We start from the raw sequence: 140,543 nt of genomic DNA, 5'->3' as shown, positions 1-140,543 counted from the left end.
GTAAAGGCCTTGAATTTGATGCGGGTGGCTACAGGAAGCCAGTGGAGGGAGATGAAGAGGGGTGTGACGTGGGTTCTTTTGGGCTGGTTGAAGACGAGGTGTGCTGCTGCATTCTGAATCCTCTTGAGGGGTTTGATGGAGCTGGCTGGGAGGCCCGAAAGTAGTGCGTTGCAGTAGTCCAGTTTTGAAATAACAAGAGCCTGGACTAGTAACTTTGTAGCCTGTTCGGTGATGTAGGGTCAGATTTTCTTGATGTTGTAAAAGATGAACCTACAGGACCTTGCAGTTGCTGAGATATGGTCTGCAAAGGTCAAGCCGTCATCAAGAATCACCCCAAGGTTCCTGGCCATCCTTGATCTTACAGGATCATGCAGTTGTTGAAATGTGGTCTGTGAAGGTCAAGTTGTCATCAAAAGTTACCCTAAGGTTTCTGGCTGTCCTGGTTGGCTTGAGTGTGGTTGAGCCGAGCTGTACAGTGAGGTTGTGGTTGATTGTGGGGCAGGCTGGGGTGACGAGAAGCTCAGTTTTAGCCAAGCTGAGCTTAAGGTGGTTTTCCCTCATCCAGTTTGAGATGTCAGACAGGCAAGCAGAGATTCGTGCAGAGATGCATGGATCATCAGGCTGGAAGGGCAAATAGAGCCGGGTGTCATCAGCATAACAATGATATGAGAAGCCATGAGACTCAATCACAGGCCCCAGAGATGTAGTACAAATAGAAAAGAGCAGTGGACCCAGAACTGACCCCTGGGGAACCCCAGTTGTGAGTTGTTGACTTTCAGAATCCCCTCATCCCCACAATACCTTGAGGGATCTGCCTATCAGTTATGATTCCACCCAGTGCAGATCCATTCCAGTGATGCCTAGGCCAGAGATAGTTGACAGGAGGATCTGATGATTCACAGTGTTGAAAGCAGTAGAGAGGTTGAATAGGATGAGTACAGATGATCTTGAGGTTGATCTTGCTAGTCATAAGGCTTCAGTGATGGAAAGCAGAGCAGACTCTGTGGAGTGACTGCTTTTGAAGCCAGACTGCTTGGTGTCCAGGAGGTTGCTCTGTGTGAGAAAAATGGAGAGTTGATTAAAAACAGCTGTTTCAAGGTTTTTGGAAAGAAAAGGGAGGAGGGAAACATGTCTGTAGTTGTTAACCGCAGCAGGGTTAAGTGACGTTTTTTTCAGCAGTGGGGTAACCCAGGCCTGCTTAAATGAAGTAGGGTATGTGCCAGTAGAGAGGGATGTTTTAAAGATGTGTGTGAGTGCAGGTAATAGTTTGGGAGAGATGGACAGAAGAAGGTGAGAAGGGATAGGGTCGAGAGGACAGGTTGTGGGATGGCTAGAGAGGAGGAGTTTAGAGACATCAGTCACTGAGGGAGGAGAGAAGGAGGCCAGTTGAGAGTTACATGGAGGAGGAGCCAGTCTATGCATGGCGGGGGTTGAGAACTGGTTCCTGATTGATGTAACCTTGTTGGAAATGAAAGTGGCAAAGTCATCTGCAGTGAGAGACGTAGGGGAAGGGGGAGGAGGGGGACAGAGAAGAGAAGAAAAGGTTTTGAAGAGAGTGCGGGTGTTGGAAGAGCTGCCGAATCCTCTCTTGGTAGTGTGTGGGTTTAGCAGTGGAGATGCTACTGGAAAAAGAGGAGAGAAGTGTTTGGTAATTTGTTAGGTCAGTCGGATTGTTAGATTTATGCCATTTCCTTTCAGCTGCTCTTAGTTTGATCTGGGTTGTTACGCAGAGCTTCTGAGAGCCAAGGACTAGGGGGTGATGTGCGAGCTGGTCTGGAGGTTAGGGGCAGATGCTGTCAAGAGAAGATGTTATGGTGTTACATAGTATGTCAGTTGTGGTGTTTAAGTCCAGTGAGGAGAGGTGGCTATCAGAGGGAAGTGAGGTTGTGACAATGGAGGAGAAGTGTGAGGGGGAAAGGGAGCGAAGATTGTGATGAATGGAGATAGAAGGTGGAGACAGTGAGGGGAGAGAAATAGAAAACTGGATAAAGAAATGGCCAGAGGTGTGGAGAGGAGTAATAAGAAGATTTTGTGTGGTGCAGTTATGTGTGAGGATGAGGTCAAGCTGTTTGCCAGCCTTGTGAGTTGCTGGGTAGCGAACTGCTTGAGGTCAAACTTGGGAAGGAGTGCAAGAAAAATCAGCTGCATGCAGCTTGTCTAGGTGAATGTTGAAGTCATCAAGGACCACAAGAGGAGTTCCGTCATCTGGGATGGTGGACAGCAGCATATCAAACTCTTCGTTGAATTTGCCCAGTTGACCTGGAAGGCGATAAATAACAAGAAAGTGCATTCTGGCAGGGTCAGTAACTGTAACAGCATGAAAATCAAAGGAAGTGTTGGAAGGGGGAGAAAGACGTGAATTTCCATGTTTTGTAGAAAAGCAAACCTATACCACCTCGTATGTTGGGGCGCGCTGTATGGGAGAAGTTGAAGTTGGAGTTGGAGGCTCAGCGGGTGTTTCAGTGTTCTCAGTACGGATCCAGGTCTCAGTCAGAACCAGCATGCTGAGGTTCGAGTGGGTTGCAAAGGCAGGAATGAAATCTGCCTTGTTGACAGCATACTGGCAGTTCCAAAGCCTGAATGAGAATGGTCTGCAGAGGCAATCTACAGAGAGTGTAACTTGTCTAAATTGCGTACTTTTCTAAGAGTGTGCCGTGATCTGCGTCAGTGGTAAATAACAGGGATAAACTGATGACGCATGTTAGTATGTAAACAGATAAACAGTGGGGGAAAAAAAGAGAGGAAGAAAATGTGGAGAGGGAGAGAAAATTATACTTAGCAGTGTGAGTGGTGTCTTGCCTTGCTCGGTAGACTCGCAGGTCTTTACACAAGCTCAGTCTTCACACGATGAGGGCTTCATGTGAGGGCTGACACTTCTGCCTCAGCGTTTCATAGTTCTTAAGTACTGTGGTGGAGGTGCTTCACAGTGGAGCACACCTCTTTAATTAGCAAAACAAAGTGTAATCGCATAAACGAGCGACTCCCTACCGAAAGTGAATATGAATATCTGAATTAGCTCTAATCTAGCAATGTGTAAACAGCTTGTAGCAACAAGTAAGCGCAGTTACAGCTTCTATCTGACAGCCGATGCTAAAACTAGTTTCAACTAAAATCAAGAAAGAAACACTTACCAGATACTGTTCACCCTGGGTTAATAATCGCTTAATAATGTTAAGCCTACAGATTGGCAAAGTTCCTGAAATGTGTGTTTTTTACCTTGCTGCTAGTGCTTGACACTCCTTAATAGCTGCTTACAGTTATATTTAGGGGTCCAAGCACAGAAGGTGCTGGAACTTTGTTGTTTTTGTTAGGATTTTTAGGGGGCCAATTAATACTCCATTAATACTGATTGTGCAGACCAAATCATAGGTCCAATGAAACTTGGTCAGTATATAGTACTCCCTCCCAGTACTCAGGCATGAGAGATGAGCCTGATTGGCCTAATGGTGGTGCTATAGTGAGACATTTTACATTTTGGTGTCAAACTACTCAGCAGAATGTGAATCTCAAATTACCAAAACATGTTTACATTTATAAACAATATGGCTGCCACTTGTCAATTTATTCTAATGAGGCAGAGCATAATTTACACAAACAGCTCTAACTCATGACATTTTGCATGGATTTGCAGGAATCTTGAACCATATATACAGGACACAATTTTGTGGTCATATCCAACGTTTTGGGGTGGTCAAACATAAGGGGTGGGGCTAATTTTGGATAACTGTTTCTCAAGAACCATACATCTGATCGAGCTAAAACTTGGTATAATTGGTATTATGGTCTCCTTACTCCCTAAAATGTGCCTTTTGGACCATTTATTACCATTCACTCAAAGTACTCAGCTGAGTGTGAATCTGAATAATTATCAAAAACATACTGATAAATATCAAAAACATACTGTCTCATGTTCTCTTTTTACATAGTCCCTCAATTTTTACAGGTTCAAAAGTAATTGGACAATTGACTGATAGCAGTTTAATGGAGAAGTGTGGCCTGTTTCCTCATTATTTCACGAAACATTAAGGAGACAAAAGGTCTGGAGTTGATTCCAAGTGTTGAATTTGCATTTGGTAGCTGTTCATGGGAACTCTCAATATGCAGTACATTCTTAAAAAAGAAGGAATGCACTGGCAAGAAGCACCAAAAGGCCTGGAAGACCACAGAAGACAACTAAAGTGGATGATCACAATCATTTCCTTGGTGAAGAAAAACCTCTTCAGAAGCCAAGAACACTTTCAAGGAGGTAGGTGTATCATTACAAAGTCTATCAAGAGATGCCTTAATGAATGTAAATACAGAGGGTTTACCTCAATATACAAACCACTGGTAACACTCAAGAACAGAAAGGCCAGATTAGCCTTGACTAGAAAGCATCAAAACATCCAAAAAAAAAAAAAAAAGCCTGCCCAGATCTGGACAAGATTCTTTGGACAGATGAAACCCAGATTAATTTGTGCCAAAACGATGGGAAGAGATGAATATGAAGAAGGAAAGGAAGGGCTCATGATCCAAAGCATAGCACATCATCTGTCAAGCATTGTGGAGGAAGTGTTATGCCATGGGCATGTATGGATGCCAATGTATCTGGGTCACTGGTGTTTATTGATGATGTGCCTGCTGAAGTACCAGGATGAATTTTGAATTGTATATCATATTTTCTGCTCAGATTCAGTCAAATGCTAAAAAAAAGTGATTGGACAGCACTTCACAGTACAGACCCATAACATGCCACGAAAGCAACCCAAGAAATAAACGCAAAGTATTTAAATGTTTCAGAGTTACCTCACCTCAACCCAATTGAGCATGCTTTTACTGAAGACAAAACTGAATGCAGAAAGACACACAAACCAGTTGCAAGTGAAGGTGGCTGCAGTAAAGGCCTGGCAAAGAATCAGACAGTCATTGACTACAAAAGGATCAAAGTATTTAAAGTAATCCTTATATTTATAATTATGTTAGTTTGTCCAATTACTTTTGAGCCTGTGAAAATGGAGGGACTATGAAAAAAATGGCTGTAATTCCTAAACAGTTAATGTAATATTTTAGTTAAACCCCTTGAATTAAAGCTGAAAGTCTACACTTCAATCACATAATGATTACTTCATTTCAAAACCACCATGGTGGTGTACAGAGGCAAAATTATGAATTATGAAATTATGGGTCACTCTTCAAATACTTATGGACCTGACTGTACTGGTGAAGTGTTTCTAAATAAAAGTCTGTTTGCTTCATAACTTTACCAGCCTTGCTAAGCAGCCTGTCTGCATGCTAGCAATTACTGAAATGGTTTAGCCAATGCCTTATGAGTAATATGTTGAAGTTGGATAAAAAGTTCATGTTTTTTTTTTTTTTTTTTTAGCTGTGGGGTTTTTTTTTTTTGTTCCTAGCTGCTGCATGCACACTGCATCAATCACACAGTCAGCACATGTAGACCTCATGTCTGAGAACAGTCTACGCTAAAAACTCTATTAGGAACACCTGTACTCATTCATGCAATTATCTAATCAAGCAGCAGAGCGATGTATAAAATAGTGCATTGGTGGAGCCTAAGTTACTCAAACTAATTAATAGTATTAATAGTGCATTTTCTTTTTTCTCATAATGTTTTGGCTGAAGACTTTTAAAAAATTGCCTTTTGGACCATTTAGCTTCACCCTCTCAAATTTATGACAAATTGCATGATACGCTAAATACACTCAAAACGTGCTTTGCCTCAATTCTTCATGGCATGAATTCCCCAAGATGTTGGAAACATTCCTTTGAGATTCTGGTCCATGTTGACATGATTGCATAACACAATTCTACCACATGCCAAAGGTGTTCTATTGGATTCAGATCCAGTGAGTGGGAAGGCCACTGAAGAACATTGAACTCATTGTCATGTTCACAAAACCAGTTTGAGACTACATTTGCTTTGTGAAAGGGTGCATTATGCTGGAAATAGCCCTTAGAAGATGAGTAATTTGTGGCCATGAAGGGATGCACATGGTCAGCAACAATACTCAAATAAGCTGTGGCATTCAAGTGATGATTGACTGGTATTATCGGGCCTGAAGGGTGCCAAGAAAACATTCTCCACACCATTACACCACCACCGCTACCAGCCTGGACTGTTGACACAAGGCAGGTTGGGTACATGGATTCCTCCTGTTGGTGCCAAATTCTGACCCTACCGTCTGTGTGCCTCAGCAGAAATCCCGATTAATCAGAAAAGGCTACATTTTGTAGTCTGTGCCCCATGCAGCTTCAGCTGTCTGTTATTGGCTGACAGAAATGGAACCCGACGTGGTCTCCTGCTGTTGTATCACATCTGCGTCAAGGTTTGATGTGTTGTGCATTCTGATATGCTTTTCTGCTCACCACAATTGTACAGAGTTCCGATAGCCTTTCTGTCAGCTTGAACCAGTCTGGCCATTATTCCCTTGATCTTGACTCCTCACATCAATAAAGCGTTACTGTCTGCAGACCTGCTGCTCACTGGATATTTTTTTTTTACGTTATTTCACCATCTGAGTAAACTCTAGAGATTGTTGTGTATGTGTGTATAAAAAGCCTAGGAGATCAGCAGTTATAGAAATACTCAAACCAGCCAGTCTGGCACCACAGACAAAATCACTGAGATCATATGTTTTCCCCCATCTTGATGGCTTATATAAATATCACCCTGAAGCGGCTGGCCCGTATCTGCATGATTTTATGCATTGCATTGCTACACATGATTGGCTGATTAGATAATTGCATGAATGAGTAGGTGTACAGGTGGTCATAACAAAATGTTCTGTGAGTATCTAATTTTGCTTACTAGTCCTAGGATTTTTTTTTTGCCTGTTTCCAATTTAAAAAAAAAAATAAAATTACTTAGCAGAGTTTAATATTGAATAATTACCAAAAACATGTTGAAATTTGCAAACAGCTTCCAGATGAAAATCAATCCAAGTGGAGTGGAACTTGATTTAGTAAAACATCTAACTGAGGACTAGTTGAATCCATGCAAAACTTGAAAGGCATCTTCAAGCCAGTGTTATGAGGCCATGCCTTTCATGTTTTGTGTAGCGCCATACAACTAGTCCTCAGTGCAATGTTTGGGTTATGGATGTGGACAGGGGTCTGAATTAAGTTCAAATAGCTGTTTCTTAGGAATTGTAGGTATGATTGCACTGAAATTTGGTGTGCTGAATTGTTGTATTATTCTGTAACTTAATTTAATTTCTATTGGGTTATCTCAAAAAGCATGGCTGTCTTCAGTCAAATAGCTCTCAGCAATATTTCATACTTGCTAAGCTTTGTGAGCAGTCCTCAAAAAACTTGATAAGCATGTTCATCTACGGAATCTTTGTTGTTCTCTGTAACTTGCCAAGAGGCCACTGGGGGTGATGTTTGCTGAAGGTTCTTGGCCCTATTATTATTGCACATGGAAGTCTATGGCCATAGAATGCTTTGTATGCCTTTTTAATGAAATTTGGTACAGGGATAGAGGGCTGTCTCAGCCCAATCAAGCCTTCCAGCACCACCAATATGGCACATTTGGACATATTTTTACAATAATAACTCCACAGCGGAATGTCATAGAAACACAATTCTACTTTCCTCTGATTCTTTGGTTCAAGCTGAAAACAGTTTTCCCCTTCTCCCAAAAACGTTGTCTAATAATCACCAAATTTGAATCAATGCCTCATGAGACTATAAAAAATAATAAATAAATAAAAATATTGGGAGATTATACTCTAGACACTGCTCTGTTTGAAAATCCCAGGAGATTAGCAGTTTCTGAAATACGCAAACCAGTCCATCTGGCATGAACGACCATGCCACGATAAATGATAAATAAATGGTCTACACTTATGTAGCATCTTTTAACCTTAGTGGTTCTACAAAGCACTTTACACTGTTTCTCATTCACCCACACACTCAGGCAAGGCGCTAGCCTGCCATTGGGAGCAAGTTGGGGTTCAGGGTCTTGCCCAAGGACACTTCGGCATGTGAAGGCATGTGGGCCAGTAATCGAACCGCCAACCCTACAGTTAGTGGACAACCACCTTATGTCATGATCAAAGTCACAGAGACCATACTTTTTCTTAATTCTGATGTTTGATAAAAACACAAACTGAAGCTCTTGACCTGTATCTGCATAATTTTGTGTGTTACTGCCACATGATCGAATGATTGGATAACTGCATAAATGAGCAGGTGTATAGGTGTTCCTATTAAAGAGGAGGGTGAGTGTGTATTACAAATTTCAATATTAGTCACATTTTGAATGCAACCACCACACAACATGTTGTATACAGACACTGCTACAAGTTAGGCCAAAAGTTTACATACACCTAGGCTAAAGATATTTAATCTCAGTTTTTCACAATTCCATACGTTTCTTGTCAATTAGGTCATCTATGTTATTCACATCACAGGTAGTTTCTGAATGAGCAATTAAAGAGAGATTTATTTCAGCTTTAATTCTCTATTTGAGAATTTTACATATCCCAAGTGGACTGTCTCTTTAAACAGTCTGGAAGAGTCCAGAAATTGATGTAATGGCTTTTAGATGCTTCTGCTTGGCCAGTTGTCATAATTGAGGCATCTAATCTGAAGAACACCATTCCAACTTTGAATAATGAGGGTGGCAACCTCATGGGGGTGTTTTGCTGGAAAAAGGACTGTTGCACTTCAGAAAATAGATGGCATCATGAGGAAGGAGGACTATCTAGAAATACTGAAGCAACTCCTCAAAACATCAGCTAGAAAGTTAAAACTTTGTCAAAACTGGGTCTTCCAACAGGACATTAATCCTAAGCATACCTCCAAAATTGTAACAAAATGGCTTAAAGACAACAAAGTGAAAGTATTGGAGCAGGCATCACAAAGCCCTGACCTGAATCCAATAGAACATTTGTGGACTGAACTGAAAAAAGCGTGTCTGATAACCCAAAGGAGGCCCAAACATCTGACCAAGTATCTTTCTTTCAAATTCCAGTAATTTGAAAAGCTTGTGGAAGCCTACCCCAAGCATTTTATTCAAGTCCACTGAAAATCTGACAAACAGTGAATATAAAAAGTCTATGCACCGCTGTTAATTTGTAGGTTTTTGAAACCAACTCAACTGAAAAACAAATAGAAACATTTTAGGAGGAAAAAAAAAGAGAAAAAACTTAAAATAACAAAGCCCTAATCCCAGACAAAGAGAAGTAACTCCATAGCATTATACTACCAGCACCATGTTTCACTGTGGGTATGGTGTTCTTTGGGTGATAAGCTTGTGTTTGCACCAAATATATCTTTTAGAATTATGCCCAAATAGTTCTACCTTGGTTTCATCTGACCATAGCACATACCACACAGTTTTAGCAAAATGTAGGTAGACTTGGATAGGGTTTTGTTTTCATGTGAAAGAGCTTCTGTCTAGGCACCCTCCCTTAAAGCCCAGATATATGAAGAATAGGGGAGACTTGTCACACTGAGGGAGTGACCAGTACTTGCTAGATATTTTTGCAGCTCTTGTCCTTTTCATCAATTTTGAGCGATCCAATGTTTTTGAAATTCATTTGTACCTCATTCATTTGTACTCTCCTGATTGGTACCTTTGGCAAGATCCTGTACATGCTTTGTAAGCTCTTTGCAGACCATGGCTTTCGAAGACACGTAAAACAAGATCAAGATCAATAAAATCCAACAGAAACAGCTGATTGTAACACCCAGTGCAGACATTTCTCCTCCAGACCGCCAGAGGGTACCCGCCCCTGAATTTTGAACCACTTCTTCAGCTGCCCAGGGCTGTGTGCCTAGTCCACTGTTGTTTACACTGCTGACTCATGACTGTGCTGTAGAGTACCACTCCAGTCACAGCTTCAAACGTCATCAAGTCTGCTGAAGATACTACAGCAACAATGACGAATCAGCATACACTGAGGAAATGGGGCAACTCACATGAATGGTACAGAGACAAAAATCTATCCATGAATATCGATAAAACCAAAGAAATGTTTGACTTCAGGAGGACCCAAGTGAACCACTCACGCTGCACATTAACGGAGCAACTGTGGAGAGAGTCAAAAGTTTCTTGGTGTGCACATGACAGATGACCTGCCCCTTCCCATCCTCAACACCTTCAACAAAAGGGACTGCAAGATCATACAGCAAATTGTGTGAACAGCTTAAAAAAAAAAAAAATGTTTTAATCATTGTGGACGACCCCTCCCACCACTCTCATGGACTCATCAAGATTCTAAAAAGCCCACAGAAAAACATCTGCTGTAATCATAAGACCATGAAGCTCACACCAAAGCTATGTCACAAAAAAGTTTATTTTCATCTGAGGTTTCCATTGCAGATGAAAAAAGTGCAGATAGTGCTCTGTTTGAATATATGCCGCACAAGGGAAACTTTCAAGAGACATTTTTTCCAGTCTGTTTTACGTACAGTAGCTGCACCATTGGATGAGCTTGGATCAGAATTCTTGTTTAATTTCACATGATTAAAAATATCACCCAAGTAGACAAGTTTTGAACACCACTCCTCATCTGAAATCAACCATGAATTCAGATTATTGTTACAATTAGAAACGATTTTAATTCTTCCCTCAGTTCATAAACTTGTGCTAAAACCTTGCTTTTGGTTTTTGTGTTGATTGTCCATATGAATAAAATACTCTGCCTCCTATGGGTGATTTGTTGTCAGATGTGTAAAGTTTGTTTGGAACCACAGTTTGATTGAAAAGTTTATCCCCACACACAAAACACCAGGAAGATATGCAAGATGACTATCCAGCCTTTTACTGATTTCATCTTCTTGCAGCTGCCCTCAGCCACCTGATTGGGTTTGCTGCAGGAGGATGAAGGTGAAGGTTCAGAATCATAAGAGGTGTCTCCAGCCTCAACAAATAAAACAAATGTGACATGTCAGAATTAAATAAATGTTATAGTTCATATTTAATTACGTGACATGTATTTTAATTTATGGGCTTCTGTGATTGTAATTTGGTATTTTAATATTCTTTTTATTTTATTTAGACATTTTCAAAATATTTAAAGGTAGTTTTTCCACAGTGAACAATGAAACCACATTCATCATCTTTCGTGCATGACCCTAGCCATACAGCCTGAAATAAACATTCCTACAAATAACTACATGTGTACTGGGATCCTTTTACATCATGTACAGTGTATACTTTTAAGTTTATAGTTAATTAATTGTCACAGTTACATTGTCAAAATCTTTAGTCGATTTTGAAAATCATATACATTTGTAATCATTTGTAAGTAAATATAATATAGTCCTGAAATGAATTACAAGCTTTGTGATATCCAGAAGGAACAGATATGATAACCAAGAAAAATGTGCCATAGCGTTCCAGTAAACTGTCTTATGTCTTCAGAACACTTAAGCTCACACAGGCAAGCTGGTGCATTCCTTTTAGACTCAATCACACACAGGCGCCAACACATGCTACAGCAAGACTTCATGTGGATTTTCTTCTTTAAACACGCACAGACACATGTATACGTGTATACCTTTATGCGTTTAAGTAAGTATGGAAAACAAAACTTGCAACAATATCAGAGGTTGAAAATAAAAATACATATATTCAAACCAGTGTGATATGCCAATGTATGGTCCTTAATATATTTTGTGTCTCAAGTTTTATTACTTACCACAGACTGGCCTGGATTTCAGGGTTGTTTCAATCTAATGGAATGTTCTTTAATGAGATTTATACAAAACAACCAAATCCCTTGAAACATCTTTAGTGTTAAACACCCTGCTTCACATTAGCAGTAATCCTCAATGCTGCTTTTCAAAACAGACAACTCTGGTGTAATTGATCAGCAATAACATTACATTAAATTAGTACATTAATTGAATAAATTAATTTATATTAGAGTTAATTTAAACTCTCTCTCATTATATATATATATATATATATATATATATATATATATATATATATATATATATATATATATATATATATATATATATATATATATATATAAAATGTATGTATGTATGTATGTATGTATGTATACACCCTCTAAAATATGAGGGCTAATCCCCTCATGTGAATCTCCCAGTTTGGTGTTGGTGTTTAGTATCCATCCATCATCTATACTACGGGGAAACCTGGAGTCTATCCCAGGGAGCATCAGGCACAAGGCGCGGTACACCCTGGACAGGGTGCCAATCCCTCGCAGGACACACTCACACACTCATTCACACACCCATTCATACACTACGGACACTTTGAACATGCCAATCAGCCTACTATGCATGTCTTTGGACTGGGGTAGGAAACCGGAGTACCCGGAGGAAACCCCCACAGCACATGCACACTCTGCACATGCAAACTCTGCACACACAGGGCCACGGTGGGAATTGAACCCCCAACCCTGGAGGTGTGAGGTAAATACCTTATTAGAAACAAAGACCTCAAAAGTCTGACCTTATGAAAAAGTACGAGACATCCTCAGCGGAGCAGGAAGGTGGAGCGATGTCGGTAGAGAAGCCTGGCTTAGGGACTTCCAAGGAAAAGTAGGGAAGCAAAGCGGAGCTCTTGGCTTCAATGAGAGGTGGAGAAACTTCTTCAGCTGAAGAAAGAGGTTGAGTGGCAGCCTTAGCTGTATAGGGATGCTGAGCGGCGTCCTCAGTCCCGCAGAGAGGCTGAGCATCATTCTCCATCGACTCTGCAGGCTGAGCTTGGTTGGCCGTGATGCCGGCTTTGGGTCGGCAGCCTGGTCGACCTTGGACAGGGACTTGACTTTATGCTGGACCTCTGTAGATGAGACCACCTCATGGGTCTTGTGCTGGAGCTCTGAGGAGGAGGTCACCATGTTCACCTCTGACAGGAGCTTGGCAGGTGAGACCACGTCCTGGGTCTCAGTTTGGAGCTCTGGAGCCGAGATCGCCACGTTGACCACCGGCTGGAGCTCGGCAGGTGAGACCACTTCGTGAGTCTCAGTTTGGAGCTCTGGTTTGGGGGCCAACCTCTTTGCTTGCATATAATGGGTGGTGAAAGCCAGGGAAGGTTTATCCAAAGTTTTCATTTGTGATAAACAGGCTTTTCACTTACTGAAGACAAAACTGAAGGCAGCTGTAGTAAAGACCTGGCAAAGCATCTCAAGGGAGGAAATTGCAAAGGATTTGCATCCAAGTATTACATCCAAAAATAATCCTAATATTTATGATTATATTAGTTTGTCCAACTACTTTTGAGCCTGTGAAAATGGATAGTAATGGACAGAAATTGATAAACAGTTAATGCAATGTTTTTGTTAAACACCTTGAATTAAAGCTGAAAGTCTACATTTCAACCCCCCCCCCCCCCCCATAACTATCCATAACTATTGCTAAGTTAGCAAAAAACTTCCTTGTGTTATTTTAGCTACATTTTATTTTAATAGTTCCCATTGTTATCAACAACAAGGTTGTTCACAATAGATAAATTAGACAGATGCATGGATGGGTAGATAAATAGAAAGATAGATAAGCAGAATATAATTATGTAATGACACTGTAGATATAACAAAGCTTTTTTAATTTAATAAAAAATATTAGGAAGCATACTCATTCACACTTCAACTTCCCCAGTATTCAAACCAAATCTATCCTGATGCTTCAATAACATCTTAATTGTTTCATGTCAAATCCCCTGTGGTGGTGTACAGAGACAAAATTACAACCACAAAAAAAAAAGGCGCTGTCCAAATACTTATGGACCCGACTGTACTTCTGAAGCGTTCCTAAATAAAAGTCTGTTTGCTTCATAACTTTACCAGCCTTGCTAAGAAGCCTGTCTGCCTGCTAATGATTACTGAAATAGTTTAGCCAATGCCTTATGAGTAATGTGTTGAATTTGGATAAAAAGTCCATGATTGTTTTTTTTATTTTTAACTTCTTTTTTTTTTTGCCTGTTTGCCTCACTTGCCAGGGAAACTTTTTCTACTTCTAAACCAGATAGCACTGCGAGTCGCAGAGTGGCTCAGAGGGACGATGCCCTACAAGGCCGACTGAAAAAAAGGGTACCATTATATTATGTTTTGCTCTGTTCAGTGAAGTGGCCAGTTAAGTTTGGGCCTGTACATTACCGAGCATGTACAGTCCCAAACTTAACCGGCAGTTAAGGCCTGCAACATTGGTTTTGGTTTGAACATTACCCCTTCATTATCATGTTTTGAATATTTGAGCATGGACCCACATAGTTTAAATGCTATCCAACATTTATGTGTCTAATAAAATGTGACAATGTCGTGCCATATCAATAAATCTTGAAGTAAATAACACTTAATATTTGCTTGCTTGCAATAACTGCACAACTGTGTCAATTAACTGCACCTCATTGATGTCACCAAATTGTTGTTTTTTTTCTTTTGTGATGCTTTTCTGGCTTTTACCGCAGTTTCTTTCAGTTGTTTATGTCAGTCTCCTCTTCAGAAAGTGAAATGCTGCTCAAATTGGTTAAGGTCTGGTGATTGAATTGACTCTAAACCCAAAAAAATCCAAAGTAATTTCTAGCTTATTTGTAATAATTTCAGAAGTTCTATAGATTTGTTTGTTTATTTGGTTGACTTTACAATTTGTCTTGAGAACTAAAGCTGGATAATCATACAGTCCTCTGCAAAAAAAAATGGGCCAAAGCCAAAATGGCAAAATATTAAGTGTTTAATGGTCATAACAAATCATTGCAAGAATTAAACAAATAGATAAAAGTGATTAATGGGACAGCTTTTCCCTTTGATTTCTTTAAATGTTTAAGCCTTATGGGTAAACTTGTGGACAGTGTTTTATTTATTTTTTATTTTAACTTTATTTTAATTTTGTACTTTCACACATTTTAATCATCATGATTTTATCTTTGCGAACAATAACACTATACATGAATTTCCCTGTTTTCCCTGTTCTAGCTTTTCACTGCAGCAAAAGTAAACAAGCCAATGGTGGCACAGGAGGTCTCAGTAGTGCATTTGTCTCATTCTTGCTAATTTTCTGATGATTTCTTGTTAAGACCATTAAAAGCTTAATATGTTTGCCATATTTTGGGCTTGGCCAATTATTATTATTTTGCCCAGGATTGTAGTGTCTAAATACTGTCGCTGCACCTATTTATACTGTTCAATGTATAGCAGAAAATAGTATTGGCCTAGCTGTTCGAATACTTTTGGAAGAGCGGTGTTATGTGATACCTGCATTTTGAGCCCTGATTTGTTCAATTCTAACCCGATAAATTAATAATAAAAATAAATATTGCTGGCTGTTGAACTCCTCACAAGCCGAACATATGATTTGTGACAAGTTACATTTTGAAGTGAGAAAACATTTGTCTCACTGAATAAGCTTTCATTGTATACCATGTTTATTTTCATCTCACTGAGCTGTCATAATATGTACTGACTTTTTGCCCAAATTTGCATTTTATATATATATATATATATATATATATATATTTCAGATCTTTTCTAGTCACTCTTTATGGTAGCATGTATGCACAATCAAAATTTCAATCAAAAGTGTTGCAAGTGCAGTGACACAGCATGCGCCACAGTGTGCTTCATAACACAGTCCAACTAATCGATAATAAAATGGGCTACTTGCACAAACAACTTTGCATTCATTTAAGTGTGGTTCCTGCATTTCCAGCACATTCACTATATTCATAATTGCTGCATTTTGCAGTCGGTCTTTGCAAGAGCTCTTGTAGATGAAAGTCAATGACTTTCAAATGATATGTAACACATATAGAACACTTGCCCCATCTAGCAAGCTGGAGAAAGGCTTCAAACTGCACAACACATACACAACTATGAAGGTAAGAAATATACCTGTTAACAGGGGCAACTAAGCTAATGTTAGCCCACACAGTTCACTGCAAACTCAGTTGTGCAATTGCTAACTGAGTGTCTTCAGTTGAAAATAATGTCTCTGGTGGTGCCCTCTAGTGGCTATCAGTTCAGTTTTTAACCCCAGCCAATACCATGTTAGTTAATGGGACCCAGAATAAACGTCTACATTTAATTTACACCATATTCACAAAGTGTTTTTGAAAATAGTGTTCTTTTGTTTTTACAACTTCAGCTAACCTTGATATCTTCCCCAATATTTTTTCTTATGATTAATAAAAGGGCATGATTAATGAGATGATTGACAGTCTGTCATGTTACCTATGTAGTGAAGGTTAGGACATATGCAAGTGCAGTTAACGAGGTTTATTATAGAGAGAGACAGGCAGACAAATCCAAAATGGCAAACAAAAGGCATGGTCAAATAACATGCAAAAGGTCAGGCGATCGGCAGACAGTCAAACAGGGCAAGGCAAAACACGAAACCAGAAACAAAGTCAATAAACATGAATCGAGAACGAGAACTATGGAACAACCACTTGGTAGTAGATAAACTCAATACTATGTGATGTGGAAAGAGACACGAGGAGTTTAAATGACAAATGTAAATGTCCTCCAAAAAGAACATTGCTGCCCATCTGCAGTTTGCTAAAGATCAAGTAGACAAGCCAGAAGGCTAATGGAAAAGGTTTTGTGGATGGATGAGATCAAAATAGAACTTTTTGGTTTAAATGAGAAGCGTTATGTTTGGAGAAAGGAAAACACTGCATTCCAGCATAAGGACCTTATCCAATCTGTGAAACATGGTGGTGGTAATATCATGGTTTGGATCCGTTTTGCTGCATCTGGGTATGGACGGCTTGCCATCATTGTTGGCAATTCAATTCAGCCAAATTCTGAATTATACCAGCGAATTCTAAAGGAAAATGCCAGGACATCTGTTGAACTGAATCTCAAGAGAAAATGGGTTATGCAGCAAGACAACAATCCTAAACACCTTGGCCATTCCAAAACATTCACTTATTCTTCTTTAACCATTCTTTGGTAGAACGACTTATGTGCATAAGTCGTTCTACTAAAGAAAGGTTAAAGAAGAATCAAGTGAATGTTTTGGAATGGCCAAGTCAAAGTCCTGACATGAATCGACATGAAATGTTGTGGAAGGACCTGAAGCAAGCAGTTCATGTGAGGAAACCCACCAACATAACAGAGTTGAAGCTGTTCTGTACTGAGGAACGGGCTAAAATTCCTCCAAGCCAATGTGCAGGACTGATCAACAGATACCACAAACATTTAGCTACAGTTATTGCTGCACAAGGGGGTTACACCAGAGACTGAAAGTAAAGGTTCACATACTTTTGCCACTCACAGATACGTAATATTGGATCATTTTCCACAATAAAAAATACACAGTATAATATTTGTCTCATTTGTTTAACTGGGTTCTTTTTATCTACTTTTAGGACTTTAAAAAAAAAAAAAAAAAAAACCCTTGATGTTTTAGGTTATATTTATTCAGAAATGTAGAAAATTCTTTCATAAAACTTTTAAGCACCACTGTATTGACATGACAGAAAGGAAAAGATACTGTCTAGCAGTGGTAGACAGATTCTGTAGATGAGTAGAGGGCTTTCCATGTAACCATAATGATGCACAGATTATTAAATTACAGATATTAAATGTTTAGCAGGAGAGGTAATACCAAAATTTGGCATACCTAAAATGATTAGCTCAGATAATGGCAACTACTTTCTAAACAGCATAATTAGCTGCCTAACAAAACAATTGGGCCTCAAACATAAGCTCTCAGTGTGCATCACCCACAATCTAGGGGATTAGTAGAAAGAACAAATGAAACAATTATATCTAAATTGGCAAAACCTTCAGGTTGAATTGGGTAGCAGCATTACCCCTTGTTCTGATGAGCATGACATACTCAAGAAACTGTAGCACACATTTGACCCCATATTAAAGCCTTACTGGAAGACCAATGCCAATCCCCTTCGCATGACCAGAGTATCTAGACCCACAACCAGAACAACTGGAGAATGAACTGTCAAACTAACTTCTATACTTCAGTCCCTGTATTACCAGGTGAAGGAAGCCAACTGACCTTACAACGAACCTGAGAACCTGCCCAAGCCACACAGAGGCTGCATCCAAAATCGCATTCTGTGACAGTACCTACTGCATTTGATTCAGTACCTACTGCTCGGCCGTTGATACAGTACGTACTGATCAGTATAAGTGGTAAGCATGAATAAAAGCCTGACGTACTTCACGGTGTGGATTCTGACAGCTCTTCCACACCAGTCCTATTGCCTTATGAGATCCACAGTGTCCAAGGGTTCAATACTGCAGAATCTCGGCAGAAGCAGTAGGTCATCCAGGTATCACCTACTGTTTTACGAATACTGAGAATTCAGACATACTACTCCTTTGTCAAATCACTTTTCGCCTACTGTGTAGTAGGGTAGTAGGGATTTCCAGATGCAGCCAGAGCACATACTTCACATTGGGTGAATGCACTGAGAGTCCTTATTCCAGAGTGCCGATTCCAGCATAGACATGACACTGGGACATTCAAAAAATTGCCAAAGGAATTTTCACGATGAGGAACAAAAACTTTACTAGGAGCAGCATCCCACCCATATACACTACAACAAACTGTGAAATAAAGGAAACTTTACATGAAAGAAAAGCCTAATGGACAGAAGTAAAGCCTAAGAGAAAGAAAATATTTTAAGTATTATAGAGATTTAAACAATTGTAAATGTTCCTAAAACATTCCTGCTTGCACAGAAGAGGAAGCAGAGTTATTTTTGTATTACATAATCAGAGAGACTAAAGCAATGGAAAGGGATCCCCTAGTTCATTTGAACTATGACCCAACAAAATCCTGGGTTTCAAACTGTTATAATAAACTGCTGGTTACCTAATAGGACACAATGTGTTGATACCATTTATGGCAATGCATTTGGAAATAATGGAAAAACAACACCAATTTAGCATTTTTAAAATCTTGGTTCTAAACATACTATAATTATTATTATTTTGTTGTTGTTGTTTTTTTTAAAGTAACATGCAGAAGTAAAGTTGCCCTTTAAGATTAGCATCTGAGTCCATTCTGGATTCTATTGTTATTACGCAAAATTTCCAAGACCTGACTCTGATTTTAGGTGTTGATGTTTAACATATCTAATCTATTTCTTGACTGGTGAATTTCAGGTGCGCACAAACTCTAACACTAAGTCGAGCTCACATATTGGCCAAATTATCCATAGATAAAATTCTTCAAATGATTTATGGATTCAATTTCTAATGTCAACAACTGGCAGTGTAGCACAAACTCATTTGAGAAAAACAAGTATTTAAGATCTACTGTAAGGTATAGTGGACTGGCACCCTGTCCAGGGTGTACCCTGGAGGGCAGTGGTTGCTTAGCAGGGAAGGCTCTGGGTTACTGATTGGAAGATCGGGGGATCAAGCCCCAGCACTGCCAAGCTGCCCTCTCTGCTCCAGGGGCGCTGTATCATGGCTGACCCTGCGCTCCGACCCCAGCTTCCTAACGTGCTGGGGTATGCAAAGAAAATAATTTCACGGTGCTCTACTGTATATGTGACCAATAAAGACTCATTATCATTACCCCGCCTTGTGCCGGATGCTCCCTGGGATAGGCTCCAGGTTCCCTGTGACCCTGAAAAGGAGTAAGCGGTAGAAGATGGATGGATGGATGTAAGGTATGCAATTACATGCACTATAACATTATGTATATATCTATAGTTTCTTATTAGAAAAAGTCTGCAGGTGTCATAATCCAATAATATTTTTATTCAAGTTCTGTTGGTTATAAATAGGTGCACGACTGCTGTTCACCATGTACTGTAGAAGCCATGTTTGTATGAAATGCTGTTATCTGGAAGTTGAGTCCGATGCTGATTCTGGCATTGGCATGCCACAAAGAGCTTACTCCTAGGAGCAGGGTTCTTTCTGGGCTTACCTCGTGGACATGGCCCAGGACATTCATGGTGTCATGCATGGAACTCACTGTAGAGGAGAGAATCAAGAATGTTGTGAGCTGGGACCCAGCTTCCCTCTTCCAGGCTCTACCTCTTTCACTCGCTAAGGTATTGCAATTTTCCATCCTTGTGTCTGGAATTCAAGATTTCTTTAATTACATAAACGGCTTGTCCTTCAATGTCCAGATGTGCCGAGGTGTTAAAAGGATACATAAAATCCTCAGAAAGACTGTAGTGTCATTCTAGATCCAACTTGTATGTTACTTTGTTGATGCATTGTTGGATTTCAGAAAGCCCAATGCACCATTGTGTCAGTTTTCTACACCCCTGGGATACCTTAATGTCTTTCATAGACAGCCAGACTTGATCTCCAGGTTCATAGTGGGGTGTTTCACAGTGTCTGTCTGCAAACTCTTTATTGGTCTGAGCTACCTGTTCAAGACATTGGTGGTAAGTAAGTAAGTAAGTAAAATTTATTTGTATAGCACGTTTCACACAGTAAAGCTGACCAAAGTGTTGAACAGAGTACAGAAAGTAAAATAGAAACAGAATTAGACCAAATAAAAGCAGACAATAGACAATAGAAAAAATCCATAAAAAATTTGTTTAAACAATTAAAAATTTGATCAAAAAGCCTGGTAGAAAAGATATGTTTTAAGCCTATTTTTAAAAGTAGTAATAGAAGGTGCGAGGCGGATGTCCAGTGGCAGTTGATTCCATAGACGGGGGTAGCAACAGCAAAAGCTCTATCCCCCTTTGTTTTTAACTGGGAACGAGGGACATGCAAAAGAAACCTATCAGAAGATCTTAGACATCTGTTTGATGAATGTGGATTAAGAAGATCCACAAGATACGAAGGAGCTTGATTATTAAGAGTTTTAAAAACAAACATCAGAACCTTAAACTGAATCCTAAAACGGACTGGAAGCCAGCGAAGTGATGCTAAAATTGGGGTGACACAGCCTTGCAGCTGCATTCTGAACCATCTGAAGACGAGCCAGAGATAATTCAGGAAGACCCAAGTATAATGAATTACAGTGAATTACAGTAATCTAAGCGAGAAGTAATAAAAGCATGAATAACGTTGTCCAAATCCTGGAAAGACAAAAATGTTCCGAGATTTGAAATAATCCGTAGTTGTTAAAAACTAGTCTTAACAACCAAATTTATCTGCTTGGTTAAGCAAAATTCTGAGTCCAGAATGAAGCCAAGGTTCCAAACCTGGGAAGAAATTGAGGGAAAGTGTTTATGGAGCTCGTTAATGAGACCATCTCTCAATCTCAGGGGGCCAAAAACAATTATTTCAGTTTTGTCTTCATTAAGTCGGAGGAAATTATTTGTCACCCATTTTTTAATGTCATCCAGACAATCCAACAATGGCTGAATGGAGTCACCAGCTTTCAAAGGAATGTACAACTGGGTATCATCAGCATATAAATGAAAAGAGACATTGTGAGCCCTAATAATATTCCCCAATGGCCGCATATATGAATTAAAAAGAAGTGGGCCCAAAATGGAGCCTTGAGGAACACCACTAATAATAGGACTAGAAGAAGAGCAGAAATTACCCAATGCTACCGAGAAAGACCTGTCCTTAAGATATGAGCTGAGCCATTGTAAGGCAGTGCCCTTGATACCAAACAGACGCTCTAAGCGCCAGAGAAGTATGTAATGATCTACAGTATCAAAGGCAGCTGTAAAATCTAGTAGCATCAACACAGTATTTTTACCAGCATCCACTGTTAGTAAAATGTCATTGGACACTTTTAACAAAGCAGACTCCGTGCTATGAAAAGCAGTGAAACCAGATTGTAAAGGGTCAAATAACATAGCTGAGTTTAAAAACAGGAGCAATTGAGATTGTACTACTTTCTCTAGCAGCTTTGACAGAAATGGTAGCTTAGAGACAGGCCGATAATTATTAAGGCAAACTTCATCCAAACCCTGTTTCTTAAGCAAAGGTTGAACAATAGCATGCTTAAAACAATTTGGGACCACCCCTGCATCCAAAGAAGAATTTATCAACACTTGGATACTGGGGCCAATTTCAGAAAAGGTTGCTTTCATAAGCACAGTGGGAACAACATCAAGTGGCGTGGATGATATTTTCATCTGCTTCACCAGATCACACAGTCCTTTAGAGAAACGTGTTCAAATTGATCAAATGAAACCGGTAAAGCCAGTGAACTTGGGGACAAGTCTGATAAATGCAAAGTGAAGGAAGAACGAATAGTAATTACTTTATCAGCAAAAAATTTTAAAAACTTCTCACATAGTTCAACCGAGGGTTCCCCATGGAATTGGCAACTCGGATTAATAATTGAATTTATCGTGGTGAATAAGATCTTTGGTCTATGACAGTGTGTAGCAATTAAGTCAGAGAAATACCTAGACCTAGCTGACTTTGCTGCACTCTGAAACTGGTGCCTTCCCATACCTGCTCAATCCACCTAAATCATTTGAGTCACTAAGGTTAGTCTTCCAAGGGAACAGGGGGTTGGTAGCCCAGGGTTGGAATTTACATCGTATCTGAAAGGTGAGAGAGTTACAAAATAAAATCTTACCACTGTGAAACATTCAAGTCCTGTTTGAAAACTTCTTTCTGCTTGATCATCTGCATTTTCTGAATTGGGCTCAACTGATACGGTAAAACCAACGGCATGTTGTTTAGGAGCTAAAGCTAAGGGGCGCTACTTGTCCGACACACGCAAAGGTTTTGGCCAAACACAATGCAACGGGTCAACTGGCCAATCAGAGCACTCTGGGCTTATTCGGAAGAAGGGGCTTTAGTGAAATCAGAGCATTTCAAGCAGCCTCAGAATAGAGGTACTTCAATAATGTACAGTATTAGACAAATAACGCGCTTTTTGAACATTAAAGCATGCTAACCTATTCTATTACACCCAATAAACAACATAATTAATGTTTTAAGATGTTTAAAAATCATGATATAACTCCTTTAAATAAAATGCATAACTGCAATTGCATCTGTCTCCACTTGCCATTCATGATATGCCTCCCCAATTCTAATTTGTCTTACTCACTCCAACTCTCTTTACTGTCGCTAGATCCCTTTAGATCACCCATTTGCCTCTTGTCTTATCTAAAGCAAGCAAGGCCGACGAGGATGCACCAGGTCAGGCTGACCTAGGAAATGTCTCAACTTCCCTGCTTATCGATATTTGATGCACTGTGTGTTCTGCCTTTCAATCTATCATCTGCCTGTTAATCTATAATCTATCTCATCATTTTAAAGAGTCTTCTGCATAAACTTGTACAAACTAAATTTATTAAACTTACTAGCGCCTGCCTAGGCAATGGAATGTGTTTGTTTCCGTCTTCTGCTGATCTTGATGTGCACACTCTGCAATAAGTACTAGGAATTAAGGCCATTTGATAGCATATAACTTGTTTTTCTCATGTCAGGTTGCCCTTTGCACATAGGCCTCAGTTCGGTATTCCTTTTTGTATCACATTAAGAGAAACGTTATAAAACAGATTAAATGCAGTAAAAAATAGTTAGTATGAAAATATCAAATGTATTTTCTTATTATTTTCCACAATTTCCCTTTGATCAATCTATTGATGATATAATTTCCTTAATAATAATAATCAATAATAATAATCAATAATAATCAGAATGCTAATAAAGAGATGATTCGTAACATGATCTGTAGAAATTTCCCCAGAGACGGCTGAAATTTCAAATAATCAAAGAGGGAGAAAATTCCCATCTTACCTGCTCTGTGCACAATAGTCATAGAATAATTCACCACCTGAGTTCAGCAGAGGACTATGACCATGCTAGGGTTTCTGGGTCCCCTGGCTAATCACAACTGTGAAGTGCCGTATTTCTGAATAATCCGTGTATGTCTTAAGGGGACACACACATGCACTTGGCACAGTCTGAGGGCATTCATGATAGCATGCTTCTTAATAGATGATTATGCAAAGAGCCCATTTAAATACCAAAATTATACAGGAAAGTGTGGGGTTCTGCTGGGCCCCCTGTTTGCCTTAGAATCGTTATAATCCCCCCCCACCCCCCCACCCCGTTATGCAGCCCCTGACTACGACACTTAGATGAGAATAGCATTGCTTAATAAAATGAGGATCATAGACTACCTCACATGATTCAAGATTATTATCCTTCACTAAAGCTTAAATACTTACTTCATAATTAGACAGAAACATATATTCTTGTAATCATCTGGAAAAAGTAGCGATGTTAAGTTATACATTTGTTTCTGTGGGCCCAATTAAGGGGCTTCCCATAATTAGACAATTCCCATCTCTGGTTTTCCCTTGTCTGATTGATGTTGGTTCAGGTGAGTTACAATCTCCAGGAGATGGCCTCTTCTCAGGGTTTGAAATTCTGACCCATGAAGCAACTTGCATCTTACTGATAAGATTTTTTTGTTTTTTAAAAAAAAATCTTTTAAATCTCCATACAGGAATATAGTCCCGGGAAAGTAACTTTAGAATAACCCTAAACAACATGTGTATGTAATGCATTCAGCAAAAAATGGCACACACAGTATAGGCTAGTTAGTTCTGTATTCAGAATTCATATAATTAGTCCATCTGTGTACAAGTGTCACATGAACTCAGTATAAATACACATTTTCCTAGAACGCTCCAGAGTTTGGTAGACAACATACCTAAACAAACAGCATCATGGAGACCAAGGAGCTACCAAAAATGGTTGGGTGAGTTGTAAAGATTCCTTACAGAAATTCATGGTGTCAATTAACCTGATTATATACAGGTGTGCATTCAAAACTGCATGGTCTGACCCATGAAGCAATTTCTCATTAAGATGTTGTGCTGAGCTAACTGGCCAGTGAGGCTATGTTGAAAATGTCCAAGGTCACGACAAGTAAAATTAGACGTGCTTTTTACAGATGAGATTTAAAAATATATCTTTTTGTTCTCCAAACGGAGCATTGCAGAAACCCTCTAATTTGTCAAAATCCCATAAACGTTACGGGGATTTGCAGTTTTTCTTGTAATTTACCTGTATCACATTTTACCTGTGTGTAAGTAAATTATCACGTGATCTCAGTATTAAAACACCTGTTCCTGGAAATCTCCAGAGTTTGTTACACAACATAGCTAAACAAACAGCATTATGGAGACCAAGGAGCTACTTTAAAAGTTCGGGACTCAGGGTTTGGTTTTGGACAACCTGTCAGATGTAAATCCATGATTAACAATTGAACGAATATGGCACAACACCAACTTTGCCTAGACGAGACCATCTACCAAATTCAGGGTATGGAGAACCAGGTAAGGAGGACATTAGTCAGGGAAGCACACAAGTGTTAAAGTGTAATTCTCAAGCAGATTGAGAGATCTGCAACTCAGATTAGAGACGCTGGGCAACCATAACCTGGACACTCCACAAAGCTGGGACTTATGAGAGCTTGGTGAGCCATATGAAATCCCACTTGGAGTTTGGAAAAAGGGATGCTGGAAACGCACCAAACATGGAAAAAGATTCACATGTTGAATGAAACCAAAGACCCTTAGTACAAACACTACATTTAGTGGAAAGCATCAGTGATCCTCCTCCCGAGAACACCATTCACACAGTGAACCATGGTGGTGGAATCATGCTGTGAGGATGCTTTTCATCAGCAGAGATTCTGAAACTGGTCAGAGTTTGGGGGAAATTGGAAAAGAAGCATACTGGCAAAGCCAGTTTGAATGTTTTAGACTGTCCCAGTGAATGCCCAGACCTCAAACCAATTGAGAATCGATGGCACAATTTGAAAATGGCACTTCAGGTAGTTACATGAATACAACTACAATTGCAGCTTGCATATGTAAAGGGCTGCAGTGCCTTTCAGTCAAGGAAAAACTTCTTAATATCCTGTACAACAGCCAGTCATTTTCTCTGGCTTGTTGTAGGAAATCAGTTACAGACAGACAGCACATCATGGTGGATAACTTTAGCTGCCAGTACAGGGATTGAACCCATGACCTTGGCGTTATTAGCACCAATAGCACCAATTACATCAATACATCTAAGCAAATACAAAACAAAATGAACCAAAAAAACACAAGTCCTTACTCCTCCTCCCCTTTAAAAAGACAAAATAAATGAATCAACAATTTTGCCACTCTTTTTTATTCCCTTCGTCACAGTTAAATCAGATGCACTTATGACAAAGAACTGCACAGATGCAGATGTCACGGCTGTGGATTTGAGGGGAGTTGACTGCTGGAAGTCAAAGATGTCGTATTTAAGTTTATGTTCTGCTTGTTCAACAGTTGATTAATAAATTGCTATTAAACACATTCAGACAGATTTGAAGAGATAGTTTTATTCTCAATTCTTATTGTTTTGTTTATGGGGCATCAGACATTCAGGAAAAAATGGTATACTGTTTTCTAACAGTAACACTAATGATGTTCTCTAGCTGTAATTCTAACATGACAAGAAGCCAAGTACAACATGGCAAGCACAACATCACACACGATACTGTTGGCAAACTTATTAATACATTCAAAAAGACTGGAAGTGTTGCAGACCGACAAAGAAGTGGACGTCCACGAACACCCACTGACGAAGGCACAACCGACCTTGTGCTGTGTACATTGTCCCCTATGTATTGACACTTTTGGGACACGATGTATTTTCAAAAACTGTTTTTACACTTCACTAATCTATATACTACATGTGATACCATATGTATCACATGAATGTAATACAGTAAATATGATATAAATGTAATCTTCACTGTTAAATTCCATTATAGGAGAATTATTAGTTGTTCTAACTGCTTTGAATAAATGTCATAGGCCAAAATCAATGCACATTTTAATTGCTGTTTTACTAAGCAGTTTAGGTTTAATTATCTAGAAAATAACACACTACTGAGTTACATCCACAAAAAATACATCAATATCTTCATTAAATAAACATTTCTATCTTTTTTTTGTTTATGTATGAACACATCTATATGAAATGTGAATGATGTGTTTTCAAATGATGCATTTTTAAGCACATTTGTGTAGTAGAGCCAATGAAAACTTTATGAATGTGCATCTAAACTTTCATAACTTCCTAATGAATGTAACTGTGTTGTGCATTGGGATTATGTCATTATGTTGTGCAGAAAACTGCAGAAAATATGATATTTCTCATATGATAATGACTTAAATGTCTGGAGTTTACAAGAATGGATAGTGAAGTAAGGGGGAGGGGGGAGGTTGCTAGGTGCTGGAGGTATTGTTTTTTGAAAATTAGAATATTTTTTGAATATTTACAACTTCTGACGTATTCCAACTCACAACTCGCCTGCGATCGGATCCTTTCAGCAAACCTCGCATCTCTTGAGCAAATCTTTACATTTCTGAACATCTCTATTCACCTTTTTAACATCTTTACCACTAATCTGAGCATTTTCCTGCACGAATGTCATCTTCTGAAGAAATGGTAAGCTTTGAGCAGACAGAGTAGTGTTATAAATAAGGCCGTTAAGCGATTTTTGAAACGTCGTTTTGTAAAACTTAACGGTAACTATTCATATGTAGTTTTATTGTTAGGAAGGACAGGGATTATAGAAATATTCAGTATCTGTGACAATTTCCGTTCTCTCCAAGAGGGGGCGACCAAGCCTTAATCACGAAGACTGAACAGAAACGATACATCATTGTAGTACACGAAGTAAAATATCTAGATCTGTGTAGAGTGAATCATTTCAGTGGTGACTGTGTACCGTGTGAAAAGGCTTTCTGAACATATAGCGCAACTGAGTAAAGGAGATAAGGATTTTCCCCTCAGCATCCCAGCTTTTTAAATGACTGAATCACTCCAATATCATATCGTTCTCCTTTCTCATTAACATGAGGCCTAAGATGACTGGAAATAAACAGCCATGAAGTCGTTTTCCTCTTTTCCCAGCAGCCTAATATATCTCTTCTGTCCTGATGCTCTGTCGTTTGGGAGTGATTCGGCTCCGTTGATTCGGCTCCTTTGAGCTGAATGTTGAAGTCATCTCGCATATATGAGCTTTTTCTGTAGTTGTACACTCTTTGTAATCAAATCAAAACATTTTACTATCATAATATAGTTTAAAATACTCCTGTTTAGTTTAAAATGGCACTACGCTGTTTGGGAGTCGGCTCTTATCGGCGAGCCGAGCAAAGTGATTTGACTCATTGATTCCCAACACTATACTGTGCATACAGGAAACCTCCTGATCTTTTTCTGGGATACTTATCCATATTTCTGTCTTTTTCTCTAGAGTTGTATTCTCACATTACATCAGTTAGGCTAATTAAAACTTCCTGCAGTGGGAATTCATCTGTCCTACTGTAACTAGGTCTCTAGCATTCAACAAATGTTGAAAGAACTCTGATGGCAGATGTTTCTTTTTGTAGCTTAGCTGGAGGCTAGAACTTGTAATGTAAAATTAGTAGTCTTTAAAGCCTAAACTAAAAACCTTGTTTGTTTCTTCCCACCACAGCCATTTTTCTCCATCTGGGATTATTCCAGCTCTGGACCGCGGGTTGAGGCTGGTGACCTGCAACACCTTGTCCCGACTCCCCATGTGTACCACCAGGAGCAGCACTTTACTCCCAGCACTCAGGGCCAGGTTTATACCAACCTGCCTGACCAGGTATTAGACCATATTTATTCTAACTATAGGACTGTTTGAGTTCAGAAGTTATGTTTTTTATACAAATATTGTATTTGCACTGTAGAACCTAAATAAAAATTGCAGAAATAAGATTATTTTAATCCTGCTCTACATTTTTATGACAAATGTAGCAAACCTCAGACAAAACAAATATTGTCCTGTTTTGAAGTAGAAAATCTTTTGACTCTTTATTTTGTCTGTAAAAAACTTTAGGACTTCCCTCAAACATCAATAGTTTAAATCTTTTTTTGTACGTTTGATTTTGTAATCAGACATACAACACACACACACAAATATATTTATTGACTTTTCTCTCATGCTTTATTACAATACTACCTGCCTTCATTAAAAAGTTCAGCAAAGGGAATTGATACTCCTATTTATGTCTCTAAAGCCTAACCTACCCCTGTTTATTTCTTCCCCTCCTGCCACAGCCGGATTACGCAAGCTGGGATTCGTCCAACTCTGGACCGTGGGTTGAGACTGGTGACTTCCAGCACCTTGTCCCTGCCCCCCATGTTTACCTCCAGGAAGAGCAGTTCACCCCAAGCACTCAGGGCCAGGTGTATTACATCCTGCCTGCTCAGGTATTAGACTGTTTCCTTCTTCTTCTTCTAATTGTAGGACTGTTTAAATTCAGAAATTATGTTTTCATGCCAATATAGAATTTTCATTTAATAACATAATTATTTATGTCTTTACTCTCATTCTGTATTCCATCTCTACATTAAAGAGTTCTACAGAGTGAGTTACTTGATACTCTTATTTAGGTCTCTTAAGCCTAACCCAAACCCTGCTTGTTTCTTCCCGTCCTGCCACAGCCGGATTACGCAAGCTGGGATTCGTCCAACTCTGGACCGTGGGTTGAGGCTGGTGATGTCCAACACGTTGTCCCTGACCCCCACGTTTACCACCTGGAACAGCAGTTCACCCCCAGCACTCAAGGCCAGGTGTATTACATCCTGCCTGCTCAGGTATAAGACCGTTTTTATTCTAATTGTAGACCTGTTTAAGGTCAGAAATTATGTTTTTATACCAATCTTGAATGTGCAGTTAATAACAGAATTATTATATCTTTTCTCTCATTCTGTATTACTATACATTATTACATCAATACATTAAAGAGTTCTACAGAGGAAGTTATCTGATTATCCTAGTTAGGTCTCTTAAGCATAACCCAAACTCTTTTTGTTTCTTCCCGTCCTGCCACAGGTGTATTACCCCAGCTGGGGCACTATTTCCTGCTCTGGACCGTTGGTTGAAGCTGGTGACCTGCCACATCCTATCCCATCCTCCCACGTGTACCACCAGGAGCAGATATTCACTCCCAGCGCTCGGGGCCAGGTATAACAAGTGTTTAAGTATTATGATGTTGATTCATACACCACCTACACTACACCACAGTCTATCACATTACTGCTTGCTTTATGTTCAGCAGATAGAGCTTCCAGGGATGGCTGCAGTGTCAGAGGACCAATATTGCACCTTCATGCCTGGTAAGAACTATTTAAATGACAACATCCAACTCCAGTCAGTGTCTCTGTCCTATTAATAATAATAATAATAATAATAATAATAATAATAATAATAATAATAATATTTAGTAGATATTTAAGCACAGTAGGCATTTTTTTGCATATACATTTATTGCATTTGGCAGACACCCTTATTCAGACCAACTTACAGAAATGATTTGTCATCTCTATCAAAAACAAATGGATTTTATATATAACATCTTTTAGTGTTGTATAGCTGTAATATTGATAATTTTACATGTGGCCAGGTGTTACCTGATTACCTGTTGGTCTTTTGTCCTCTTTCAGCTGGAGAGTATCCTGTTGATGGATTGTACGGCCCTGCTGATATTCCTCCTGTACAAGAACAAGTCCTTCCTCCTCTGGACAAGCAGGAGCACACACTGGTAATAAATCAAAAAAGCATTGCACTAAAAATGTATGTACTTGTTATGTAATGGGTGAGCAGGTGAAATATATCCATGACAGTACTTATAATGATGTCCTAACCTGTACTGACATTAGGATGTACTTAGCAATTCACATCCACCTCCCCATAACTGGGGTGACATTCGGTCTCAGCAGAAAGGGATGGCCAGAAGGAAGATACTTAGAGGAACTTTAAAATGTTGTATATTTATATGTAGTACAATTGCATTTAGTATTGCACTTTGCTGTACAACAAATAATTACATTAATACCAACTGGTGAGCCATTAAGCATTATTCTAAGTACATGGAGTGTCAATATGCAATTTTAATGAAATGGGGGGGGGGGGGGGGGGGTGTCAGGTTTAAATAGTTTTACTAAACAAATAAACAAAGCCATGTGCTGCTGCTTCATTGTTTTCTGGCTTTAAAAGTGGTCCTATTTGAAATGACAAAATTTAAGCAGATTCTCTGGACTTAAGTCAACTTGAAGAAAAGCAATAACCAACAACTAGGATTGGTTAGTTTCGATGTGTCCTCTTTGTGTTAGAGGTGTTCTTTTTGTGATGTTTCTAATGCTATAAATATGGCTCTCTTTTGTGTACAACAGAACTGGGGTCCTAGTAGAAGACATCAGGGCCACAGATCCACAGATCCAAGTCCCTAATGAATGAATTAAATATAGATCTACATCGTCAAAACAAAGCTTCCAAGATTTATCATGCTTACAATACTTGCACATCACACACAACACTGTTGCCCAACTTATAACCAAATTCAAATAGACTGCGGACCAACCGAGAAGTGGACATCCACGAACATCCACCAACGAAGGCACAACCGACGTGGTGCTGGCATACATAGTCCATTATGTATGGAGACTTTTGGAACAACCTGTATATTCCCCCCAAAAAATAATTTACTACAAATCAACGACAGACAAACAAACAAACAAAAAATAACAATAAAATCTGGATTAAAAAACCTCTGGTGTTTCTAAAGTTTTTTTCTGAAACACTATCCCAGAGGTTAAGATAATTCTTTATTGTCTGAATTGTGGGTAATCAGGATGAACAGTGCCTCAGATGAGTGAAGCACTCAGAATGGACCAGGATGCTTCAAGACATCAGAAAAATCTTTGAAGCAAAACAATTTGGATCTTTATAGTTTTTTTTTATACTTTGTAGTCAAGCCAAACTTAAAAGGCAAATGTAATGTGTTCTAGTTCATGTAAATGTTGTACTTTCTTTTCTTGGTAAGGAAGGGGAACTAGATGAACTAAGTGAATGTTACATATGAATAGTGTAATCTAGACATTTTAAAATTGGGAATTTAAAGTAACACCATTAGACACCAAAACTGATATTCTTTTTTTTTTTTTTCAGATGAATGGTATTTATTTTTAATACCTATTTTAAAAGGAACCTGGGCATTTCATTTGTAGCTTGAGCTGTAGTACACACTATACGAAAATGCTAATTGAATGACTGAGAAGAAATTTTACGGTGAAATAGCTTTTGTATTTTCAGTCTTCCTTTTGGACTTGGCCAAAAGACAGCTCACTTGTGTGAAAAACGTGATCCAGTGAATTGAAACATTCCCACTACATGGGATGCTAGATTTCCAGATTAAAATGGATTTTGTCAGACTAAGAAAGTCTTGAACAAAACCTGAAGTAACTTCAATTGGTAAACTTGGTGACCCACAGATGCCGAATGACTAGTGTAGTGATCAAGACAATGTAAAATTCTTTATTGAAAATTTTGTTTACAATTCCAGTATGCTGAGTATAATTTGATATTCATTGCAGAAACTGAACTGGATTTGTTCTGGTATTGTATTGTATTGGTATTACAAAATATCTTTTGATATGTACAAACACCAAACACCAACCCTGGTCCAAGATTCTACAAGAATACTTTTTTGGATAATTAGGGGCTCCTTGCTTCCTGAAGTGGTTCTACTGGAATTGCCTATGAGTTTAATAAAGTATTATCCTATCTTATCTACTTAGAACCTGCTATGATAGTGAAGCAATCTAGTTTCGACACAAGGTTCTACACAACCTTTTAGGCTTTCCACACAGGGACAAACTGAAGCAACCTTTAAAGTTCTGGATTAAAAAAGTACAGTTGCATAGTAGAAATAGTATTAATAGATGCAGGCAGATTCCTTCCCCAGGTGATGTTTTTCTAGTATTCAACTGTCCAGTTTGGGTGAGTCTATGCCCACTGTAGACTCAGGTTCCTGTTCTTGGCTGATAGGAGTGGAACCTTCTGCTGTTGTAGCCAATCAGCCTCAAGAGTTGATGTATTGTACATTCTGATATGCATTTCTGCACACAGTGGTTGTAAAGAGTGTTTTTTTTAGTTACCGTAGCCTCCTGTCAGCCTGAACCATATTCCTCTGACCTCTTTCATCAATAAAGTGTTACTTTCCACAGAACTACCACTCACTGATTTTTGTTTCTCATCCTTGTATGCAAACTCTTGAAATCTGAAAATGTATCTGAAAATCACAGGAAATCAGCAGTTTCGGAAATACTCATACCAGCCCATCTGGCATCAACAAACTTGCCACGGTCAAAGTTACTGAAATCACATATTTTTCCAAATTCTAATGTCTGATGAACATGAACCGAAGCTCTTGACCTGTATTTGCATGATTTTATGCATTGTGAACCAAATGACTGACTAATTGCAATGACAAGCAGGGATACTGGTGTTCATATTTAAGTAATTGATGACTGTGTGTGTATATATATATATATATATATATATATATATATATATATATATATATATATATATATATATATATATATATATATATATATATATATATATAGAGAAGGTGTATAGGGTAGGGTTAATATGTTCCATGCTAGAGCTGAACAAAACACAGTTTCTGTGAATCATACTGATATGACTTATGCAATGCACATATAGAAAGAGGAACCTTTCTATAAGTACCAAACAGTACCAACAGTACCAAATGGAATTTCATATGGCTCACCAATGTCTCATAAAGCTGAGATTTGTAGAGTGAGTTTAAAGAATTTGAGTGTTTCTGCAATTCTCTGTTCCTGTAGGGAACTCTGTATGGAATGGGTTAGCTCAATTGGTTAGCGTATGGTCCTAACAATGTGAAGGTCGTAGGTTTGAGCTGCATACTTGCCACTAAAAATTATCCAGTGTGATGTCATGTTAGCCTGAAATAAATTTCCCACAAAAACAACTGTGTGTTATACAGGATATTATGGAGATTTCCTTGATTGAAAGCACTTCAGCCTGTTGTAGTTGTATTCATGTAACTACCTGAAACCCCATTTTCAAAATGTGCGATAGATTGTCAATTGGATTCAGATCTGCACATTTATTGGGACATTCTATAACATTCAAACTGGATTTGCCAGTATGCTTCTTCTCCATGTGCCCCAAAACTATGACCAGTTTCCCAGTTGATGTTTCATCCCTGATGAAAGCATCCTCACAACATGATTCCACCACAACGCTTCACTGTGAGAATGGTGTTCCCTAGATGAAGATCAGTGATGGTTTCCACCAAATGGAGTGCTTTGTACTAAGGGTCATTGGTTTCATTCAACCTTTTTCCATATTTGGTGAGTTGCCAGAACATCACAAGAAAAACTGAGAAATCCTGTTTGTACTGACTACATATGTGTATTTTTATGACAACTTGTTGCACCATAACTAACTAGCCCATATGTACAATTTTTTGCTGATTGCATTACATTCACATGTTGATTAAGGTTATTCCGAGGTTACTTTTATGGGATTTTGAAGAATTGGTAGTGTTTCTGCAATGCTCTGTTCCTGTAGGGAGATCTAAAAGATGTTATTTTTAATCTGTTAAAATCCAAGTCTAACTGTACGTGTCATGGTCCCAGCCAGGGACAGTTTCTTCAAGTGGCTCCAGGCTGGTTAGCTCAGTTGGTTAGAGTGTGGTGCTAATAACACCAAGGTCATAGGTTCAATCCCCATTCTGGCCAACTAAAGTAGTCCACCATGATGTGCTGTCCGTCTTTAACTGATTTCTCACATGAAGCTGGAAAAGATAACTGCTTCTTGTGAACATGTTTCCAGCATCCCTTTCTCCAAACTCCCAATGGGATTTAATAGGGCTCACCAATCTGTCATAAGTCCCAGCTTTGAGGAGTATCCAGGCTGTGGTTTTCCAGCATCTCTAATCTGACTTGCAGATCTCTCAAGCTGCTGGAGAATTAAACTTTAGTGCTTGTTTGCTTCCCTGACTAATGTCGTCATTGCCTGGCTCTCCTTGCCCTGAATTTGGTGGATGGTCTCGTCTAGGCAATGTTAAAGTTGTCCACCATGATGTGCTGTCTGTCTTTAACTGATTTCCCACAAGAAGCTGGAGAAAATATCTGCCTGTTTTGATATGTTTCCAGCATCCCTTTCTCCAAACTCCCAATGGGATTTAATAGGGCTCACCAATGTCTCCTAAGTCCCAGCTTTGAGGAGTATCCAGGTCTATGGCTATCTATCTATCTATCTATCTATGGCTGTCCAACGTCTCTAATCTGACTGGCAGATCTCTCAAGCTGCTTGAGAATTAAACTTTAATGCTTGTTTGCTTCCCTGACTAATGTACTCATTGCCTGGCTCTCCTTGCCCTGAATTTGGTGGATGGTCTCGTCTAGGCAATGTTAAAGTTGTCCACCATGATGTGCTGTCTGTCTATAACTGATTTCCCACAACACGCCAGAGAAAATACCTGCCTGTTGAGAGAGTTTTTCCACGTTTGGTGAGTTTCCAGCATCCCTTTCTCCAAACTCCCAATGGGATTAAATAGGGCTCACCAATCTGTCATAAGTCCCAGCTTTGAGGAGTATCCAGGCTGTGGTTTTCCAGCATCTGTAATCTGACTTGCAGATCTCTCAAGCTGCTGGAGAATTAAACTTTAATGCTTGTTTGCTTCCCTGACTAATGTCCTGCTTACCTGGTTCTCCTTGCCCTGAATTTGGTGGATGGTCTCGTCTAGGCAAAGTTAAAGGCACACAGGTAAAGTGTCACACAGGTACATCACAAGAAAAACTGAGAAATCCTGTTTGTACTGAGTACATATGTGTATTTTTATGACAACTTGTTGCACCATAACTAACTAGCCCATATGTACAAATTTTTGCTGATTGCATTACATTTACATGTTGATTAAGGTTATTCCGAACTTACTTTTATGGGATTTTGAAGAATTGGAGTGTTTCTGCAATGCTCTGTTCTTGTAGGGAGTTCTAAAAGATTTTATTTTTTATCTGTTAAAAACCAAGTCTAATTGTACGTGTCATGGTCCAAGCCTGGGACAGTTTCTCAATGTGACTCCCGGCCGGTTAGCTCAGTTGGTTAGAGCGTGGTGCTAATAACACCAAGGTCATGGGTTCAATCCCCATATTGGCCAACTAAAGTAGTCCACCATGATGTGCTGTCTGTCTTTAACTGATTTCTCACATGAAGCTGGAAAAGATAACTGCTTCTTGTGAACATGTTTCCAGCATCCCTTTCTCCAAACTCCCAATGGGATTTAATAGGGCTCACCAATCTCTCGTAAGTCCCAGCTTTGAGGAGTATCCAGGCTGTGATTTTCCAGCATCTCTAATCTGACTTGCAGATCTCTCAAGCTGCTGAAGAATTAAACTTTAATGCTTGTTTGCTTCCCTGACTAATGTCCTCCTTACCTGGTTCTCCTTGCCCTTAATTTGGTGGATGGTCTCGTCTAGGCAATGTTAAAGTTGTCCACCATGATGTGCTGTCTGTCTTTAACTGATTTCCCACAAGAAGCTGGAGAAAATATCTGCCTGTTTTGATATGTTTCCAGCATCCCTTTCTCCAAACTCCCAATGGGATTTAATAGGGCTCACAAATCTCTCCTAAGTCCCAGCTTTGAGGAGTATCCAGGCTATGGCTGTCCAACGTCTCTAATCTGACTTGCAGATCTCTCAAGCTGCTTGAGAATTAAACTTTAATGCTTGTTTGCTTCCCTGACTAATGTCCTCATTGCCTGGCTCTCCTTGCCCTGAATTTGGTGGATGGTCTCGTCTAGGCAATGTTAAAGTTGTCCACCATGATGTGCTGTCTGTCTATAACTGATTTCCCACAACACGCCAGAGAAAGTACCTGCCTGTTGAGAGAGTTTTTCCACGTTTGGTGAGTTTTCAGCATCCCTTTCTCCAAACTCCCAATGGGATTTAATAGGGCTCACCAATCTCTCCTAAGTCCCAGCTTTGAGGAGTATACAGGTCTATGGCTATCTATCTATCTATCTATGGCTTTCCAACGTCTCTAATCTGACTGGCAGATCTCTCAAGCTGCTTGAGAATTAAACTTTAATGCTTGTTTGCTTCCCTGACTAATGTCCTGCTTACCTGGTTCTCCATGCCCTGAATTTGGTGGATGGTCTCGTCTAGGCAAAGTTAAAGGCACACAGGTAAAGAGTCACACAGGTACATCACAAGAAAAACTGAGAAATCCTGTTTGTACTGACTACATATGTGTATTTTTATGACAACTTGTTGCACCATTACTAACTAGCCCATATGTACAATTTTTTGCTGATTGCATTACATTCACATGTTGATTAAGGTTATTCCGAGGTTACTTTTATGGGATTTTGAAGAATTGGAGTGTTTCTGCAATGCTCTGTTCCTGTAGGGAGTTCTAAAAGATTTTATTTTTAATCTGTTAAACTCCAAGTCTAACTGTACGTGTCATGGTCCCAGCCAGGGACAGTTTCTTCAAGTAGTTCCAGGCCGGTTAGCTCAGTTGGTTAGAGCGTGGTGCTAATAACACCAAGGTCATGGGTTCAATCCTCATACTGGCCAACTAAAGTAGTCCACCATGATGTGCTGTCTGTCTTTAGCTGATTTCTCACATGAAGCTGGAAAAGATAACTGCTTCTTGTGAACATGTTTCCAGCATCCCAAACTCCCAATGGGATTTAATAGGGCTCACAAATCTCTCCTAAGTCCCAGCTTTGAGGAGTATCCAGGCTATGGCTTTCCAACGTCTCTAATATGACTTGCAGATCTCTCAAGCTGCTTGAGAATTAAACTTTAATGCTTGTTTGCTTCCCTGACTAATGTCCTCATTGCCTGGCTCTCCTTGCCCTGAATTTGGTGGATGGTCTCGTCTAGGCAATGTTAAAGTTGTCCACCATGATGTGCTGTCTGTCTATAACTGATTTCCCACAACACGCCAGAGAAAGTACCTGCCTGTTTTGATATGTTTCCAGCATCCCTTTCTCCAAACTCCCAATGGGATTTAATAGGGCTCACAAATCTCTCCTAAGTCCCAGCTTTGAGGAGTATCCAGGCTATGGCTGTCCAACGTCTCTAATCTGACTTGCAGATCTCTCAAGCTGCTTGAGAATTAAACTTTAATGCTTGTTTGCTTCCCTGACTAATGTCCTCATTGCCTGGCTCTCCTTGCCCTGAATTTGGTGGATGGTCTCGTCTAGGCAATGTTAAAGTTGTCCACCATGATGTGCTGTCTGTCTATAACTGATTTCCCACAACACGCCAGAGAAAGTACCTGCCTGTTGAGAGAGTTTTTCCACGTTTGGTGAGTTTTCAGCATCCCTTTCTCCAAACTCCCAATGGGATTTAATAGGGCTCACCAATCTCTCCTAAGTCCCAGCTTTGAGGAGTATCCAGGTCTATGGCTATCTATCTATCTATCTATCTATCTATGGCTGTCCAACGTCTCTAATCTGACTGGCAGATCTCTCAAGCTGCTTGAGAATTAAACTTTAATGCTTGTTTGCTTCCCTGACTAATGTCCTGCTTACCCTCCACAAGAAGCTGGAGAAAATATCTGCCTGTTTTGATTTGTTTCCAGCATCCCTTTCTCCAAACTCCCAATGGGATTTAATAGGGCTCACAAATCTCTCCTAAGTCCCAGCTTTGAGGAGTATCCAGGCTATGGCTGTCCAACGTCTCTAATCTGACTTGCAGATCTCTCAAGCTGCTTGAGAATTAAACTTTAATGCTTGTTTGCTTCCCTGACTAATGTCCTGCTTACCTGGTTCTCCTTGCCCTGAATTTGGTGGATGGTCTCGTCTAGGCAATGTTAAAGTTGTCCACCATGATGTGCTGTCTGTCTATAACTGATTTCCCACAACACGCCAGAGAAAGTACCTGCCTGTTGAGAGAGTTTTTCCACGTTTGGTGAGTTTTCAGCATCCCTTTCTCCAAACTCCCAATGGGATTTAATAGGGCTCACCAATCTCTCCTAAGTCCCAGCTTTGAGGAGTATACAGGTCTATGGCTATCTATCTATCTATCTATCTATCTATCTATGGCTTTCCAACGTCTCTAATCTGACTGGCAGATCTCTCAAGCTGCTTGAGAATTAAACTTTAATGCTTGTTTGCTTCCCTGACTAATGTCCTGCTTACCTGGTTCTCCATGCCCTGAATTTGGTGGATGGTCTCGTCTAGGCAAAGTTAAAGGCACACAGGTAAAGAGTCACACAGGTACATCACAAGAAAAACTGAGAAATCCTGTTTGTACTGACTACATATGTGTATTTTTATGACAACTTGTTGCACCATTACTAACTAGCCCATATGTACAATTTTTTGCTGATTGCATTACATTCACATGTTGATTAAGGTTATTCCGAGGTTACTTTTATGGGATTTTGAAGAATTGGAGTGTTTCTGCAATGCTCTGTTCCTGTAGGGAGTTCTAAAAGATTTTATTTTTAATCTGTTAAAATCCAAGTCTAACTGTACGTGTCATGGTCCCAGCCAGGGACAGTTTCTTCAAGTGGTTCCAGGCTGGTTAGCTCAGTTGGTTAGCGCGTGGTGCTAATAACGCCAAGGTCATGGGTTCAATCCCCATACTGGCCAACTAAAGTAGTCCACCATGATGTGCTGTCTGTCTTTAGCTGATTTCTCACATGAAGCTGGAAAAGATAACTGCTTCTTGTGAACATGTTTCCAGCATCCCAAACTCCCAATGGGATTTAATAGGGCTCACAAATCTCTCCTAAGTCCCAGCTTTGAGGAGTATCCAGGCTATGGCTGTCCAACGTCTCTAATATGACTTGCAGATCTCTCAAGCTGCTTGAGAATTAAACTTTAATGCTTGTTTGCTTCCCTGACTAATGTCCTCATTGCCTGGCTCTCCTTGCCCTGAATTTGGTGGATGGTCTCGTCTAGGCAATGTTAAAGTTGTCCACCATGATGTGCTGTCTGTCTATAACTGATTTCCCACAACACGCCAGAGAAAGTACCTGCCTGTTGAGAGAGTTTTTCCACGTTTGGTGAGTTTTCAGCATCCCTTTCTCCAAACTCCCAATGGGATTTAATAGGGCTCACCAATCTCTCCTAAGTCCCAGCTTTGAGGAGTATCCAGGTCTATGGCTATCTATCTATCTATCTATCTATCTATCTATCTATCTATCTATCTATCTATGGCTGTCCAACGTCTCTAATCTGACTGGCAGATCTCTCAAGCTGCTTGAGAATTAACCTTTAATGCTTGTTTGCTTCCCTGACTAATGTCCTGCTTACCCTCCACAAGAAGCTGGAGAAAATATCTGCCTGTTTTGATTTGTTTCCAGCATCCCTTTCTCCAAACTCCCAATGGGATTTAATAGGGCTCACAAATCTCTCCTAAGTCCCAGCTTTGAGGAGTATCCAGGCTATGGCTGTCCAACGTCTCTAATCTGACTTGCAGATCTCTCAAGCTGCTGGAGAATTAAACTTTAATGCTTGTTTGCTTCCCTGACTAATGTCCTGCTTACCTGGTTCTCCATGCCCTGAATTTGGTGGATGGTCTCGTCTAGGCAAAGTTAAAGGCACACAGGTAAAGAGTCACACAGGTACATCACAAGAAAAACTGAGAAATCCTGTTTGTACTGACTACATATGTGTATTTTTATGACAACTTGTTGCACCATTACTAACTAGCCCATATGTACAATTTTTTGCTGATTGCATTACATTCACATGTTGATTAAGGTTATTCCGAGGTTACTTTTATGGGATTTTGAAGAATTGGAGTGTTTCTGCAATGCTCTGTTCCTGTAGGGAGTTCTAAAAGATTTTATTTTTAATCTGTTAAAATCCAAGTCTAACTGTACGTGTCATGGTCCCAGCCAGGGACAGATTCTTCAAGTGGTTCCAGGCCGGTTAGCTCAGTTGGTTAGAGCGTGGTGCTAATAACGCCAAGGTCATGGGTTCAATCCCCATACTGGCCAACTAAAGTAGTCCACCATGATGTGCTGTCTGTCTTTAGCTGATTTCTCACATGAAGCTGGAAAAGATAACTGCTTCTTGTGAACATGTTTCCAGCATCCCAAACTCCCAATGGGATTTAATAGGGCTCACAAATCTCTCCTAAGTCCCAGCTTTGAGGAGTATCCAGGCTATGGCTGTCCAACGTCTCTAATATGACTTGCAGATCTCTCAAGCTGCTTGAGAATTAAACTTTAATGCTTGTTTGCTTCCCTGACTAATGTCCTCATTGCCTGGCTCTCCTTGCCCTGAATTTGGTGGATGGTCTCGTCTAGGCAATGTTAAAGTTGTCCACCATGATGTGCTGTCTGTCTATAACTGATTTCCCACAACACGCCAGAGAAAGTACCTGCCTGTTGAGAGAGTTTTTCCACGTTTGGTGAGTTTTCAGCATCCCTTTCTCCAAACTCCCAATGGGATTTAATAGGGCTCACCAATCTCTCCTAAGTCCCAGCTTTGAGGAGTATCCAGGTCTATGGCTATCTATCTATCTATCTATCTATCTATGGCTGTCCAACGTCTCTAATCTGACTGGCAGATCTCTCAAGCTGCTTGAGAATTAACCTTTAATGCTTGTTTGCTTCCCTGACTAATGTCCTGCTTACCCTCCACAAGAAGCTGGAGAAAATATCTGCCTGTTTTGATTTGTTTCCAGCATCCCTTTCTCCAAACTCCCAATGGGATTTAATAGGGCTCACAAATCTCTCCTAAGTCCCAGCTTTGAGGAGTATCCAGGCTATGGCTGTCCAACGTCTCTAATCTGACTTGCAGATCTCTCAAGCTGCTTGAGAATTAAACTTTAATGCTTGTTTGCTTCCCTGACTAATGTCCTGCTTACCTGGTTCTCCTTGCCCTGAATTTGGTGGATGGTCTCGTCTAGGCAATCTTAAAGTTGTCCACCATGATGTGCTGTCTGTCTATAACTGATTTCCCACAACACGCCAGAGAAAGTACCTGCCTGTTGAGAGAGTTTTTCCACGTTTGGTGAGTTTTCAGCATCCCTTTCTCCAAACTCCCAATGGGATTTAATAGGGCTCACCAATCTCTCCTAAGTCCCAGCTTTGAGGAGTATACAGGTCTATGGCTATCTATCTATCTATCTGTCTATCTATCTATGGCTTTCCAACGTCTCTAATCTGACTGGCAGATCTCTCAAGCTGCTTGAGAATTAAACTTTAATGCTTGTTTGCTTCCCTGACTAATGTCCTGCTTACCTGGTTCTCCTTGCCCTGAATTTGGTGGATGGTCTCGTCTAGGCAATCTTAAAGTTGTCCACCATGATGTGCTGTCTGTCTATAACTGATTTCCCACAACACGCCAGAGAAAGTACCTGCCTGTTGAGAGAGTTTTTCCACGTTTGGTGAGTTTTCAGCATCCCTTTCTCCAAACTCCCAATGGGATTTAATAGGGCTCACAAATCTCTCCTAAGTCCCAGCTTTGAGGAGTATACAGGTCTATGGCTATCTATCTATCTATCTATCTATCTATCTATCTATGGCTTTCCAACGTCTCTAATCTGACTGGCAGATCTCTCAAGCTGCTTGAGAATTAAACTTTAATGCTTGTTTGCTTCCCTGACTAATGTCCTCATTGCCTGGCTCTCCTTGCCCTGAATTTGGTGGATGGTCTCGTCTAGGCAATGTTAAAGTTGTCCACCATGACGTGCTGTCTGTCTATAACTGATTTCCCACAACACGCCAGAGAAAGTACCTGCCTGTTTTGATATGTTTCCAGCATAACTTTCTCCAAACTCCCAATGGGATTTAATAGGGCTCACAAATCTCTCCTAAGTCCCAGCTTTGAGGAGTATCCAGGCTATGGCTGTCCAACGTCTCTAATCTGACTTGCAGATCTCTCAAGCTGCTTGAGAATTAAACTTTAATGCTTGTTTGCTTCCCTGACTAATGTCCTCATTGCCTGGCTCTCCTTGCCCTGAATTTGGTGGATGGTCTCGTCTAGGCAATGTTAAAGTTGTCCACCATGATGTGCTGTCTGTCTATAACTGATTTCCCACAACACGCCAGAGAAAGTACCTGCCTGTTGAGAGAGTTTTTCCACGTTTGGTGAGTTTTCAGCATCCCTTTCTCCAAACTCCCAATGGGATTTAATAGGGCTCACAAATCTCTCCTAAGTCCCAGCTTTGAGGAGTATCCAGGCTATGGCTGTCCAACGTCTCTAATCTGACTTGCAGATCTCTCAAGCTGCTTGAGAATTAAACTTTAATGCTTGTTTGCTTCCCTGACTAATGTCCTGCTTACCTGGTTCTCCTTGCCCTGAATTTGGTGGATGGTCTCGTCTAGGCAATCTTAAAGTTGTCCACCATGATGTGCTGTCTGTCTATAACTGATTTCCCACAACACGCCAGAGAAAGTACCTGCCTGTTGAGAGAGTTTTTCCACGTTTGGTGAGTTTTCAGCATCCCTTTCTCCAAACTCCCAATGGGATTTAATAGGGCTCACAAATCTCTCCTAAGTCCCAGCTTTGAGGAGTATACAGGTCTATGGCTATCTATCTATCTATCTATCTATCTATCTATCTATGGCTTTCCAACGTCTCTAATCTGACTGGCAGATCTCTCAAGCTGCTTGAGAATTAAACTTTAATGCTTGTTTGCTTCCCTGACTAATGTCCTGCTTACCTGGTTCTCCATGCCCTGAATTTGGTGGATGGTCTCGTCTAGGCAAAGTTAAAGGCACACAGGTAAAGAGTCACACAGGTACATCACAAGAAAAACTGAGAAATCCTGTTTGTACTGACTACATATGTGTATTTTTATGACAACTTGTTGCACCATTACTAACTAGCCCATATGTACAATTTTTTGCTGATTGCATTACATTCACATGTTGATTAAGGTTATTCCGAGGTTACTTTTATGGGATTTTGAAGAATTGGAGTGTTTCTGCAATGCTCTGTTCCTGTAGGGAGTTCTAAAAGATTTTATTTTTAATCTGTTAAACTCCAAGTCTAACTGTACGTGTCATGGTCCCAGCCAGGGACAGTTTCTTCAAGTGGTTCCAGGCCGGTTAGCTCAGTTGGTTAGAGCGTGGTGCTAATAACGCCAAGGTCATGGGTTCAATCCCCATACTGGCCAACTAAAGTAGTCCACCATGATGTGCTGTCTGTCTTTAGCTGATTTCTCACATGAAGCTGGAAAAGATAACTGCTTCTTGTGAACATGTTTCCAGCATCCCAAACTCCCAATGGGATTTAATAGGGCTCACAAATCTCTCCTAAGTCCCAGCTTTGAGGAGTATCCAGGCTATGGCTTTCCAACGTCTCTAATATGACTTGCAGATCTCTCAAGCTGCTTGAGAATTAAACTTTAATGCTTGTTTGCTTCCCTGACTAATGTCCTCATTGCCTGGCTCTCCTTGCCCTGAATTTGGTGGATGGTCTCGTCTAGGCAATGTTAAAGTTGTCCACCATGATGTGCTGTCTGTCTATAACTGATTTCCCACAACACGCCAGAGAAAGTACCTGCCTGTTTTGATATGTTTCCAGCATCCCTTTCTCCAAACTCCCAATGGGATTTAATAGGGCTCACAAATCTCTCCTAAGTCCCAGCTTTGAGGAGTATCCAGGCTATGGCTGTCCAACGTCTCTAATCTGACTTGCAGATCTCTCAAGCTGCTTGAGAATTAAACTTTAATGCTTGTTTGCTTCCCTGACTAATGTCCTGCTTACCTGGTTCTCCTTGCCCTGAATTTGGTGGATGGTCTCGTCTAGGCAATCTTAAAGTTGTCCACCATGATGTGCTGTCTGTCTATAACTGATTTCCCACAACACGCCAGAGAAAGTACCTGCCTGTTGAGAGAGTTTTTCCACGTTTGGTGAGTTTTCAGCATCCCTTTCTCCAAACTCCCAATGGGATTTAATAGGGCTCACCAATCTCTCCTAAGTCCCAGCTTTGAGGAGTATACAGGTCTATGGCTATCTATCTATCTATCTATCTATCTATCTATCTATCTATGGCTTTCCAACGTCTCTAATCTGACTGGCAGATCTCTCAAGCTGCTTGAGAATTAAACTTTAATGCTTGTTTGCTTCCCTGACTAATGTCCTGCTTACCTGGTTCTCCATGCCCTGAATTTGGTGGATGGTCTCGTCTAGGCAAAGTTAAAGGCACACAGGTAAAGAGTCACACAGGTACATCACAAGAAAAACTGAGAAATCCTGTTTGTACTGACTACATATGTGTATTTTTATGACAACTTGTTGCACCATTACTAACTAGCCCATATGTACAATTTTTTGCTGATTGCATTACATTCACATGTTGATTAAGGTTATTCCGAGGTTACTTTTATGGGATTTTGAAGAATTGGAGTGTTTCTGCAATGCTCTGTTCCTGTAGGGAGTTCTAAAAGATTTTATTTTTAATCTGTTAAAATCCAAGTCTAACTGTACGTGTCATGGTCCCAGCCAGGGACAGTTTCTTCAAGTGGTTCCAGGCCGGTTAGCTCAGTTGGTTAGAGCGTGGTGCTAATAACGCCAAGGTCATGGGTTCAATCCCCATACTGGCCAACTAAAGTAGTCCACCATGATGTGCTGTCTGTCTTTAGCTGATTTCTCACATGAAGCTGGAAAAGATAACTGCTTCTTGTGAACATGTTTCCAGCATCCCAAACTCCCAATGGGATTTAATAGGGCTCACAAATCTCTCCTAAGTCCCAGCTTTGAGGAGTATCCAGGCTATGGCTTTCCAACGTCTCTAATATGACTTGCAGATCTCTCAAGCTGCTTGAGAATTAAACTTTAATGCTTGTTTGCTTCCCTGACTAATGTCCTCATTGCCTGGCTCTCCTTGCCCTGAATTTGGTGGATGGTCTCGTCTAGGCAATGTTAAAGTTGTCCACCATGATGTGCTGTCTGTCTATAACTGATTTCCCACAACACGCCAGAGAAAGTACCTGCCTGTTTTGATATGTTTCCAGCATCCCTTTCTCCAAACTCCCAATGGGATTTAATAGGGCTCACAAATCTCTCCTAAGTCCCAGCTTTGAGGAGTATCCAGGCTATGGCTGTCCAACGTCTCTAATCTGACTTGCAGATCTCTCAAGCTGCTTGAGAATTAAACTTTAATGCTTGTTTGCTTCCCTGACTAATGTCCTCATTGCCTGGCTCTCCTTGCCCTGAATTTGGTGGATGGTCTCGTCTAGGCAATGTTAAAGTTGTCCACCATGATGTGCTGTCTGTCTATAACTGATTTCCCACAACACGCCAGAGAAAGTACCTGCCTGTTGAGAGAGTTTTTCCACGTTTGGTGAGTTTTCAGCATCCCTTTCTCCAAACTCCCAATGGGATTTAATAGGGCTCACAAATCTCTCCTAAGTCCCAGCTTTGAGGAGTATCCAGGCTATGGCTGTCCAACGTCTCTAATCTGACTTGCAGATCTCTCAAGCTGCTTGAGAATTAAACTTTAATGCTTGTTTGCTTCCCTGACTAATGTCCTCATTGCCTGGCTCTCCTTGCCCTGAATTTGGTGGATGGTCTCGTCTAGGCAATGTTAAAGTTGTCCACCATGATGTGCTGTCTGTCTATAACTGATTTCCCACAACACGCCAGAGAAAGTACCTGCCTGTTGAGAGAGTTTTTCCACGTTTGGTGAGTTTTCAGCATCCCTTTCTCCAAACTCCCAATGGGATTTAATAGGGCTCACCAATCTCTCCTAAGTCCCAGCTTTGAGGAGTATACAGGTCTATGGCTATCTATCTATCTATCTATCTATCTATGGCTGTCCAACGTCTCTAATCTGACTGGCAGATCTCTCAAGCTGCTTGAGAATTAAACTTTAATGCTTGTTTGCTTCCCTGACTAATGTCCTGCTTACCCTCCACAAGAAGCTGGAGAAAATATCTGCCTGTTTTGATTTGTTTCCAGCATCCCTTTCTCCAAACTCCCAATGGGATTTAATAGGGCTCACAAATCTCTCCTAAGTCCCAGCTTTGAGGAGTATCCAGGCTATGGCTGTCCAACGTCTCTAATCTGACTTGCAGATCTCTCAAGCTGCTTGAGAATTAAACTTTAATGCTTGTTTGCTTCCCTGACTAATGTCCTGCTTACCTGGTTCTCCTTGCCCTGAATTTGGTGGATGGTCTCGTCTAGGCAATCTTAAAGTTGTCCACCATGATGTGCTGTCTGTCTATAACTGATTTCCCACAACACGCCAGAGAAAGTACCTGCCTGTTGAGAGAGTTTTTCCACGTTTGGTGAGTTTTCAGCATCCCTTTCTCCAAACTCCCAATGGGATTTAATAGGGCTCACCAATCTCTCCTAAGTCCCAGCTTTGAGGAGTATACAGGTCTATGGCTATCTATCTATCTATCTATCTATCTATCTATCTATGGCTTTCCAACGTCTCTAATCTGACTGGCAGATCTCTCAAGCTGCTTGAGAATTAAACTTTAATGCTTGTTTGCTTCCCTGACTAATGTCCTGCTTACCTGGTTCTCCATGCCCTGAATTTGGTGGATGGTCTCGTCTAGGCAAAGTTAAAGGCACACAGGTAAAGAGTCACACAGGTACATCACAAGAAAAACTGAGAAATCCTGTTTGTACTGACTACATATGTGTATTTTTATGACAACTTGTTGCACCATTACTAACTAGCCCATATGTACAATTTTTTGCTGATTGCATTACATTCACATGTTGATTAAGGTTATTCCGAGGTTACTTTTATGGGATTTTGAAGAATTGGAGTGTTTCTGCAATGCTCTGTTCCTGTAGGGAGTTCTAAAAGATTTTATTTTTAATCTGTTAAACTCCAAGTCTAACTGTACGTGTCATGGTCCCAGCCAGGGACAGTTTCTTCAAGTGGTTCCAGGCCGGTTAGCTCAGTTGGTTAGAGCGTGGTGCTAATAACGCCAAGGTCATGGGTTCAATCCCCATACTGGCCAACTAAAGTAGTCCACCATGATGTGCTGTCTGTCTTTAGCTGATTTCTCACATGAAGCTGGAAAAGATAACTGCTTCTTGTGAACATGTTTCCAGCATCCCAAACTCCCAATGGGATTTAATAGGGCTCACAAATCTCTCCTAAGTCCCAGCTTTGAGGAGTATCCAGGCTATGGCTTTCCAACGTCTCTAATATGACTTGCAGATCTCTCAAGCTGCTTGAGAATTAAACTTTAATGCTTGTTTGCTTCCCTGACTAATGTCCTCATTGCCTGGCTCTCCTTGCCCTGAATTTGGTGGATGGTCTCGTCTAGGCAATGTTAAAGTTGTCCACCATGATGTGCTGTCTGTCTATAACTGATTTCCCACAACACGCCAGAGAAAGTACCTGCCTGTTTTGATATGTTTCCAGCATCCCTTTCTCCAAACTCCCAATGGGATTTAATAGGGCTCACAAATCTCTCCTAAGTCCCAGCTTTGAGGAGTATCCAGGCTATGGCTGTCCAACGTCTCTAATCTGACTTGCAGATCTCTCAAGCTGCTTGAGAATTAAACTTTAATGCTTGTTTGCTTCCCTGACTAATGTCCTCATTGCCTGGCTCTCCTTGCCCTGAATTTGGTGGATGGTCTCGTCTAGGCAATGTTAAAGTTGTCCACCATGATGTGCTGTCTGTCTATAACTGATTTCCCACAACACGCCAGAGAAAGTACCTGCCTGTTGAGAGAGTTTTTCCACGTTTGGTGAGTTTTCAGCATCCCTTTCTCCAAACTCCCAATGGGATTTAATAGGGCTCACCAATCTCTCCTAAGTCCCAGCTTTGAGGAGTATCCAGGTCTATGGCTATCTATCTATCTATCTATCTATCTATCTATGGCTGTCCAACGTCTCTAATCTGACTGGCAGATCTCTCAAGCTGCTTGAGAATTAAACTTTAATGCTTGTTTGCTTCCCTGACTAATGTCCTGCTTACCCTCCACAAGAAGCTGGAGAAAATATCTGCCTGTTTTGATTTGTTTCCAGCATCCCTTTCTCCAAACTCCCAATGGGATTTAATAGGGCTCACAAATCTCTCCTAAGTCCCAGCTTTGAGGAGTATCCAGGCTATGGCTGTCCAACGTCTCTAATCTGACTTGCAGATCTCTCAAGCTGCTTGAGAATTAAACTTTAATGCTTGTTTGCTTCCCTGACTAATGTCCTGCTTACCTGGTTCTCCTTGCCCTGAATTTGGTGGATGGTCTCGTCTAGGCAATGTTAAAGTTGTCCACCATGATGTGCTGTCTGTCTATAACTGATTTCCCACAACACGCCAGAGAAAGTACCTGCCTGTTGAGAGAGTTTTTCCACGTTTGGTGAGTTTTCAGCATCCCTTTCTCCAAACTCCCAATGGGATTTAATAGGGCTCACCAATCTCTCCTAAGTCCCAGCTTTGAGGAGTATACAGGTCTATGGCTATCTATCTATCTATCTGTCTATCTATCTATGGCTTTCCAACGTCTCTAATCTGACTGGCAGATCTCTCAAGCTGCTTGAGAATTAAACTTTAATGCTTGTTTGCTTCCCTGACTAATGTCCTGCTTACCTGGTTCTCCATGCCCTGAATTTGGTGGATGGTCTCGTCTAGGCAAAGTTAAAGGCACACAGGTAAAGAGTCACACAGGTACATCACAAGAAAAACTGAGAAATCCTGTTTGTACTGACTACATATGTGTATTTTTATGACAACTTGTTGCACCATTACTAACTAGCCCATATGTACAATTTTTTGCTGATTGCATTACATTCACATGTTGATTAAGGTTATTCCGAGGTTACTTTTATGGGATTTTGAAGAATTGGAGTGTTTCTGCAATGCTCTGTTCCTGTAGGGAGTTCTAAAAGATTTTATTTTTAATCTGTTAAAATCCAAGTCTAACTGTACGTGTCATGGTCCCAGCCAGGGACAGTTTCTTCAAGTGGTTCCAGGCCGGTTAGCTCAGTTGGTTAGAGCGTGGTGCTAATAACGCCAAGGTCATGGGTTCAATCCCCATACTGGCCAACTAAAGTAGTCCACCATGATGTGCTGTCTGTCTTTAGCTGATTTCTCACATGAAGCTGGAAAAGATAACTGCTTCTTGTGAACATGTTTCCAGCATCCCAAACTCCCAATGGGATTTAATAGGGCTCACAAATCTCTCCTAAGTCCCAGCTTTGAGGAGTATCCAGGCTATGGCTTTCCAACGTCTCTAATATGACTTGCAGATCTCTCAAGCTGCTTGAGAATTAAACTTTAATGCTTGTTTGCTTCCCTGACTAATGTCCTCATTGCCTGGCTCTCCTTGCCCTGAATTTGGTGGATGGTCTCGTCTAGGCAATGTTAAAGTTGTCCACCATGATGTGCTGTCTGTCTATAACTGATTTCCCACAACACGCCAGAGAAAGTACCTGCCTGTTTTGATATGTTTCCAGCATCCCTTTCTCCAAACTCCCAATGGGATTTAATAGGGCTCACAAATCTCTCCTAAGTCCCAGCTTTGAGGAGTATCCAGGCTATGGCTGTCCAACGTCTCTAATCTGACTTGCAGATCTCTCAAGCTGCTTGAGAATTAAACTTTAATGCTTGTTTGCTTCCCTGACTAATGTCCTCATTGCCTGGCTCTCCTTGCCCTGAATTTGGTGGATGGTCTCGTCTAGGCAATGTTAAAGTTGTCCACCATGATGTGCTGTCTGTCTATAACTGATTTCCCACAACACGCCAGAGAAAGTACCTGCCTGTTGAGAGAGTTTTTCCACGTTTGGTGAGTTTTCAGCATCCCTTTCTCCAAACTCCCAATGGGATTTAATAGGGCTCACCAATCTCTCCTAAGTCCCAGCTTTGAGGAGTATCCAGGTCTATGGCTATCTATCTATCTATCTATCTATCTATGGCTGTCCAACGTCTCTAATCTGACTGGCAGATCTCTCAAGCTGCTTGAGAATTAACCTTTAATGCTTGTTTGCTTCCCTGACTAATGTCCTGCTTACCCTCCACAAGAAGCTGGAGAAAATATCTGCCTGTTTTGATTTGTTTCCAGCATCCCTTTCTCCAAACTCCCAATGGGATTTAATAGGGCTCACAAATCTCTCCTAAGTCCCAGCTTTGAGGAGTATCCAGGCTATGGCTGTCCAACGTCTCTAATCTGACTTGCAGATCTCTCAAGCTGCTTGAGAATTAAACTTTAATGCTTGTTTGCTTCCCTGACTAATGTCCTCATTGCCTGGCTCTCCTTGCCCTGAATTTGGTGGATGGTCTCGTCTAGGCAATGTTAAAGTTGTCCACCATGATGTGCTGTCTGTCTATAACTGATTTCCCACAACACGCCAGAGAAAGTACCTGCCTGTTTTGATATGTTTCCAGCATCCCTTTCTCCAAACTCCCAATGGGATTTAATAGGGCTCACAAATCTCTCCTAAGTCCCAGCTTTGAGGAGTATCCAGGCTATGGCTGTCCAACGTCTCTAATCTGACTTGCAGATCTCTCAAGCTGCTTGAGAATTAAACTTTAATGCTTGTTTGCTTCCCTGACTAATGTCCTGCTTACCTGGTTCTCCTTGCCCTGAATTTGGTGGATGGTCTCGTCTAGGCAATCTTAAAGTTGTCCACCATGATGTGCTGTCTGTCTATAACTGATTTCCCACAACACGCCAGAGAAAGTACCTGCCTGTTGAGAGAGTTTTTCCACGTTTGGTGAGTTTTCAGCATCCCTTTCTCCAAACTCCCAATGGGATTTAATAGGGCTCACCAATCTCTCCTAAGTCCCAGCTTTGAGGAGTATACAGGTCTATGGCTATCTATCTATCTATCTATCTATCTATGGCTTTCCAACGTCTCTAATCTGACTGGCAGATCTCTCAAGCTGCTTGAGAATTAAACTTTAATGCTTGTTTGCTTCCCTGACTAATGTCCTGCTTACCTGGTTCTCCATGCCCTGAATTTGGTGGATGGTCTCGTCTAGGCAAAGTTAAAGGCACACAGGTAAAGAGTCACACAGGTACATCACAAGAAAAACTGAGAAATCCTGTTTGTACTGACTACATATGTGTATTTTTATGACAACTTGTTGCACCATTACTAACTAGCCCATATGTACAATTTTTTGCTGATTGCATTACATTCACATGTTGATTAAGGTTATTCCGAGGTTACTTTTATGGGATTTTGAAGAATTGGAGTGTTTCTGCAATGCTCTGTTCCTGTAGGGAGTTCTAAAAGATTTTATTTTTAATCTGTTAAAATCCAAGTCTAACTGTACGTGTCATGGTCCCAGCCAGGGACAGTTTCTTCAAGTGGTTCCAGGCCGGTTAGCTCAGTTGGTTAGAGCGTGGTGCTAATAACGCCAAGGTCATGGGTTCAATCCCCATACTGGCCAACTAAAGTAGTCCACCATGATGTGCTGTCTGTCTTTAGCTGATTTCTCACATGAAGCTGGAAAAGATAACTGCTTCTTGTGAACATGTTGCCAGCATCCCAAACTCCCAATGGGATTTAATAGGGCTCACAAATCTCTCCTAAGTCCCAGCTTTGAGGAGTATCCAGGCTATGGCTTTCCAACGTCTCTAATATGACTTGCAGATCTCTCAAGCTGCTTGAGAATTAAACTTTAATGCTTGTTTGCTTCCCTGACTAATGTCCTCATTGCCTGGCTCTCCTTGCCCTGAATTTGGTGGATGGTCTCGTCTAGGCAATGTTAAAGTTGTCCACCATGATGTGCTGTCTGTCTATAACTGATTTCCCACAACACGCCAGAGAAAGTACCTGCCTGTTTTGATATGTTTCCAGCATCCCTTTCTCCAAACTCCCAATGGGATTTAATAGGGCTCACAAATCTCTCCTAAGTCCCAGCTTTGAGGAGTATCCAGGCTATGGCTGTCCAACGTCTCTAATCTGACTTGCAGATCTCTCAAGCTGCTTGAGAATTAAACTTTAATGCTTGTTTGCTTCCCTGACTAATGTCCTCATTGCCTGGCTCTCCTTGCCCTGAATTTGGTGGATGGTCTCGTCTAGGCAATGTTAAAGTTGTCCACCATGATGTGCTGTCTGTCTATAACTGATTTCCCACAACACGCCAGAGAAAGTACCTGCCTGTTGAGAGAGTTTTTCCACGTTTGGTGAGTTTTCAGCATCCCTTTCTCCAAACTCCCAATGGGATTTAATAGGGCTCACCAATCTCTCCTAAGTCCCAGCTTTGAGGAGTATCCAGGTCTATGGCTATCTATCTATCTATCTATCTATCTATGGCTGTCCAACGTCTCTAATCTGACTGGCAGATCTCTCAAGCTGCTTGAGAATTAACCTTTAATGCTTGTTTGCTTCCCTGACTAATGTCCTGCTTACCCTCCACAAGAAGCTGGAGAAAATATCTGCCTGTTTTGATTTGTTTCCAGCAAGTGGTTCCAGGCCGGTTAGCTCAGTTGGTTTGAGCGTGGTGCTAATAACGCCAAGGTCATGGGTTCAATCCCCATACTGGCCAACTAAAGTAGTCCACCATGATGTGCTGTCTGTCTTTAGCTGATTTCTCACATGAAGCTGGAAAAGATAACTGCTTCTTGTGAACATGTTTCCAGCATCCCAAACTCCCAATGGGATTTAATAGGGCTCACAAATCTCTCCTAAGTCCCAGCTTTGAGGAGTATCCAGGCTATGGCTGTCCAACGTCTCTAATCTGACTTGCAGATCTCTCAAGCTGCTTGAGAATTAAACTTTAATGCTTGTTTGCTTCCCTGACTAATGTCCTCATTGCCTGGCTCTCCTTGCCCTGAATTTGGTGGATGGTCTCGTCTAGGCAATGTTAAAGTTGTCCACCATGATGTGCTGTCTGTCTATAACTGATTTCCCACAACACGCCAGAGAAAGTACCTGCCTGTTGAGAGAGTTTTTCCACGTTTGGTGAGTTTTCAGCATCCCTTTCTCCAAACTCCCAATGGGATTTAATAGGGCTCACCAATCTCTCCTAAGTCCCAGCTTTGAGGAGTATCCAGGTCTATGGCTATCTATCTATCTATCTATCTATCTATGGCTGTCCAACGTCTCTAATCTGACTGGCAGATCTCTCAAGCTGCTTGAGAATTAACCTTTAATGCTTGTTTGCTTCCCTGACTAATGTCCTGCTTACCCTCCACAAGAAGCTGGAGAAAATATCTGCCTGTTTTGATTTGTTTCCAGCATCCCTTTCTCCAAACTCCCAATGGGATTTAATAGGGCTCACAAATCTCTCCTAAGTCCCAGCTTTGAGGAGTATCCAGGCTATGGCTGTCCAACGTCTCTAATCTGACTTGCAGATCTCTCAAGCTGCTTGAGAATTAAACTTTAATGCTTGTTTGCTTCCCTGACTAATGTCCTGCTTACCTGGTTCTCCTTGCCCTGAATTTGGTGGATGGTCTCGTCTAGGCAATCTTAAAGTTGTCCACCATGATGTGCTGTCTGTCTATAACTGATTTCCCACAACACGCCAGAGAAAGTACCTGCCTGTTGAGAGAGTTTTTCCACGTTTGGTGAGTTTTCAGCATCCCTTTCTCCAAACTCCCAATGGGATTTAATAGGGCTCACCAATCTCTCCTAAGTCCCAGCTTTGAGGAGTATACAGGTCTATGGCTATCTATCTATCTATCTATCTATCTATCTATCTATGGCTTTCCAACGTCTCTAATCTGACTGGCAGATCTCTCAAGCTGCTTGAGAATTAAACTTTAATGCTTGTTTGCTTCCCTGACTAATGTCCTGCTTACCTGGTTCTCCATGCCCTGAATTTGGTGGATGGTCTCGTCTAGGCAAAGTTAAAGGCACACAGGTAAAGAGTCACACAGGTACATCACAAGAAAAACTGAGAAATCCTGTTTGTACTGACTACATATGTGTATTTTTATGACAACTTGTTGCACCATTACTAACTAGCCCATATGTACAATTTTTTGCTGATTGCATTACATTCACATGTTGATTAAGGTTATTCCGAGGTTACTTTTATGGGATTTTGAAGAATTGGAGTGTTTCTGCAATGCTCTGTTCCTGTAGGGAGTTCTAAAAGATTTTATTTTTAATCTGTTAAAATCCAAGTCTAACTGTACGTGTCATGGTCCCAGCCAGGGACAGTTTCTTCAAGTGGTTCCAGGCCGGTTAGCTCAGTTGGTTAGAGCGTGGTGCTAATAACGCCAAGGTCATGGGTTCAATCCCCATACTGGCCAACTAAAGTAGTCCACCATGATGTGCTGTCTGTCTTTAGCTGATTTCTCACATGAAGCTGGAAAAGATAACTGCTTCTTGTGAACATGTTTCCAGCATCCCAAACTCCCAATGGGATTTAATAGGGCTCACAAATCTCTCCTAAGTCCCAGCTTTGAGGAGTATCCAGGCTATGGCTGTCCAACGTCTCTAATCTGACTTGCAGATCTCTCAAGCTGCTTGAGAATTAAACTTTAATGCTTGTTTGCTTCCCTGACTAATGTCCTCATTGCCTGGCTCTCCTTGCCCTGAATTTGGTGGATGGTCTCGTCTAGGCAATGTTAAAGTTGTCCACCATGATGTGCTGTCTGTCTATAACTGATTTCCCACAACACGCCAGAGAAAGTACCTGCCTGTTTTGATATGTTTCCAGCATCCCTTTCTCCAAACTCCCAATGGGATTTAATAGGGCTCACAAATCTCTCCTAAGTCCCAGCTTTGAGGAGTATCCAGGCTATGGCTGTCCAACGTCTCTAATCTGACTTGCAGATCTCTCAAGCTGCTTGAGAATTAAACTTTAATGCTTGTTTGCTTCCCTGACTAATGTCCTCATTGCCTGGCTCTCCTTGCCCTGAATTTGGTGGATGGTCTCGTCTAGGCAATGTTAAAGTTGTCCACCATGATGTGCTGTCTGTCTATAACTGATTTCCCACAACACGCCAGAGAAAGTACCTGCCTGTTGAGAGAGTTTTTCCACGTTTGGTGAGTTTTCAGCATCCCTTTCTCCAAACTCCCAATGGGATTTAATAGGGCTCACAAATCTCTCCTAAGTCCCAGCTTTGAGGAGTATCCAGGCTATGGCTGTCCAACGTCTCTAATCTGACTTGCAGATCTCTCAAGCTGCTTGAGAATTAAACTTTAATGCTTGTTTGCTTCCCTGACTAATGTCCTGCTTACCTGGTTCTCCTTGCCCTGAATTTGGTGGATGGTCTCGTCTAGGCAATCTTAAAGTTGTCCACCATGATGTGCTGTCTGTCTATAACTGATTTCCCACAACACGCCAGAGAAAGTACCTGCCTGTTGAGAGAGTTTTTCCACGTTTGGTGAGTTTTCAGCATCCCTTTCTCCAAACTCCCAATGGGATTTAATAGGGCTCACCAATCTCTCCTACGTCCCAGCTTTGAGGAGTATCCAGGTCTATGGCTATCTATCTATCTATCTATCTATCTATGGCTGTCCAACGTCTCTAATCTGACTGGCAGATCTCTCAAGCTGCTTGAGAATTAACCTTTAATGCTTGTTTGCTTCCCTGACTAATGTCCTGCTTACCCTCCACAAGAAGCTGGAGAAAATATCTGCCTGTTTTGATTTGTTTCCAGCATCCCTTTCTCCAAACTCCCATTGGGATTTAATAGGGCTCACCAATCTCTCCTAAGTCCCAGCTTTGAGGAGTATCCAGGCTATGGCTGTCCAACGTCTCTAATCTGACTTGCAGATCTCTCAAGCTGCTTGAGAATTAAACTTTAATGCTTGTTTGCTTCCCTGACTAATGTCCTGCTTACCTGGTTCTCCTTGCCCTGAATTTGGTGGATGGTCTCGTCTAGGCAATCTTAAAGTTGTCCACCATGATGTGCTGTCTGTCTATAACTGATTTCCCACAACACGCCAGAGAAAGTACCTGCCTGTTGAGAGAGTTTTTCCACGTTTGGTGAGTTTTCAGCATCCCTTTCTCCAAACGGGATTTAATAGGGCTCACCAATCTCTCCTAAGTCCCAGCTTTGAGGAGTATACAGGTCTATGGCTATCTATCTATCTATCTATCTATCTATCTATGGCTTTCCAACGTCTCTAATCTGACTGGCAGATCTCTCAAGCTGCTTGAGAATTAAACTTTAATGCTTGTTTGCTTCCCTGACTAATGTCCTGCTTACCTGGTTCTCCATGCCCTGAATTTGGTGGATGGTCTCGTCTAGGCAAAGTTAAAGGCACACAGGTAAAGAGTCACACAGGTACATCACAAGAAAAACTGAGAAATCCTGTTTGTACTGACTACATATGTGTATTTTTATGACAACTTGTTGCACCATTACTAACTAGCCCATATGTACAATTTTTTGCTGATTGCATTACATTCACATGTTGATTAAGGTTATTCCGAGGTTACTTTTATGGGATTTTGAAGAATTGGAGTGTTTCTGCAATGCTCTGTTCCTGTAGGGAGTTCTAAAAGATTTTATTTTTAATCTGTTAAAATCCAAGTCTAACTGTACGTGTCATGGTCCCAGCCAGGGACAGCTTCTTCAAGTGGTTCCAGGCTGGTTAGCTCAGTTGGTTAGAGCGTGGTGCTAATAACGCCAAGGTCATGGGTTCAATCCCCATACTGGCCAACTAAAGTAGTCCACCATGATGTGCTGTCTGTCTTTAGCTGATTTCTCACATGAAGCTGGAAAAGATAACTGCTTCTTGTGAACATGTTTCCAGCATCCCAAACTCCCAATGGGATTTAATAGGGCTCACAAATCTCTCCTAAGTCCCAGCTTTGAGGAGTATCCAGGCTATGGCTGTCCAACGTCTCTAATCTGACTTGCAGATCTCTCAAGCTGCTTGAGAATTAAACTTTAATGCTTGTTTGCTTCCCTGACTAATGTCCTCATTGCCTGGCTCTCCTTGCCCTGAATTTGGTGGATGGTCTCGTCTAGGCAATGTTAAAGTTGTCCACCATGATGTGCTGTCTGTCTATAACTGATTTCCCACAACACGCCAGAGAAAGTACCTGCCTGTTGAGAGAGTTTTTCCACGTTTGGTGAGTTTTCAGCATCCCTTTCTCCAAACTCCCAATGGGATTTAATAGGGCTCACCAATCTCTCCTAAGTCCCAGCTTTGAGGAGTATCCAGGTCTATGGCTATCTATCTATCTATCTATCTATCTATGGCTGTCCAACGTCTCTAATCTGACTGGCAGATCTCTCAAGCTGCTTGAGAATTAAACTTTAATGCTTGTTTGCTTCCCTGACTAATGTCCTGCTTACCCTCCACAAGAAGCTGGAGAAAATATCTGCCTGTTTTGATTTGTTTCCAGCATCCCTTTCTCCAAACTCCCAATGGGATTTAATAGGGCTCACAAATCTCTCCTAAGTCCCAGCTTTGAGGAGTATCCAGGCTATGGCTGTCCAACGTCTCTAATCTGACTTGCAGATCTCTCAAGCTGCTTGAGAATTAAACTTTAATGCTTGTTTGCTTCCCTGACTAATGTCCTGCTTACCTGGTTCTCCTTGCCCTGAATTTGGTGGATGGTCTCGTCTAGGCAGTCTTAAAGTTGTCCACCATGATGTGCTGTCTGTCTATAACTGATTTCCCACAACACGCCAGAGAAAGTACCTGCCTGTTGAGAGAGTTTTTCCACGTTTGGTGAGTTTTCAGCATCCCTTTCTCCAAACTCCCAATGGGATTTAATAGGGCTCACCAATCTCTCCTATGTCCCAGCTTTGAGGAGTATACAGGTCTATGGCTATCTATCTATCTATCTATCTATCTATCTATGGCTTTCCAACGTCTCTAATCTGACTGGCAGATCTCTCAAGCTGCTTGAGAATTAAACTTTAATGCTTGTTTGCTTCCCTGACTAATGTCCTGCTTACCTGGTTCTCCATGCCCTGAATTTGGTGGATGGTCTCGTCTAGGCAAAGTTAAAGGCACACAGGTAAAGAGTCACACAGGTACATCACAAGAAAAACTGAGAAATCCTGTTTGTACTGACTACATATGTGTATTTTTATGACAACTTGTTGCACCATTACTAACTAGCCCATATGTACAATTTTTTGCTGATTGCATTACATTCACATGTTGATTAAGGTTATTCCGAGGTTACTTTTATGGGATTTTGAAGAATTGGAGTGTTTCTGCAATGCTCTGTTCCTGTAGGGAGTTCTAAAAGATTTTATTTTTAATCTGTTAAAATCCAAGTCTAACTGTACGTGTCATGGTCCCAGCCAGGGACAGTTTCTTCAAGTGGTTCCAGGCCGGTTAGCTCAGTTGGTTAGAGCGTGGTGCTAATAACGCCAAGGTCATGGGTTCAATCCCCATACTGGCCAACTAAAGTAGTCCACCATGATGTGCTGTCTGTCTTTAGCTGATTTCTCACATGAAGCTGGAAAAGATAACTGCTTCTTGTGAACATGTTTCCAGCATCCCAAACTCCCAATGGGATTTAATAGGGCTCACAAATCTCTCCTAAGTCCCAGCTTTGAGGAGTATCCAGGCTATGGCTTTCCAACATCTCTAATATGACTTGCAGATCTCTCAAGCTGCTTGAGAATTAAACTTTAATGCTTGTTTGCTTCCCTGACTAATGTCCTCATTGCCTGGCTCTCCTTGCCCTGAATTTGGTGGATGGTCTCGTCTAGGCAATGTTAAAGTTGTCCACCATGATGTGCTGTCTGTCTATAACTGATTTCCCACAACACGCCAGAGAAAGTACCTGCCTGTTTTGATTTGTTTCCAGCATCCCTTTCTCCAAACTCCCAATGGGATTTAATAGGGCTCACAAATCTCTCCTAAGTCCCAGCTTTGAGGAGTATCCAGGCTATGGCTGTCCAACGTCTCTAATCTGACTTGCAGATCTCTCAAGCTGCTTGAGAATTAAACTTTAATGCTTGTTTGCTTCCCTGACTAATGTCCTGCTTACCTGGTTCTCCTTGCCCTGAATTTGGTGGATGGTCTCGTCTAGGCAATGTTAAAGTTGTCCACCATGATGTGCTGTCTGTCTATAACTGATTTCCCACAACACGCCAGAGAAAGTACCTGCCTGTTGAGAGAGTTTTTCCACGTTTGGTGAGTTTTCAGCATCCCTTTCTCCAAACTCCCAATGGGATTTAATAGGGCTCACCAATCTCTCCTAAGTCCCAGCTTTGAGGAGTATACAGGTCTATGGCTATCTATCTATCTATCTATCTATCTATGGCTTTCCAACGTCTCTAATCTGACTGGCAGATCTCTCAAGCTGCTTGAGAATTAAACTTTAATGCTTGTTTGCTTCCCTGACTAATGTCCTGCTTACCTGGTTCTCCATGCCCTGAATTTGGTGGATGGTCTCGTCTAGGCAAAGTTAAAGGCACACAGGTAAAGAGTCACACAGGTACATCACAAGAAAAACTGAGAAATCCTGTTTGTACTGACTACATATGTGTATTTTTATGACAACTTGTTGCACCATTACTAACTAGCCCATATGTACAATTTTTTGCTGATTGCATTACATTCACATGTTGATTAAGGTTATTCCGAGGTTACTTTTATGGGATTTTGAAGAATTGGAGTGTTTCTGCAATGCTCTGTTCCTGTAGGGAGTTCTAAAAGATTTTATTTTTAATCTGTTAAAATCCAAGTCTAACTGTACGTGTCATGGTCCCAGCCAGGGACAGTTTCTTCAAGTGGTTCCAGGCCGGTTAGCTCAGTTGGTTAGAGCGTGGTGCTAATAACGCCAAGGTCATGGGTTCAATCCCCATACTGGCCAACTAAAGTAGTCCACCATGATGTGCTGTCTGTCTTTAGCTGATTTCTCACATGAAGCTGGAAAAGATAACTGCTTCTTGTGAACATGTTTCCAGCATCCCAAACTCCCAATGGGATTTAATAGGGCTCACAAATCTCTCCTAAGTCCCAGCTTTGAGGAGTATCCAGGCTATGGCTTTCCAACGTCTCTAATATGACTTGCAGATCTCTCAAGCTGCTTGAGAATTAAACTTTAATGCTTGTTTGCTTCCCTGACTAATGTCCTCATTGCCTGGCTCTCCTTGCCCTGAATTTGGTGGATGGTCTCGTCTAGGCAATGTTAAAGTTGTCCACCATGATGTGCTGTCTGTCTATAACTGATTTCCCACAACACGCCAGAGAAAGTACCTGCCTGTTGAGAGAGTTTTTCCACGTTTGGTGAGTTTTCAGCATCCCTTTCTCCAAACTCCCAATGGGATTTAATAGGGCTCACCAATCTCTCCTAAGTCCCAGCTTTGAGGAGTATACAGGTCTATGGCTATCTATCTATCTATCTATCTATCTATGGCTGTCCAACGTCTCTAATCTGACTGGCAGATCTCTCAAGCTGCTTGAGAATTAAACTTTAATGCTTGTTTGCTTCCCTGACTAATGTCCTGCTTACCCTCCACAAGAAGCTGGAGAAAATATCTGCCTGTTTTGATTTGTTTCCAGCATCCCTTTCTCCAAACTCCCAATGGGATTTAATAGGGCTCACAAATCTCTCCTAAGTCCCAGCTTTGAGGAGTATCCAGGCTATGGCTGTCCAACGTCTCTAATCTGACTTGCAGATCTCTCAAGCTGCTTGAGAATTAAACTTTAATGCTTGTTTGCTTCCCTGACTAATGTCCTGCTTACCTGGTTCTCCTTGCCCTGAATTTGGTGGATGGTCTCGTCTAGGCAATCTTAAAGTTGTCCACCATGATGTGCTGTCTGTCTATAACTGATTTCCCACAACATGCCAGAGAAAGTACCTGCCTGTTTTGATATGTTTCCAGCATCCCTTTCTCCAAACTCCCAATGGGATTTAATAGAGCTCACAAATCTCTCCTAAGTCCCAGCTTTGAGGAGTATCCAGGCTATGGCTTTCCAACGTCTCTAATATGACTTGCAGATCTCTCAAGCTGCTTGAGAATTAAACTTTAATGCTTGTTTGCTTCCCTGACTAATGTCCTCATTGCCTGGCTCTCCTTGCCCTGAATTTGGTGGATGGTCTCGTCTAGGCAATGTTAAAGTTGTCCACCATGATGTGCTGTCTGTCTATAACTGATTTCCCACAACACGCCAGAGAAAGTACCTGCCTGTTTTGATATGTTTCCAGCATCCCTTTCTCCAAACTCCCAATGGGATTTAATAGGGCTCACAAATCTCTCCTAAGTCCCAGCTTTGAGGAGTATCCAGGCTATGGCTGTCCAACGTCTCTAATCTGACTTGCAGATCTCTCAAGCTGCTTGAGAATTAAACTTTAATGCTTGTTTGCTTCCCTGACTAATGTCCTCATTGCCTGGCTCTCCTTGCCCTGAATTTGGTGGATGGTCTCGTCTAGGCAATGTTAAAGTTGTCCACCATGATGTGCTGTCTGTCTATAACTGATTTCCCACAACACGCCAGAGAAAGTACCTGCCTGTTGAGAGAGTTTTTCCACGTTTGGTGAGTTTTCAGCATCCCTTTCTCCAAACTCCCAATGGGATTTAATAGGGCTCACCAATCTCTCCTAAGTCCCAGCTTTGAGGAGTATCCAGGTCTATGGCTATCTATCTATCTATCTATCTATGGCTGTCCAACGTCTCTAATCTGACTGGCAGATCTCTCAAGCTGCTTGAGAATTAAACTTTAATGCTTGTTTGCTTCCCTGACTAATGTCCTGCTTACCCTCCACAAGAAGCTGGAGAAAATATCTGCCTGTTTTGATTTGTTTCCAGCATCCCTTTCTCCAAACTCCCAATGGGATTTAATAGGGCTCACAAATCTCTCCTAAGTCCCAGCTTTGAGGAGTATCCAGGCTATGGCTGTCCAACGTCTCTAATCTGACTTGCAGATCTCTCAAGCTGCTTGAGAATTAAACTTTAATGCTTGTTTGCTTCCCTGACTAATGTCCTGCTTACCTGGTTCTCCTTGCCCTGAATTTGGTGGATGGTCTCGTCTAGGCAATCTTAAAGTTGTCCACCATGATGTGCTGTCTGTCTATAACTGATTTCCCACAACACGCCAGAGAAAGTACCTGCCTGTTGAGAGAGTTTTTCCACGTTTGGTGAGTTTTCAGCATCCCTTTCTCCAAACTCCCAATGGGATTTAATAGGGCTCACCAATCTCTCCTAAGTCCCAGCTTTGAGGAGTATACAGGTCTATGGCTATCTATCTATCTATCTATCTATCTATCTATGGCTTTCCAACGTCTCTAATCTGACTGGCAGATCTCTCAAGCTGCTTGAGAATTAAACTTTAATGCTTGTTTGCTTCCCTGACTAATGTCCTGCTTACCTGGTTCTCCATGCCCTGAATTTGGTGGATGGTCTCGTCTAGGCAAAGTTAAAGGCACACAGGTAAAGAGTCACACAGGTACATCACAAGAAAAACTGAGAAATCCTGTTTGTACTGACTACATATGTGTATTTTTATGACAACTTGTTGCACCATTACTAACTAGCCCATATGTACAATTTTTTGCTGATTGCATTACATTCACATGTTGATTAAGGTTATTCCGAGGTTACTTTTATGGGATTTTGAAGAATTGGAGTGTTTCTGCAATGCTCTGTTCCTGTAGGGAGTTCTAAAAGATTTTATTTTTAATCTGTTAAAATCCAAGTCTAACTGTACGTGTCATGGTCCCAGCCAGGGACAGTTTCTTCAAGTGGTTCCAGGCCGGTTAGCTCAGTTGGTTAGAGCGTGGTGCTAATAACGCCAAGGTCATGGGTTCAATCCCCATACTGGCCAACTAAAGTAGTCCACCATGATGTGCTGTCTGTCTTTAGCTGATTTCTCACATGAAGCTGGAAAAGATAACTGCTTCTTGTGAACATGTTTCCAGCATCCCAAACTCCCAATGGGATTTAATAGGGCTCACAAATCTCTCCTAAGTCCCAGCTTTGAGGAGTATCCAGGCTATGGCTTTCCAACGTCTCTAATATGACTTGCAGATCTCTCAAGCTGCTTGAGAATTAAACTTTAATGCTTGTTTGCTTCCCTGACTAATGTCCTCATTGCCTGGCTCTCCTTGCCCTGAATTTGGTGGATGGTCTCGTCTAGGCAATGTTAAAGTTGTCCACCATGATGTGCTGTCTGTCTATAACTGATTTCCCACAACACGCCAGAGAAAGTACCTGCCTGTTTTGATATGTTTCCAGCATCCCTTTCTCCAAACTCCCAATGGGATTTAATAGGGCTCACAAATCTCTCCTAAGTCCCAGCTTTGAGGAGTATCCAGGCTATGGCTGTCCAACGTCTCTAATCTGACTTGCAGATCTCTCAAGCTGCTTGAGAATTAAACTTTAATGCTTGTTTGCTTCCCTGACTAATGTCCTCATTGCCTGGCTCTCCTTGCCCTGAATTTGGTGGATGGTCTCGTCTAGGCAATGTTAAAGTTGTCCACCATGATGTGCTGTCTGTCTATAACTGATTTCCCACAACACGCCAGAGAAAGTACCTGCCTGTTGAGAGAGTTTTTCCACGTTTGGTGAGTTTTCAGCATCCCTTTCTCCAAACTCCCAATGGGATTTAATAGGGCTCACCAATCTCTCCTAAGTCCCAGCTTTGAGGAGTATCCAGGTCTATGGCTATCTATCTATCTATCTATCTATCTATGGCTGTCCAACGTCTCTAATCTGACTGGCAGATCTCTCAAGCTGCTTGAGAATTAACCTTTAATGCTTGTTTGCTTCCCTGACTAATGTCCTGCTTACCCTCCACAAGAAGCTGGAGAAAATATCTGCCTGTTTTGATTTGTTTCCAGCATCCCTTTCTCCAAACTCCCAATGGGATTTAATAGGGCTCACAAATCTCTCCTAAGTCCCAGCTTTGAGGAGTATCCAGGCTATGGCTGTCCAACGTCTCTAATCTGACTTGCAGATCTCTCAAGCTGCTTGAGAATTAAACTTTAATGCTTGTTTGCTTCCCTGACTAATGTCCTGCTTACCTGGTTCTCCTTGCCCTGAATTTGGTGGATGGTCTCGTCTAGGCAATCTTAAAGTTGTCCACCATGATGTGCTGTCTGTCTATAACTGATTTCCCACAACACGCCAGAGAAAGTACCTGCCTGTTGAGAGAGATTTTCCACGTTTGGTGAGTTTTCAGCATCCCTTTCTCCAAACTCCCAATGGGATTTAATAGGGCTCACCAATCTCTCCTAAGTCCCAGCTTTGAGGAGTATACAGGTCTATGGCTATCTATCTATCTATCTATCTATCTATCTATGGCTTTCCAACGTCTCTAATCTGACTGGCAGATCTCTCAAGCTGCTTGAGAATTAAACTTTAATGCTTGTTTGCTTCCCTGACTAATGTCCTGCTTACCTGGTTCTCCATGCCCTGAATTTGGTGGATGGTCTCGTCTAGGCAAAGTTAAAGGCACACAGGTAAAGAGTCACACAGGTACATCACAAGAAAAACTGAGAAATCCTGTTTGTACTGACTACATATGTGTATTTTTATGACAACTTGTTGCACCATTACTAACTAGCCCATATGTACAATTTTTTGCTGATTGCATTACATTCACATGTTGATTAAGGTTATTCCGAGGTTACTTTTATGGGATTTTGAAGAATTGGAGTGTTTCTGCAATGCTCTGTTCCTGTAGGGAGTTCTAAAAGATTTTATTTTTAATCTGTTAAAATCCAAGTCTAACTGTACGTGTCATGGTCCCAGCCAGGGACAGTTTCTTCAAGTGGTTCCAGGCCGGTTAGCTCAGTTGGTTAGAGCGTGGTGCTAATAACGCCAAGGTCATGGGTTCAATCCCCATACTGGCCAACTAAAGTAGTCCACCATGATGTGCTGTCTGTCTTTAGCTGATTTCTCACATGAAGCTGGAAAAGATAACTGCTTCTTGTGAACATGTTTCCAGCATCCCAAACTCCCAATGGGATTTAATAGGGCTCACAAATCTCTCCTAAGTCCCAGCTTTGAGGAGTATCCAGGCTATGGCTTTCCAACGTCTCTAATCTGACTTGCAGATCTCTCAAGCTGCTTGAGAATTAAACTTTAATGCTTGTTTGCTTCCCTGACTAATGTCCTCATTGCCTGGCTCTCCTTGCCCTGAATTTGGTGGATGGTCTCGTCTAGGCAATGTTAAAGTTGTCCACCATGATGTGCTGTCTGTCTATAACTGATTTCCCACAACACGCCAGAGAAAGTACCTGCCTGTTGAGAGAGTTTTTCCACGTTTGGTGAGTTTTCAGCATCCCTTTCTCCAAACTCCCAATGGGATTTAATAGGGCTCACCAATCTCTCCTAAGTCCCAGCTTTGAGGAGTATCCAGGTCTATGGCTATCTATCTATCTATCTATCTATCTATGGCTGTCCAACGTCTCTAATCTGACTGGCAGATCTCTCAAGCTGCTTGAGAATTAAACTTTAATGCTTGTTTGCTTCCCTGACTAATGTCCTGCTTACCCTCCACAAGAAGCTGGAGAAAATATCTGCCTGTTTTGATTTGTTTCCAGCATCCCTTTCTCCAAACTCCCAATGGGATTTAATAGGGCTCACAAATCTCTCCTAAGTCCCAGCTTTGAGGAGTATCCAGGCTATGGCTGTCCAACGTCTCTAATCTGACTTGCAGATCTCTCAAGCTGCTTGAGAATTAAACTTTAATGCTTGTTTGCTTCCCTGACTAATGTCCTGCTTACCTGGTTCTCCTTGCCCTGAATTTGGTGGATGGTCTCGTCTAGGCAATCTTAAAGTTGTCCACCATGATGTGCTGTCTGTCTATAACTGATTTCCCACAACACGCCAGAGAAAGTACCTGCCTGTTGAGAGAGTTTTTCCACGTTTGGTGAGTTTTCAGCATCCCTTTCTCCAAACTCCCAATGGGATTTAATAGGGCTCACCAATCTCTCCTAAGTCCCAGCTTTGAGGAGTATACAGGTCTATGGCTATCTATCTATCTATCTATCTATCTATCTATGGCTTTCCAACGTCTCTAATCTGACTGGCAGATCTCTCAAGCTGCTTGAGAATTAAACTTTAATGCTTGTTTGCTTCCCTGACTAATGTCCTGCTTACCTGGTTCTCCATGCCCTGAATTTGGTGGATGGTCTCGTCTAGGCAAAGTTAAAGGCACACAGGTAAAGAGTCACACAGGTACATCACAAGAAAAACTGAGAAATCCTGTTTGTACTGACTACATATGTGTATTTTTATGACAACTTGTTGCACCATTACTAACTAGCCCATATGTACAATTTTTTGCTGATTGCATTACATTCACATGTTGATTAAGGTTATTCCGAGGTTACTTTTATGGGATTTTGAAGAATTGGAGTGTTTCTGCAATGCTCTGTTCCTGTAGGGAGTTCTAAAAGATTTTATTTTTAATCTGTTAAAATCCAAGTCTAACTGTACGTGTCATGGTCCCAGCCAGGGACAGTTTCTTCAAGTGGTTCCAGGCCGGTTAGCTCAGTTGGTTAGAGCGTGGTGCTAATAACGCCAAGGTCATGGGTTCAATCCCCATACTGGCCAACTAAAGTAGTCCACCATGATGTGCTGTCTGTCTTTAGCTGATTTCTCACATGAAGCTGGAAAAGATAACTGCTTCTTGTGAACATGTTTCCAGCATCCCAAACTCCCAATGGGATTTAATAGGGCTCACAAATCTCTCCTAAGTCCCAGCTTTGAGGAGTATCCAGGCTATGGCTTTCCAACGTCTCTAATATGACTTGCAGATCTCTCAAGCTGCTTGAGAATTAAACTTTAATGCTTGTTTGCTTCCCTGACTAATGTCCTCATTGCCTGGCTCTCCTTGCCCTGAATTTGGTGGATGGTCTCGTCTAGGCAATGTTAAAGTTGTCCACCATGATGTGCTGTCTGTCTATAACTGATTTCCCACAACACGCCAGAGAAAGTACCTGCCTGTTTTGATATGTTTCCAGCATCCCTTTCTCCAAACTCCCAATGGGATTTAATAGGGCTCACAAATCTCTCCTAAGTCCCAGCTTTGAGGAGTATCCAGGCTATGGCTGTCCAACGTCTCTAATCTGACTTGCAGATCTCTCAAGCTGCTTGAGAATTAAACTTTAATGCTTGTTTGCTTCCCTGACTAATGTCCTCATTGCCTGGCTCTCCTTGCCCTGAATTTGGTGGATGGTCTCGTCTAGGCAATGTTAAAGTTGTCCACCATGATGTGCTGTCTGTCTATAACTGATTTCCCACAACACGCCAGAGAAAGTACCTGCCTGTTGAGAGAGTTTTTCCACGTTTGGTGAGTTTTCAGCATCCCTTTCTCCAAACTCCCAATGGGATTTAATAGGGCTCACCAATCTCTCCTACGTCCCAGCTTTGAGGAGTATCCAGGTCTATGGCTATCTATCTATCTATCTATCTATCTATCTATCTATGGCTGTCCAACGTCTCTAATCTGACTGGCAGATCTCTCAAGCTGCTTGAGAATTAACCTTTAATGCTTGTTTGCTTCCCTGACTAATGTCCTGCTTACCCTCCACAAGAAGCTGGAGAAAATATCTGCCTGTTTTGATTTGTTTCCAGCATCCCTTTCTCCAAACTCCCAATGGGATTTAATAGGGCTCACAAATCTCTCCTAAGTCCCAGCTTTGAGGAGTATCCAGGCTATGGCTGTCCAACGTCTCTAATCTGACTTGCAGATCTCTCAAGCTGCTTGAGAATTAAACTTTAATGCTTGTTTGCTTCCCTGACTAATGTCCTGCTTACCTGGTTCTCCTTGCCCTGAATTTGGTGGATGGTCTCGTCTAGGCAATGTTAAAGTTGTCCACCATGATGTGCTGTCTGTCTATAACTGATTTCCCACAACACGCCAGAGAAAGTACCTGCCTGTTGAGAGAGTTTTTCCACGTTTGGTGAGTTTTCAGCATCCCTTTCTCCAAACTCCCAATGGGATTTAATAGGGCTCACCAATCTCTCCTAAGTCCCAGCTTTGAGGAGTATACAGGTCTATGGCTATCTATCTATCTATCTATCTATCTATGGCTGTCCAACGTCTCTAATCTGACTGGCAGATCTCTCAAGCTGCTTGAGAATTAACCTTTAATGCTTGTTTTCTTCCCTGACTAATGTCCTGCTTACCCTCCACAAGAAGCTGGAGAAAATATCTGCCTGTTTTGATTTGTTTCCAGCATCCCTTTCTCCAAACTCCCAATGGGATTTAATAGGGCTCACAAATCTCTCCTAAGTCCCAGCTTTGAGGAGTATCCAGGCTATGGCTGTCCAACGTCTCTAATCTGACTTGCAGATCTCTCAAGCTGCTTGAGAATTAAACTTTAATGCTTGTTTGCTTCCCTGACTAATGTCCTGCTTACCTGGTTCTCCTTGCCCTGAATTTGGTGGGTAAAATAAAATGATTAAGGTTATTCCGAGGTTACTTTTATGGGATTTTGAAGAATTGGAGTGTTTCTGCAATGCTCTGTTCCTGTAGGGAGTTCTAAAAGATTTTATTTTTACCCACAGTTAGACTTGATAAAATCCAAGTCTAACTGTACGTGTCATGGTCCCAGCCAGGGACAGTTTCTTCAAGTGGTTCCAGGCCGGTTAGCTCAGTTGGTTAGAGCGTGGTGCTAATAACACCAAGGTCATGGGTTCAATCCCCATACTGGCCAACTAAAGTAGTCCACCATGATGTGCTGTCTGTCTTTAGCTGATTTCTCACATGAAGCTGGAAAAGATAACTGCTTCTTGTGAACATGTTTCCAGCATCCCAAACTCCCAATGGGATTTAATAGGGCTCACAAATCTCTCCTAAGTCCCAGCTTTGAGGAGTATCCAGGCTATGGCTTTCCAACGTCTCTAATATGACTTGCAGATCTCTCAAGCTGCTTGAGAATTAAACTTTAATGCTTGTTTGCTTCCCTGACTAATGTCCTCATTGCCTGGCTCTCCTTGCCCTGAATTTGGTGGATGGTCTCGTCTAGGCAATGTTAAAGTTGTCCACCATGATGTGCTGTCTGTCTATAACTGATTTCCCACAACACGCCAGAGAAAGTACCTGCCTGTTTTGATATGTTTCCAGCATCCCTTTCTCCAAACTCCCAATGGGATTTAATAGGGCTCACAAATCTCTCCTAAGTCCCAGCTTTGAGGAGTATCCAGGCTATGGCTGTCCAACGTCTCTAATCTGACTTGCAGATCTCTCAAGCTGCTTGAGAATTAAACTTTAATGCTTGTTTGCTTCCCTGACTAATGTCCTCATTGCCTGGCTCTCCTTGCCCTGAATTTGGTGGATGGTCTCGTCTAGGCAATGTTAAAGTTGTCCACCATGATGTGCTGTCTGTCTATAACTGATTTCCCACAACACGCCAGAGAAAGTACCTGCCTGTTGAGAGAGTTTTTCCACGTTTGGTGAGTTTTCAGCATCCCTTTCTCCAAACTCCCAATGGGATTTAATAGGGCTCACCAATCTCTCCTAAGTCCCAGCTTTGAGGAGTATCCAGGTCTATGGCTATCTATCTATCTATCTATCTATCTATGGCTGTCCAACGTCTCTAATCTGACTGGCAGATCTCTCAAGCTGCTTGAGAATTAACCTTTAATGCTTGTTTTCTTCCCTGACTAATGTCCTGCTTACCCTCCACAAGAAGCTGGAGAAAATATCTGCCTGTTTTGATTTGTTTCCAGCATCCCTTTCTCCAAACTCCCAATGGGATTTAATAGGGCTCACAAATCTCTCCTAAGTCCCAGCTTTGAGGAGTATCCAGGCTATGGCTGTCCAACGTCTCTAATCTGACTTGCAGATCTCTCAAGCTGCTTGAGAATTAAACTTTAATGCTTGTTTGCTTCCCTGACTAATGTCCTGCTTACCTGGTTCTCCTTGCCCTGAATTTGGTGGGTAAAATAAAATGATTAAGGTTATTCCGAGGTTACTTTTATGGGATTTTGAAGAATTGGAGTGTTTCTGCAATGCTCTGTTCCTGTAGGGAGTTCTAAAAGATTTTATTTTTACCCACAGTTAGACTTGATAAAATCCAAGTCTAACTGTACGTGTCATGGTCCCAGCCAGGGACAGTTTCTTCAAGTGGTTCCAGGCCGGTTAGCTCAGTTGGTTAGAGCGTGGTGCTAATAACGCCAAGGTCATGGGTTCAAGCCCCATACTGGCCAACTAAAGTAGTCCACCATGATGTGCTGTCTGTCTTTAGCTGATTTCTCACATGAAGCTGGAAAAGATAACTGCTTCTTGTGAACATGTTTCCAGCATCCCAAACTCCCAATGGGATTTAATAGGGCTCACAAATCTCTCCTAAGTCCCAGCTTTGAGGAGTATCCAGGCTATGGCTTTCCAACATCTCTAATATGACTTGCAGATCTCTCAAGCTGCTTGAGAATTAAACTTTAATGCTTGTTTGCTTCCCTGACTAATGTCCTCATTGCCTGGCTCTCCTTGCCCTGAATTTGGTGGGTGGTCTCGTCTAGGCAATGTTAAAGTTGTCCACCATGATGTGCTGTCTGTCTATAACTGATTTCCCACAACACGCCAGAGAAAGTACCTGCCTGTTTTGATTTGTTTCCAGCATCCCTTTCTCCAAACTCCCAATGGGATTTAATAGGGCTCACAAATCTCTCCTAAGTCCCAGCTTTGAGGAGTATCCAGGCTATGGCTGTCCAACGTCTCTAATCTGACTGGCAGATCTCTCAAGCTGCTTGAGAATTAAACTTTAATGCTTGTTTGCTTCCCTGACTAATGTCCTGCTTACCTGGTTCTCCATGCCCTGAATTTGGTGGATGGTCTCGTCTAGGCAATGTTAAAGTTGTCCACCATGATGTGCTGTCTGTCTATAACTGATTTCCCACAACACGCCAGAGAAAGTACCTGCCTGTTGAGAGAGTTTTTCCACGTTTGGTGAGTTTTCAGCATCCCTTTCTCCAAACTCCCAATGGGATTTAATAGGGCTCACCAATCTCTCCTAAGTCCCAGCTTTGAGGAGTATACAGGTCTATGGCTATCTATCTATCTATCTATCTATCTATCTATCTATGGCTTTCCAACGTCTCTAATCTGACTGGCAGATCTCTCAAGCTGCTTGAGAATTAAACTTTAATGCTTGTTTGCTTCCCTGACTAATGTCCTGCTTACCTGGTTCTCCATGCCCTGAATTTGGTGGATGGTCTCGTCTAGGCAAAGTTAAAGGCACACAGGTAAAGAGTCACACAGGTACATCACAAGAAAAACTGAGAAATCCTGTTTGTACTGACTACATATGTGTATTTTTATGACAACTTGTTGCACCATTACTAACTAGCCCATATGTACAATTTTTTGCTGATTGCATTACATTCACATGTTGATTAAGGTTATTCCGAGGTTACTTTTATGGGATTTTGAAGAATTGGAGTGTTTCTGCAATGCTCTGTTCCTGTAGGGAGTTCTAAAAGATTTTATTTTTAATCTGTTAAAATCCAAGTCTAACTGTACGTGTCATGGTCCCAGCCAGGGACAGTTTCTTCAAGTGGTTCCAGGCCGGTTAGCTCAGTTGGTTAGAGCGTGGTGCTAATAACGCCAAGGTCATGGGTTCAATCCCCATACTGGCCAACTAAAGTAGTCCACCATGATGTGCTGTCTGTCTTTAGCTGATTTCTCACATGAAGCTGGAAAAGATAACTGCTTCTTGTGAACATGTTTCCAGCATCCCAAACTCCCAATGGGATTTAATAGGGCTCACAAATCTCTCCTAAGTCCCAGCTTTGAGGAGTATCCAGGCTATGGCTTTCCAACATCTCTAATATGACTTGCAGATCTCTCAAGCTGCTTGAGAATTAAACTTTAATGCTTGTTTGCTTCCCTGACTAATGTCCTCATTGCCTGGCTCTCCTTGCCCTGAATTTGGTGGGTGGTCTCGTCTAGGCAATGTTAAAGTTGTCCACCATGATGTGCTGTCTGTCTATAACTGATTTCCCACAACACGCCAGAGAAAGTACCTGCCTGTTTTGATTTGTTTCCAGCATCCCTTTCTCCAAACTCCCAATGGGATTTAATAGGGCTCACAAATCTCTCCTAAGTCCCAGCTTTGAGGAGTATCCAGGCTATGGCTGTCCAACGTCTCTAATCTGACTGGCAGATCTCTCAAGCTGCTTGAGAATTAAACTTTAATGCTTGTTTGCTTCCCTGACTAATGTCCTGCTTACCTGGTTCTCCATGCCCTGAATTTGGTGGATGGTCTCGTCTAGGCAAAGTTAAAGGCACACAGGTAAAGAGTCACACAGGTACATCACAAGAAAAACTGAGAAATCCTGTTTGTACTGACTAAATATGTGTATTTTTATGACAACTTGTTGCACCATTACTAACTAGCCCATATGTACAATTTTTTGCTGATTGCATTACATTCACATGTTGATTAAGGTTATTCCGAGGTTACTTTTATGGGATTTTGAAGAATTGGAGTGTTTCTGCAATGCTCTGTTCCTGTAGGGAGTTCTAAAAGATTTTATTTTTAATCTGTTAAACTCCAAGTCTAACTGTACGTGTCATGGTCCCAGCCAGGGACAGTTTCTTCAAGTGGTTCCAGGCCGGTTAGCTCAGTTGGTTAGAGCGTGGTGCTAATAACACCAAGGTCATGGGTTCAATCCCCATACTGGCCAACTAAAGTAGTCCACCATGATGTGCTGTCTGTCTTTAGCTGATTTCTCACATGAAGCTGGAAAAGATAACTGCTTCTTGTGAACATGTTTCCAGCATCCCAAACTCCCAATGGGATTTAATAGGGCTCACAAATCTCTCCTAAGTCCCAGCTTTGAGGAGTATCCAGGCTATGGCTTTCCAACGTCTCTAATATGACTTGCAGATCTCTCAAGCTGCTTGAGAATTAAACTTTAATGCTTGTTTGCTTCCCTGACTAATGTCCTGCTTACCTGGTTCTCCTTGCCCTGAATTTGGTGGATGGTCTCGTCTAGGCAATGTTAAAGTTGTCCACCATGATGTGCTGTCTGTCTATAACTGATTTCCCACAACACGCCAGAGAAAGTACCTGCCTGTTTTGATTTGTTTCCAGCATCCCTTTCTCCAAACTCCCAATGGGATTTAATAGGGCTCACAAATCTCTCCTAAGTCCCAGCTTTGAGGAGTATCCAGGCTATGGCTGTCCAACGTCTCTAATCTGACTTGCAGATCTCTCAAGCTGCTTGAGAATTAAACTTTAATGCTTGTTTGCTTCCCTGACTAATGTCCTGCTTACCTGGTTCTCCTTGCCCTGAATTTGGTGGATGGTCTCGTCTAGGCAATCTTAAAGTTGTCCACCATGATGTGCTGTCTGTCTATAACTGATTTCCCACAACACGCCAGAGAAAGTACCTGCCTGTTGAGAGAGTTTTTCCACGTTTGGTGAGTTTTCAGCATCCCTTTCTCCAAACTCCCAATGGGATTTAATAGGGCTCACCAATCTCTCCTAAGTCCCAGCTTTGAGGAGTATACAGGTCTATGGCTATCTATCTATCTATCTATCTATCTATCTATGGCTTTCCAACGTCTCTAATCTGACTGGCAGATCTCTCAAGCTGCTTGAGAATTAAACTTTAATGCTTGTTTGCTTCCCTGACTAATGTCCTGCTTACCTGGTTCTCCTTGCCCTGAATTTGGTGGATGGTCTCGTCTAGGCAATGTTAAAGTTGTCCACCATGATGTGCTGTCTGTCTATAACTGATTTCCCACAACACGCCAGAGAAAGTACCTGCCTGTTTTGATTTGTTTCCAGCATCCCTTTCTCCAAACTCCCAATGGGATTTAATAGGGCTCACAAATCTCTCCTAAGTCCCAGCTTTGAGGAGTATCCAGGCTATGGCTGTCCAACGTCTCTAATCTGACTTGCAGATCTCTCAAGCTGCTTGAGAATTAAACTTTAATGCTTGTTTGCTTCCCTGACTAATGTCCTGCTTACCTGGTTCTCCTTGCCCTGAATTTGGTGGATGGTCTCGTCTAGGCAATGTTAAAGTTGTCCACCATGATGTGCTGTCTGTCTATAACTGATTTCCCACAACACGCCAGAGAAAGTACCTGCCTGTTGAGAGAGTTTTTCCACGTTTGGTGAGTTTTCAGCATCCCTTTCTCCAAACTCCCAATGGGATTTAATAGGGCTCACCAATCTCTCCTAAGTCCCAGCTTTGAGGAGTATACAGGTCTATGGCTATCTATCTATCTATCTATCTATCTATCTATGGCTTTCCAACGTCTCTAATCTGACTGGCAGATCTCTCAAGCTGCTTGAGAATTAAACTTTAATGCTTGTTTGCTTCCCTGACTAATGTCCTGCTTACCTGGTTCTCCATGCCCTGAATTTGGTGGATGGTCTCGTCTAGGCAAAGTTAAAGGCACACAGGTAAAGAGTCACACAGGTACATCACAAGAAAAACTGAGAAATCCTGTTTGTACTGACTACATATGTGTATTTTTATGACAACTTGTTGCACCATTACTAACTAGCCCATATGTACAATTTTTTGCTGATTGCATTACATTCACATGTTTATTAAGGTTATTCCGAGGTTACTTTTATGGGATTTTGAAGAATTGGAGTGTTTCTGCAATGCTCTGTTCCTGTAGGGAGTTCTAAAAGATTTTATTTTTAATCTGTTAAAATCCAAGTCTAACTGTACGTGTCATGGTCCCAGCCAGGGACAGTTTCTTCAAGTGGTTCCAGGCCGGTTAGCTCAGTTGGTTAGAGCGTGGTGCTAATAACGCCAAGGTCATGGGTTCTATCCCCATACTGGCCAACTAAAGTAGTCCACCATGATGTGCTGTCTGTCTTTAGCTGATTTCTCACATGAAGCTGGAAAAGATAACTGCTTCTTGTGAACATGTTTCCAGCATCCCAAACTCCCAATGGGATTTAATAGGGCTCACAAATCTCTCCTAAGTCCCAGCTTTGAGGAGTATCCAGGCTATGGCTTTCCAACATCTCTAATATGACTTGCAGATCTCTCAAGCTGCTTGAGAATTAAACTTTAATGCTTGTTTGCTTCCCTGACTAATGTCCTCATTGCCTGGCTCTCCTTGCCCTGAATTTGGTGGGTGGTCTCGTCTAGGCAATGTTAAAGTTGTCCACCATGATGTGCTGTCTGTCTATAACTGATTTCCCACAACACGCCAGAGAAAGTACCTGCCTGTTTTGATTTGTTTCCAGCATCCCTTTCTCCAAACTCCCAATGGGATTTAATAGGGCTCACAAATCTCTCCTAAGTCCCAGCTTTGAGGAGTATCCAGGCTATGGCTGTCCAACGTCTCTAATCTGACTGGCAGATCTCTCAAGCTGCTTGAGAATTAAACTTTAATGCTTGTTTGCTTCCCTGACTAATGTCCTGCTTACCTGGTTCTCCATGCCCTGAATTTGGTGGATGGTCTCGTCTAGGCAATGTTAAAGTTGTCCACCATGATGTGCTGTCTGTCTATAACTGATTTCCCACAACACGCCAGAGAAAGTACCTGCCTGTTGAGAGAGTTTTTCCACGTTTGGTGAGTTTTCAGCATCCCTTTCTCCAAACTCCCAATGGGATTTAATAGGGCTCACCAATCTCTCCTAAGTCCCAGCTTTGAGGAGTATACAGGTCTATGGCTATCTATCTATCTATCTATCTATCTATCTATCTATGGCTTTCCAACGTCTCTAATCTGACTGGCAGATCTCTCAAGCTGCTTGAGAATTAAACTTTAATGCTTGTTTGCTTCCCTGACTAATGTCCTGCTTACCTGGTTCTCCATGCCCTGAATTTGGTGGATGGTCTCGTCTAGGCAAAGTTAAAGGCACACAGGTAAAGAGTCACACAGGTACATCACAAGAAAAACTGAGAAATCCTGTTTGTACTGACTACATATGTGTATTTTTATGACAACTTGTTGCACCATTACTAACTAGCCCATATGTACAATTTTTTGCTGATTGCATTACATTCACATATTTATTAAGGTTATTCCGAGGTTACTTTTATGGGATTTTGAAGAATTGGAGTGTTTCTGCAATGCTCTGTTCCTGTAGGGAGTTCTAAAAGATTTTATTTTTAATCTGTTAAAATCCAAGTCTAACTGTACGTGTCATGGTCCCAGCCAGGGACAGTTTCTTCAAGTGGTTCCAGGCCGGTTAGCTCAGTTGGTTAGAGCGTGGTGCTAATAACGCCAAGGTCATGGGTTCAATCCCCATACTGGCCAACTAAAGTAGTCCACCATGATGTGCTGTCTGTCTTTAGCTGATTTCTCACATGAAGCTGGAAAAGATAACTGCTTCTTGTGAACATGTTTCCAGCATCCCAAACTCCCAATGGGATTTAATAGGGCTCACAAATCTCTCCTAAGTCCCAGCTTTGAGGAGTATCCAGGCTATGGCTTTCCAACATCTCTAATATGACTTGCAGATCTCTCAAGCTGCTTGAGAATTAAACTTTAATGCTTGTTTGCTTCCCTGACTAATGTCCTCATTGCCTGGCTCTCCTTGCCCTGAATTTGGTGGATGGTCTCGTCTAGGCAATGTTAAAGTTGTCCACCATGATGTGCTGTCTGTCTATAACTGATTTCCCACAACACGCCAGAGAAAGTACCTGCCTGTTTTGATTTGTTTCCAGCATCCCTTTCTCCAAACTCCCAATGGGATTTAATAGGGCTCACAAATCTCTCCTAAGTCCCAGCTTTGAGGAGTATCCAGGCTATGGCTGTCCAACGTCTCTAATCTGACTTGCAGATCTCTCAAGCTGCTTGAGAATTAAACTTTAATGCTTGTTTGCTTCCCTGACTAATGTCCTGCTTACCTGGTTCTCCTTGCCCTGAATTTGGTGGATGGTCTCGTCTAGGCAATGTTAAAGTTGTCCACCATGATGTGCTGTCTGTCTATAACTGATTTCCCACAACACGCCAGAGAAAGTACCTGCCTGTTGAGAGAGTTTTTCCACGTTTGGTGAGTTTTCAGCATCCCTTTCTCCAAACTCCCAATGGGATTTAATAGGGCTCACCAATCTCTCCTAAGTCCCAGCTTTGAGGAGTATACAGGTCTATGGCTATCTATCTATCTATCTATCTATCTATCTATGGCTTTCCAACGTCTCTAATCTGACTGGCAGATCTCTCAAGCTGCTTGAGAATTAAACTTTAATGCTTGTTTGCTTCCCTGACTAATGTCCTGCTTACCTGGTTCTCCATGCCCTGAATTTGGTGGATGGTCTCGTCTAGGCAAAGTTAAAGGCACACAGGTAAAGAGTCACACAGGTACATCACAAGAAAAACTGAGAAATCCTGTTTGTACTGACTACATATGTGTATTTTTATGACAACTTGTTGCACCATTACTAACTAGCCCATATGTACAATTTTTTGCTGATTGCATTACATTCACATGTTTATTAAGGTTATTCCGAGGTTACTTTTATGGGATTTTGAAGAATTGGAGTGTTTCTGCAATGCTCTGTTCCTGTAGGGAGTTCTAAAAGATTTTATTTTTAATCTGTTAAAATCCAAGTCTAACTGTACGTGTCATGGTCCCAGCCAGGGACAGTTTCTTCAAGTGGTTCCAGGCCGGTTAGCTCAGTTGGTTAGAGCGTGGTGCTAATAACGCCAAGGTCATGGGTTCAATCCCCATACTGGCCAACTAAAGTAGTCCACCATGATGTGCTGTCTGTCTTTAGCTGATTTCTCACATGAAGCTGGAAAAGATAACTGCTTCTTGTGAACATGTTTCCAGCATCCCAAACTCCCAATGGGATTTAATAGGGCTCACAAATCTCTCCTAAGTCCCAGCTTTGAGGAGTATCCAGGCTATGGCTTTCCAACATCTCTAATATGACTTGCAGATCTCTCAAGCTGCTTGAGAATTAAACTTTAATGCTTGTTTGCTTCCCTGACTAATGTCCTCATTGCCTGGCTCTCCTTGCCCTGAATTTGGTGGGTGGTCTCGTCTAGGCAATGTTAAAGTTGTCCACCATGATGTGCTGTCTGTCTATAACTGATTTCCCACAACACGCCAGAGAAAGTACCTGCCTGTTTTGATTTGTTTCCAGCATCCCTTTCTCCAAACTCCCAATGGGATTTAATAGGGCTCACAAATCTCTCCTAAGTCCCAGCTTTGAGGAGTATCCAGGCTATGGCTGTCCAACGTCTCTAATCTGACTGGCAGATCTCTCAAGCTGCTTGAGAATTAAACTTTAATGCTTGTTTGCTTCCCTGACTAATGTCCTGCTTACCTGGTTCTCCATGCCCTGAATTTGGTGGATGGTCTCGTCTAGGCAATGTTAAAGTTGTCCACCATGATGTGCTGTCTGTCTATAACTGATTTCCCACAACACGCCAGAGAAAGTACCTGCCTGTTGAGAGAGTTTTTCCACGTTTGGTGAGTTTTCAGCATCCCTTTCTCCAAACTCCCAATGGGATTTAATAGGGCTCACCAATCTCTCCTAAGTCCCAGCTTTGAGGAGTATACAGGTCTATGGCTATCTATCTATCTATCTATCTATCTATCTATCTATGGCTTTCCAACGTCTCTAATCTGACTGGCAGATCTCTCAAGCTGCTTGAGAATTAAACTTTAATGCTTGTTTGCTTCCCTGACTAATGTCCTGCTTACCTGGTTCTCCATGCCCTGAATTTGGTGGATGGTCTCGTCTAGGCAAAGTTAAAGGCACACAGGTAAAGAGTCACACAGGTACATCACAAGAAAAACTGAGAAATCCTGTTTGTACTGACTACATATGTGTATTTTTATGACAACTTGTTGCACCATTACTAACTAGCCCATATGTACAATTTTTTGCTGATTGCATTACATTCACATGTTGATTAAGGTTATTCCGAGGTTACTTTTATGGGATTTTGAAGAATTGGAGTGTTTCTGCAATGCTCTGTTCCTGTAGGGAGTTCTAAAAGATTTTATTTTTAATCTGTTAAAATCCAAGTCTAACTGTACGTGTCATGGTCCCAGCCAGGGACAGTTTCTTCAAGTGGTTCCAGGCCGGTTAGCTCAGTTGGTTAGAGCGTGGTGCTAATAACGCCAAGGTCATGGGTTCAATCCCCATACTGGCCAACTAAAGTAGTCCACCATGATGTGCTGTCTGTCTTTAGCTGATTTCTCACATGAAGCTGGAAAAGATAACTGCTTCTTGTGAACATGTTTCCAGCATCCCAAACTCCCAATGGGATTTAATAGGGCTCACAAATCTCTCCTAAGTCCCAGCTTTGAGGAGTATCCAGGCTATGGCTTTCCAACGTCTCTAATATGACTTGCAGATCTCTCAAGCTGCTTGAGAATTAAACTTTAATGCTTGTTTGCTTCCCTGACTAATGTCCTCATTGCCTGGCTCTCCTTGCCCTGAATTTGGTGGATGGTCTCGTCTAGGCAATGTTAAAGTTGTCCACCATGATGTGCTGTCTGTCTATAACTGATTTCCCACAACACGCCAGAGAAAGTACCTGCCTGTTTTGATTTGTTTCCAGCATCCCTTTCTCCAAACTCCCAATGGGATTTAATAGGGCTCACAAATCTCTCCTAAGTCCCAGCTTTGAGGAGTATCCAGGCTATGGCTGTCCAACGTCTCTAATCTGACTTGCAGATCTCTCAAGCTGCTTGAGAATTAAACTTTAATGCTTGTTTGCTTCCCTGACTAATGTCCTGCTTACCTGGTTCTCCTTGCCCTGAATTTGGTGGATGGTCTCGTCTAGGCAATGTTAAAGTTGTCCACCATGATGTGCTGTCTGTCTATAACTGATTTCCCACAACACGCCAGAGAAAGTACCTGCCTGTTGAGAGAGTTTTTCCACGTTTGGTGAGTTTTCAGCATCCCTTTCTCCAAACTCCCAATGGGATTTAATAGGGCTCACCAATCTCTCCTAAGTCCCAGCTTTGAGGAGTATACAGGTCTATGGCTATCTATCTATCTATCTATCTATCTATCTATGGCTTTCCAACGTCTCTAATCTGACTGGCAGATCTCTCAAGCTGCTTGAGAATTAAACTTTAATGCTTGTTTGCTTCCCTGACTAATGTCCTGCTTACCTGGTTCTCCATGCCCTGAATTTGGTGGATGGTCTCGTCTAGGCAAAGTTAAAGGCACACAGGTAAAGAGTCACACAGGTACATCACAAGAAAAACTGAGAAATCCTGTTTGTACTGACTACATATGTGTATTTTTATGACAACTTGTTGCACCATTACTAACTAGCCCATATGTACAATTTTTTGCTGATTGCATTACATTCACATGTTTATTAAGGTTATTCCGAGGTTACTTTTATGGGATTTTGAAGAATTGGAGTGTTTCTGCAATGCTCTGTTCCTGTAGGGAGTTCTAAAAGATTTTATTTTTAATCTGTTAAAATCCAAGTCTAACTGTACGTGTCATGGTCCCAGCCAGGGACAGTTTCTTCAAGTGGTTCCAGGCCGGTTAGCTCAGTTGGTTAGAGCGTGGTGCTAATAACGCCAAGGTCATGGGTTCAATCCCCATACTGGCCAACTAAAGTAGTCCACCATGATGTGCTGTCTGTCTTTAGCTGATTTCTCACATGAAGCTGGAAAAGATAACTGCTTCTTGTGAACATGTTTCCAGCATCCCAAACTCCCAATGGGATTTAATAGGGCTCACAAATCTCTCCTAAGTCCCAGCTTTGAGGAGTATCCAGGCTATGGCTTTCCAACATCTCTAATATGACTTGCAGATCTCTCAAGCTGCTTGAGAATTAAACTTTAATGCTTGTTTGCTTCCCTGACTAATGTCCTCATTGCCTGGCTCTCCTTGCCCTGAATTTGGTGGGTGGTCTCGTCTAGGCAATGTTAAAGTTGTCCACCATGATGTGCTGTCTGTCTATAACTGATTTCCCACAACACGCCAGAGAAAGTACCTGCCTGTTTTGATTTGTTTCCAGCATCCCTTTCTCCAAACTCCCAATGGGATTTAATAGGGCTCACAAATCTCTCCTAAGTCCCAGCTTTGAGGAGTATCCAGGCTATGGCTGTCCAACGTCTCTAATCTGACTGGCAGATCTCTCAAGCTGCTTGAGAATTAAACTTTAATGCTTGTTTGCTTCCCTGACTAATGTCCTGCTTACCTGGTTCTCCATGCCCTGAATTTGGTGGATGGTCTCGTCTAGGCAATGTTAAAGTTGTCCACCATGATGTGCTGTCTGTCTATAACTGATTTCCCACAACACGCCAGAGAAAGTACCTGCCTGTTGAGAGAGTTTTTCCACGTTTGGTGAGTTTTCAGCATCCCTTTCTCCAAACTCCCAATGGGATTTAATAGGGCTCACCAATCTCTCCTAAGTCCCAGCTTTGAGGAGTATACAGGTCTATGGCTATCTATCTATCTATCTATCTATCTATCTATCTATGGCTTTCCAACGTCTCTAATCTGACTGGCAGATCTCTCAAGCTGCTTGAGAATTAAACTTTAATGCTTGTTTGCTTCCCTGACTAATGTCCTGCTTACCTGGTTCTCCATGCCCTGAATTTGGTGGATGGTCTCGTCTAGGCAAAGTTAAAGGCACACAGGTAAAGAGTCACACAGGTACATCACAAGAAAAACTGAGAAATCCTGTTTGTACTGACTACATATGTGTATTTTTATGACAACTTGTTGCACCATTACTAACTAGCCCATATGTACAATTTTTTGCTGATTGCATTACATTCACATGTTGATTAAGGTTATTCCGAGGTTACTTTTATGGGATTTTGAAGAATTGGAGTGTTTCTGCAATGCTCTGTTCCTGTAGGGAGTTCTAAAAGATTTTATTTTTAATCTGTTAAAATCCAAGTCTAACTGTACGTGTCATGGTCCCAGCCAGGGACAGTTTCTTCAAGTGGTTCCAGGCCGGTTAGCTCAGTTGGTTAGAGCGTGGTGCTAATAACGCCAAGGTCATGGGTTCAATCCCCATACTGGCCAACTAAAGTAGTCCACCATGATGTGCTGTCTGTCTTTAGCTGATTTCTCACATGAAGCTGGAAAAGATAACTGCTTCTTGTGAACATGTTTCCAGCATCCCAAACTCCCAATGGGATTTAATAGGGCTCACAAATCTCTCCTAAGTCCCAGCTTTGAGGAGTATCCAGGCTATGGCTTTCCAACATCTCTAATATGACTTGCAGATCTCTCAAGCTGCTTGAGAATTAAACTTTAATGCTTGTTTGCTTCCCTGACTAATGTCCTCATTGCCTGGCTCTCCTTGCCCTGAATTTGGTGGATGGTCTCGTCTAGGCAATGTTAAAGTTGTCCACCATGATGTGCTGTCTGTCTATAACTGATTTCCCACAACACGCCAGAGAAAGTACCTGCCTGTTTTGATTTGTTTCCAGCATCCCTTTCTCCAAACTCCCAATGGGATTTAATAGGGCTCACAAATCTCTCCTAAGTCCCAGCTTTGAGGAGTATCCAGGCTATGGCTGTCCAACGTCTCTAATCTGACTTGCAGATCTCTCAAGCTGCTTGAGAATTAAACTTTAATGCTTGTTTGCTTCCCTGACTAATGTCCTGCTTACCTGGTTCTCCTTGCCCTGAATTTGGTGGATGGTCTCGTCTAGGCAATGTTAAAGTTGTCCACCATGATGTGCTGTCTGTCTATAACTGATTTCCCACAACACGCCAGAGAAAGTACCTGCCTGTTGAGAGAGTTTTTCCACGTTTGGTGAGTTTTCAGCATCCCTTTCTCCAAACTCCCAATGGGATTTAATAGGGCTCACCAATCTCTCCTAAGTCCCAGCTTTGAGGAGTATACAGGTCTATGGCTATCTATCTATCTATCTATCTATCTATCTATGGCTTTCCAACGTCTCTAATCTGACTGGCAGATCTCTCAAGCTGCTTGAGAATTAAACTTTAATGCTTGTTTGCTTCCCTGACTAATGTCCTGCTTACCTGGTTCTCCATGCCCTGAATTTGGTGGATGGTCTCGTCTAGGCAAAGTTAAAGGCACACAGGTAAAGAGTCACACAGGTACATCACAAGAAAAACTGAGAAATCCTGTTTGTACTGACTACATATGTGTATTTTTATGACAACTTGTTGCACCATTACTAACTAGCCCATATGTACAATTTTTTGCTGATTGCATTACATTCACATGTTTATTAAGGTTATTCCGAGGTTACTTTTATGGGATTTTGAAGAATTGGAGTGTTTCTGCAATGCTCTGTTCCTGTAGGGAGTTCTAAAAGATTTTATTTTTAATCTGTTAAAATCCAAGTCTAACTGTACGTGTCATGGTCCCAGCCAGGGACAGTTTCTTCAAGTGGTTCCAGGCCGGTTAGCTCAGTTGGTTAGAGCGTGGTGCTAATAACGCCAAGGTCATGGGTTCAATCCCCATACTGGCCAACTAAAGTAGTCCACCATGATGTGCTGTCTGTCTTTAGCTGATTTCTCACATGAAGCTGGAAAAGATAACTGCTTCTTGTGAACATGTTTCCAGCATCCCAAACTCCCAATGGGATTTAATAGGGCTCACAAATCTCTCCTAAGTCCCAGCTTTGAGGAGTATCCAGGCTATGGCTTTCCAACATCTCTAATATGACTTGCAGATCTCTCAAGCTGCTTGAGAATTAAACTTTAATGCTTGTTTGCTTCCCTGACTAATGTCCTCATTGCCTGGCTCTCCTTGCCCTGAATTTGGTGGGTGGTCTCGTCTAGGCAATGTTAAAGTTGTCCACCATGATGTGCTGTCTGTCTATAACTGATTTCCCACAACACGCCAGAGAAAGTACCTGCCTGTTTTGATTTGTTTCCAGCATCCCTTTCTCCAAACTCCCAATGGGATTTAATAGGGCTCACAAATCTCTCCTAAGTCCCAGCTTTGAGGAGTATCCAGGCTATGGCTGTCCAACGTCTCTAATCTGACTGGCAGATCTCTCAAGCTGCTTGAGAATTAAACTTTAATGCTTGTTTGCTTCCCTGACTAATGTCCTGCTTACCTGGTTCTCCATGCCCTGAATTTGGTGGATGGTCTCGTCTAGGCAATGTTAAAGTTGTCCACCATGATGTGCTGTCTGTCTATAACTGATTTCCCACAACACGCCAGAGAAAGTACCTGCCTGTTGAGAGAGTTTTTCCACGTTTGGTGAGTTTTCAGCATCCCTTTCTCCAAACTCCCAATGGGATTTAATAGGGCTCACCAATCTCTCCTAAGTCCCAGCTTTGAGGAGTATACAGGTCTATGGCTATCTATCTATCTATCTATCTACCTATCTATCTATGGCTTTCCAACGTCTCTAATCTGACTGGCAGATCTCTCAAGCTGCTTGAGAATTAAACTTTAATGCTTGTTTGCTTCCCTGACTAATGTCCTGCTTACCTGGTTCTCCATGCCCTGAATTTGGTGGATGGTCTCGTCTAGGCAAAGTTAAAGGCACACAGGTAAAGAGTCACACAGGTACATCACAAGAAAAACTGAGAAATCCTGTTTGTACTGACTACATATGTGTATTTTTATGACAACTTGTTGCACCATTACTAACTAGCCCATATGTACAATTTTTTGCTGATTGCATTACATTCACATGTTGATTAAGGTTATTCCGAGGTTACTTTTATGGGATTTTGAAGAATTGGAGTGTTTCTGCAATGCTCTGTTCCTGTAGGGAGTTCTAAAAGATTTTATTTTTAATCTGTTAAAATCCAAGTCTAACTGTACGTGTCATGGTCCCAGCCAGGGACAGTTTCTTCAAGTGGTTCCAGGCCGGTTAGCTCAGTTGGTTAGAGCGTGGTGCTAATAACGCCAAGGTCATGGGTTCAATCCCCATACTGGCCAACTAAAGTAGTCCACCATGATGTGCTGTCTGTCTTTAGCTGATTTCTCACATGAAGCTGGAAAAGATAACTGCTTCTTGTGAACATGTTTCCAGCATCCCAAACTCCCAATGGGATTTAATAGGGCTCACAAATCTCTCCTAAGTCCCAGCTTTGAGGAGTATCCAGGCTATGGCTTTCCAACGTCTCTAATATGACTTGCAGATCTCTCAAGCTGCTTGAGAATTAAACTTTAATGCTTGTTTGCTTCCCTGACTAATGTCCTCATTGCCTGGCTCTCCTTGCCCTGAATTTGGTGGATGGTCTCGTCTAGGCAATGTTAAAGTTGTCCACCATGATGTGCTGTCTGTCTATAACTGATTTCCCACAACACGCCAGAGAAAGTACCTGCCTGTTTTGATATGTTTCCAGCATCCCTTTCTCCAAACTCCCAATGGGATTTAATAGGGCTCACAAATCTCTCCTAAGTCCCAGCTTTGAGGAGTATCCAGGCTATGGCTGTCCAACGTCTCTAATCTGACTTGCAGATCTCTCAAGCTGCTTGAGAATTAAACTTTAATGCTTGTTTGCTTCCCTGACTAATGTCCTCATTGCCTGGCTCTCCTTGCCCTGAATTTGGTGGATGGTCTCGTCTAGGCAATGTTAAAGTTGTCCACCATGATGTGCTGTCTGTCTATAACTGATTTCCCACAACACGCCAGAGAAAGTACCTGCCTGTTGAGAGAGTTTTTCCACGTTTGGTGAGTTTTCAGCATCCCTTTCTCCAAACTCCCAATGGGATTTAATAGGGCTCACCAATCTCTCCTAAGTCCCAGCTTTGAGGAGTATCCAGGTCTATGGCTATCTATCTATCTATCTATCTATCTATGGCTGTCCAACGTCTCTAATCTGACTGGCAGATCTCTCAAGCTGCTTGAGAATTAACCTTTAATGCTTGTTTGCTTCCCTGACTAATGTCCTGCTTACCCTCCACAAGAAGCTGGAGAAAATATCTGCCTGTTTTGATTTGTTTCCAGCAAGTGGTTCCAGGCCGGTTAGCTCAGTTGGTTTGAGCGTGGTGCTAATAACGCCAAGGTCATGGGTTCAATCCCCATACTGGCCAACTAAAGTAGTCCACCATGATGTGCTGTCTGTCTTTAGCTGATTTCTCACATGAAGCTGGAAAAGATAACTGCTTCTTGTGAACATGTTTCCAGCATCCCAAACTCCCAATGGGATTTAATAGGGCTCACAAATCTCTCCTAAGTCCCAGCTTTGAGGAGTATCCAGGCTATGGCTGTCCAACGTCTCTAATCTGACTTGCAGATCTCTCAAGCTGCTTGAGAATTAAACTTTAATGCTTGTTTGCTTCCCTGACTAATGTCCTCATTGCCTGGCTCTCCTTGCCCTGAATTTGGTGGATGGTCTCGTCTAGGCAATGTTAAAGTTGTCCACCATGATGTGCTGTCTGTCTATAACTGATTTCCCACAACACGCCAGAGAAAGTACCTGCCTGTTGAGAGAGTTTTTCCACGTTTGGTGAGTTTTCAGCATCCCTTTCTCCAAACTCCCAATGGGATTTAATAGGGCTCACCAATCTCTCCTAAGTCCCAGCTTTGAGGAGTATCCAGGTCTATGGCTATCTATCTATCTATCTATCTATCTATGGCTGTCCAACGTCTCTAATCTGACTGGCAGATCTCTCAAGCTGCTTGAGAATTAAACTTTAATGCTTGTTTGCTTCCCTGACTAATGTCCTGCTTACCCTCCACAAGAAGCTGGAGAAAATATCTGCCTGTTTTGATTTGTTTCCAGCATCCCTTTCTCCAAACTCCCAATGGGATTTAATAGGGCTCACAAATCTCTCCTAAGTCCCAGCTTTGAGGAGTATCCAGGCTATGGCTGTCCAACGTCTCTAATCTGACTTGCAGATCTCTCAAGCTGCTTGAGAATTAAACTTTAATGCTTGTTTGCTTCCCTGACTAATGTCCTGCTTACCTGGTTCTCCTTGCCCTGAATTTGGTGGATGGTCTCGTCTAGGCAATCTTAAAGTTGTCCACCATGATGTGCTGTCTGTCTATAACTGATTTCCCACAACACGCCAGAGAAAGTACCTGCCTGTTGAGAGAGTTTTTCCACGTTTGGTGAGTTTTCAGCATCCCTTTCTCCAAACTCCCAATGGGATTTAATAGGGCTCACCAATCTCTCCTAAGTCCCAGCTTTGAGGAGTATACAGGTCTATGGCTATCTATCTATCTATCTATCTACCTATCTATCTATGGCTTTCCAACGTCTCTAATCTGACTGGCAGATCTCTCAAGCTGCTTGAGAATTAAACTTTAATGCTTGTTTGCTTCCCTGACTAATGTCCTGCTTACCTGGTTCTCCATGCCCTGAATTTGGTGGATGGTCTCGTCTAGGCAAAGTTAAAGGCACACAGGTAAAGAGTCACACAGGTACATCACAAGAAAAACTGAGAAATCCTGTTTGTACTGACTACATATGTGTATTTTTATGACAACTTGTTGCACCATTACTAACTAGCCCATATGTACAATTTTTTGCTGATTGCATTACATTCACATGTTGATTAAGGTTATTCCGAGGTTACTTTTATGGGATTTTGAAGAATTGGAGTGTTTCTGCAATGCTCTGTTCCTGTAGGGAGTTCTAAAAGATTTTATTTTTAATCTGTTAAAATCCAAGTCTAACTGTACGTGTCATGGTCCCAGCCAGGGACAGTTTCTTCAAGTGGTTCCAGGCCGGTTAGCTCAGTTGGTTAGAGCGTGGTGCTAATAACGCCAAGGTCATGGGTTCAATCCCCATACTGGCCAACTAAAGTAGTCCACCATGATGTGCTGTCTGTCTTTAGCTGATTTCTCACATGAAGCTGGAAAAGATAACTGCTTCTTGTGAACATGTTTCCAGCATCCCAAACTCCCAATGGGATTTAATAGGGCTCACAAATCTCTCCTAAGTCCCAGCTTTGAGGAGTATCCAGGCTATGGCTTTCCAACGTCTCTAATATGACTTGCAGATCTCTCAAGCTGCTTGAGAATTAAACTTTAATGCTTGTTTGCTTCCCTGACTAATGTCCTCATTGCCTGGCTCTCCTTGCCCTGAATTTGGTGGATGGTCTCGTCTAGGCAATGTTAAAGTTGTCCACCATGATGTGCTGTCTGTCTATAACTGATTTCCCACAACACGCCAGAGAAAGTACCTGCCTGTTTTGATATGTTTCCAGCATCCCTTTCTCCAAACTCCCAATGGGATTTAATAGGGCTCACAAATCTCTCCTAAGTCCCAGCTTTGAGGAGTATCCAGGCTATGGCTGTCCAACGTCTCTAATCTGACTTGCAGATCTCTCAAGCTGCTTGAGAATTAAACTTTAATGCTTGTTTGCTTCCCTGACTAATGTCCTCATTGCCTGGCTCTCCTTGCCCTGAATTTGGTGGATGGTCTCGTCTAGGCAATGTTAAAGTTGTCCACCATGATGTGCTGTCTGTCTATAACTGATTTCCCACAACACGCCAGAGAAAGTACCTGCCTGTTGAGAGAGTTTTTCCACGTTTGGTGAGTTTTCAGCATCCCTTTCTCCAAACTCCCAATGGGATTTAATAGGGCTCACCAATCTCTCCTACGTCCCAGCTTTGAGGAGTATCCAGGTCTATGGCTATCTATCTATCTATCTATCTATCTATCTATCTATGGCTGTCCAACGTCTCTAATCTGACTGGCAGATCTCTCAAGCTGCTTGAGAATTAACCTTTAATGCTTGTTTGCTTCCCTGACTAATGTCCTGCTTACCCTCCACAAGAAGCTGGAGAAAATATCTGCCTGTTTTGATTTGTTTCCAGCATCCCTTTCTCCAAACTCCCAATGGGATTTAATAGGGCTCACAAATCTCTCCTAAGTCCCAGCTTTGAGGAGTATCCAGGCTATGGCTGTCCAACGTCTCTAATCTGACTTGCAGATCTCTCAAGCTGCTTGAGAATTAAACTTTAATGCTTGTTTGCTTCCCTGACTAATGTCCTCATTGCCTGGCTCTCCTTGCCCTGAATTTGGTGGATGGTCTCGTCTAGGCAATGTTAAAGTTGTCCACCATGATGTGCTGTCTGTCTATAACTGATTTCCCACAACACGCCAGAGAAAGTACCTGCCTGTTGAGAGAGTTTTTCCACGTTTGGTGAGTTTTCAGCATCCCTTTCTCCAAACTCCCAATGGGATTTAATAGGGCTCACCAATCTCTCCTAAGTCCCAGCTTTGAGGAGTATACAGGTCTATGGCTATCTATCTATCTATCTATCTATCTATGGCTGTCCAACGTCTCTAATCTGACTGGCAGATCTCTCAAGCTGCTTGAGAATTAAACTTTAATGCTTGTTTGCTTCCCTGACTAATGTCCTGCTTACCCTCCACAAGAAGCTGGAGAAAATATCTGCCTGTTTTGATTTGTTTCCAGCATCCCTTTCTCCAAACTCCCAATGGGATTTAATAGGGCTCACAAATCTCTCCTAAGTCCCAGCTTTGAGGAGTATCCAGGCTATGGCTGTCCAACGTCTCTAATCTGACTTGCAGATCTCTCAAGCTGCTTGAGAATTAAACTTTAATGCTTGTTTGCTTCCCTGACTAATGTCCTGCTTACCTGGTTCTCCTTGCCCTGAATTTGGTGGGTAAAATAAAATGATTAAGGTTATTCCGAGGTTACTTTTATGGGATTTTGAAGAATTGGAGTGTTTCTGCAATGCTCTGTTCCTGTAGGGAGTTCTAAAAGATTTTATTTTTACCCACAGTTAGACTTGATAAAATCCAAGTCTAACTGTACGTGTCATGGTCCCAGCCAGGGACAGTTTCTTCAAGTGGTTCCAGGCCGGTTAGCTCAGTTGGTTAGAGCGTGGTGCTAATAACGCCAAGGTCATGGGTTCAATCCCCATACTGGCCAACTAAAGTAGTCCACCATGATGTGCTGTCTGTCTTTAGCTGATTTCTCACATGAAGCTGGAAAAGATAACTGCTTCTTGTGAACATGTTTCCAGCATCCCAAACTCCCAATGGGATTTAATAGGGCTCACAAATCTCTCCTAAGTCCCAGCTTTGAGGAGTATCCAGGCTATGGCTTTCCAACATCTCTAATATGACTTGCAGATCTCTCAAGCTGCTTGAGAATTAAACTTTAATGCTTGTTTGCTTCCCTGACTAATGTCCTCATTGCCTGGCTCTCCTTGCCCTGAATTTGGTGGGTGGTCTCGTCTAGGCAATGTTAAAGTTGTCCACCATGATGTGCTGTCTGTCTATAACTGATTTCCCACAACACGCCAGAGAAAGTACCTGCCTGTTTTGATTTGTTTCCAGCATCCCTTTCTCCAAACTCCCAATGGGATTTAATAGGGCTCACAAATCTCTCCTAAGTCCCAGCTTTGAGGAGTATCCAGGCTATGGCTGTCCAACGTCTCTAATCTGACTGGCAGATCTCTCAAGCTGCTTGAGAATTAAACTTTAATGCTTGTTTGCTTCCCTGACTAATGTCCTGCTTACCTGGTTCTCCATGCCCTGAATTTGGTGGATGGTCTCGTCTAGGCAAAGTTAAAGGCACACAGGTAAAGAGTCACACAGGTACATCACAAGAAAAACTGAGAAATCCTGTTTGTACTGACTACATATGTGTATTTTTATGACAACTTGTTGCACCATTACTAACTAGCCCATATGTACAATTTTTTGCTGATTGCATTACATTCACATGTTGATTAAGGTTATTCCGAGGTTACTTTTATGGGATTTTGAAGAATTGGAGTGTTTCTGCAATGCTCTGTTCCTGTAGGGAGTTCTAAAAGATTTTATTTTTAATCTGTTAAAATCCAAGTCTAACTGTACGTGTCATGGTCCCAGCCAGGGACAGTTTCTTCAAGTGGTTCCAGGCCGGTTAGCTCAGTTGGTTAGAGCGTGGTGCTAATAACGCCAAGGTCATGGGTTCAATCCCCATACTGGCCAACTAAAGTAGTCCACCATGATGTGCTGTCTGTCTTTAGCTGATTTCTCACATGAAGCTGGAAAAGATAACTGCTTCTTGTGAACATGTTTCCAGCATCCCAAACTCCCAATGGGATTTAATAGGGCTCACAAATCTCTCCTAAGTCCCAGCTTTGAGGAGTATCCAGGCTATGGCTTTCCAACATCTCTAATATGACTTGCAGATCTCTCAAGCTGCTTGAGAATTAAACTTTAATGCTTGTTTGCTTCCCTGACTAATGTCCTCATTGCCTGGCTCTCCTTGCCCTGAATTTGGTGGATGGTCTCGTCTAGGCAATGTTAAAGTTGTCCACCATGATGTGCTGTCTGTCTATAACTGATTTCCCACAACACGCCAGAGAAAGTACCTGCCTGTTTTGATTTGTTTCCAGCATCCCTTTCTCCAAACTCCCAATGGGATTTAATAGGGCTCACAAATCTCTCCTAAGTCCCAGCTTTGAGGAGTATCCAGGCTATGGCTGTCCAACTTCTCTAATCTGACTTGCAGATCTCTCAAGCTGCTTGAGAATTAAACTTTAATGCTTGTTTGCTTCCCTGACTAATGTCCTCATTGCCTGGCTCTCCTTGCCCTGAATTTGGTGGATGGTCTCGTCTAGGCAATGTTAAAGTTGTCCACCATGATGTGCTGTCTGTCTATAACTGATTTCCCACAACACGCCAGAGAAAGTACCTGCCTGTTGAGAGAGTTTTTCCACGTTTGGTGAGTTTTCAGCATCCCTTTCTCCAAACTCCCAATGGGATTTAATAGGGCTCACCAATCTCTCCTACGTCCCAGCTTTGAGGAGTATCCAGGTCTATGGCTATCTATCTATCTATCTATCTATCTATCTATCTATGGCTGTCCAACGTCTCTAATCTGACTGGCAGATCTCTCAAGCTGCTTGAGAATTAACCTTTAATGCTTGTTTGCTTCCCTGACTAATGTCCTGCTTACCCTCCACAAGAAGCTGGAGAAAATATCTGCCTGTTTTGATTTGTTTCCAGCATCCCTTTCTCCAAACTCCCAATGGGATTTAATAGGGCTCACAAATCTCTCCTAAGTCCCAGCTTTGAGGAGTATCCAGGCTATGGCTGTCCAACGTCTCTAATCTGACTTGCAGATCTCTCAAGCTGCTTGAGAATTAAACTTTAATGCTTGTTTGCTTCCCTGACTAATGTCCTCATTGCCTGGCTCTCCTTGCCCTGAATTTGGTGGATGGTCTCGTCTAGGCAATGTTAAAGTTGTCCACCATGATGTGCTGTCTGTCTATAACTGATTTCCCACAACACGCCAGAGAAAGTACCTGCCTGTTGAGAGAGTTTTTCCACGTTTGGTGAGTTTTCAGCATCCCTTTCTCCAAACTCCCAATGGGATTTAATAGGGCTCACCAATCTCTCCTAAGTCCCAGCTTTGAGGAGTATACAGGTCTATGGCTATCTATCTATCTATCTATCTATCTATGGCTGTCCAACGTCTCTAATCTGACTGGCAGATCTCTCAAGCTGCTTGAGAATTAAACTTTAATGCTTGTTTGCTTCCCTGACTAATGTCCTGCTTACCCTCCACAAGAAGCTGGAGAAAATATCTGCCTGTTTTGATTTGTTTCCAGCATCCCTTTCTCCAAACTCCCAATGGGATTTAATAGGGCTCACAAATCTCTCCTAAGTCCCAGCTTTGAGGAGTATCCAGGCTATGGCTGTCCAACGTCTCTAATCTGACTTGCAGATCTCTCAAGCTGCTTGAGAATTAAACTTTAATGCTTGTTTGCTTCCCTGACTAATGTCCTGCTTACCTGGTTCTCCTTGCCCTGAATTTGGTGGGTAAAATAAAATGATTAAGGTTATTCCGAGGTTACTTTTATGGGATTTTGAAGAATTGGAGTGTTTCTGCAATGCTCTGTTCCTGTAGGGAGTTCTAAAAGATTTTATTTTTACCCACAGTTAGACTTGATAAAATCCAAGTCTAACTGTACGTGTCATGGTCCCAGCCAGGGACAGTTTCTTCAAGTGGTTCCAGGCCGGTTAGCTCAGTTGGTTAGAGCGTGGTGCTAATAACGCCAAGGTCATGGGTTCAATCCCCATACTGGCCAACTAAAGTAGTCCACCATGATGTGCTGTCTGTCTTTAGCTGATTTCTCACATGAAGCTGGAAAAGATAACTGCTTCTTGTGAACATGTTTCCAGCATCCCAAACTCCCAATGGGATTTAATAGGGCTCACAAATCTCTCCTAAGTCCCAGCTTTGAGGAGTATCCAGGCTATGGCTTTCCAACATCTCTAATATGACTTGCAGATCTCTCAAGCTGCTTGAGAATTAAACTTTAATGCTTGTTTGCTTCCCTGACTAATGTCCTCATTGCCTGGCTCTCCTTGCCCTGAATTTGGTGGGTGGTCTCGTCTAGGCAATGTTAAAGTTGTCCACCATGATGTGCTGTCTGTCTATAACTGATTTCCCACAACACGCCAGAGAAAGTACCTGCCTGTTTTGATTTGTTTCCAGCATCCCTTTCTCCAAACTCCCAATGGGATTTAATAGGGCTCACAAATCTCTCCTAAGTCCCAGCTTTGAGGAGTATCCAGGCTATGGCTGTCCAACGTCTCTAATCTGACTGGCAGATCTCTCAAGCTGCTTGAGAATTAAACTTTAATGCTTGTTTGCTTCCCTGACTAATGTCCTGCTTACCTGGTTCTCCATGCCCTGAATTTGGTGGATGGTCTCGTCTAGGCAAAGTTAAAGGCACACAGGTAAAGAGTCACACAGGTACATCACAAGAAAAACTGAGAAATCCTGTTTGTACTGACTACATATGTGTATTTTTATGACAACTTGTTGCACCATTACTAACTAGCCCATATGTACAATTTTTTGCTGATTGCATTACATTCACATGTTGATTAAGGTTATTCCGAGGTTACTTTTATGGGATTTTGAAGAATTGGAGTGTTTCTGCAATGCTCTGTTCCTGTAGGGAGTTCTAAAAGATTTTATTTTTAATCTGTTAAAATCCAAGTCTAACTGTACGTGTCATGGTCCCAGCCAGGGACAGTTTCTTCAAGTGGTTCCAGGCCGGTTAGCTCAGTTGGTTAGAGCGTGGTGCTAATAACGCCAAGGTCATGGGTTCAATCCCCATACTGGCCAACTAAAGTAGTCCACCATGATGTGCTGTCTGTCTTTAGCTGATTTCTCACATGAAGCTGGAAAAGATAACTGCTTCTTGTGAACATGTTTCCAGCATCCCAAACTCCCAATGGGATTTAATAGGGCTCACAAATCTCTCCTAAGTCCCAGCTTTGAGGAGTATCCAGGCTATGGCTTTCCAACATCTCTAATATGACTTGCAGATCTCTCAAGCTGCTTGAGAATTAAACTTTAATGCTTGTTTGCTTCCCTGACTAATGTCCTCATTGCCTGGCTCTCCTTGCCCTGAATTTGGTGGATGGTCTCGTCTAGGCAATGTTAAAGTTGTCCACCATGATGTGCTGTCTGTCTATAACTGATTTCCCACAACACGCCAGAGAAAGTACCTGCCTGTTTTGATTTGTTTCCAGCATCCCTTTCTCCAAACTCCCAATGGGATTTAATAGGGCTCACAAATCTCTCCTAAGTCCCAGCTTTGAGGAGTATCCAGGCTATGGCTGTCCAACGTCTCTAATCTGACTTGCAGATCTCTCAAGCTGCTTGAGAATTAAACTTTAATGCTTGTTTGCTTCCCTGACTAATGTCCTGCTTACCTGGTTCTCCTTGCCCTGAATTTGGTGGATGGTCTCGTCTAGGCAATGTTAAAGTTGTCCACCATGATGTGCTGTCTGTCTATAACTGATTTCCCACAACACGCCAGAGAAAGTACCTGCCTGTTGAGAGAGTTTTTCCACGTTTGGTGAGTTTTCAGCATCCCTTTCTCCAAACTCCCAATGGGATTTAATAGGGCTCACCAATCTCTCCTAAGTCCCAGCTTTGAGGAGTATACAGGTCTATGGCTATCTATCTATCTATCTATCTATCTATCTATGGCTTTCCAACGTCTCTAATCTGACTGGCAGATCTCTCAAGCTGCTTGAGAATTAAACTTTAATGCTTGTTTGCTTCCCTGACTAATGTCCTGCTTACCTGGTTCTCCATGCCCTGAATTTGGTGGATGGTCTCGTCTAGGCAAAGTTAAAGGCACACAGGTAAAGAGTCACACAGGTACATCACAAGAAAAACTGAGAAATCCTGTTTGTACTGACTACATATGTGTATTTTTATGACAACTTGTTGCACCATTACTAACTAGCCCATATGTACAATTTTTTGCTGATTGCATTACATTCACATGTTTATTAAGGTTATTCCGAGGTTACTTTTATGGGATTTTGAAGAATTGGAGTGTTTCTGCAATGCTCTGTTCCTGTAGGGAGTTCTAAAAGATTTTATTTTTAATCTGTTAAAATCCAAGTCTAACTGTACGTGTCATGGTCCCAGCCAGGGACAGTTTCTTCAAGTGGTTCCAGGCCGGTTAGCTCAGTTGGTTAGAGCGTGGTGCTAATAACGCCAAGGTCATGGGTTCAATCCCCATACTGGCCAACTAAAGTAGTCCACCATGATGTGCTGTCTGTCTTTAGCTGATTTCTCACATGAAGCTGGAAAAGATAACTGCTTCTTGTGAACATGTTTCCAGCATCCCAAACTCCCAATGGGATTTAATAGGGCTCACAAATCTCTCCTAAGTCCCAGCTTTGAGGAGTATCCAGGCTATGGCTTTCCAACATCTCTAATATGACTTGCAGATCTCTCAAGCTGCTTGAGAATTAAACTTTAATGCTTGTTTGCTTCCCTGACTAATGTCCTCATTGCCTGGCTCTCCTTGCCCTGAATTTGGTGGATGGTCTCGTCTAGGCAATGTTAAAGTTGTCCACCATGATGTGCTGTCTGTCTATAACTGATTTCCCACAACACGCCAGAGAAAGTACCTGCCTGTTTTGATTTGTTTCCAGCATCCCTTTCTCCAAACTCCCAATGGGATTTAATAGGGCTCACAAATCTCTCCTAAGTCCCAGCTTTGAGGAGTATCCAGGCTATGGCTGTCCAACGTCTCTAATCTGACTTGCAGATCTCTCAAGCTGCTTGAGAATTAAACTTTAATGCTTGTTTGCTTCCCTGACTAATGTCCTGCTTACCTGGTTCTCCTTGCCCTGAATTTGGTGGATGGTCTCGTCTAGGCAATGTTAAAGTTGTCCACCATGATGTGCTGTCTGTCTATAACTGATTTCCCACAACACGCCAGAGAAAGTACCTGCCTGTTGAGAGAGTTTTTCCACGTTTGGTGAGTTTTCAGCATCCCTTTCTCCAAACTCCCAATGGGATTTAATAGGGCTCACCAATCTCTCCTAAGTCCCAGCTTTGAGGAGTATCCAGGTCTATGGCTATCTATCTATCTATCTATCTATCTATCTATGGCTTTCCAACGTCTCTAATCTGACTGGCAGATCTCTCAAGCTGCTTGAGAATTAAACTTTAATGCTTGTTTGCTTCCCTGACTAATGTCCTGCTTACCTGGTTCTCCATGCCCTGAATTTGGTGGATGGTCTCGTCTAGGCAAAGTTAAAGGCACACAGGTAAAGAGTCACACAGGTACATCACAAGAAAAACTGAGAAATCCTGTTTGTACTGACTACATATGTGTATTTTTATGACAACTTGTTGCACCATTACTAACTAGCCCATATGTACAATTTTTTGCTGATTGCATTACATTCACATGTTGATTAAGGTTATTCCGAGGTTACTTTTATGGGATTTTGAAGAATTGGAGTGTTTCTGCAATGCTCTGTTCCTGTAGGGAGTTCTAAAAGATTTTATTTTTAATCTGTTAAAATCCAAGTCTAACTGTACGTGTCATGGTCCCAGCCAGGGACAGTTTCTTCAAGTGGTTCCAGGCCGGTTAGCTCAGTTGGTTAGAGCGTAGTGCTAATAACGCCAAGGTCATGGGTTCAATCCCCATACTGGCCAACTAAAGTAGTCCACCATGATGTGCGGTCTGTCTTTAGCTGATTTCTCACATGAAGCTGGAAAAGATAACTGCTTCTTGTGAACATGTTTCCAGCATCCCAAACTCCCAATGGGATTTAATAGGGCTCACAAATCTCTCCTAAGTCCCAGCTTTGAGGAGTATCCAGGCTATGGCTGTCCAACGTCTCTAATCTGACTTGCAGATCTCTCAAGCTGCTTGAGAATTAAACTTTAATGCTTGTTTGCTTCCCTGACTAATGTCCTCATTGCCTGGCTCTCCTTGCCCTGAATTTGGTGGATGGTCTCGTCTAGGCAATGTTAAAGTTGTCCACCATGATGTGCTGTCTGTCTATAACTGATTTCCCACAACACGCCAGAGAAAGTACCTGCCTGTTGAGAGAGTTTTTCCACGTTTGGTGAGTTTTCAGCATCCCTTTCTCCAAACTCCCAATGGGATTTAATAGGGCTCACCAATCTCTCCTAAGTCCCAGCTTTGAGGAGTATCCAGGTCTATGGCTATCTATCTATCTATCTATCTATCTATGGCTGTCCAACGTCTCTAATCTGACTGGCAGATCTCTCAAGCTGCTTGAGAATTAACCTTTAATGCTTGTTTGCTTCCCTGACTAATGTCCTGCTTACCCTCCACAAGAAGCTGGAGAAAATATCTGCCTGTTTTGATTTGTTTCCAGCATCCCTTTCTCCAAACTCCCAATGGGATTTAATAGGGCTCACAAATCTCTCCTAAGTCCCAGCTTTGAGGAGTATCCAGGCTATGGCTGTCCAACGTCTCTAATCTGACTTGCAGATCTCTCAAGCTGCTTGAGAATTAAACTTTAATGCTTGTTTGCTTCCCTGACTAATGTCCTGCTTACCTGGTTCTCCTTGCCCTGAATTTGGTGGATGGTCTCATCTAGGCAATGTTAAAGTTGTCCACCATGATGTGCTGTCTGTCTATAACTGATTTCCCACAACACGCCAGAGAAAGTACCTGCCTGTTGAGAGAGTTTTTCCACGTTTGGTGAGTTTTCAGCATCCCTTTCTCCAAACTCCCAATGGGATTTAATAGGGCTCACCAATCTCTCCTAAGTCCCAGCTTTGAGGAGTATCCAGGTCTATGGCTATCTATCTATCTATCTATCTATCTATCTATGGCTTTCCAACGTCTCTAATCTGACTGGCAGATCTCTCAAGCTGCTTGAGAATTAAACTTTAATGCTTGTTTGCTTCCCTGACTAATGTCCTGCTTACCTGGTTCTCCATGCCCTGAATTTGGTGGATGGTCTCGTCTAGGCAAAGTTAAAGGCACACAGGTAAAGAGTCACACAGGTACATCACAAGAAAAACTGAGAAATCCTGTTTGTACTGACTACATATGTGTATTTTTATGACAACTTGTTGCACCATTACTAACTAGCCCATATGTACAATTTTTTGCTGATTGCATTACATTCACATGTTGATTAAGGTTATTCCGAGGTTACTTTTATGGGATTTTGAAGAATTGGAGTGTTTCTGCAATGCTCTGTTCCTGTAGGGAGTTCTAAAAGATTTTATTTTTAATCTGTTAAAATCCAAGTCTAACTGTACGTGTCATGGTCCCAGCCAGGGACAGTTTCTTCAAGTGGTTCCAGGCCGGTTAGCTCAGTTGGTTAGAGCGTGGTGCTAATAACGCCAAGGTCATGGGTTCAATCCCCATACTGGCCAACTAAAGTAGTCCACCATGATGTGCGGTCTGTCTTTAGCTGATTTCTCACATGAAGCTGGAAAAGATAACTGCTTCTTGTGAACATGTTTCCAGCATCCCAAACTCCCAATGGGATTTAATAGGGCTCACAAATCTCTCCTAAGTCCCAGCTTTGAGGAGTATCCAGGCTATGGCTGTCCAACGTCTCTAATCTGACTTGCAGATCTCTCAAGCTGCTTGAGAATTAAACTTTAATGCTTGTTTGCTTCCCTGACTAATGTCCTCATTGCCTGGCTCTCCTTGCCCTGAATTTGGTGGATGGTCTCGTCTAGGCAATGTTAAAGTTGTCCACCATGATGTGCTGTCTGTCTATAACTGATTTCCCACAACACGCCAGAGAAAGTACCTGCCTGTTGAGAGAGTTTTTCCACGTTTGGTGAGTTTTCAGCATCCCTTTCTCCAAACTCCCAATGGGATTTAATAGGGCTCACCAATCTCTCCTAAGTCCCAGCTTTGAGGAGTATCCAGGTCTATGGCTATCTATCTATCTATCTATCTATCTATGGCTGTCCAACGTCTCTAATCTGACTGGCAGATCTCTCAAGCTGCTTGAGAATTAACCTTTAATGCTTGTTTGCTTCCCTGACTAATGTCCTGCTTACCCTCCACAAGAAGCTGGAGAAAATATCTGCCTGTTTTGATTTGTTTCCAGCATCCCTTTCTCCAAACTCCCAATGGGATTTAATAGGGCTCACAAATCTCTCCTAAGTCCCAGCTTTGAGGAGTATCCAGGCTATGGCTGTCCAACGTCTCTAATCTGACTTGCAGATCTCTCAAGCTGCTTGAGAATTAAACTTTAATGCTTGTTTGCTTCCCTGACTAATGTCCTGCTTACCTGGTTCTCCTTGCCCTGAATTTGGTGGATGGTCTCGTCTAGGCAATCTTAAAGTTGTCCACCATGATGTGCTGTCTGTCTATAACTGATTTCCCACAACACGCCAGAGAAAGTACCTGCCTGTTGAGAGAGTTTTTCCACGTTTGGTGAGTTTTCAGCATCCCTTTCTCCAAACTCCCAATGGGATTTAATAGGGCTCACCAATCTCTCCTAAGTCCCAGCTTTGAGGAGTATACAGGTCTATGGCTATCTATCTATCTATCTATCTATCTATGGCTTTCCAACGTCTCTAATCTGACTGGCAGATCTCTCAAGCTGCTTGAGAATTAAACTTTAATGCTTGTTTGCTTCCCTGACTAATGTCCTGCTTACCTGGTTCTCCATGCCCTGAATTTGGTGGATGGTCTCGTCTAGGCAAAGTTAAAGGCACACAGGTAAAGAGTCACACAGGTACATCACAAGAAAAACTGAGAAATCCTGTTTGTACTGACTACATATGTGTATTTTTATGACAACTTGTTGCACCATTACTAACTAGCCCATATGTACAATTTTTTGCTGATTGCATTACATTCACATGTTGATTAAGGTTATTCCGAGGTTACTTTTATGGGATTTTGAAGAATTGGAGTGTTTCTGCAATGCTCTGTTCCTGTAGGGAGTTCTAAAAGATTTTATTTTTAATCTGTTAAAATCCAAGTCTAACTGTACGTGTCATGGTCCCAGCCAGGGACAGTTTCTTCAAGTGGTTCCAGGCCGGTTAGCTCAGTTGGTTAGAGCGTGGTGCTAATAACGCCAAGGTCATGGGTTCAATCCCCATACTGGCCAACTAAAGTAGTCCACCATGATGTGCTGTCTGTCTATAACTGATTTCCCACAACACGCCAGAGAAAGTACCTGCCTGTTTTGATATGTTTCCAGCATCCCTTTCTCCAAACTCCCAATGGGATTTAATAGGGCTCACAAATCTCTCCTAAGTCCCAGCTTTGAGGAGTATCCAGGCTATGGCTGTCCAACGTCTCTAATCTGACTTGCAGATCTCTCAAGCTGCTTGAGAATTAAACTTTAATGCTTGTTTGCTTCCCTGACTAATGTCCTCATTGCCTGGCTCTCCTTGCCCTGAATTTGGTGGATGGTCTCGTCTAGGCAATGTTAAAGTTGTCCACCATGATGTGCTGTCTGTCTATAACTGATTTCCCACAACACGCCAGAGAAAGTACCTGCCTGTTGAGAGAGTTTTTCCACGTTTGGTGAGTTTTCAGCATCCCTTTCTCCAAACTCCCAATGGGATTTAATAGGGCTCACCAATCTCTCCTAAGTCCCAGCTTTGAGGAGTATACAGGTCTATGGCTATCTATCTATCTATCTATCTATCTATGGCTGTCCAACGTCTCTAATCTGACTGGCAGATCTCTCAAGCTGCTTGAGAATTAAACTTTAATGCTTGTTTGCTTCCCTGACTAATGTCCTGCTTACCCTCCACAATAAGCTGGAGAAAATATCTGCCTGTTTTGATTTGTTTCCAGCATCCCTTTCTCCAAACTCCCAATGGGATTTAATAGGGCTCACAAATCTCTCCTAAGTCCCAGCTTTGAGGAGTATCCAGGCTATGGCTGTCCAACGTCTCTAATCTGACTTGCAGATCTCTCAAGCTGCTTGAGAATTAAACTTTAATGCTTGTTTGCTTCCCTGACTAATGTCCTGCTTACCTGGTTCTCCTTGCCCTGAATTTGGTGGATGGTCTCGTCTAGGCAATCTTAAAGTTGTCCACCATGATGTGCTGTCTGTCTATAACTGATTTCCCACAACACGCCAGAGAAAGTACCTGCCTGTTGAGAGAGTTTTTCCACGTTTGGTGAGTTTCCAGCATCCCTTTCTCCAAACTCCCAATGGGATTTAATAGGGCTCACCAATCTCTCCTAAGTCCCAGCTTTGAGGAGTATACAGGTCTATGGCTATCTATCTATCTATCTATCTATCTATCTATGGCTTTCCAACGTCTCTAATCTGACTGGCAGATCTCTCAAGCTGCTTGAGAATTAAACTTTAATGCTTGTTTGCTTCCCTGACTAATGTCCTGCTTACCTGGTTCTCCATGCCCTGAATTTGGTGGATGGTCTCGTCTAGGCAAAGTTAAAGGCACACAGGTAAAGAGTCACACAGGTACATCACAAGAAAAACTGAGAAATCCTGTTTGTACTGACTACATATGTGTATTTTTATGACAACTTGTTGCACCATTACTAACTAGCCCATATGTACAATTTTTTGCTGATTGCATTACATTCACATGTTGATTAAGGTTATTCCGAGGTTACTTTTATGGGATTTTGAAGAATTGGAGTGTTTCTGCAATGCTCTGTTCCTGTAGGGAGTTCTAAAAGATTTTATTTTTAATCTGTTAAAATCCAAGTCTAACTGTACGTGTCATGGTCCCAGCCAGGGACAGTTTCTTCAAGTGGTCCCAGGCCGGTTAGCTCAGTTGGTTAGAGCGTGGTGCTAATAACGCCAAGGTCATGGGTTCAATCCCCATACTGGCCAACTAAAGTAGTCCACCATGATGTGCTGTCTGTCTTTAGCTGTGTTCTCACATGAAGCTGGAAAAGATAACTGCTTCTTGTGAACATGTTTCCAGCATCCCAAACTCCCAATGGGATTTAATAGGGCTCACAAATCTCTCCTAAGTCCCAGCTTTGAGGAGTATCCAGGCTATGGCTTTCCAACGTCTCTAATATGACTTGCAGATCTCTCAAGCTGCTTGAGAATTAAACTTTAATGCTTGTTTGCTTCCCTGACTAATGTCCTCATTGCCTGGCTCTCCTTGCCCTGAATTTGGTGGATGGTCTCGTCTAGGCAATGTTAAAGTTGTCCACCATGATGTGCTGTCTGTCTATAACTGATTTCCCACAACACGCCAGAGAAAGTACCTGCCTGTTTTGATATGTTTCCAGCATCCCTTTCTCCAAACTCCCAATGGGATTTAATAGGGCTCACAAATCTCTCCTGAGTCCCAGCTTTGAGGAGTATCCAGGCTATGGCTGTCCAACGTCTCTAATCTGACTTGCAGATCTCTCAAGCTGCTTGAGAATTAAACTTTAATGCTTGTTTGCTTCCCTGACTAATGTCCTCATTGCCTGGCTCTACTTGCCCTGAATTTGGTGGATGGTCTCGTCTAGGCAATGTTAAAGTTGTCCACCATGATGTGCTGTCTGTCTATAACTGATTTCCCACAACACGCCAGAGAAAGTACCTGCCTGTTGAGAGAGTTTTTCCACGTTTGGTGAGTTTTCAGCATCCCTTTCTCCAAACTCCCAATGGGATTTAATAGGGCTCACCAATCTCTCCTAAGTCCCAGCTTTGAGGAGTATCCAGGTCTATGGCTATCTATCTATCTATCTATCTATCTATCTATGGCTGTCCAACGTCTCTAATCTGACTGGCAGATCTCTCAAGCTGCTTGAGAATTAACCTTTAATGCTTGTTTGCTTCCCTGACTAATGTCCTGCTTACCCTCCACAAGAAGCTGGAGAAAATATCTGCCTGTTTTGATTTGTTTCCAGCATCCCTTTCTCCAAACTCCCAATGGGATTTAATAGGGCTCACAAATCTCTCCTAAGTCCCAGCTTTGAGGAGTATCCAGGCTATGGCTGTCCAACGTCTCTAATCTGACTTGCAGATCTCTCAAGCTGCTTGAGAATTAAACTTTAATGCTTGTTTGCTTCCCTGACTAATGTCCTGCTTACCTGGTTCTCCTTGCCCTGAATTTGGTGGATGGTCTCGTCTAGGCAATCTTAAAGTTTTCCACCATGATGTGCTGTCTGTCTATAACTGATTTCCCACAACACGCCAGAGAAAGTACCTGCCTGTTGAGAGAGTTTTTCCACGTTTGGTGAGTTTTCAGCATCCCTTTCTCCAAACTCCCAATGGGATTTAATAGGGCTCACCAATCTCTCCTAAGTCCCAGCTTTGAGGAGTATACAGGTCTATGGCTATCTATCTATCTATCTATCTATCTATGGCTTTCCAACGTCTCTAATCTGACTGGCAGATCTCTCAAGCTGCTTGAGAATTAAACTTTAATGCTTGTTTGCTTCCCTGACTAATGTCCTGCTTACCTGGTTCTCCATGCCCTGAATTTGGTGGATGGTCTCGTCTAGGCAAAGTTAAAGGCACACAGGTAAAGAGTCACACAGGTACAAAACTGAGAAATCCTGTTTGTACTGACTACATATGTGTATTTTTATGACAACTTGTTGCACCATTACTAACTAGCCCATATGTACAATTTTTTGCTGATTGCATTACATTCACATGTTGATTAAGGTTATTCCGAGGTTACTTTTATGGGATTTTGAAGAATTGGAGTGTTTCTGCAATGCTCTGTTCCTGTAGGGAGTTCTAAAAGATTTTATTTTTAATCTGTTAAAATCCAAGTCTAACTGTACGTGTCATGGTCCCAGCCGGGGACAGAGTCTTCAAGGGGTTCCAGGCCGGTTAGCTCAGTTGGTTAGAGCGTGGTGCTAATAACGCCAAGTTCATGGGTTCAATCCCCATACTGGCCAACTAAAGTTGTCCACCATGATGTGCTGTCTGTCTATAACTGATTTCCCACAACACGCCAGAGAAAGTACCTGCCTGTTTTGATATGTTTCCAGCATCCCTTTCTCCAAACTCCCAATGGGATTTAATAGGGCTCACAAATCTCTCCTAAGTCCCAGCTTTGAGGAGTATCCAGGCTATGGCTGTCCAACGTCTCTAATCTGACTTGCAGATCTCTCAAGCTGCTTGAGAATTAAACTTTAATGCTTGTTTGCTTCCCTGACTAATGTCCTCATTGCCTGGCTCTCCTTGCCCTGAATTTGGTGGATGGTCTCGTCTAGGCAATGTTAAAGTTGTCCACCATGATGTGCTGTCTGTCTATAACTGATTTCCCACAACACGCCAGAGAAAGTACCTGCCTGTTGAGAGAGTTTTTCCACGTTTGGTGAGTTTTCAGCATCCCTTTCTCCAAACTCCCAATGGGATTTAATAGGGCTCACCAATCTCTCCTAAGTCCCAGCTTTGAGGAGTATACAGGTCTATGGCTATCTATCTATCTATCTATCTATCTATGGCTGTCCAACGTCTCTAATCTGACTGGCAGATCTCTCAAGCTGCTTGAGAATTAAACTTTAATGCTTGTTTGCTTCCCTGACTAATGTCCTGCTTACCCTCCACAAGAAGCTGGAGAAAATATCTGCCTGTTTTGATTTGTTTCCAGCATCCCTTTCTCCAAACTCCCAATGGGATTTAATAGGGCTCACAAATCTCTCCTAAGTCCCAGCTTTGAGGAGTATCCAGGCTATGGCTGTCCAACGTCTCTAATCTGACTTGCAGATCTCTCAAGCTGCTTGAGAATTAAACTTTAATGCTTGTTTGCTTCCCTGACTAATGTCCTGCTTACCTGGTTCTCCTTGCCCTGAATTTGGTGGATGGTCTCGTCTAGGCAATCTTAAAGTTGTCCACCATGATGTGCTGTCTGTCTATAACTGATTTCCCACAACACGCCAGAGAAAGTACCTGCCTGTTGAGAGAGTTTTTCCACGTTTGGTGAGTTTTCAGCATCCCTTTCTCCAAACTCCCAATGGGATTTAATAGGGCTCACCAATCTCTCCTAAGTCCCAGCTTTGAGGAGTATACAGGTCTATGGCTATCTATCTATCTATCTATCTATCTATCTATCTATGGCTTTCCAACGTCTCTAATCTGACTGGCAGATCTCTCAAGCTGCTTGAGAATTAAACTTTAATGCTTGTTTGCTTCCCTGACTAATGTCCTGCTTACCTGGTTCTCCATGCCCTGAATTTGGTGGATGGTCTCGTCTAGGCAAAGTTAAAGGCACACAGGTAAAGTGTCACACAGGTACATCACAAGAAAAACTGAGAAATCCTGTTTGTACTGACTACATATGTGTATTTTTATGACAACTTGTTGCACCATTACTAACTAGCCCATATGTACAATTTTTTGCTGATTGCATTACATTCACATGTTGATTAAGGTTATTCCGAGGTTACTTTTATGGGATTTTGAAGAATTGGAGTGTTTCTGCAATGCTCTGTTCCTGTAGGGAGTTCTAAAAGATTTTATTTTTAATCTGTTAAAATCCAAGTCTAACTGTACGTGTCATGGTCCCAGCCAGGGACAGTTTCTTCAAGTGGTTCCAGGCTGGTTAGCTCAGTTGGTTAGAGCGTGGTGCTAATAACGCCAAGGTCATGGGTTCAATGCCCATACTGGCCAACTAAAGTAGTCCACCATGATGTGCTGTCTGTCTTTAGCTGATTTCTCACATGAAGCTGGAAAAGATAACTGCTTCTTGTGAACATGTTTCCAGCATCCCAAACTCCCAATGGGATTTAATAGGGCTCACAAATCTCTCCTAAGTCCCAGCTTTGAGGAGTATCCAGGCTATGGCTTTCCAACGTCTCTAATATGACTTGCAGATCTCTCAAGCTGCTTGAGAATTAAACTTTAATGCTTGTTTGCTTCCCTGACTAATGTCCTCATTGCCTGGCTCTCCTTGCCCTGAATTTGGTGGATGGTCTCGTCTAGGCAATGTTAAAGTTGTCCACCATGATGTGCTGTCTGTCTATAACTGATTTCCCACAACACGCCAGAGAAAGTACCTGCCTGTTTTGATATGTTTCCAGCATCCCTTTCTCCAAACTCCCAATGGGATTTAATAGGGCTCACAAATCTCTCCTAAGTCCCAGCTTTGAGGAGTATCCAGGCTATGGCTGTCCAACGTCTCTAATCTGACTTGCAGATCTCTCAAGCTGCTTGAGAATTAAACTTTAATGCTTGTTTGCTTCCCTGACTAATGTCCTCATTGCCTGGCTCTCCTTGCCCTGAATTTGGTGGATGGTCTCGTCTAGGCAATGTTAAAGTTGTCCACCATGATGTGCTGTCTGTCTATAACTGATTTCCCACAACACGCCAGAGAAAGTACCTGCCTGTTGAGAGAGTTTTTCCACGTTTGGTGAGTTTTCAGCATCCCTTTCTCCAAACTCCCAATGGGATTTAATAGGGCTCACCAATCTCTCCTAAGTCCCAGCTTTGAGGAGTATCCAGGTCTATTGCTATCTATCTATCTATCTATCTATCTATGGCTGTCCAACGTCTCTAATCTGACTGGCAGATCTCTCAAGCTGCTTGAGAATTAAACTTTAATGCTTGTTTGCTTCCCTGACTAATGTCCTGCTTACCTGGTTCTCCTTGCCCTGAATTTGGTGGATGGTCTCGTCTAGGCAATCTTAAAGTTGTCCACCATGATGTGCTGTCTGTCTATAACTGATTTCCCACAACACGCCAGAGAAAGTACCTGCCTGTTGAGAGAGTTTTTCCACGTTTGGTGAGTTTTCAGCATCCCTTTCTCCAAACTCCCAATGGGATTTAATAGGGCTCACCAATCTCTCCTAAGTCCCAGCTTTGAGGAGTATACAGGTCTATGGCTATCTATCTATCTATCTATCTATCTATCTATGGCTTTCCAACGTCTCTAATCTGACTGGCAGATCTCTCAAGCTGCTTGAGAATTAAACTTTAATGCTTGTTTGCTTCCCTGACTAATGTCCTGCTTACCTGGTTCTCCATGCCCTGAATTTGGTGGATGGTCTCGTCTAGGCAAAGTTAAAGGCACACAGGTAAAGAGTCACACAGGTATATCACAAGAAAAACTGAGAAATCCTGTTTGTACTGACTACATATGTGTATTTTTATGACAACTTGTTGCACCATTACTAACTAGCCCATATGTACAATTTTTTGCTGATTGCATTACATTCACATGTTGATTAAGGTTATTCCGAGGTTACTTTTATGGGATTTTGAAGAATTGGAGTGTTTCTGCAATGCTCTGTTCCTGTAGGGAGTTCTAAAAGATTTTATTTTTAATCTGTTAAAATCCAAGTCTAACTGTACGTGTCATGGTCCCAGCCAGGGACAGTTTCTTCAAGTGGTTCCAGGCTGGTTAGCTCAGTTGGTTAGAGCGTGGTGCTAATAACGCCAAGGTCATGGGTTCAATCCCCATACTGGCCAACTAAAGTAGTCCACCATGATGTGCTGTCTGTCTTTAGCTGATTTCTCACATGAAGCTGGAAAAGATAACTGCTTCTTGTGAACATGTTTCCAGCATCCCAAACTCCCAATGGGATTTAATAGGGCTCATAAATCTCTCCTAAGTCCCAGCTTTGAGGAGTATCCAGGCTATGGCTGTCCAACGTCTCTAATATGACTTGCAGATCTCTCAAGCTGCTTGAGAATTAAACTTTAATGCTTGTTTGCTTCCCTGACTAATGTCCTCATTGCCTGGCTCTCCTTGCCCTGAATTTGGTGGATGGTCTCGTCTAGGCAATGTTAAAGTTGTCCACCATGATGTGCTGTCTGTCTATAACTGATTTCCCACAACACGCCAGAGAAAGTACCTGCCTGTTGAGAGAGTTTTTCCACGTTTGGTGAGTTTTCAGCATCCCTTTCTCCAAACTCCCAATGGGATTTAATAGGGCTCACCAATCTCTCCTAAGTCCCAGCTTTGAGGAGTATCCAGGTCTATGGCTATCTATCTATCTATCTATCTATCTATCTATCTATCTATGGCTGTCCAACGTCTCTAATCTGACTGGCAGATCTCTCAAGCTGCTTGAGAATTAACCTTTAATGCTTGTTTGCTTCCCTGACTAATGTCCTGCTTACCCTCCACAAGAAGCTGGAGAAAATATCTGCCTGTTTTGATATGTTTCCAGCATCCCTTTCTCCAAACTCCCAATGGGATTTAATAGGGCTCACAAATCTCTCCTAAGTCCCAGCTTTGAGGAGTATCCAGGCTATGGCTGTCCAACGTCTCTAATCTGACTTGCAGATCTCTCAAGCTGCTTGAGAATTAAACTTTAATGCTTGTTTGCTTCCCTGACTAATGTCCTCATTGCCTGGCTCTCCTTGCCCTGAATTTGGTGGATGGTCTCGTCTAGGCAATGTTAAAGTTGTCCACCATGATGTGCTGTCTGTCTATAACTGATTTCCCACAACACGCCAGAGAAAGTACCTGCCTGTTGAGAGAGTTTTTCCACGTTTGGTGAGTTTTCAGCATCCCTTTCTCCAAACTCCCAATGGGATTTAATAGGGCTCACCAATCTCTCCTAAGTCCCAGCTTTGAGGAGTATCCAGGTCTATGGCTATCTATCTATCTATCTATCTATCTATGGCTGTCCAACGTCTCTAATCTGACTGGCAGATCTCTCAAGCTGCTTGAGAATTAAACTTTAATGCTTGTTTGCTTCCCTGACTAATGTCCTGCTTACCCTCCACAAGAAGCTGGAGAAAATATCTGCCTGTTTTGATTTGTTTCCAGCATCCCTTTCTCCAAACTCCCAATGGGATTTAATAGGGCTCACAAATCTCTCCTAAGTCCCAGCTTTGAGGAGTATCCAGGCTATGGCTGTCCAACGTCTCTAATCTGACTTGCAGATCTCTCAAGCTGCTTGAGAATTAAACTTTAATGCTTCTTTGCTTCCCTGACTAATGTCCTCATTGCCTGGCTCTCCTTGCCCTGAATTTGGTGGATGGTCTCGTCTAGGCAAAGTTAAAGGCACACAGGTAAAGAGTCACACAGGTACATCACAAGAAAAACTGAGAAATCCTGTTTGTACTGACTACATATGTGTATTTTTATGACAACTTGTTGCACCATTACTAACTAGCCCATATGTACAATTTTTTGCTGATTGCATTACATTCACATGTTGATTAAGGTTATTCCGAGGTTACTTTTATGGGATTTTGAAGAATTGGAGTGTTTCTGCAATGCTCTGTTCCTGTAGGGAGTTCTAAAAGATTTTATTTTTAATCTGTTAAAATCCAAGTCTAACTGTATGTGTCATGGTCCCAGCCAAGTGGTTCCAGGCTGGTTAGCTCAGTTGGTTAGAGCGTGGTGCTAATAACGCCAAGGTCATGGGTTCAATCCCCATACTGGCCAACTAAAGTAGTCCACCATGATGTGCTGTCTGTCTTTAGCTGATTTCTCACATGAAGCTGGAAAAGATAACTGCTTCTTGTGAACATGTTGCCAGCATCCCTTTCTCCAAACTCCCAATGGGATTAAATAGGGCTCACCAATCTGTCATAAGCCCCAGTTTTGAGGAGTATCCAGGTTGTGATTTTCCAGCATCTCTAATCTGACTTGCAGATCTCTCAAGCTGCTGGAGAATTAAACTTTAATGCTTGTTTGCTTCCCTGACTAATGTCCTCCTTACCTGGTTCTCCTTGCCCTGAATTTGGTGGATGGTCTCGTCTAGGCAATGTTAAAGTTGTCCACCATGATGTGCTTTCTGTCTTTAACTGATTTCCCACAAGAAGCTGGAGAAAATATCTGCCTGTTTTGATATGTTTCCAGCATCCCTTTCTCCAAACTCCCAATGGGATTTAATAGGGCTCACAAATCTCTCCTAAGTCCCAGCTTTGAGGAGTATCCAGGCTATGGCTGTCCAACGTCTCTAATCTGACTTGCAGATCTCTCAAGCTGCTTGAGAATTAAGCTTTAATGCTTGTTTGCTTCCCTGACTAATGTCCTCATTGCCTGGCTCTCCTTGCCCTGAATTTGGTGGATGGTCTCGTCTAGGCAATGTTAAAGTTGTCCACCATGATGTGCTGTCTGTCTATAACTGATTTCCCACAACACGCCAGAGAAAGTACCTGCCTGTTGAGAGAGTTTTTCCACGTTTGGTGAGTTTTCAGCATCCCTTTCTCCAAACTCCCAATGGGATTTAATAGGGCTCACCAATCGATCGTAAGTCCCAGCTTTGAGGAGTATCCAGGCTATGGTTCTCCAGCGTCTCTAATCTGACTTGCAGATCTCTCAAGCTGCTTGAGAATTAAACTTTAATGCTTCTTTGCTTCCCTGACTAATGTCCTCATTGCCTGGCTCTCCTTGCCCTGAATTTGGTGTATGGTCTTGTCTAGGCAAAGTTAACGGCACACAGGTAAAGTGTCACACAGGTACATCACAAGAAAAACTGAGAAATACTGTTTGTACTGACTACATATGTGTGTTTTTATGACAACTTGTTGCACCATAACTAACGCCCATATGTACAAATTTTTGCTGATTGCATTACATTCACATGTTGATTAAGGTTATTCCGAAGTTACTTTTATGGGATTTTTTTTTTTTTTTTTTTTTTTGATTATAGAATTTTTATTGAAAATTTACATTTTACATAACCCCACACCCAACAACCCCAACAAACAACCACAGCCAAAACCAAAAATAAGGGTGAAACAAAAAAACAATAAACAAACAACCAAAGAAAAAAAATAAACACAAAAAACAAACAAACAAACAAACAAAAACAAACAAAAAAACTAACAAACATACAAACCCAAAACAACAACAACAAAAAAAAGGGGTAAGATGATCAGGAATTACAATCCACCTCTCCTCAATCCACCACCAGGGTGCGTACATCATTGAAGTAAGTAATAAATTGTGCCCATTTTCCCAAAAATGAGTCACCACTGCCTCTGATGTTGTACTTGATTTTTTCAAGTTTTAAAAAGAAGATTAAGTCTTTAAGCCAGACTGATATAGAGGGGGGTTGTGGAGAGGTCCAAGACAACAGTAATCTGCGCCGAGCAAGTAACGATGCAAAGGCCACAACACTAGCTTGTTTATGGTTCAGAGGTTGACGCTGAGATGGAACACCAAAGATGGCAATTAAAGGACAGACATCTAATTTGATTTTAAGAACGTCGGACATAGTTTTGAAGAAAGAGTTCCAAAAGTTCTGCAATTTGGGACAAAGTGCAAATATATCACTGAGGTTACAGAGCGAAAGTTTGCATTTTTCACACATGTCAGGATCATTGGGATATATTTTAGACAGTTTCCTCCTAGAGAGGTGAGCTCTATGGACCACTTTAAATTGTATGAAACTAAGTCTAGCACAAGACGTGGTGGTACGTATATTATCTAACGCTCTGCCCCAGTAATCATCCTCAAGCTCCAGGCCCAATTCCTCTTCCCAAGCACCAATGGTTTTGATATTGTAAGAATCGTCCTGTGACCAGATCATTGCATATATCCGTGAAATAATGCCACCCTTATTAGGATTCAGCTTGAACACCTCTTCCCATGCAGACTTTGTAGGTAAGGAGGGAAAACCAGCGAATAGGGAGGAGACACAATGCCTAACTTGAAAGAAACGGAATAGGTGAGACGGAGGCAGGCTGAATGACGAGGATAATTCAGAAAAGTTTGCAAACACATTATTAATGAAAAGATCCTCAAAGCATTTCAGACCCTTCTTTTCCCACAAAGAGAATGTGGAATCCATAAAGGAGGGGGGAAAGAGGTGGCTATTACATATAGTTGCCATGGTTGAGGCCGAGATGGATTTAAAATGACGGCGAAACTGATAGAAAATTTTTAGAGAGGTACATACTATTGGATTATCCATGTATTGTGAAAGGGCTATAGGAAGGGAGGAGAACACCATAGCAGGGAGGGAGGTTGAAGTACAAGCTTCTAAGTGGCACCATGGAAGAGAGGGGGCCTGCACCCAGAACACCAGTTTCTGAATATTAGCCGCCCAATAATAATACATGAAATTGGGCAAGGAGAGGCCACCACTTAGTCGACTCCTCTGAAGTGAAAATTTGGAAACCCTGGGAGTTTTCCCTGCCCATACAAAAGAGGAGATTAATTGGTCTATATTCTTGAAGAAAGATTTGGGCAAAAACAAAGGGATGGACTGGAAAAGGTAGAGGAATTTTGGAAGAATGTTAATTTTTACCGTGTTTATTCTACCAAGAGGGGATAATGGTAGAGCTGCCCATCTTTGGAAGGCCGACTTCATGTATGAAATTAAGGGTGTAAAATTCGCCGCCATTAACGCAAAATAAGAACGGGTGACATTAACTCCGAGATATTTGAATTTAGAGTCCTCCAAATGAAAAGGTACTTCAGTCTGTTTTATTTTTTGACCAGATTGGTTTATGGGTAAGCATTCACTCTTCTATAGGTTCAGTTTATACCCGGAACATTTCCCAAAGTCATTTAATATGCATATTATCTCAGGACTAGATGCAATCTGATCTGTAACATAAAGTAGTATGTCGTCAGCATACAGGGCTAGTTTATGTTCAATTCCTTTGCGAATTATACCCTGAAATACAGGAAGAGTTCTAAGCGCCATCGAGAGAGGCTCAATTGCTATGGCAAAAAATAAGGGAGACAGAGGACATCCCTGGCGTGTACCCCGTGACAGAGTAAAATAGTCAGACTTAGCATCGTTGGTATATATGGAAGCCTGCGGTTCCACATATAATAAACGGATCCATGATATCAGTCCATCCCCAAAGCCAAACCTCCTTAGCACCGTAAAAAGATATTCCCATTCGATCCTATCAAATGCCTTTTCTGCATCCAAAGAGATGACCACTTCAGATGAGGCGCTGTTTTGTTTTGAACACAAAATGCTAAGTAGAGTACGAATATTAGAAAAGGAATGCCGTCCTTTTATAAACCCGATTTGCTCCTCTGAAATAATGCTAGGGAGAGCCCCTTCCAAACGAGAGGCCAAAAGTTTGGCTAAAAATTGACATCAACATTGAGGAGGCTAATAGATCTGTACGAATTACATAATGTCGGGTCCTTCCCATCTTCGAGCAATAGAGTAATAGACGCTTGTCTCAATGTTTGTGGCAGCGTCCCTAGTTCTAAGGATTCCTCGAATACAGCCAGAAGTAATGGGGCCAACACAACATGAAATTTCTTGTAAAATTCGGCAGGAAACCGGTCCGGGCCAGGTGATTTCCTAGATTGCAATGAGTTGATTGAGTTAGTGATCTCATCTAAGGTGATGGGGCTGTCAAACTCAGATGCCAATAGAGGGTCAACTCTGGGAAAATCAATATTTCCAAGAAAATTGTCCATGTTACCTGAATTGTCAGGAGATCCAGCTGTGTATAAAGAGGAGTAAAAACTTTTTATAAGTTGAATTAATTTCTACAGGATCTGATGTTAATGCACCACTGGACTGCATAGTCTGAGTGATAGAGCGCGAGGCCACTCGGCTACCCAGTTGGTGAGCCAACAACCGACCGACCTTATCTCCATATTCATAATAATTGCCACGTGTATGTAACAACAGCCTCTCCGCCTCACCTGTCGATAACAACTCGAACTCCACCTGCAAATTAAGCCTTTGTTTATGCAGCTCAGGGGTCGGGTTGAGAGCATATTGGTCATCAATGGTTTGAATATTATCTGATATCTCTTTTTTCTTATCCTTGCATTGCTTATTGGCATGAGCAGAATAAGAGATTATCTGTCCCCTTAAGAAGGCCTTTAAAGTTTCCCAAAGTAAAGAGTAAGAGATTGAATCAGTTTGGTTAGTAAGAAGAAAATCATCTATTGAAGTAGCATGGTCTGAAATAACAACTGGCAGATATTCAGAGTTTACAACCCGAGAAATTAGAGAGTTATTAATAAAAAAGTAATCAACGCAAGAAAAAGATTTATGTACGTGAGAAAAAAAAGAATATTTTCTCACTGTGGGGTTAAAATACCTCCACGGATCAATGTAACCATTCTGAACCATAAACTCAGAGAACACCTTTTCCATTGCAGAGGGAGCCTTTGCAACAGCGCTAGATTTGTCCAAAACCGGGTCAATAACACAGTTTAAATCTCTCCCAAATATCAAGAGATGCGTGTTCAAAGCAGGAATTTTTGATAACAAATTCTGAGCACTATCAAAATTCGGGGCATATACATTCACCAAAACTACTGGCGTTTGTGAAATTTTCCCTTCCACAATCACATATCTACCATTTAAATCAGAAATATCATTATCAAAAGCAAAGGGCACGGTCTTACTTATCAAAATAGAAACTCCCCTGGACCTGGAATCAAAATTGGAGTGGAACATATGCGATGTCCAGCGAGCTTGGAGTCTGCGTTAATCCCTGAGACGGAGATGAGTTTCCTGAAGAAATGCAACTTCAGGTTTTTGTAGTTTTAAATGTGTCAAAACCTTGGATCTTTTAATGGGACCATTCAGACCTTTCACATTCCAACTTAGAAATCTGAATGAACCTCAGATATTTTCCATCAATTTAGATTAGTACAGAATGGAGTACAGAGAGGTTGATATCAATAAGGAAAGGGGGGGGGGCCCACAACAACAACACACCACCCCACCCTCCCCACCACCCGACCATCAATTATCTTCTCTCCATTCCCAAACAATGGAGGCAGATCCCTACAACACTGGAACATCTGATACTTGTGAACCGTACCTATTCTTGTTGTGTGAAGTCACTCCCGAGCAAAAAAACCCAAAACACAGTCATTATGTATCACAGGCAACCTGTAGATTTACATGGAAACTAATATAGTTGTCCACACCCGCGTAGTTTTACAGTCCCATTACAGGTATTAATAAATCGGTTAACTGTTATGTAGACAGATTAAGATGGAGGAAACCGTTCATTAAACCATCGTTGCACTTTTTGGGGACAGTCGAATTGTAGCGTCTCATCACCGAGGTCTATCCGAAGGCGAGCAGGGTATCTGAGAGAAGACCGCACATTTCTCTCACACAAGCTGTTTCTCACCACAGCGAAGGCCGCTCTCCTCTTAGCGACGCTGGAGCTGAAGTTAGGAAAGATGAAGACCTTACGGCCCTGATGGAAAAGTTGATTCCAATTCCCGTGTCGAACAACTTTTTCTCTGTCGTGAAAGTAGTGAAACCGCACAATCATCACTCTGGACCTCTGATTCTCTCGCTGTTCCTCCGAGGGCACGGGGCCAATGCGGTGCACTCTATCCAGCAATGGAGCAGTCGGAAAGATTTCTGATCCGAGCACATCCTGGAAAAATTTAGACATAAATGTTACTGGATCGCTCCCTTCTTCTCGTTCCGGAATACCGATGACCCAGAGATTGCAGCGCCACGAGCGGGACTCTAAATCCTCAACTTTCTCGGTGAGTTGTTTGTTAGCCGAAGCTAACTTATATGTACATACATACAGTATAAGTAGATAGTCATATTTTTATCGTATATATTTATGTACTGCATAATCTAATTCCCCATAATTTAATGAAGTTAGCTTCAGCACCGCCTGTTCCAGTGCTACAATGCAGTCACTGTAATCGTTCAGGTGCTGATGAAGCTCGTCAATATGCCGTCCTTGTGATTCAATGCCCGATTTAAAACTCTCAAACGACGCAACAACTGGGGCCAGAGCAGAGTCAATAGCTGCTTTCACCTGAACTGCGATGGTAGATGTTAGCGCCGCTATTAAAGTGTTGCAGAGATTTTCAAAATCCAGCGGTAGCTTGTCGCCATGACTCGTCGTGCTTGGTGAAGATTTAGGTTCCTGTAGTCTTTCAGAAGCCATAATTCCTTTCTGGTTATAGTCGTGGACCAAGTAATTGAAAAGGAGCGCACCAAATGTCTCAGAAAAGATTCAGGTTGCCTGAAAAGTACAATTAAAAGATAAAATGCTCGGGAGCTCACTCCACTCGTGCCTTCTCACTTACATGCTCAGCCAGAAGTCCCACTTTTATGGGATTTTGAAGAATTGGAGTGTTTCTGCAATGCTCTGTTCCTGTAGGGAGAAATAGGCAAAGTTAAAGGCACACAGGTAAAGTGTCACACAGGAACATCACAAGAAAGACTGAGAAATCCTGTTTGTACTGACTACATATGTGTATTTTTATGACAACTTGTTGCACCATAACTAACTAGCCCATATGTACAAATTTTTGCTGATTGCATTACATTCACATGTTGATTAAGGTTATTCCGTGGTTACTTTTTGGGATTTTGAAGAATTGGAGTATTTCTGCAATGCTCTGTTCCTGTAGGGAGATCTAAAAGATTTTTTTTTATCTGTTAAAATCCAAGTCTAATTGTACGTGTCATGGTCCCAGCCAGGGACATTTTCTGCATGTGGCTCCCGGCCGGTTAGCTCAGTTGGTTAGCGTGTGGTGCTAATAACACCAAGGTCATGGGTTCAATCCCCATAGTAGCCAACTAAAGTTGTCCACCATGATGTGCTGTCTGTAACTGATTTCCCACAAGAAGCTGGAAAAAATAACTGCCTGTTGTGAACATGTTTCCGGCATCCCTTTCTCCAAACTCCCAATGGGATTTAATAGGGCTCACCAATCTGTCATAAGTCCCAGCTTTGAGGAGTATCCAGGCTATGGTTGTCCAATGTCTCTAATCTGAGTTGCAGATCTCTCAAGCTGCTTGAGAATTAAACTTTAATGCTTGTTTGCTTCCCTGACTAATGTCCTCATTGCCTGGCTCTCCTTGCCCTGAATTTGGTGGATGGTCTCGTCTAGGCAAAGTTAAGGGCACACAGCTACATCAAAGGATAAACTGCGAAATCCTGTTTGGACTGACCATTTATTTTGAATTCTGATGTCATCTTGTGTTGGAAATTATGTAGGAAAGTTATGTAGAAATTTAGAGTAATAAACTATAAATAATTGAAGCCTCATTTGACGTGTAAAAGCTGCTGAAAATCAGTGTTAAGGTGAATAGGTTTGTGAAGTTTATGTGTTTTTGTAGGTCGCTATGTGTACATTCAAATGGGCAAAGGAGCAGTGGGGCCCCAGGCACAGCCAGAGTATGTATACTTGGGCAGTCAAAAGTACACACACACACACACACACACACACACACACACACACACACACACACACACACACACACACACACACACACACACACACACACACACGAAACAGGATTTGTGTATTAGTAAAAGTATACATTAAATTATTAATTTTAACAACAACAGGTTTCACATAAGATCTTGGGAGAAACAGTTTTTCTGTTCACTGTCCAGGGGATCTGGGTAGCCTGGGTACAATTGGACGCAGAGGGACACTGAGGTGTCTGTGTACCACAAGACACTCGATAACAGGTCTGAGCGGACGCATCCACATATCTCTTCTTTAGACGAGGCACAGTAAGGCGTGTCTGAGTTGAGTTCCACCTTTCTCTTTTTAAGAAGAGGTCCGGTGAAGCATGTTTGAGTGAAGACCTCCATCTTTTTCTTCTTAATGGGAGGACCAGGGTTCTGCCTAGAAGAACCAGGATTGATGGATCTTACATCTAGAAGCAGGAAAGCACATAAAGACATTAAAAAATTCAATTCAATTCAATTCAATTCAATTTTATTTGTATAGCGCTTTTTACAATAGACATTGTCTCAAAGCAGCTTTACAGAAATATCAACACGGTATACAGATATTAAAGGTGTGAATTTATCCCAACTGAGCAAGCCACTGAGTGGCGACGGTGGCAAGGAAAAACTCCCTAAGATGTTTTAAGAGGAAGAAACCTTGAGAGGAACCCGACTCAGAAGGGAACCCATCCTCATCTGGGTAAAAAATGCAAGCCGCAAAACACATAGAGCAGATATGAGCACTCACCCAAGACTCAGCAGGAAAGGAACTCACTCACTCACTCATGACTCAGCAGAAAAGGAAGGAACTCACTCACCCATGACTCAGAAAAGGGAGATATGAGATGCCATAAGTACAGGAATAGATAAGGAAGGAACTCACTCACCCATGACTCAGCAAAAGAGAGATGAAGGAGTGATGCCTTCACTCGTCCTTGGTAAGAGAGGGCCTCAAGAGTAAATAAACAGTAAGCAAAATGGTAGAAAACATATAGGCCCTTTAGTGCAATGACGCAAACAGTGACGTTCGCAGGAGGGAAAAGTACACCAAGAAAAAGATCATGGGAAATCCATAGGTGCATTAACTGGAAAAATTTGGGGCCCATTAGAAATAATGGGAAATTATGTAACTGGGATACATGTGGAAGATTGTGATAGGACGCACCCAAAAGGGAACTGTGAATGATTGGTTAAAACTAGATGTGGTGCCATGGCTGAAACGTATATAAAGAGCTTTGTAACCAACCGTACTTTGGTGCAAGTTACATCTTCATGTGGCGTGTATCCCTGGGACCAGTTCGGGTTGTTTGCTGTCTTGCTGACTGCTAAATAAACTTGCTTCGTCTGAATCCGGTCTTCGTGAGTTCTGCTGTGTTATTTCTCCAAAGAACAAGTCAGATAGCTTAATTAAGTTCATAGTATAAATTTGTGAGCTAGCAGGGCCAGTGTAGGGTGAAGAGGCAAAAATATCCTGCACTTGTTGCACCATAACTAACTAGCCCATATTTGCTAATTTCTGCTGATTGCATTACATTCACATGTCGTTTAAGGTTATTCCGAGGTTACTATAATGGGATTTTGAAGAATTGGAGTGTTTCTGCAATGCTCTGTTCCTGTAGGGAGATCTAAAAGTTTTTTTTTTATCTGTTAAAATCAAGTCTAATTGTACTTGTCATGGTTCCAGCCAGGGACATTTTACCCATCTACATCTAGGCCGGTTAGCTCAGTTGGTTAGAGTGTGGTGCTAATAACGCCATGGGTTCAATCCCCATACTGGCCAGCTAAAGTTATCCACCATGATGTGCTCTGTAGTCCTATGGCAGTGGGGGCAGGGGAAATTGTGTGGGGGCAACATGGTGCCTGGCTTGTGGCAGCAATGCTCTTGGCTCCAGTAAGCAATCTGATCTAGGTGTTTGTTTATCACATTACTCTGTTCGTAGAACGATTGCCACTCTGCAAATGAGGTGGCCCTGGTGGCGTCCATGTTTATCTGCTGCTTCTGCGTTGTAGGTGCAGTATTCTCTTACGGAACGGACATGGAAGCAATTGCAGATGAAAGTCTTTATTTACACACCAGAACTCAAACAGGAATTGCGGTCTAAACGGGAAAAGATATACTCGAGGTCTTAAACATGGAACTGGATTCAAAGTGAGGAACAAACACATGGCACGATGACATGACCGCTTAGCATCCAGGTGGCTAACACATACACAATGGAGTTAGCTAGTTTAACATTGATAATACTGCACGAAGTGCGCAGCAACACGAGACAACACGAGCAACACCATAAATAACTCACGTAATCAAACTTTAACTCAGGCAGCTGGAAATAATCAAGACACACCCTCGAATATCCTCCAATAACTAAACAGGGAGGAGACAGAACAGAAATCAAAACAAACACACATGTCCAATGTAAACAAAGTCACCATAGTTCATACGCAATCCCAGAGCGTGTGCTTGCTCTGGTTTGTGCACGCATGCGCCCTCCGGCTCTCCGTGCACATCGCCGCCGCCACGCCATCTGCAGGCAAGATCGTGACAACGTGGAGGAAACCCCTGTTAATTTTATGGGATTTTTTGAGGAATTAGAATGTTTCTGCAGTGCTCCGTATGGAGAACTAAAATATATATTTTTTAATCTTATCTGTAAAAAGCACCTCTAGTTTTACTTGTCATGGTTCTGGCCTTGGACATTTTCAACATAGCCTCACTGGCCAGTTAGCTCAGCACAACATCTTAATGAGAAATTGCTTCATGGGTCCGACCATTCTGTTTTGATTGCACACCTGTATATAATCAGATTAACTTGAACCATGAATTTCTGTAAAGAAAGCTCATTTACAACTCAGCCAGACATTTTTGGTAGCTCCTTGGTCTCCATGATGCTGTTTGTTTAGGTATGTTATCTACCAAACTCTGGAGCCTTCCAGGAACAGATGTATTTATACTGAGTTCATGTGACACTTGCACACGGATGGACGAATTATATGAATTCTGAATACAGAACTAACTAGCCTATACTGTGTATACCAATTTTTGCTGATTGCATTATCAGTTACTTTCATGGGACTCTTTTCCTGTATCGAGATCTAAAAGATCTCCAAAAGGCGGAAGTCAGCTAGATGCTGTCACATCGCGAGATGTAAGGGAGTTGAGTACGGAAGCAGGTGCAGGTAAAGATGTTTATTTTTATTTAAAGGGCAGGCAGACAAATCTAAATCATAATCCAAAAACATAGTCAAGACAAGCAAAGGGTCGGGCGATTGGCAAACAGGCATAAACGGGGCAAAGCAGGAATAAAAGTCGCGGTCGCAGAAAACAGGGTCAAAACACAAAACAAGAAACATGAACTATTACTATAAACCGGGAGCGGAAAAATCAGCGTGGACTAAATGGACTAATCTATTCTATTCTATCAATTCAACTTAAACAACGTATCAAACTATACTAATATGCAGGGAGGCACGCGGTATATATACCAAACATATGGTAAATGGCGCACTTATATCCAAAGCACGTTACACTGTGCCTCATTCACCCTTTCACACACACACACCAATGGTAGCAGAGCTGCCATGCAAGCCACTAACTTGCCATCGGGAGCAACTTAGGGTTCAGTGTCTTGCTCAAGGAGCAAGACAGCATGTGGAGTCATGTGGGCCAGGAATCAAACCGCCAACCCTACGATTAGTGGACAACCCACTCTACCACCTCAGGCACAGGTAGCAGGTATTAATACCTGATAGCAGGTATTAAGTATAAATACCATTAATCTGAAAAAAAGAGAATCTATCAAGTTTGGTGTCTATTGATGTTATTTTCAATTACCCTGGTTCTATTCACAGGATTAATCACACACTCTGTTTATTCTGATGTTTAGCATTAATGTGAGCAAGGACGTTACAGATCCAATCACAGCTGCAGCATAGACAACCTGCCACAAGTGAATTATGCATTGTACCATGAGGAGACAGAGTTCAACTTGACCTAATGACTGATGGCTTAAATGTAAATCTGAGCTTCACCTTGTATAATGTAGTATCTCATATGAGAAAAACAATCATTACAAAAACTATCCTATGGTACAGTGAAGAATTTAACAAATCTCTCAACAAGGTGAGTTAAGAGCACCAAAAAGCTGGAAGTCTTCTTAAAAGCATGGACACAATCTCTAAATAAATGTCATCAGACCCTTGTTTCAGCCATTAATTTCTTATTTAACCAAAGGTGGATATATTCAGAAGTCTGTATTTTTAATGTGTTTAAAAGACATCTTGCAAAAGGGGGGCCTCGGTCAAATTTTGATGCCATTTGGGGGGCCTTGCCTTGGAAAAGTTTGGGAACCCCTGGCTTATCACATAAGTCAGACATTTTATCCATACAACTGCATTTAAAAAATAAAAAATAAAAATCCCAAAATAATGCATTTACTATTCCTACATGATGCTGGGAATCTATTGCTTTTAAAATGTCTAAATTACACTGTTCATATGTACCATTTACCTAGTTCGTCTAGTTCACCTTCCTTACCAAGAAAAGAAAGTACAACATTTACATGAACTAAAACACATTACGTTTGCCTTTTGTTAAGTTTGGCTTGACTACAAAGTCTTATTTATAAAGATCCAAGTGCTTCAAAGATTTTTCGGATGTCCTGAAGCATCCTGGTCCATCCTGAGTGCTTCACTCATCTGATGCACTGTTAATCCTGATTACCCACAATTCAGACAATGAAGAATTTTCATTCTTAACCTCTGGGATAGTGTTTCAGAAAACATAAAAACATTAGAAACACCAGATGTTTTTTAACACCAGATTTTGCTATTTTTTGTTTGTTAGTTTGTCTGTCGTTGATTTGTAGTAAATCAGTTACTTGGGGAATATACAGGGGGTTCCCAAAAGGGACTAGGTTTGCCAGCACCACGTGGGTTGTGCCTTCGTCAGTGGATCTTCATGGACGTCTCTTCTCGGTTGGTCCGTAGTCTATTTGAATTTGTTAATAAGTTTGGCAACAGTGTCGTGTGTGATGTGCTTGCCATGTTTCCTGTTAGAGTCCATCACAACCTTGCGACAGCTTCCCGATCCAGCCATGAAAATGATTTCAATATGTTCTTTATATATATATATATATATATATATATATATATATATATATATATATATATATATATATATATATATATATATATGTATAGTGAACCTTTTGGAATGTCATGATTTTCTGCATAATTTTGTCATAAAATGTGATCTGATCTTCATCTAAGCCAAGGGTATTGACAAATATAATGTGTCTAAAATAATAACACAAAAAAAAATCTGATCTTTCATGTCTTTATTGAGAACAACCAAAAAAACCTCATAGTGCTTATGGAAAAAGTATGTGAACCCTTGAGTTAATGACCTAAAAAAAGCTAATTGGAGTCAGGTTTTAGCACACCTGGAGTCTTGTTAAGAAAATGAGTTTGGAGGTGTGGACTACAGCTACTTTGACTGGTAAAAACCCCTCAAACTTTTGGAGTTTGCTCTGCACAAGAAGCACACACTTATGTGAGCCATGCCTCACCAAAAAGAGCTTTCAGAAGATCTATGATCAAGAATTATTGATTTACATAAAGCTGGCAAGGGTTACAAAGCGATTTCAAAGACTTTTGAAACAGTTAGGCAAACATTCTACAAATTGAGACACTTTGGGACTGTTGCTATTCTACCAAGAAGTGGGTGCCCAGTCAAAATGACACCAAGAGCACAATGAAGACTCATCAATGAGGTAAAGAAATAACCCCGAATGACAGCCAAAGAATTGAAGGCATCATTGGAACTGGCTAACATCTCTGTTCATTAGTCTACAATAGGTAAACATTGAACAAGCAGGGTATCTATGGCAGGACACCATGCAGGAAGCCACTGCTTACTAAAAAGAACATTGCTGCACGGCTGAAGTTTGTAAAAGAGCACAATGACACTCCACAGCGGTATTGGCAAAATGTTTTGTGGACTGATGAAACTAAGATTGAATTATTTAGAAAAACCACACAGCACTACATCTGGTGTAGAAAGGGCACGGCATATCATCATGAAAACATCATCCCAACTATAAAGTATGGTGGTGGAAACATCATGATTTGGGCCTGCTTTGCTGCATCAGGGCCTGGCCAGCTTGCAATCATTGAGCTGAAGATGAATTCCTAAGTATATTAGACAATTCTTCAGTATAATGTGAGAATGTCTGTACGTCACCTGAAACTGTGTAGAAGTTGGGTGATGGGACAGGACAATGACCCAAAAACACCGGAGCAAGTCCACAACAGAATGGCTTCAGAAAAACAAAATCCGCCTTTTGGAGGGGCCAAGTCAGACCCCAGACCTCATCCCAATAGAGATGCTATGGCATGACTTGAAGAGAGCCATACACATGAGATGTCCAAAGAATATGACCAAGTTAAAGCAGTTCTGCCAGGAAGAATGGGTTAAAATTCCTCCTGAATGATGTGCAGGTCTGATCCACAGCTACAGGAAGCGCCTGGTTGAGGTTATTGCTGCCAAGGGAGTGGGGGGGGGTCAACCATTTATTAATTCTAAGGGTTCACTTACTTTTTCCACTGCCGTTTTGAATGTTCAATGAGTGTGTTCAATAAAGACATGAGGGATCAGAATTTATTTTGTGTTTTTATTTTAGGCACATCATATTTTCAGTACCCTTGACTTAGATGAAGATCAGATCACATTTTATGACAAATTTATGCAGAAAACCATGACATTCCAAAAGATTCACATACTTTTCTTGCTACTATATATATATATATATATATATATATATATATATATATATATATATATATATATATATATATATATATATATATATATAGTATGCATGAAAAATCTTGGAAGCTTTGTTTTGACAATGTAAATCTATATTTAATTCATTCATTAGGTACTTGGATCTGTGGATCTGTGGCCCTGATGTCTTCTACAAGGTCCCCAGTTATTCTGTTGTACACAAGAGAGCTATATTTATAACATTAGAAAGATCACAAAAAGAACACATCTAACCCATCATTTCAAATAGGACCACTTATAAAGCCAGAAAACAATGAAGCAGCACATGGCTTTGTTTATTTGTTTAGTAAAACTATTTAACCCCCCCGCACATTTCATTAAAATTGCATATTGACACTCCATGTACTTAGAATAATGCTTAACGGCTCACCAGTTTCATTAATGTAATTATTTGTTGTACAGCAAAGTGCAATACTAAATGCAATTGTACTACATATAAATATACAACATTTTAAAGTTCCTCTAAGTATCTCCCTTCTGGCCATCCCTTTCTCCTGAAGCTGAATGTCACCCCAGTTATGGGGAGGTTGGTGTGAATTGCTAAGTACATCCTAATGTCCCACATGTTAGGACATCATTATAAGTACTGTCATGGATATATTTCACCTGCTTGCCCATTACATAACAAGTACATACATTTTTAGTGCAATGCTTTTTGATTTATTACCAGTGTGTGCTCCTGCTTGTCCAGAGGAGGAAGGACTTGTTCTTGTACAGGAGGAATATCAGCAGGGCCGTACAATCCATCAACAGGATACTCTCCAGCTGAAAGAGGACAAAAGACCAACAGGTAATGAGGTAACACTTGGCCACATGTCAAATTATAAATATTACAGCTATACAACACTAAAAGATGTTATATATAAAATCCTTTTTTTTTTTTTTTATAGAGATAACAAATCATTTCTGTAAGTTGTTCTGAATAAGGGTGTCTGCCTAATGCAATAAATGTATATGCAAAAAATGTCTACTGTGTTTAAATACCTACTAAATATTATTATTATTATTATTATTATTATTATTATTATTATTATTATTATTATTACAGGGACACTGACTGGAGTTGGATGTTGTCATTTAAATAGTCCTTACCAGGCATGAAGGTGCAATATTGGTCCTCTGACACTGCAGCCATCCCTGGAAGCTCTATCTGCTGAACCTAAAGCAAGCAGTAATGTGATACACTGTGGTGTAGTGTAGGTGGTGTATGAATCAACATCATAATACTTAAACACTTTTTATACCTGGCCCTGAGTGCTGGGAGTGAATATCTGCTCCTGGTGGTACACGTAGGAGGATGGGATAGGATGTGGCAGGTCACCAGCCTCAACCAACGGTCCAGAGCAGGAAATAGTCTCCCAGCTGGGGTAATACACCTGTGGCAGGATGGGAAGAAACAAAAAGAGTTTGGGTTATGCTTAAGAGACCTAACTAAGATAATCAGTTAACATCCTCTGTAGAACTCTTAAATGTATTGATGTAATAATGTATAGTAATACAGAATGAGAGAAAAGACATAAATAATTCTGTTATTAACTGCACATTCAAGATTGGTATAAAAACATAATTTCTGACCTTAAACAGGTCTACAATTAGAGTAAAAACGGTCTTATACCTGAGCAGGCAGGATGTAATACACCTGGCCTTGAGTGCTGGGGGTGAACTGCTGTTCCAGGTGGTAAACGTGGGGTGCAGGGACAACGTGTTGGACATCACCAGCCTCAACCCACGGTCCAGAGTTGGACGAATCCCAGCTTGCGTAATCCGGCTGTGGCAGGACGGGAAGAAATAAACAGGGGTAGGTTAGGCTTTAGAGACATAAATAGGAGTATCAATTCCCTTTGCTGAACTTTTTAATGAAGGCAGGTTGTACTGTAATAAAGCATGAGAGAAATGTCCATAAATATATTTGTGTGTGTGTGGGTGGGTGGGTGTGTGTGGTGTGTTGTATGTCTGATTACAAAATCAGACATTCAAAAGATTTAAACTATTGATGTTTGAGGGAAGTCCTAAAGTTTATTTACAGACAAAATAAAAAGTCAAAACATTTTCTACTTCAAAACAGGACAATATTTGTTTTGTCTGAGGTTTGCTACATTTGTCATAAAAATGTAGAGCAGGATTAAAATAATCTTATTTCTGCCATTTCTGCTAAACCAACCTTTATTTAGGTTCTACAGTGCAAATACAATATTTGTATGAAAACATAACTTCTGAACTCAAACAGTTCTATAGTTAGAATAAATATGGTCTAATACCTGGTCAGGCAGGTTGGTATAAACCTGGCCCTGAGTGCTGGGAGTAAAGTGCTGCTCCTGGTGGTACACATGGGGGGCCGGGACAAGGTGTTGCAGGTTACCAGCCTCAACCCGTGGTCCAGAGCTGGAATAATCCCAGATGGAGAAAAGTGGCTGTGGTGGGAAGAAACAATCAAGGTTTTTAGTTTAGGCTTTAAAGACTACTAATTTTACATTACAAGTTCTAGCCTCCAGCTAAGCTACAAAAAGAAACGTCTGCCATCAGAGTTCTTTCAACATTTGTTGAATGCTAGAAACCTAGTTACAGTAGGACAGATGAATTCCCACTGCAGGAAGTTTTAATTAGCCTAACTGATGTAATGTGAGAATACAACTCTAGAGAAAAAGACAGAAATATGGATAAGTATCCCAGGAAAAGATCAGGAGGTTTCCTGTATGCACAGCGTAGTGTTGGGAATCAATGAGTCAAATCACTTTGCTCGGCTCGCCGATAAGAGCCGACTCCCAAACAGCGTAGTGCCATTTTAAACTAAACCGAAGTATTTTAAACTATATTATGATAGTTAAATGTTTTGATTTGATTATAAAGACTGCACAACTACAGAAAAAGCTCATATATGCGAGATGACTTCAACATTCAGCTCAAAGGTGCCGAATCACATTTCATATAGATGTGTTCACACATAAACAAAAAAGATAGAAATGTTTATTTAATGAAGATATTGATGTATTTTTGTGGAGGTAACTCAGTAGTGTGTTATTTTCTAGATAATTAAACCTAAACTGCTTAAGAAAACAGCAATTAAAATGTGCATTGATTTTGGCGTATGACATTTATTCAAAGCAATTAGAATAACTAATAACTTTTCTGTAATGGCATTTAACAGTGAAGATTACGTTTATATCATATTTACTGTATTACATTCATGTGGTACATATGGTATCACATATAGTATACAGATTAATGAACTGTAAAAGCATTAATTTTTGAAAATACAGGGTGTCCCAAAACTCTCCATACATAGGGGACAATGTACACCAGTGTGACGCCTAAAAATGTATTGTCACAATTGTTAAGCTGTTTTGTGTATTGGCCTGTATAAAAGGAACAATTTGAATGTATTTTTGCAATGGATTTGAGTAGTATTTTTGAGGGTGCAATTGCTTGATTATGCCACAAGGGGTTCACTTATGTGAGCGCTAGTAGGTCTGTGCGATGCTTCCGCTCCTCAGACAGAAAACAGCCTGCTGAGCGATCACAAGTAACATCTCCAGTGTCTGATTTTCCTGTACAAAACAGGTTAGTAGTATGTGATATTTTGCTGCAATACATTTCTAAGGACTTTTAAAGCCTTAATTATGTTGTTCTGACAATGTTTTGTGTGTAAAACAGTGGTTTATTCAGTTGAGAGACCTTGAATTGAAGTGTAGCTAGCTCCTGTGTAAAAAGTGTAAGTGACATGGCGGCCTTGTGCACCTTTCTCTGTATTTGTTAAAGCTAAAGTTTATAAGGTATGGTTATTTCAATGGTATAGTTGTAATGTGTTGGTAAGGTTAAAGAGACACAGGCATTTTGTACAATGTAGGCCTCTGTATTGTTTTTATATTTTGTATTTGAAAATGTACTAAAAGTGTGAAACAACCAGGCTTAACAGTATTAAAGCTACTGGATGTATATGATTTCGGAGCTGGTAATAGCAGTAACTTGAGCCATAGTACCAGTTAAGTCTGGGATAGGTGAAGTATTTCTATTGAACTTAACATCAAATTTGTACATTTATATAATTTGTAAAATATGTTATTCCAGCTGTTTGTTATATTAACCTCCATGCTGTAATGTGATGCTAAATGTGTAATTTGTTACAAGGAATATTATTGTCGAAGTGGTTTAAATGAAAAAAAAAAAAAAGAAGATATATTTTGTTTAATAAAGACAGAGAACAGCCTGCTGAGCAATCAAAAGTACCATCTCCTGTGTCTGATTTTCCTGAACAAAACAGGACACAATATCTGTTCACAGGTTATTCATGCTTGAGGCCCGTAACACCAACACCAGGTCGGTTATGCCTTCGTCAGTGGGTGTTCGTGGACGTCCACTTCTCTGTTGGTCTGCAACACTATCAGTCTTTATGAATTTAATAATAAGTTTAACAACAGTGTCGTGTGTGATGTTGTGCTTGCCATGTTGTAGTTGGCTTCTTGTCATGTTAGAATTGTCATGTTAGAAAACATCACTGATTTTACTGTTAGAAGACGGTATACCATTTTCCCCTGAATTTCTGATGCCCCATAAACAAAACAATAAGAATTGAGAATAAAACTATCTCTTCAAATCCGTCCAAGTGTGTTTAATAGCAATTAATTAATTAAATGTTGAACAACGAGAACATTAACTTAAATACGACAATTTTGACTTCAGGCAGTCAACTCCCCTCAAATCCACAGCTGTGATATCTGCATCTGTGCAGTTCTTTGTCATAAGTGCATCTGATTTAACTGTGACGAAGGGAATAAAAAAGAGTGGCAAAATTGTTGATTCATTTATTTTCTCTTTTTAAAGGGGACAGAGGACTTGTGTTTTTTTTTTGTTTTTGTTTTTTGGTTTACTTTGTTTTGTATTTGTTTAGATGTATTTTGTTTTGTATGATTATTAAGCTGCTTGAGAGTTATACTTTAACGCTTGTATGCCCTGACTACTGTCCTCCTTACCTGGTTCTCCTTACCCTGAATTTGGTGGACGGTCTCGTCTAGGCAAAGTTGGTGTTGTGCCATATATTTTGAATTGTTAGTCATGGATTTACATCTGACAGGTTGTCCAATACAAAACCCTGAATGATATTATTACCGAAGTTTTAAAGTAGCTCCTTGGTCTCCATAATGCTGTTTGCTTAGCTATGTTGTCTAACAAACTCTCCAGAGTTTGCCTTCCAGGATCAGGTGTTTTTATACTTTGGCGTTAACAGCACAACGTTCTAACCAACTGAGCTAACCGGCTAAGATGTATACATGGAAAATGTCCCTGGCCAGAACCATGTCAAGTACACTTAGACTTGATTTTTACATATAAGATTTTTTTTTTAATCTTGTAGATCTCCATACAGGAACCGAGCATTGCAGAAACACTCTAATTCATCAAAATCCCATCAAAGTAATCTCAGAATAACCTTAAACAACATGTGAATGTAATGCAGTCAGCAAAAAATTTGTACATATGAGCTAGTTAGTTATGGTGCAACAAATTGTCATCAGAATTCACATAAGTAGTCAGTACAAACAGGATTTCGCAGTATTTTTTTGTGATGCACTTGTGTGACACGTTACCCGTGTGTAAGTAAATTGTCACATGACTTCAGTATAAAAACACCTGTTCTTGGAAGGCTCCAGAGTTTCTGAGACGACATAGCTAAACAAACAGCATTATGGAGACCAAGGAGCTACTTTAAGAGTTCGGTAATAGTATCACCCATAAAAGTAGCCTTAGAATAACCTTAAACAACATGTGTTGCATGGTGAAGCATGGTGGTGGCATTATGTTATTATTTATTACTTCTTAATGTCCTGTGCAACAGGCAGTTGTTTCCATTGGCTTGTCGTAAGTTATAAATTACAGGCAAATAACTCTCATGATGGAAAATTCTACTTGGTCCATTCATGGTTCAAACCTGTGACCTTGGCATTATTAGCATCATGCTCTAACTCCATACAGGAAACGAGCATTGCAGAAACACTCTAATTTCCCAAAATCCCATGAAAGTAACTTTAGAATAACCCTAAACAACATGTGTATGTAATACATTCAGCAAAATATGGTACACACAGTATAGGCTAGTTAGTGCTGGATTCAGAATTCATATAATTCGTCCATTTGTGTGCAAGAGTCACATGAACTCAGTATAAATACACATTTTTCCTGGAAATCTCCAGAGTATGTTAGACAACATACCTAAACAAACAGCATCATGGAGACCAAGGAGCTATCAAAAACGTCTGGGTGAACTGCTGATGAGTTGTACAAATGAGCTTTATTTACAGAAAGTCATGGTTCCAGGTAATCTGATTATATACAGGTGTATATTCAAAACTGAATGGACAGGTTAGTGGCTAGTAATGCCATCATTAACAGAAAAAACCCCCACCAAAAACAGATACCCATCAAAAACAAAGAGCAAAGTCCTTTGATGTATTCTACTCTTAATTTAGTAATTTCTCATTAAGATGTTGTGCTTGAGTATCCATTTAGAAAAGCCAAGGAAAGGGGATGGAGAGAGCAGATTCTTAGTGTCTCCTTCTTATCCTTCTTATTATAATTCTGTGTAAGTCTGCAGTAACTTTTTGCTCTTTGAGAACAAAGCTCAGTTGTGGAGATTCATTCAAATCATTCATTGTTGTAAGGTATCCTTCACAGGCAAACAGCACACAGTGGAAAACGCTACTTCTCAGGACAGCCATAACCTGGACACTCCACAAAGCTTGGCTTTATGAGAGAGATTGGTGAGCCATATGAAATCCCATTAGGAGTTTGGAAAAAGGGATGCTGGAGACTCACCAAACGTGGAAAAAGGTTCTCAGGTTGAATGAAACCAAAGACGCTTAGTCTTTTGTGCTTAGTACAAAGCATTACATTTGGTGGAAACCATCACTGATCTTCATCCTGAGTACACCATTCACATAATGAAGCATGGTGGTGGTGGTATCATGTTGTGAGGATGCTTTTCATCAGCAGAGACTGGGAAACTGGTCAGAGTTTAGGGGGAAAATGGAGAAGAAGCATACTGACAAAGCCAGTTTGAATGTTTTAGAATGTCCCAATAAATGCCCAGACCTCAATCCAATTGAGAATCTGTGGCACAATTTGAAAATGGAGCTTCAGGTAGTTACAACTACAATGGCAGCTTGTGAGGGAGTTGTGGTGACTTTCAGTCAAGGAAATCTTCTTACTATCCTGTACAACAGCCAGTTGTTTCCTCTGGCTTGTTCTGAGAAATCATTTACAGGCAGACAACATGTAGTGGTGGAGAATTGTACTTGGCCAGTACAGGTATCAAACCTGTATATGAAGCCATAATAAAGGTTTACTCTTTTAAGCTGTTCTTTGCTGTTTTTGTGTGTATTTAAACAGTGGAAGTCATTGTGACCCATAAAATAACGGATGTAACTTTTTTCCCCAACATAATAGGAGGGTTAAACAGTGTGTGTGTGTGTGTGTGTGTGTGTGTGTGTGTGTGTGTGTGTGTGTGTGTGTGTGTGTGTGTGTGTGTGTGTGTGTGTGTGTGTAATGCGATCAGAATTTTTTAACATATAGGCTAGTTATAAGTTTCACATGGAATTTTGCTTTTATCATGTCTTGGAAACAAACTCTTTAATAGAGCTTATATTCTGTCGTGTATGTTTATAGTGTTTTGTGCCATATATAATTTTTTAATAATATAATATAATATAATATAATATAATATAATATAATATAATATAATATAATATAATATAGTTGTGTATTTCCAATCAGAGGTAAATCTTGCAAAACACCAAATCAACAGTTATTAGCTTAAACTTTGTATTAGTGAATGTATATATCTGATTATATAATGGCCCTGTTCAAAAATAGATGGTTTAAAAAAAGTGAGAGTACTATATGAGTGTAAATGGACTAAAAGATTCAACTGAGAGCAGTGGTTTATCATTTCTTTATGAGAAACTGTATTTCATGTTGTGCTTTTGTTTTGATTTAGCCATATCCTTAATGGCACCCTCAGCTAATTCCTCCAGCACTGGTCTGGTTGTAAGGCTCATTATGTCCAGCGTTGCTGCTTAGGGATGTCTAGATCATGAAGACATCACTCGTATAGTTCGTTATCACGACACTGATGATCAAAGTAGTGTTGTTTCCATCAACTTCCACAGAATGTTTCTAAATCCAACCGCAGCTAAGGATGGCCTCTGGATTTGATTTTGTAGCTAGAGGTCGAATGAGGTCAGAGAAGATTTGGATTAGTTCCATGACAGAGGGTGCATGTGTTTTTTTCTTCTTCCATCTCACATTCCCACTCATCTAATCTTCAGGCTCCATATTTTTCAATAAAATCTGAATCAGAACACGGCCAGGCCTGCGGTCATTGATCCCACTGCGATCCTCGTACTCATCCACCCCCGTTGGCTCTATCATGCATAAACAGCTGCACTTTTAGAAAACATTGAAGCTGGACTCCCTGACAGGGGGAGACAGAGAGACAGAGAGGGAGGAATAGAGAGAGAGAGACAGACAGGTACACATACAGTAGGGTGAAAGATGGGAGGGGGGGTATGTATTGATCCTTATTTAGATCATTCTGTTAGATGAACCATTCCTTCTTGCTCTCATCGATGGTCTCTGTGAAATTGGGCTCAGTGCCGATGATAGCCGTGTCAGCTGACTCGGAGTGCTCTTCCTCTTTGGACTCATTGGTGTGGTGCGTTCTCTTGTGTCGAATCATGTAGCGAATCAGGAACACCAGAGTGCACAAGATGCTGAAGATCACCACAGCAATAATGCCTAAATATCAAGAAGGGATTATCAGGTGACGTAGACATGAGCTTGAAACTTTGCCGATCTCTATGAAAGACAAGATAAGATCTAATACTTCCTACCTCCGATGATTGCCGAATTCCTGTTCACACCACCTGATATGACTCTCTCTTCATTGAAAGGGAAACCAACACCTAGAGGGGAAAAAAACACATCATATGTCTTATTATCACTTTGAGCAGTTGTACACAAAGTGCAGGTACTGTTTACCATGCCAGAGTCATTTGCTCACAGGAATGTTTTTTTTTAATTATTATTAATTAAAGATAATACTTTTGGATACATCTATAGTTACTTATAATGTTGTGGAACGTCCACAAAACAAGTTATCACTTATGCTATAGCAGCTATAAACACTCATTCCTTCACCAGCCTCTTCCATAAAGTTAAAACAAAATAAAGCCCAAATCTCAACATCCTGAAGACTTTTTAACAAAGTTACAGCTTTAAACTCTAAAACGTCACCATATCAACAATTACGCACGTTAAAATTAGTTCATATAGAGCTTCCGCCATACAAGTCCATGTGAAGGAGTTACTATAGAAACAATAACTTATTTGAATGAGCACATATAAACCTTTCAGCTGGAACTACTGTCAAAGCTGCTGTTCTACAGAATTAATCAACACCTTCTAACCAATAAGTCATGCACTTAATAATCAATGTTCTGTGCTTTTCTAAGGTGATCTGAAAGCACAGATTGAATCAAAGGCTTCAGTCCAAATGCTCCAATAGTGATAGTAATAAGTGAAAGTGTCTGGACTTGGGTTCAAATGTCTTCACTCGTCAGACCCGATGAAGCTCATGAGATAATCAGAAAATAAATTGTTATTATTATTTTATTATTGGGTGGACCGGTTCCTGACCTTTACCTCCATTCAGGTGCCAGGGTTGAGTGGCGGTTGACATTGGTGAGACGGTGAGAGGTGAAGGACTGCAGTCGGACTTGGTGGAGCAAGTGATGAGCGGAAAAGCTGCTTTCAGATGCTGTTAAACTGCACACGAGACTGGCAGTCTATGGAGCCTTCTCAATAATCAATCCCAAGCAATGAATGTGACCAGATTCTGCAGGACGTGGAGAAACAGAGGAGTCAGGATATATAGTGTAGCAATCACCATCATCAAAGTCCTCAAGCAAAATCTCATTACATAAGTAATAGTAATTCTGTTATTCTTCTGTATTGTCGGATAATCTGTCCGTTGTTGGTCCATTTCAAAATGCACAAAATAAATCACACCCAAAAGATACCGACAAGTGAAGAGTCGTGTGCGTTTGTGTGTACCCAACAATTATTAGCCTGTGTAGCAGTACAATCTGAACTAAATGATAACTTCATATTCAGTAGCATTCGCAAAAAAGCGCACAAAGTGGGAGAATTTACCCCGGATGGGACCCCAGTCAATCGCAGGACACTTTTCACACACAAGAGTAATTTAGTGTACTCAATTTTTTTTTTGGACAGTGGGAGGAAACCAGAGAACCCAGAGGAAACCCATGCAAACATGAGAACAACATGAGAAAGAGAAATCCTACTTACTGCGCCACTGTACCACGCTCATTACAATTTATTACTTAAATTTACAGAACAAAATCTACACTACATTATCACTGCTGCTGCATTGTGCTGTATAAAGTGATTATTTTATCGGATGCAGCTTGAATTTCAGTGGCCACTTATTGATTCTGCAATCTTGGAATGCTGCTTCCTTTAAATGCTTTCTCAGAACTTTCAGTGAAAGGTACTGCTTGTCCAGTCACCAATGTATTATCTAATTCAGAGAACTGCAGTGGACTGAGTCACCATGGTATGTTAGGTAAGCACAGATTCTTGAAAATAAGCTCTATTTTATGAAGAGAACACATCGGCTAAGATGCGATATTTTATTATTTACACTTTATAAGAAAGGGGCATGTGCAGTGGACTATTGGACCACAGCACACTCATTACACTACATACATATAATTGCATAACATACATATTTTATGAAGCAATACAGGAAGATTGATGCCAGGTGTATGTCAAAACCCCACTGTTATTAGCATTATTTCTAATTACTATTAGCACAATCTGTTGAATTCTTGTTTCCTATTGGTCAGAAGGTGTTGAGGCAAATCACAGGTTTATATTATATTCATGCACTCTCTTTCATATATTATCACGTCTGTAGTAACTGTGAATTAGACCAGCAGGTCTTATATGGTGTGTGGATTTGAGAAGTTTATTTCGCATTTCTGGAAGTTTCCAGTGTCAGCTCTTTCTAACAGTGAAATGTAAAGATTAAATACAATTTAAAAAAAAAAAAAACTTTTCTCAACTTAAACCTGTGAAAAGTGAGCTCTCAAAATTTTTTTTAAATATAAACCCTTTATAAATTCTTCAGCTTTGCTTTCTAAAAGGTTTATGCACTGCTTATGAATGTGTTATAAAGACTCTCTTACAAATAAAATCTAATCTTAGCTAAATCGGGTCATTTAAGTGTGAACATATGTCACCCAAGTCCATTAACAGTCTTCCTAAACCTCCTTCCTGTTTATTAGACCAGCTATTATTATTATTATTATTATTATTATTATTATTATTATTATTATTATTATTATTATCATCATCATTGTTATTATTATTATTATTATTATTATTATTATTATTATTATTATTATTATTATTTATAACACCAGACATTAAATAGTCAGTTCTGCCTAAAAAAGCCATTATATGCTTCAGTAATAAATAGGTTAGATTCAGCGAGAGTAAAAACAGACCTTTCTTCCTTCATTACCTAAAGAAATCGCAACATACATTACAAAATCCAAATGAATCGGTGGCAGGAAGCTATAAAGGCATGCTATCAATCTCTACACAGTAATATGCCAGATAAAACACTTGCTCAGTGTTGATGTCAGTCTGTGTCATTCGACTGCTTCATTTAAATGTGTGTGAGGTCCCCTGATATTACTTCACAATATGAGAAAAGCTGACGTGGTGGTCAATTTTTTTTTTAAATAAGCTGAGGCCATGAATGCTTCTCAAGATCTAGTTTGTGGCCACAAAGTACTTTTTTTAATGAGAGGAATCAATGGAAATCGTTCATCGTGGCTATAGGAACCAAAGTATGGAGATGACTGATAACATTATAACATTATTATAACATTATTACTTTATATGAATCTTGGAAAGATGTAATGGAGTCACTGGCATTACAACATGGATACCATTAGCCTGTGTCATCTTAAGCACTTTTTATTATTTTTTTCACTTGTTCTCATCAAAGAATTCACTGGAGTGCGTGGATTCAATTAGAACCTTTCCACATCATGTTAAATCCTGGGCTCAAGTTACAAAGTTAGTGGCCACAACATAGGAAATATTGACTCATGGCATCAATATATTCATTTGTGGCCATGTCTTATTAGAAAATAACCACCATGTTAGCTTAGAAGCTCGGTAAAATACTGCTAATCTGCTTAAATCCACATGAATATTGCCTTTATAGTGAAATACTGAAGGGGAATCCAGCAGTATGCAGTGCTTAATTATTTTTCTACTGGCTGTCCATCCAGCCTCCTTATCAGCCTGCTCGCTATCTTCTCAGCAATCCTTCATAGGCTTAATCACTTAAACACAGTACCTCACCTCTAGATGTCCCTTTCTCTATGAGACAATCTCACACTCTATTCAAAACATTCAGTTTTCCCAAAAAGTACAGTCCATCCAACGTCTGTCTCTCCCACAAAACCACCATGTCAGGAATAAACACTTAGGGACATGGTGTTACAGGAAAATAATGAATGACAGTGTGGAGTTATGTGGCCTGACACAAAGTGGAGTAACTGTTACCCCTCAAATGTTGATTAGTTTCCAATTAACCACACATCCGGAAGTGGTTTATTCCTCTTGTACCACAGTAATTTATTTACAATTTTGTTCTACACTAAGTTTACACGTACACTAAGACTTAAGTTTACACTAAGTCTGCAGAACAAGTTCCTGTTCCTGTTATCACTTACATTATAGCAGCTACAAACAATCATCCCTTCACCAGCCTCTCTTTTTTCTATCTTGAAGAATAAGACACCCCAAAAAAAAACCCACAGCGTATCATGTTTCTGAGAAATCCAGAAGACGTTTTAGTGGCAGAAAACATAACGAGTGTTTCAAAAAGCTGGCACTGGAGACTCCTTCCATAAATGCTAAATAAGTATCTTGTCACACTTACAATATCAACAATTATACATGCTTCTTTGTTGAATAACATGTTTTAAATCCATTTACTGGGCTTCACTTATAAGTCTTAATGTTTTCAAAGGCCAGACTGAAAAAAAAAAATCTCACCACATTTAGAAAAGATTTGGTAGGATTTTGTTTGTACTCATGGGTGTAAGTTGATGCATTTCAAGCAAGCTAATTTACATTTAGGGACAGCCAAACTCATAGCAGAAAACAACAAAATGATGACTAAATGGTGAAAGAGCGTTTCCTAAGTGTGCCGTGTGTCTTCCTCAGCCATTGCAGTGTTTCAGCTACCATAGACACACACTAAGGTGTCATTACTTTTGATCTAATTAAATGGCTAGTCTTACTTGTCTTAATTGCTGTTTGTCAAGTCGTTAATATGAAACGACTGCGTTTCAAAAATATTAATTAAAAATTGGTGTGTAATTGAAATAAATAAGCCAGTACATATAGGATATTTGTTTTTCTTTTTTTTGTGATTGTTGCAATGCACCTTGCTGAGTTTTTGTGCTTTTTTATTTGTAGAAAACTACTTGAACTACTTGAAACTACTAGTGCCTTTGGCCTAACGAAAAAAAAGCCCTACATGAATAATAGTGTATTGTTATTGCATTTGAGTAGTTCTGATTACATTTGAGGACGTTGGGGTGTTAAGATGGTGGTTAATGAGATTCAAGGTCAAAAACAGCTCAAAGCTGAGAGGCTGATCGTGATCGATATGCCAGTGGAGCACTGTATCAGATATTATGTAGAAAAAAGTCAGTTAAAAAAAAACCCTACTATCTTTTGTTCCAGCTCACAGTAATTACGATGTGAAATTAATTCATTAGCAGATAAACAGCACTACAGGCAATATCTATAACAGATAACACATCCGTTTTAAATATTAGCATTTAAATTTCAATTAGCGTGCTATATACCAAAGATTGCTAATATTTCTGTAAACTTTGTTTTAATGGTCTGTCTATGTCTTTTATTTAGACACATGATAAATGCTAAGATTACAATGTCCATCTGTAGTAAGGTTAAAATCCAGTCTGTTTCATTACAGAAAAGAGATCGGCCTTGGCTTAATTGCATTTCGACAAAACAGTACTCTCAGGGAAAAAAAGGGGCAAAACTGTACTTTTCCTTGTCATCTTGATACCTTTAGTATGTATCTTTTATTCAGGAAGGTGCATGTGGTGTGCCTTTAAATAGCTTTTAGAGTAAAGGCATGCACCAATTATGTATAAGTATAAAGATACAGTGAAAAGGAAAATGACCATTTTAGTACCTTTATTTCTGAAAGTGAGACAAAGAGAGTGAGATGAGAGTAGAATATACTACATATTATTACATTTCTACACACTGCAGTTCTTCTTTTTTTCTATTTTATTTTGGTATTAGTCTCGTCCTTCTGTCACTACTATTTTTCATCTATAGAATGTTTATTATTTGCTTATTTTGCAATTTAATTAGTTAATTTTGTTTTCTCTTTCTCACTCTCTCTCTCTTTTACGTCATACAATAAAGCATGTTGAGCCTCATTTTAAATATTTGAAAGGTGTCAATGACAAAGTGAGATACATTTTAATAGGACAGTGTGTGGATTTTTTTTATATATATACCTAATAGAACTCTTTAGAAATGTTCTTCTTTCTTGGATGCAGTTCAAGAGTCTGAAATGTTCATTCATTCCTTTCTGTCACAAACACTAATAATAATAATAATAATAATAATAATAATAATAATATAAACTAGAGCTGAAAGCAGTAATTAAGGGTCCAAGCATTTTCTGGCCCCACCTTTTATCAACTCATGGGATTTTGCCTCACTTCCGGTTTTCAGTTAAATCCGAGCTTGTTAACATCAGCTCATGTTGTCAAGTTTAGTGTCACATCGTTGCCAAGACATTCCCTCACTTCCTGTTTGGGGACTTCACCAAACTAGTTGGTGCATAATGGGCAAACTGTTCTACATATTAAAAATCTGAGAAGCAGGTTTTGTTTGGGTTGGTCTTACAATGCTGTGATTCAAATATTGTCATGATTGACCAACATTTGTCAGAGAAGAAATGAACCAATGGTGAAGAAAGTGGAACTATGTTTCTATGATGTTGTATTGCAGACTTGTTGATAAGATAACAATTCCCTCATTACAGCAGCTCAATTACACACACAAAATAATCAGATAGGAAAGAATACACATTAAATGGGAATAGAATTGAAAAAAAATGTCTAAAAAATATATACAATAGGAATAGAATAATGCAAACGTATGTCCAAATTTGGCCTATTGGTGGCGCAAAAGTGCTTGAGGGACATACATCAAAATTGCCGTCGAGGTAACTGAGACTGTCCTCTATGACTGTGCCAAATTTCATAATAAAGGATGCAAAGCACTCTATGGGCTGCTATAGATTACTATGTGGAAGTATAATAATAATAATAATAATAATAATAATAATAATAATAATAATAATAATAATAATAATAACAACAACAACAACAACAACAACAATAATAATAATAATCATAATCATAATCATAATAATAAGAAAGTAGAAACATACAGTTACAAACAATATGGTGGATACAAAACTCTGGTGCTTGGCTCCCTAATAATAAGAAGACAAAGCAGCAAATTATGCTGCATTAGTGAGACGGCAATTTGTAATCTTAATACGTTGTGCGTGTGACTTTTAGTGTTGCTTCTTCAGCCCAATATTAATAAAGTATTTAATTTTATTGACCATTAATTTATTCATTAAAATATTATTATTATTATTATTTTAAAACAGATATTTAGATAAGCATGGCCACACCAGCACCTTTGCAGTCACCACTGCAGAGGTGAGTGAGAGAAAAAGGGGAGCAGAGAGAAGGGGGTGGTTAAAAAGGGGGTGCGTTCAAAAGGGTTGCCATGGAAACAAATGGAAGTTTATGCAGCAGGAGTAGAGAAATGGAGCAAGAGAGGAAGCGATAATGAGTCTCCATCACCCCCATCAACACAAACATTCATTTCACACAGCCCGTTCATCCTGCTAACTCAAATTTGCTCTTGCAAATCTGTCTTATCATATTCTGTGGTAGCAGCAGGACACGGGGGGAGGAGGATTCGGTTGGGAGGGGCAACAAACCCGGGTATTGCTGTCTGACCAAGCATGAATAGATTGTG

General features: G+C 41.1%; 2 protein-coding genes and 44 non-coding genes across 47 annotated transcripts in view; 45 read left to right on the top strand and 1 right to left on the bottom strand.

The window, feature by feature from the left end:
• The first annotated feature begins 27,153 nt into the window (after nt 1–27,153).
• Nucleotides 27,154–31,652, top strand: LOC108260672 (uncharacterized). Of its 2 annotated transcripts, none has more exons than XM_017461107.3 (8): nt 27,154–27,290; nt 28,324–28,476; nt 28,932–29,084; nt 29,319–29,471; nt 29,710–29,841; nt 29,936–29,993; nt 30,321–30,418; nt 31,050–31,652. In XM_017461107.3, exons 1-8 carry the CDS (start codon nt 27,270–27,272, stop codon nt 31,104–31,106), a joined length of 825 nt encoding a protein of 274 aa, XP_017316596.1. In that variant the 5' UTR covers nt 27,154–27,269; the 3' UTR covers nt 31,107–31,652. The 2 variants fall into 2 exon arrangements, with proteins under 2 accessions (XP_017316596.1, XP_017316594.1); XM_017461105.3 differs by having other exon boundaries at nt 29,933–29,993.
• Nucleotides 31,653–35,801: 4,149 nt separating this feature from the next.
• Nucleotides 35,802–35,875, top strand: trnai-aau (transfer RNA isoleucine (anticodon AAU)). Its single transcript has one exon. It is a non-coding gene; the product is annotated as a tRNA-Ile (tRNA).
• A 1,346-nt stretch (nt 35,876–37,221) lies between these two features.
• On the top strand, nt 37,222–37,295 carry trnai-aau (transfer RNA isoleucine (anticodon AAU)). The gene has a single exon. It is a non-coding gene; the product is annotated as a tRNA-Ile (tRNA).
• Nucleotides 37,296–39,251: 1,956 nt separating this feature from the next.
• Nucleotides 39,252–39,325, top strand: trnai-aau (transfer RNA isoleucine (anticodon AAU)). Its single transcript has one exon. It is a non-coding gene; the product is annotated as a tRNA-Ile (tRNA).
• A 1,281-nt stretch (nt 39,326–40,606) lies between these two features.
• On the top strand, nt 40,607–40,680 carry trnai-aau (transfer RNA isoleucine (anticodon AAU)). Its single transcript has one exon. It is a non-coding gene; the product is annotated as a tRNA-Ile (tRNA).
• A 3,057-nt stretch (nt 40,681–43,737) lies between these two features.
• trnai-aau (transfer RNA isoleucine (anticodon AAU)) lies at nt 43,738–43,811 on the top strand. Its single transcript has one exon. It is a non-coding gene; the product is annotated as a tRNA-Ile (tRNA).
• A 1,359-nt stretch (nt 43,812–45,170) lies between these two features.
• Nucleotides 45,171–45,244, top strand: trnai-aau (transfer RNA isoleucine (anticodon AAU)). Its single transcript has one exon. It is a non-coding gene; the product is annotated as a tRNA-Ile (tRNA).
• Nucleotides 45,245–47,545: 2,301 nt separating this feature from the next.
• Nucleotides 47,546–47,619, top strand: trnai-aau (transfer RNA isoleucine (anticodon AAU)). Its single transcript has one exon. It is a non-coding gene; the product is annotated as a tRNA-Ile (tRNA).
• A 1,960-nt stretch (nt 47,620–49,579) lies between these two features.
• Nucleotides 49,580–49,653, top strand: trnai-aau (transfer RNA isoleucine (anticodon AAU)). The gene has a single exon. It is a non-coding gene; the product is annotated as a tRNA-Ile (tRNA).
• A 2,275-nt stretch (nt 49,654–51,928) lies between these two features.
• On the top strand, nt 51,929–52,002 carry trnai-aau (transfer RNA isoleucine (anticodon AAU)). Its single transcript has one exon. It is a non-coding gene; the product is annotated as a tRNA-Ile (tRNA).
• Nucleotides 52,003–53,029: 1,027 nt separating this feature from the next.
• Nucleotides 53,030–53,103, top strand: trnai-aau (transfer RNA isoleucine (anticodon AAU)). The gene has a single exon. It is a non-coding gene; the product is annotated as a tRNA-Ile (tRNA).
• Nucleotides 53,104–54,740: 1,637 nt separating this feature from the next.
• Nucleotides 54,741–54,814, top strand: trnai-aau (transfer RNA isoleucine (anticodon AAU)). The gene has a single exon. It is a non-coding gene; the product is annotated as a tRNA-Ile (tRNA).
• A 2,290-nt stretch (nt 54,815–57,104) lies between these two features.
• Nucleotides 57,105–57,178, top strand: trnai-aau (transfer RNA isoleucine (anticodon AAU)). Its single transcript has one exon. It is a non-coding gene; the product is annotated as a tRNA-Ile (tRNA).
• A 1,633-nt stretch (nt 57,179–58,811) lies between these two features.
• trnai-aau (transfer RNA isoleucine (anticodon AAU)) lies at nt 58,812–58,885 on the top strand. The gene has a single exon. It is a non-coding gene; the product is annotated as a tRNA-Ile (tRNA).
• Nucleotides 58,886–60,232: 1,347 nt separating this feature from the next.
• On the top strand, nt 60,233–60,306 carry trnai-aau (transfer RNA isoleucine (anticodon AAU)). The gene has a single exon. It is a non-coding gene; the product is annotated as a tRNA-Ile (tRNA).
• A 2,880-nt stretch (nt 60,307–63,186) lies between these two features.
• trnai-aau (transfer RNA isoleucine (anticodon AAU)) lies at nt 63,187–63,260 on the top strand. The gene has a single exon. It is a non-coding gene; the product is annotated as a tRNA-Ile (tRNA).
• Nucleotides 63,261–65,216: 1,956 nt separating this feature from the next.
• trnai-aau (transfer RNA isoleucine (anticodon AAU)) lies at nt 65,217–65,290 on the top strand. Its single transcript has one exon. It is a non-coding gene; the product is annotated as a tRNA-Ile (tRNA).
• A 1,633-nt stretch (nt 65,291–66,923) lies between these two features.
• Nucleotides 66,924–66,997, top strand: trnai-aau (transfer RNA isoleucine (anticodon AAU)). Its single transcript has one exon. It is a non-coding gene; the product is annotated as a tRNA-Ile (tRNA).
• A 2,034-nt stretch (nt 66,998–69,031) lies between these two features.
• Nucleotides 69,032–69,105, top strand: trnai-aau (transfer RNA isoleucine (anticodon AAU)). Its single transcript has one exon. It is a non-coding gene; the product is annotated as a tRNA-Ile (tRNA).
• Nucleotides 69,106–70,526: 1,421 nt separating this feature from the next.
• Nucleotides 70,527–70,600, top strand: trnai-aau (transfer RNA isoleucine (anticodon AAU)). Its single transcript has one exon. It is a non-coding gene; the product is annotated as a tRNA-Ile (tRNA).
• A 1,355-nt stretch (nt 70,601–71,955) lies between these two features.
• Nucleotides 71,956–72,029, top strand: trnai-aau (transfer RNA isoleucine (anticodon AAU)). The gene has a single exon. It is a non-coding gene; the product is annotated as a tRNA-Ile (tRNA).
• A 975-nt stretch (nt 72,030–73,004) lies between these two features.
• Nucleotides 73,005–73,078, top strand: trnai-aau (transfer RNA isoleucine (anticodon AAU)). The gene has a single exon. It is a non-coding gene; the product is annotated as a tRNA-Ile (tRNA).
• Nucleotides 73,079–75,128: 2,050 nt separating this feature from the next.
• On the top strand, nt 75,129–75,202 carry trnai-aau (transfer RNA isoleucine (anticodon AAU)). Its single transcript has one exon. It is a non-coding gene; the product is annotated as a tRNA-Ile (tRNA).
• A 1,355-nt stretch (nt 75,203–76,557) lies between these two features.
• trnai-aau (transfer RNA isoleucine (anticodon AAU)) lies at nt 76,558–76,631 on the top strand. The gene has a single exon. It is a non-coding gene; the product is annotated as a tRNA-Ile (tRNA).
• Nucleotides 76,632–77,982: 1,351 nt separating this feature from the next.
• trnai-aau (transfer RNA isoleucine (anticodon AAU)) lies at nt 77,983–78,056 on the top strand. The gene has a single exon. It is a non-coding gene; the product is annotated as a tRNA-Ile (tRNA).
• A 1,355-nt stretch (nt 78,057–79,411) lies between these two features.
• trnai-aau (transfer RNA isoleucine (anticodon AAU)) lies at nt 79,412–79,485 on the top strand. Its single transcript has one exon. It is a non-coding gene; the product is annotated as a tRNA-Ile (tRNA).
• Nucleotides 79,486–80,836: 1,351 nt separating this feature from the next.
• trnai-aau (transfer RNA isoleucine (anticodon AAU)) lies at nt 80,837–80,910 on the top strand. The gene has a single exon. It is a non-coding gene; the product is annotated as a tRNA-Ile (tRNA).
• Nucleotides 80,911–82,265: 1,355 nt separating this feature from the next.
• On the top strand, nt 82,266–82,339 carry trnai-aau (transfer RNA isoleucine (anticodon AAU)). Its single transcript has one exon. It is a non-coding gene; the product is annotated as a tRNA-Ile (tRNA).
• Nucleotides 82,340–83,690: 1,351 nt separating this feature from the next.
• Nucleotides 83,691–83,764, top strand: trnai-aau (transfer RNA isoleucine (anticodon AAU)). Its single transcript has one exon. It is a non-coding gene; the product is annotated as a tRNA-Ile (tRNA).
• Nucleotides 83,765–85,119: 1,355 nt separating this feature from the next.
• trnai-aau (transfer RNA isoleucine (anticodon AAU)) lies at nt 85,120–85,193 on the top strand. Its single transcript has one exon. It is a non-coding gene; the product is annotated as a tRNA-Ile (tRNA).
• Nucleotides 85,194–86,220: 1,027 nt separating this feature from the next.
• Nucleotides 86,221–86,294, top strand: trnai-aau (transfer RNA isoleucine (anticodon AAU)). Its single transcript has one exon. It is a non-coding gene; the product is annotated as a tRNA-Ile (tRNA).
• Nucleotides 86,295–87,931: 1,637 nt separating this feature from the next.
• trnai-aau (transfer RNA isoleucine (anticodon AAU)) lies at nt 87,932–88,005 on the top strand. Its single transcript has one exon. It is a non-coding gene; the product is annotated as a tRNA-Ile (tRNA).
• A 2,034-nt stretch (nt 88,006–90,039) lies between these two features.
• trnai-aau (transfer RNA isoleucine (anticodon AAU)) lies at nt 90,040–90,113 on the top strand. The gene has a single exon. It is a non-coding gene; the product is annotated as a tRNA-Ile (tRNA).
• Nucleotides 90,114–91,088: 975 nt separating this feature from the next.
• On the top strand, nt 91,089–91,162 carry trnai-aau (transfer RNA isoleucine (anticodon AAU)). The gene has a single exon. It is a non-coding gene; the product is annotated as a tRNA-Ile (tRNA).
• A 2,034-nt stretch (nt 91,163–93,196) lies between these two features.
• On the top strand, nt 93,197–93,270 carry trnai-aau (transfer RNA isoleucine (anticodon AAU)). The gene has a single exon. It is a non-coding gene; the product is annotated as a tRNA-Ile (tRNA).
• Nucleotides 93,271–94,245: 975 nt separating this feature from the next.
• trnai-aau (transfer RNA isoleucine (anticodon AAU)) lies at nt 94,246–94,319 on the top strand. Its single transcript has one exon. It is a non-coding gene; the product is annotated as a tRNA-Ile (tRNA).
• A 1,351-nt stretch (nt 94,320–95,670) lies between these two features.
• trnai-aau (transfer RNA isoleucine (anticodon AAU)) lies at nt 95,671–95,744 on the top strand. Its single transcript has one exon. It is a non-coding gene; the product is annotated as a tRNA-Ile (tRNA).
• A 1,351-nt stretch (nt 95,745–97,095) lies between these two features.
• trnai-aau (transfer RNA isoleucine (anticodon AAU)) lies at nt 97,096–97,169 on the top strand. The gene has a single exon. It is a non-coding gene; the product is annotated as a tRNA-Ile (tRNA).
• A 1,633-nt stretch (nt 97,170–98,802) lies between these two features.
• Nucleotides 98,803–98,876, top strand: trnai-aau (transfer RNA isoleucine (anticodon AAU)). The gene has a single exon. It is a non-coding gene; the product is annotated as a tRNA-Ile (tRNA).
• A 1,629-nt stretch (nt 98,877–100,505) lies between these two features.
• On the top strand, nt 100,506–100,579 carry trnai-aau (transfer RNA isoleucine (anticodon AAU)). The gene has a single exon. It is a non-coding gene; the product is annotated as a tRNA-Ile (tRNA).
• Nucleotides 100,580–102,218: 1,639 nt separating this feature from the next.
• trnai-aau (transfer RNA isoleucine (anticodon AAU)) lies at nt 102,219–102,292 on the top strand. The gene has a single exon. It is a non-coding gene; the product is annotated as a tRNA-Ile (tRNA).
• Nucleotides 102,293–104,239: 1,947 nt separating this feature from the next.
• trnai-aau (transfer RNA isoleucine (anticodon AAU)) lies at nt 104,240–104,313 on the top strand. Its single transcript has one exon. It is a non-coding gene; the product is annotated as a tRNA-Ile (tRNA).
• Nucleotides 104,314–105,956: 1,643 nt separating this feature from the next.
• On the top strand, nt 105,957–106,030 carry trnai-aau (transfer RNA isoleucine (anticodon AAU)). Its single transcript has one exon. It is a non-coding gene; the product is annotated as a tRNA-Ile (tRNA).
• Nucleotides 106,031–107,753: 1,723 nt separating this feature from the next.
• On the top strand, nt 107,754–107,827 carry trnai-aau (transfer RNA isoleucine (anticodon AAU)). Its single transcript has one exon. It is a non-coding gene; the product is annotated as a tRNA-Ile (tRNA).
• Nucleotides 107,828–109,686: 1,859 nt separating this feature from the next.
• trnai-aau (transfer RNA isoleucine (anticodon AAU)) lies at nt 109,687–109,760 on the top strand. The gene has a single exon. It is a non-coding gene; the product is annotated as a tRNA-Ile (tRNA).
• Nucleotides 109,761–132,084: 22,324 nt separating this feature from the next.
• The window catches only part of LOC108260675 (contactin-associated protein-like 2), a 9,039-nt gene continuing 580 nt past the window's right edge, over nt 132,085–140,543 (bottom strand). The window contains exons 2-4 of the mRNA XM_053677661.1: nt 134,025–134,217; nt 133,214–133,285; nt 132,085–133,118 (exon numbers count right to left, since the gene is read on the bottom strand). Of these exons, the coding sequence (XP_053533636.1) occupies nt 132,919–133,118; nt 133,214–133,285; nt 134,025–134,061 (309 nt within the window). The 5' untranslated portion in view covers nt 134,062–134,217 and the 3' untranslated portion in view covers nt 132,085–132,918. The remainder of the gene's footprint in view (nt 133,119–133,213; nt 133,286–134,024; nt 134,218–140,543) is intronic.

Source organism: Ictalurus punctatus, chromosome 29, assembly GCF_001660625.3.
Source record: "Ictalurus punctatus breed USDA103 chromosome 29, Coco_2.0, whole genome shotgun sequence".
Lineage (NCBI taxonomy): Eukaryota > Metazoa > Chordata > Actinopteri > Siluriformes > Ictaluridae > Ictalurus > Ictalurus punctatus.
Note: the sequence above shows the minus strand (reverse complement) of the source record. Positions and strands in the feature narration are given on the sequence as shown.

Bases quoted from the DNA above. Each gene is read 5' to 3' on its own strand.
- LOC108260672 (XM_017461105.3), top strand. From the start codon at position 27,270: ATGTCATCTTCTGAAGAAATG. The intron at 29,085-29,318 runs GTATTAGACTGT...GTCCTGCCACAG, and splicing joins ATTACATCCTGCCTGCTCAG to CCGGATTACGCAAGCTGGGA. The intron at 30,419-31,049 runs GTAATAAATCAA...TGTGTACAACAG, and splicing joins ACAAGCAGGAGCACACACTG to AACTGGGGTCCTAGTAGAAG.